General features: G+C 40.9%; 16 protein-coding genes, 2 non-coding genes and 4 pseudogenes across 22 annotated transcripts in view; 12 read left to right on the top strand and 10 right to left on the bottom strand.

Moving 5' to 3' along the window:
• Positions 1-1894, top strand: part of LOC137965057 (G-type lectin S-receptor-like serine/threonine-protein kinase At4g27290) — a 3738-nt gene extending 1844 nt beyond the window's left edge. Inside the window, exons 3-7 of one of the 3 annotated variants that reach the window (XM_068811454.1) lie at positions 350-492; positions 612-822; positions 957-1194; positions 1274-1424; positions 1522-1894. In XM_068811454.1, coding sequence (XP_068667555.1) covers positions 350-492; positions 612-822; positions 957-1194; positions 1274-1424; positions 1522-1851 — 1073 coding nt within the window. In that variant the 3' untranslated portion in view covers positions 1852-1894. Of the gene's footprint in view, positions 1-349; positions 493-611; positions 823-956; positions 1195-1273; positions 1429-1521 lie in introns of those variants that run through there. The other 2 variants (XM_068811455.1, XM_068811456.1) reach the window with 2 other exon arrangements.
• Positions 1895-3250: 1356 nt separating this feature from the next.
• Positions 3251-5493, top strand: LOC137965464 (receptor-like serine/threonine-protein kinase SD1-6; annotated as a pseudogene).
• A 996-nt stretch (positions 5494-6489) lies between these two features.
• LOC137965463 (G-type lectin S-receptor-like serine/threonine-protein kinase At4g27290) lies at positions 6490-7800 on the top strand. Its single transcript, XM_068811733.1, has one exon. The coding sequence runs from the start codon at positions 6490-6492 to the stop codon at positions 7798-7800; it is 1311 nt and encodes a 436-aa protein (XP_068667834.1).
• Positions 7801-8196: 396 nt separating this feature from the next.
• LOC137965462 (cysteine-rich receptor-like protein kinase 34) lies at positions 8197-9560 on the top strand. Its single transcript, XM_068811732.1, has 5 exons — positions 8197-8286; positions 8381-8591; positions 8689-8926; positions 9041-9173; positions 9252-9560. Exons 1-5 carry the CDS (start codon positions 8197-8199, stop codon positions 9558-9560), a joined length of 981 nt encoding a protein of 326 aa, XP_068667833.1.
• Positions 9561-9895: 335 nt separating this feature from the next.
• On the bottom strand, positions 9896-9966 carry TRNAG-GCC (transfer RNA glycine (anticodon GCC)). The gene has a single exon. It is a non-coding gene; the product is annotated as a tRNA-Gly (tRNA).
• Positions 9967-12042: 2076 nt separating this feature from the next.
• On the top strand, positions 12043-12953 carry LOC137965065 (calcium-binding protein PBP1-like). The gene has a single exon (XM_068811463.1). It carries the CDS (start codon positions 12507-12509, stop codon positions 12858-12860), a length of 354 nt encoding a protein of 117 aa, XP_068667564.1. The 5' UTR covers positions 12043-12506; the 3' UTR covers positions 12861-12953.
• A 1791-nt stretch (positions 12954-14744) lies between these two features.
• On the top strand, positions 14745-16215 carry LOC137965062 (U-box domain-containing protein 8-like). The gene has a single exon (XM_068811460.1). It carries the CDS (start codon positions 14915-14917, stop codon positions 16007-16009), a length of 1095 nt encoding a protein of 364 aa, XP_068667561.1. The 5' UTR covers positions 14745-14914; the 3' UTR covers positions 16010-16215.
• A 5905-nt stretch (positions 16216-22120) lies between these two features.
• On the top strand, positions 22121-25586 carry LOC137965064 (NAD(P)H dehydrogenase (quinone) FQR1-like). The gene is made up of 4 exons (XM_068811462.1): positions 22121-22257; positions 24576-24669; positions 24771-25033; positions 25149-25586. The coding sequence occupies exons 1-4, from the start codon at positions 22205-22207 to the stop codon at positions 25378-25380; spliced, it is 642 nt and encodes a 213-aa protein (XP_068667563.1). The 5' UTR covers positions 22121-22204; the 3' UTR covers positions 25381-25586.
• Positions 25587-27281: 1695 nt separating this feature from the next.
• LOC137965059 (transcription factor bHLH123-like) lies at positions 27282-30361 on the bottom strand. Its single transcript, XM_068811458.1, has 7 exons — positions 29998-30361; positions 28920-29538; positions 28689-28802; positions 28523-28588; positions 28332-28397; positions 28163-28213; positions 27282-28052 (listed from the first exon to the last, which is right to left on the bottom strand). Exons 1-7 carry the CDS (start codon positions 30321-30323, stop codon positions 27903-27905), a joined length of 1392 nt encoding a protein of 463 aa, XP_068667559.1. The 5' UTR covers positions 30324-30361; the 3' UTR covers positions 27282-27902.
• An 11195-nt stretch (positions 30362-41556) lies between these two features.
• LOC137965461 (receptor-like serine/threonine-protein kinase SD1-7) lies at positions 41557-45278 on the bottom strand (annotated as a pseudogene).
• On the bottom strand, positions 45023-49275 carry LOC137965056 (receptor-like serine/threonine-protein kinase SD1-8). The gene is made up of 7 exons (XM_068811453.1): positions 47920-49275; positions 47102-47233; positions 46820-47016; positions 46179-46389; positions 45865-46102; positions 45624-45774; positions 45023-45532 (listed from the first exon to the last, which is right to left on the bottom strand). The coding sequence occupies exons 1-7, from the start codon at positions 49190-49192 to the stop codon at positions 45224-45226; spliced, it is 2511 nt and encodes an 836-aa protein (XP_068667554.1). The 5' UTR covers positions 49193-49275; the 3' UTR covers positions 45023-45223.
• Positions 49276-60716: 11441 nt separating this feature from the next.
• Positions 60717-67640, bottom strand: LOC137966691 (receptor-like serine/threonine-protein kinase SD1-8). Its single transcript, XM_068813379.1, has 7 exons — positions 66228-67640; positions 62686-62802; positions 62404-62600; positions 61763-61973; positions 61449-61686; positions 61208-61358; positions 60717-61116 (listed from the first exon to the last, which is right to left on the bottom strand). The coding sequence occupies exons 1-7, from the start codon at positions 67501-67503 to the stop codon at positions 60808-60810; spliced, it is 2499 nt and encodes an 832-aa protein (XP_068669480.1). The 5' UTR covers positions 67504-67640; the 3' UTR covers positions 60717-60807.
• A 7930-nt stretch (positions 67641-75570) lies between these two features.
• LOC137966215 (uncharacterized) lies at positions 75571-84835 on the top strand. Its single transcript, XM_068812772.1, has 4 exons — positions 75571-75896; positions 76775-76936; positions 83265-83749; positions 84418-84835. Exons 1-4 carry the CDS (start codon positions 75623-75625, stop codon positions 84787-84789), a joined length of 1293 nt encoding a protein of 430 aa, XP_068668873.1. The 5' UTR covers positions 75571-75622; the 3' UTR covers positions 84790-84835.
• A 6883-nt stretch (positions 84836-91718) lies between these two features.
• Positions 91719-94723, top strand: LOC137965628 (indole-3-acetic acid-amido synthetase GH3.6-like). 3 transcript variants are annotated; one of them, XM_068811904.1, is made up of 4 exons: positions 91719-92001; positions 92360-92715; positions 92823-93766; positions 93874-94723. In XM_068811904.1, the coding sequence occupies exons 2-4, from the start codon at positions 92387-92389 to the stop codon at positions 94455-94457; spliced, it is 1857 nt and encodes a 618-aa protein (XP_068668005.1). In that variant the 5' UTR covers positions 91719-92001; positions 92360-92386; the 3' UTR covers positions 94458-94723. The 3 variants fall into 3 exon arrangements, with proteins under 3 accessions (XP_068668005.1, XP_068668006.1, XP_068668004.1); XM_068811905.1 differs by having other exon boundaries at positions 91719-92715; positions 92835-93766; XM_068811903.1 differs by having other exon boundaries at positions 91719-92715.
• An 8554-nt stretch (positions 94724-103277) lies between these two features.
• LOC137966567 (exonuclease V, chloroplastic-like) lies at positions 103278-109534 on the top strand (annotated as a pseudogene).
• A 1022-nt stretch (positions 109535-110556) lies between these two features.
• On the top strand, positions 110557-116226 carry LOC137965034 (disease resistance RPP13-like protein 4). Its single transcript, XM_068811425.1, has 3 exons — positions 110557-110694; positions 111082-111244; positions 111341-116226. Exons 2-3 carry the CDS (start codon positions 111222-111224, stop codon positions 115929-115931), a joined length of 4614 nt encoding a protein of 1537 aa, XP_068667526.1. The 5' UTR covers positions 110557-110694; positions 111082-111221; the 3' UTR covers positions 115932-116226.
• A 5887-nt stretch (positions 116227-122113) lies between these two features.
• On the bottom strand, positions 122114-123938 carry LOC137965460 (F-box protein At5g03100-like). The gene is made up of 3 exons (XM_068811731.1): positions 122994-123938; positions 122564-122737; positions 122114-122431 (listed from the first exon to the last, which is right to left on the bottom strand). The coding sequence occupies exons 1-3, from the start codon at positions 123936-123938 to the stop codon at positions 122114-122116; spliced, it is 1437 nt and encodes a 478-aa protein (XP_068667832.1).
• A 1048-nt stretch (positions 123939-124986) lies between these two features.
• LOC137965459 (uncharacterized) lies at positions 124987-125694 on the bottom strand. The gene has a single exon (XM_068811730.1). The coding sequence runs from the start codon at positions 125692-125694 to the stop codon at positions 124987-124989; it is 708 nt and encodes a 235-aa protein (XP_068667831.1).
• Positions 125695-126034: 340 nt separating this feature from the next.
• Positions 126035-126193, bottom strand: LOC137966777 (U1 spliceosomal RNA). The gene has a single exon (XR_011116268.1). It is a non-coding gene; the product is annotated as a U1 spliceosomal RNA (small nuclear RNA).
• A 533-nt stretch (positions 126194-126726) lies between these two features.
• LOC137965458 (transcription factor HEC3-like) lies at positions 126727-127395 on the bottom strand. The gene has a single exon (XM_068811729.1). The coding sequence runs from the start codon at positions 127393-127395 to the stop codon at positions 126727-126729; it is 669 nt and encodes a 222-aa protein (XP_068667830.1).
• Positions 127396-128889: 1494 nt separating this feature from the next.
• On the top strand, positions 128890-132759 carry LOC137966021 (multiple organellar RNA editing factor 9, chloroplastic-like). Its single transcript, XM_068812460.1, has 5 exons — positions 128890-129359; positions 131716-131813; positions 131910-131975; positions 132171-132344; positions 132438-132759. Exons 1-4 carry the CDS (start codon positions 128980-128982, stop codon positions 132341-132343), a joined length of 717 nt encoding a protein of 238 aa, XP_068668561.1. The 5' UTR covers positions 128890-128979; the 3' UTR covers position 132344; positions 132438-132759.
• A 1365-nt stretch (positions 132760-134124) lies between these two features.
• LOC137965456 (disease resistance RPP13-like protein 4) lies at positions 134125-136470 on the bottom strand (annotated as a pseudogene).
• Positions 136471-138382: the final 1912 nt, after the last annotated feature.

Here is a 138382-nt window from a genome sequence, read left to right as displayed (position 1 = left end):
AAGGATGGTATACTGGCTCTTGCAATCTTCTCTGTGGGTGCACCAAGAAGGCTCATTACTATAACAGAATTTGTCAGTCTTATTTCTTTTATTCAGATGGACTAGATTGTTGGCTTATGGTTGGGTCCTGGGATGGTCTGGGTCGGTGTCACTTTTTGGTTCTGCCTTGGTGGCGTGACTGATCTTCAATTTTTCGTTATGGGAGTTGGGGATCGTCTATTGGATATTTAGCTTGAACAGTATTTAGTTTTCCGTCGTCTCTTCCTGTTCCTGCATGTTTCCTTCTTCTTTCATACTTGAAACTTCCATGTAGAGTTTGAATCTATTTATTTGAATCTGTTATGACCAGGAAGGAGAGAAATAATAAGAGGTGATTTCGATTCCAGTATAGATGATCTCCCTTTACTCAGTTTTGCAAGTATTGTATCTGCAACGGACAACTTCAGTTCTGAAAACAAGCTTGGTGAGGGTGGGTTTGGCCCTGTTTATAAGGTACTCATTAATGTCTTCTTAATTGTGTGTAAAATACGAGAACCCACTACGGGCGAAGAAATTTTTGCAGAAATATTCATTCCAGGTGTTAAAGGATGTTCAGTGGCATGTATTCTCAGGGGGAATTCAGACACGGTCAGTTAGTTGCTGTAAAGAGACTTTCCCAAAGCTCTGGGCAAGGCCTAGAGGAGTTCAAGAATGAACTCCAGCTGATTGCCAAGCTTCAACACAGAAATCTTGTGAGGCTTTTGGGTTGGTGCATTCATGGTCGGGAAAAGATACTTGTCTACGAGTTCATGCCTAACAAAAGCTTGGATAAATTTCTGTTTGGTTAGTCTCCTTGACAACCTTCTTTACTTAGATTTTGTCTGTTTCTCTTTTACATTTCTAGGTAACTTCTGTACTTAGATTTCCTCTGGTTTTCTGTTATTATGTCAAAGTGATTGAAATTTGTGACCAAACAGAACCAGCACAACAAGCTCATCTTGATTGGAGCAAACGTTTTCACATAGCCGAAGGGATTGCTCAGGGGCTTCTATATCTTCATCGATATTCAAGACTAAAAGTCATCCACCGAGATCTAAAAGCAAGTAATATTCTTCTGGATGCTGCGATGAAACCCAAGATTTCGGACTTTGGTTTGGCTAGAATTTTTGGAGGAAATCAAACTCAAGCCAATACTAACAGAGTAGTGGGTACATAGTAAGTATCATCTGTTCTCTCACTTGATCTCTGCGTATTTTTAGTGTACTAAGTATCTGAATTTATTGACGGATTGCAGTGGATATATGTCACCAGAGTATGCTTTGGATGGTCTTTTCTCGGAAAAATCTGATGTGTTTAGCTTTGGGGTGATATTGTTGGAAATTGTGAGTGGGAAGAGGAGCACTGGTTTCTACCCCTTCAAGCACTCTCTCAACCTTCTGGGTTATGTAAGTAATGCCCGTCACGCGCTGGTGACTTCTCTTACATGCTTGGTTAGGAAGCCTGCTCGTTCTGACTAACGTGAAACTGAATTTAATGTCGTAGGCTTGGTTGCTGTGGAAAGAGAATAGGAGCTTGGAGCTAATAGATCCTGCCATACGTGATTCGTGTGTAATGCACGAAGTGGCTAGATGCATCCGCGTGGGGCTTCTCTGTGTCCAAGAAGATGCTGCAGATAGGCCTGATATGTCGTCCGTGGTTTTCATGTTGGGCACCGATACTCCAAATCCGCCTCGTCTCAAGCAACCTGCATTTTCTGTGGGGAATGCTAGGGGTGCTACTTCCTCCTCTTCTTCTTCTTCCTCTTCTTCTTTTCATGCTTCAATGTATTTTTCTCGAAACGATGTAACAATTACGGATTTAATCCCCCGCTAATATTTGCTGTGATCAAAAGATTAATTGTACAGTATAGAGCTGTTTGAAGGGTAAGAAGCATTGTTTCAAATACGGTTCCAGTTTAATGAGAGTGAATAATTTAATAATAGGGGAGTCGAGGTATAAATGAAACGGAGTGAGCTATCATTTATACACGGTATATTGGTATATTCAATTAGTTATATTATATATTCTTTATTTATTTATCAAATTGTTCTAGGCTTCTTCAGACCTGGGAATTCCACGAATTGGTAACAGTCATTTGGGTTGCCAAGAGAGAAAAACCCCTCCTGGATTCTTCCGGAATCCAGCCTAGCAATGACGCTCGGCGCCCGTCTCTGTCCCGTCGCCCATGACTTTAGCCGAAATGTGAATAAGTTATCTCTAATTAACAGGAATATCACTGGAGATTTTCCCTCACAAGCACGGGAGAAATTAATCCAGAGGACAGACACAGACGTTCACTCTTTTGCAATATATTTGGACTCACAATAATAACCTTGCAGGAATTCTGGCAAACGACTGAAAACAAAGACTTGCTCACTTTTACGTGCAGGGAACTCGTCGGGCGCAGTGACCCTGACTCTCCTCGACTCCGGAAATTTGATCATGAGGGGAAAGACTACAGCTTCGATCACCCCACTCATGCACTGCTACCTGGGATGAGACTAAGTGCGAACATGCCCCTCACTTCATGGTTAAGCTCCGAAGTTCCAGCTCGTGGAGCTTTTACCTTGGGTATTGATCCCAGTGGTTCAGAGCAACTGATCATTTGGGAGAGAGGTCAGACTTACCGGAAAAGCGGCTTGGAATGGAACAAGTTTTGTGTCAGTCCACGGAATCAGCATTAACGATGTGCACAATCCCAGCTTTGTCATCGACAATGATGAGAGCTACTTCATCTTCTCTGTGGCTAACAGTTCTGTAACCTCTTGGTAGGCACGGGAAGAGTCGGGGCAGATTTCGCAACCCATTTTGGAGGAAGGGCAGGAAGTGTTGAAACCCTAGAGTCGGGGCAGATTTCGCAACCCATTTTGGAGGAAGGGCAGGAAGTGTTGAAACCCTAAAAGGCGCTCTAACCTGGAAAACAACCCCACGGATCTTATATAAGTACTGGTCCAATCGATACAAACAAATATTCTAACACTCCCCCGCACGGGAAAACCTGTAGACAAATTCACCGGAAAAACCCAATATAAAATTCGGTGGGAACGGGACTTAAACTGAGACCAACCTGTTCTGATACCATGTTGAAACTATTGCACTAAAAGGTTCAAACCTGTTAAGAAAGCAACCCCACGGATCTTATACAAGAACCGGCCCGGTCGATACAAACAAATATTCTAACAGGGAGACTCATTATCGGTCGAACCATTTGAACCATGCTAAGGCACAGAAAATGACAAATCCATGGGTTGTAAGAAGAACCGGCTTTGCATCCCAATGTGATGCTGCAGATAGATTTTCGGTCAATAGAAGGCAGATGCCAGCAAACCAGCCAACCCGAGCACTGATGAATTCAAGCCTAGCTCTCAGCGACAGTAAGGCTCTGTGTAGGAAAAATTGCTCCTGTACTGCTTATTCTTCTGCCTACGAGAACGGAACTGGATGTCACATTTACGAGGGCAGATTGGGGCCTCTGGAGGGGACCATGAAATTGACAGATCTATATACGCGGGGGACTGTTTCAGCATCAGGTAAGTCTTGTAGAGAACTCCAGAAAACAAAATTTTGGAAGACTCTGCTTGAACTGAATAATCTCTGTGCCATGGCCGAGTTTACAGATTCAACGTAAGCACACTTATATTTAGCAAGTCATTCAAAGTTCTCTTCTTCATCTCCATTTTTTATGCTTCTCTTATTCTGCTATATGCCATCTTTGTTCAGAGTTCTGAAGTTTTGCTGCTGAATCTCAAAATTTTCATTCCATGCTAATAAGATTCTCATTCCAACCTCTAAACAGAAAAGGAGAGTAAAATGAAGGATGCAGGGGATTAGTTAAAATGAGAGTCGTGCTGCGGTATTCTCTACAGATGAAGGGAGTAAATTTAAGCTATGGATAATTGCTGTTATAGTGGTGCCTTTGCTTGTTCTTCTCTCAGGCATTGCTTTCACATGTTTATTGGCGAGAAAGCATCGAATTAAGTGAAATTTCTCAAGTACATTGACACAAATCAATTTGGCAACATAATTAACACTCTGAATGACACCAGGTAAGAGGGCAAGAGAGGCACTACGGTTAGAGTTAGGTACTGATGCAATAAGCAATGATGAAATAAGAAGTGAGAAGACAGGATCTGAGATGCCAATTTTCAGTTTTGCTAGCATCGTAGCGGCTACTGATAATTTCTCTGCTGCAAATCGTCTTGGAAAGGGAGGCTTTGGCCCTGTTTATAAGGTAATGTGGTTTTTGAGATTCAGAGCGTGAATTTCTGTGTTTGTTCTTGAATGAGTAAAATTCAATCAAACAAGTTCACCATACGATCTTCAGGGTACATTGAAGGAAGGTCAAGAGGTTGCTGTTAAGAGACTGTCAAGGAGTTAAAAAATGAGATTAAACTCATTGCCAAACTTCAACACATAATCTTATTTGGCTGTTGGGGTGTTGCATTGAAGAGCAAGAAAAGATGCTAATCTACGAATACATGCCAAACAAAAGCTTGGATTTTTTCCTTTTCAGTAAGCTAGCATTAGAATCTTTCTCTGTTCTACATTTATCAGTTTCAATCCTTCTAGGTTCAGAGTTTAAGAAGCTTTGATCTGAATCTGACATAAATGTGAACAAAAAAAAAAGCTACTGGATTGGCAAAAGCGAGCCCACATTGTAGAAGGGATTGCACAGGGGCTTCTCTCTCCAAAAGTACTCCAGATTGAGAATGCTCGATGGTGAACTGAATCCTAAGATATCTGATTTTGGGATGGCTAGAATTTTTGGACGGAATGACTCTCAAGCAACAACTGACAGGGTTGTTGGGACATAGTAGGGATTAATCCATTTCCAGTCATGTCAATTCTGTTGTTATCAATCTCAGATATAATTACTCTAATTGATGAAAATCACCAGTGGTTACATGTCCCCTGAGTATGCCATGGAGGGCCTCTTCTCAGAGAAATCTGATGTCTTCAGCTTTGGAGTCTTGCTGTTAGAGATTATCAGTGGCAAGAGGAACACCAGTTTCTATACTGCAGACCATTCCACCAATCTTCTTGGATATGTAAGTCACTACTTTTAGACCCAGTTTTGCCTTCTCTGCTTCTTGCCCAAAATTTGGTTTCCATTGCTGGTTTAAAATTCAAACTGGAATAAACAGAGATAAACTGTGATCGCTGCAGGCATGGGAGTTATGGCGGGAAGGCCGTGACATTCAGCTAATGGATCCAATTCTGAGCGTTTCGTCTACCACTTTGGGGCTATCTAGACACATTCAATTCGCACTGCTTTGTGTACAAGAAAATGCAGCAGACAAACCTACAATGTTTGACGTCGTTTCCATACTTAGCAGTGAAACTGCTCCTCTCCGCACTCCTACACAGCCAGCTGTTAGCATTTTGAAATATGGGGTTGAGGCAGATAAACCAGAGAGCCAACAAAGAAACTGTTCCATTAACGAAGTCACAGTTTCCATTATCGAAGGCCGATAGTGCTTTCGTCAGAAAAGAGAGCGCATCCAAATAGTGATCTTCTCAATTACAATTTTTCCAATTTGGGTATTGTTTCTTGTGATTGTATCGTCTTTGTTCTCTGGGTCAGTGGAAAGTTGTCATTGAAGAGACTGAAATTCACCGCAGGAGCAATTGCAGTACCCCTGAATTTTATTTATTCTCACATTTTCGGGCTTGGTTATTGTGGAGAGACGACGGAGGCTTGACAGCAAGAGATCAACTGGTTTTCTTCAACCTTCCTTGCGTAGATGGAGTTGTCGAATGCAGAAAGCATTACCTGCCCCCAATCGACTGCTGCTATCTGTGTTGAATGTATGAATGGTTACAATTGTTTCCTATCCCTATATCTAAGGGAATAATGGGTTGAACTAAATATCGAGGGAACTGATAACAAAACTTTCAGCTAAGCAGAAAAAACAAGAAGGGTATAGACTAGCAGCACAAGAAAAACAGAGCAAATAGAAAGAAACGGAGGCTTCGTTTTTTTCGAAGATGACACAGACCTCTTTGGAACGCCATAAGACTTCCGTGCACTTTGTCTTCTGGATTGGAGAAAAAGAATCACCCTTTCCAGCAAATGGACGTAGAGATTGCAGAAGAATCAACTTGATCCAAAAAGTCTACTCTTCTAGATGCACAATGTGTTCATTGATCTCTGCCATTGACTTGATTTGCTCAAACAGCTACGTCTGCACTCTGTAACTATGATTCCAAATAAAATAATAATATTAATCTATACAACTGGGATTTCCATGATTCGTCTCCAGATTGCAGGTAGCATTAATTATCGATCTTCCGTGTGCATTCCGATACACTTGTCAATAATTAAATCCATAAGACTTTCTCGAATTGCCGAGAGAGAAAGGCAATCATCTGAAGAAGCCACCAAGGCCATGGATTATTTTACTGGTTCTGAAATCAAAACTCGATTAGAACAGGGGAGATGGAGTATTGTTTTACCCTGTTGATCGAAAGATGGGTAGCAGTAGGAGCCGCCCAGGGAACCTTCTTCTTGCCTCTTTCTTCCTCTCTTCAGCGCTTCTGTTCAGAATTTGTCAGTCATCAGACGCCCTGAAGAAAAATCAGGCGCTCAAGGACCGAGATACTCTAGTCTCCTATGGTCGAACATTTGCTTTGGGGTTTTTCAGCACCAGAGCTTCCACCAGTCGCTACTTCGGTATATGGTATAACAACTTCTCGAAAGGGACACCCGTCTGGGTCGCCAATCGAGCCAACCCGATCCCAGACACCTCTGGTGTTTTGAAAATCATAGATACGGGGAAAGCAGTGCTTTTGGATGGGCGAGGGAACCTCTTCTGGGCAACAGATGGACCTTTCTCAGGTAATACTACCTTAAAGCTGTTAGATACCGGGAATCTCGTGTTGCTAGATGGAGACGATGAATCCAGATTCCTATGGCAAAGCTTCAGCTTCCCATCAAATACTCTGCTTCCGGGCATGAAGATCGGCCTGGATTTAAGAAGCGGGGAGAACAAGATGCTGACTTCCTGGAAAACCGCCGACGATCCAGCACCAGGTTTGTATTCTTATGGGGTGGATCCTTCGGGATCAAACCAGTTATTCATCTTCAAAGGAATGTTTCGGTACTGGAGTAGTGGGCTCTGGAATGGCCGGATATTTGAAGGGATCCCGGAAATGGATGTGATCTCCGTTTACAGCTACAATTTTGTGAGTGACGCTAGAGGCATCTCCTTCGATTACAGTTTTCGCGACAGGTCAACTTTCACGAGGTTGGTGTTAGAAAGCAATGGGCAGCTCAAGCAATGGAACTGGAGCCAGGTTACCCACCAGTGGGAGCTCTTCTGGGCGGTGCCTAAAGACCCCTGTTACATTTACGGCTCTTGTGGCGCATATAGTAGTTGCAGCTTCAGCAGGTCGTCTAGTTGCAGATGTTTGGAGGGGTTTGAACCCAATTCCCCTGATCAAAAGCAGCAAGGAACTCCTGCCGGGTGCAAAAGGAAAACTCCATTGACTTGCAGGCGAGACGATAACTTCCTCACTGTGAAAAATATGAAGTTACCAGAAAATTTTACGTCTGTGACCGGCGTGAGAAAAGAAGACTGCAAGAACGAGTGCTTGAGAAATTGCGCCTGCATAGCATACGCTTACGCAGATGTTGAGGGGCAAAGGAGAAGATGCCTGATCTGGGGATTCGACCTGGTTGATCTTACCGAATATTTGGATCGAGGGAATGATCTTTACATCCGTCTTGCTTCATCAAAGAAAGGTAAACTTGCTCATTACAAATTCACAAATTCATTTTAGAAGTTACCGCACTTCTCTATTTGATTCTGCTATTTGTCGATTTGCTCCCCGTTGTAAAGCCATCATGATTTTCTGCAGGGCACATCAAGATGGGACGTTTAATAGGAATAGTAGCAGTCGTAGTAGCAGGATCGATTCTCCTGTTCAGTGGCTTTTGGATACTATGGAAACGGAAAATCAAACATTACGGTAAGCAAATTAGTTTTTTGGGTATTGGGGAAAAGCACCATAAGAAAAGAGTTCCGTTCTTACTTATGTAAATTTTCCTGGACAGTTGACAGAAAATTAGACCAAAGATCATCCGTGATCGGATTACAGCATACATTGGCCAACGTGAGAAACTTCCCCAGTAGAAATAAAGACGGAAAAGGGGCAAAGGAAAGCATTGAGTTACTGATGTTTGATTTCAAGTACATTGCAGCTGCTACTAACAATTTCTCCTCTGAAAATAAGATCGGAGAGGGAGGATTTGGCTCTGTTTATAGGGTAATTAATGCTCATTTCCCCATTAAGACTCTGCAGGTTTCATTAATCTTATTTGAATATGATATTTACGTGAGAGAAATTAAAACTTAAACAGGGAAAGTTAATCGACGGGCAAGAAATAGCAGCGAAGAGGCTGTCTAGAAGTTCTGGGCAAGGCATAGAAGAATTCAAGAACGAAGTCATTCTGATCTGTGAGCTTCAGCACAGGAACCTTGTGAAGCTTCTGGGTTGTTGCATACACGGAGAGGAAAAGTTACTCATCTACGAATTCATGCCCAATGGGAGCTTGGATTCCTTGCTTTTTGGTTAGACCACCCCTTTTCCAATCTTCTTTTTCCTTGAGAAATTCCAGTTGATTCTACTTCTCTTTACTCACACTTGCTCATTATTATCCTGGAGCAGATCAAAGTAAAAGAGCAAAACTGGATTGGAGCAAACGGGTCCATATTGTTGCAGGCATCGCACGGGGGCTTCTTTATCTCCACCATGATTCCAGGCTGAGAATTATTCACAGAGATATGAAAGCCAGTAATATTCTGTTAGACGAAGGGATGAACCCGAAGATTTCAGATTTCGGAATGGCTAGAATTTTTGGAGGAGATCAAATGCAAGCAACGACTAGAAGGGTCGTCGGCACATAGTAAGGAGCCTTCACATCTCTAACCTGCATACTTACAATCCAGAACTCAACCAACCAGAAACCAATATTTTATTTTATTTTTTTCATTTAAAACTTCTCTGTTTGATTCTGTAGCGGCTATATGTCGCCTGAGTACGCTATGAAGGGCCTTTTCTCTATCAAATCCGATGTTTTCAGCTTCGGAGTTCTGCTGATGGAGTTCGTGAGCGGGAAAAGAAACAGCAGCATGTTGAATCTTCTGGGCTATGTAAGTTGTTGATATCACTTCTCTGAGCTCTCTCTTTCACTTAGCATTTTACCTTCAAAACTCGTCAAAATCTTTCAGGCATGGAAATTATGGAAGGAAGGAGCTGGCCTGGAGCTGGTAGACCCATCACTGGGTAATTCATATTCTTCAGTGGAAGTCCTGAAGTACATCCACATCGGCCTTCTCTGCGTCCAAGACAATCCCAGAGACCGACCAACCATGGCTTCCGTTGTCATCATGCTGGAAAGCGAATCCGCAACTCTGCCCACGCCGAAGGAACCAGCGTTCTACTCGGAGAGAAGCCTCAGCGAATTAGCTGCATCTTCGAACAGGCTGCAGTGCATGACCATAAACGATATCACCATTTCTACGGTGGACGCTCGCTAGGCAAACACGACGAACACATTCCTTTCGAAAATTGTTCATAGCAGCTTGAGTACAGTGTACACGATTTGGTGACTGTGCTGAAGGTTGACGATAATGTACATAAAAACAAAAGAAATGAGGATCGAAAATGAAACTCCCGGGTAATTTTTTTATAGCAGAAGGGTATATGAAAATTTTCTTGACGTCGTCGTCAGAATGCAATCCGCAAGCACACGGAGGAAAACTGTTTGCAAAAGAAAATAATTTAAGGAGACGAGAAGACGTGAACGTACGGGCCACCAACCTCACATGATTGATTGAAGGGAGCAAGAAAATGGTTTCATGAAAAAAATATTTGCACCAGCCGGGAATCGAACCCGGGTCTGTACCGTGGCAGGGTACTATTCTACCACTAGACCACTGGTGCTTTTCGTTTCGTTCTCAAGTTCCTGTAATTATTGATCCCTTTGTCTTCTGACCAACAGAAACAACAATACCCTTCTATATGCGTTAATGAATCCATATTGACGTCTGAGCAATTGCCATGGATGGACTTTTCTCAGTGAAATCAGATGCCTTCAGCTTCGGGGTCTTAATTCTGGAAATTGTCTGTGGAAGAAGGAACAGTCATTATTATCGAAATGCCGACACTTCCCTGAACCTGATCTCTTAGGTGAGTGGTAAGCTCTAATGATCAATCCGATCTCCGTCAAGTGAATTTTATTGTTATAGATGAAGTTAAAACCATTCATTTACCTCAGGCATGGGAGATGTGGAAAGGAGGACGAGCCCTCGAACTGCTGGACTCCTCCATCGTCGGATTTGTTTTCATGCTCAGCAAAGAAACCTCCATGCCCAGCCCGCAGCAACCTCCGGCGTTTTCAATTCGAAAAGCAGCCAGCACGGCCGATGATTCTACGTCCGAGAGGGGATCTTGCTCTGTCAACGAGGTCACAGTTTCCATGGTGAATAGATGAGACGTCCTCGAATAACATCTCTTATTTGCTGAAACGATGCTTCCTCGAAGTTCAGACCAGTTGTAATTTCCTTTTGCATAATCCATTAATTAACTTGAAAAGGTGATCGGTTAAGAGTATTCGGTCGATTCTCCTTGTTGCTTGCGATTATCTTTTTCAGAAGGTGCATGCCATTGTCCCAGCTGACAGCTTCTTAAGAAATAAGCATTCAGATTCCTTTTGCTACTAATTCTCCTACAATAGTTCATATCAAGCTGTGTAATTACCGTGTACTACACCTTCTGTCGCTATCTTCTCTCTGCAATTAATCTGGATTTTCTACTCCAGAACTCAACCTAGACCAGTCAAATTACCCAAAAAAAAAAAAAAAAAAAAACGAAAGGAAAGAAAGAAAACTACAACTGGACAGACCCCAGTTTCTGGGTCTAAGTTTCTGAGTTTTCCCATGACGACCTGGTGTATGCATGGTCTATTGAAGGTTGCGGTAGACTCTAAAATGGGAAGACGACTTCAATGACCTTAACTGCTGATGACCATGAACATGGAAATGGAATTCCGATCTGAGACGCTGATTTTGAAAGTAAAACTCTCAGTTCACGCCAGATTACCGTCCTGGACTGGGCAGGATTTGTTTGCTCAGTTGTACCCGACCGAATCACCAGACTCGCCGCTGAGAATACTGGAAAAGTGGAATTGTACTGTTTTCTTTTATATTCAAATTTGATTAATGGAGTCTTGTTCCACGATCACTGGCCTGTGATCATTGATTCTTCTTGTTGGCTTGAGATTAGATCAATACAGAGAAGGTACACACGCCGACACGCTGCCGCCTTGCCGGCAATGTGCCGTCCACCGCTAATACTCTAAGCAGAGTCTTATCACCATAAGATGAAATCAAGGCCGTCCGATCCGTTCATGCCAGTCCCATATAAATAAATTGACTATGTGTTTTTTTTAATCACTGAGTCGACTTACAACTCAACGAAATCGGTCAGATTTTGGACTGGATGAGTCAAATCGTAGCGAGGAACTTGGGCTCTTCTTCTCGTTCCGACCCGCCTTAAGTCTGGTCCAACTCGGTCAACCCGACTTATAATTTACAGATTTATTATTTATAATTACAGTATAGAATAAAATTCATAAATCCTCTTTTAATTGATTCTTCCATGGGAATGAATTAAAGCTTGCATATGAATTAGTCTACCCTCTCTGGTTCCGATCTTGACATCTTTGATAATATGAAACAAGTAGAAACAAGGACAAGAATTAAAAGGAAAAAGAAACAATGAATTCAATGAAAAATACTAGGATGCTTCTCGGAGTACGAAAAGACTGGTAATATTTGGTTATTTGATTCTCACTTTAGACTTTGGGAATTGCGGATTTAGTCGGTGTTCGTCGGCGCTGGATTCTCTCTCTGAATTTCCCTCCGTCTCCGTCCATGAAGTTTCCTCCACGCACCCCCCGGAAAAAAAACACAGAAAAAGAAGAAGCCAAGATCGCTGATAATGACTGCTACAGCCCTCTTCAAAGCTACGTTGTTCCGGACGTCAGAAGGAGACGGAACCGTCACGACGAGGGCGGTTTGGGCAATTCAATGGCGGTGGGCACTTGCCCCTCCGTTAAGGAAACTTGGCTTTTGCCCTTTCGGAAAAGTAGGAAAAAGCATTTCCCCTGGAGCGGTCGAGGGTTTTTTTTACAGTCGGCCCTCGTGGAAAAACGAACAAAATACGAAGACCAGACAGCATAACCTTAGCTGATCTACCCATTCTGCCCTTGGCAACTTCTGCGAAGGAGATGGAGGTAGCAGAATCCGTCTTTCATTAACTGTATCTGGGTTGTCACCCATGGCCTCTATTTCCTCGAAGCCCTTTCTGGAAGACCCATTATTTAAGTTCTCCTCCCCCTTCTCCCCCCCATACCACTCGTCGAAGTTTTCTCTCTCTGTTTTGCTGTCTCTTCCCATCTGGGTATACTAAGTTGTTCCGCAATGGCGCCGAAAGTTAGAGGTTTCGAAGATTTCTTGCCGATGATGGCTGACAAATTGGGGGCGGAGGGGCTCATGACTGAGCTCTGCAATGGGTTTAATCTGTTGATGGATAAGGATAAGGGTGTGATCACGTTTGACAGCTTGAAGAGGAACTCGGCCCTGTTGGGGCTCCACGGATTGAAAGACGATGAGCTCTTGAGTATGTTGAGGGAAGGGGATTTGGATGGGGATGACGCTTTGAATCAAATGGAATTTTGTATTTTGATGTTTAGATTAAGTCCGGAATTGATGGATGAGTCCAGGAGATGGCTAGATGAGGCATTGGAGCAGGAGATGAAGGAGTTCATGAGTTAGTCTTTTTTTTTTCTTCCTTTGTATGATTTCCCATGTACGGAGACAGAAAACTGTATACACCAATTTCCTCCATTGATTAATAAAAGAGTTCCTCTTGTTTCTAACCAAATTGATGACCTTTTTTTCTGTATAAAGCTAATTTAGAGTTGCTCAATTTCTTACAAACGTTACAGAAACGGGGCATTTCTCTTTGTTGACTATCGTTTTCATTTCTACTTTCAAATGCTATAATCTCTGTTCAGCGAAGAAAACTAAAATGGAAGTAACTTCTTGGGAACCATCCGCTTATGAGTGGTAATCAGCAGAGAAGTAACTGCTTGGATTTCTTATCGGAAGTACCATGAGCATAGTAGGGAAGCTGGGCGAGGTGATCTGACTCTGTTGTGTTGCGGGGATTCAAAGTAACCCAGGAATTAATTCGAATCTTGAGAATGTATCGTGGATCAGTGTAGCTTGTTTGACTGTGGTTGTAGGCTTGCATCATCGTAGTCAGCCGTCAGTCGTCAGCCATGGGCCGCACCGCGCACGGCGGTCCCCGTTGAAATTTGACCACTGTTGCATGAATCGCTGCCTCGCCATTGTTCGTCTCAGAACACATGCATGACTTCGTTCGCAGAAAACAGAGCAGTTAGAGTTGGTTTGCGCAGATGGAGCGGTTGGAATTGGGTAGTTCGATTTCATCGTGGTTTGGGTCCAGCAGAGAAGCATATAAAGATGATTTTCTGCAAAATTTCCTCCCTCGTAGACACAACGCATTCATCAATTCCAAGTTTCAACCACCTGTTCTTCGAAGAATTAAAGTTCTTTGCTAAACGGCGGCTTCCTGTTGAAACTTAAATGTGCTTTGACTGATCCTGGGATTTCGCTGTGGAACCCTTCAAAGCTAGAAATAAAGGTGAGTTTTTTTTTTACGTAAACTCAGGGACTGATGAAAATCCAAATCTGATCGAGACTCGTTGAGTTATTAGTCAATTCGACGAGTCAAAAAAAAAAAAAAAACATGAAATAAAGTTATGAGTCGACACAAGATCGCTCTTTTCGACCCATCTTCTTTCTTCATAGAGGAAAACGATTCAGTAAGACAGCCAACCAAAGGGAGGCCGCTTGAGCTTCCGTCGTTCTCTACAACTATTGGCAGGAGCTCACTTTCCTCTGTAACAAAGAAAGAAGTTTCTTCCTTCTGGGGGTTCGGAATTCGGACAAACCCATCGCTACCAGTCTTTGACTACATCGACGAGCCGTCCCTGGATTCCCTGACGTGGTGGAGAGCAGAGCTGAAGAGTTCACTTTAAAGAAATCAAAATGCGTTTTTGTTAAATGCTAAGAAGGAGAAATTTCAACTAAGAGTGGAGAGAGAGAGAGAGAGGAAGGAGGAGGGAGGAGGGAGGGGGAGGGTGAAGAGGTCAAATCTGCGTAACGCCATCAATTTCGGTCCAGTTGGTGGAGCAGGTACCGCCGACACTGCCCTTTACGCGTCCCCCCTCTCCCCTTCTTCCCATTGAAACTGGTTTGGTCTGCCAAATTAGATATATAAGAAACATTCATTAACAAGATATGTCCCAATTGATATTTCCAAATTCCTAACTTCCAACGACACGTTCTTGATTCCTATCCTCCAATCCAAACAGCCACCAACTAACTTCTATTATTCTGATTCATCGAATATGAAAACTGAATTAAAATATTAAATATTTCCCCCGCGGAAAAAAAAGGAAGAAAACAGAGGTGGGCCCCAGAAAATCGCTTTCAGTAAAATGTCAAATTATGTGGGCCCCTATCGTCGCCACGTGTTCCGCATGAAACCAGTAGTCTAACCGTGTCCCGCCCCTCTGGTCTATCCTCTCTCTCTCTCTCTCCGTCTGTCTCTCTGAGGGCATTTTCACTGGGGACGCTTTGCCTTCCACAAATCTTCCTTACTTCCCTGGGGACTCGCTCCACCTCGACCTCAAATCTGGTCAGTACTTCCTTTCTTGCACTCTCCTCACCAAAACCCAAAACCCCAGTCTGTCTTGGTCTCTCGTTCTTCCGCCAACAAAATTAAGCGGTCAAGGGAAATGGGGACCGAGCTTCCGGACGACTTCAAATGCCCGATTTCTCTGGAAATAATGTCCGACCCTGTTATCCTATCATCGGGCCACACCTTCGACCGAGCTTCGATTCAACGCTGGCTTGATTCAGGGAACAGAACGTGCCCCATCACTAAGCTGCCACTCCCCGCACAGCCTTCGCTCATTCCCAACCACGCTTTACGCAGTCTCATCTCCAATTATACGCTTTCTTCCTCTCCTCCCAGGTCTCAGCCCTGTTCCTCCCCGCAGATCCTTTTGGCTCAGCTCACCTCTCCCAGCTCCACCACTGTCGCGAGGCTTGATTCTCTCCGTACCCTTCACCGTCTTTCGAAGCACAGCCCCACCTTTCGGCACCAAATCACTGACTCCGGCGCGGTGTCTGTGATTCTCCGCTTCGTGGGTTCCGCGGATACCACACTGCAGGAGGCCGCTCTCTCTTTGCTTTTTGATCTCTCTTTGGATGACGATAACAAGGTGGGCTTGGTGGCTGAAGGGGCGATTTCTGGGGTAGTTGCTGCTTTGCGCACCGGTACAGATTCCTGCCGGGCACTCGCTGCCACTACGCTCACCAGTCTTGCTGTTGTGGAGGTCAATAAAGGGACCATTGGTGACCATCCTTTTGCAATAGCGGCTTTGGTTGAACTGCTGAAAGACGGTAAGGGGAGGGGACAACGAGAAGCTGCCACCGCTATTTATACGTTATGTTCGTTCCCGGAGAACCAGAGGAGGGTGGTGCGCTCCGGTGGGGTGCCAATTTTGGTCCAGTTGGCTGGCTCTGGCGTGGAAAGGGCCGTGGAAGTCTTGGGATTGCTTGGTAAATGCAAGGAGGGGAGACAAGAGATGGAGAATTTTAATGGCTTCGCGCAAACCTTGGTGGGGATTTTGAAGGGTGGGAGTTCAAGAAGTGTTTCACACGCGCTGGCCACATTGGGTTTGGTCTGTGCCAACAGCAAAAGGATATGCCTGGAGGTCGTAAAAGAAGGAGTTTGGGAAGTTTCTTTTGGGTTAGTTAAGGATGAAAATGTGAAGATTAGGCGGAATGCAACGACCTTGATTCATGTTTTGAAGCCTTACCGATGAAATGGGAAGACATCTTTTACAAAGGTGAGTTAAAATTTTGTTATTATTGGTTCGGAGCTCGATAAATGGCTAGTCTTCCTATGTAAAGTTTGAGTAGTTTATCTTTGTGGTTTTTCATCTTTCATATGTTGTACATGTGGAATAAATAAAAGATGTCTGTTGTTGTTTTTGTAAGATGTTTAGAAATGATGAAACTGGTGGCTCAACTGTAACCGTCTCCATAGAAATTGTACCTGATCTTCACAAGCTATACCTCATGTAGCTGTCCGGAATGGAAAAGTCTAAGTTGGTGAACTGTCACCTATTGGCTGATGTTTTCTTCTGCTAAACTTTTCTTTCTTGACGACAATATTTTCCATTCTTAAACTTCATTGGTGAAGTTAAGAAGTTGCGGTTTTGAACCACTGGTGGGAGCCACATCTCCATGAAAACAGTTAGGAGAAGTGGCCCAGAAACAGTTCTTCTCCTCTGAGAAATCTTGTTGGTATAAAATTAATTAGAGTAGGACGTGCGGCAGTGGGCTTCCTTTACAATGACAAGGTAAACACATGTTTTCATGTGTACAAAGAAATATATACATATGTGTGATGTTGCACTTCATATTTCCTCTTTGTCTCCTACTTGTAATAGCTTGAACATCGAAAGATCCACATGCTCTGCCTGGTAAGTATGGTGCCCTACTAGTAATTAGTGCTATCTGATTGGAGCATCATTTTATGAATTAATGTTGATTATCCCGGACACAATCATACTTTAATGAATATAAATAGTGGTAGCAGAGAATAAAACAAGTTACATAATTTCTTCCTAATTTCCCAGACACAATCATACTTTAATGAATTGGACTCTAGGTACTTGATAAGTTATGAGAAAGTGAGTGAAATTTTGTGACAGAATTTCAGCATTTGAGTTGTTTACACTGGTAGATTGTTTAATATCTCAAGCAAAAAAGTTAGGTTGTTGACTTTATGCTTTCTGGTGCAGAAGGAATGGGCCTGGACAGTATTGAGAAACTTTAAAAGTAACTGAATAGATAAAATGAGATGTTATACCCTGTGTGATCTGTGTGATCTTATGTGTCTAATTGAAATGTTCCTGGAAATACTCTGGAGACACGGACAAATATTTGTTTTATATGTAGGTCTTCAAGAAGCATCTAATAGTATTACTGTTGTTGATGATACAGTAGTTCTGAGCTAAGTTATTGAGATTTGAGAAAGCTGTACCTGTGTTATGCAATATTACCGAAATTGAAAAGCTTGCATGGTTGATATGTTTTCAACATTTTGGACATGTCTGTAATGATGCTTGACGTGTTTCGAACTGTCTGGTGGCTTTTTCAAATTCAGGTTGAAAGTGCATTTTCTTTTTGGCTCACTCTTGATATTCTCTGTGTCATGTTTATTTTTATTTTTTTATGAAGAAAAAAAATAAACATGACTCAGAGAATATCAAGAGTGAGCCAAACAGAGACTCTGAGTCATGTTTATTGAGGTCTTGCAACCATTATTTACTGATTACTTGAGAGGAACAAATATGATGTAATACTTGTTCTAGGCCTTGGTCCTTACTGGTCTTTACAGCAGTTGCAGTATATAATGTTATGGTAGTGTTTTGTTCACACTTGTTGAACCTGGAAGCATACCTGGACCTGGTTGGGTTGTAAAAATGTACAGTTCTCTTTGTTTTCTTGTTCTTGAAGTAACTTCACTGGCACCTAACAACGTGGAAAATATTGAGTAAAACTTTCCTGAATCTGTGTTCTAGACAATCACAACTGCTATCTGTGATTGCTCACATGCCCCCACTTGAATTAGGGTGTAGGACCTATTACTATCTATGGCCATGATTGGTCTCGAGTGTGGTTTGCTGCTTCATTTGGAATAGCAAATTTGATCTTGAAAATATAGGGCTCTAACATTAATATATGGTTAGAATAATAGCTTCCGATTCTTGAAGAATGACTCTAAAGAGAGAAGCTTAAGCTTAAGGAAGAGCAGTACAACCGAAATTATTATTACTTAAATTTGAAGGTTTCCCATACTCTCCTACACATTTGGTCCTCACTATTGCTCTGAACATGTGGATAACATTTAGTGAAGGCATAAACACCAGTGGGGTGGGGGTGCCCCAATGGACCTGCTTGGTACCATGAAGAAAGGCATTCAACTCAAAAGTTCTAGTTTAAAAGTGCATACACCCAAGCTATGTTCTTATACTGAGTCATTAAGCACCTTTCAGCCGATACCGTATTTTTGTCAATCATGTTTAGGTAAAGAACTCCTATTTGTGATTGTTGCTACTTCTAGGAACAATTTTGCCTAGTTGAAGAAACATATCTAGTTCACATTTTTGTCTATTGTTTAGTTTCAAAAACTCATGGTGGTTGGTGCATATGCTGTGTTGGAGTTGCGTTTGGTTTTCTTTTGTTAGTTCCACATAGTTGAATTCCGGTAAGCTAGTAAAGAGTCAGCTCTGCTCAGATTGTTGGCTCCCATTCATAGTCATCTGTCTTCTATGGGGCATACTTATGAAGTATTTTGGTCATAAATGTACACCTGTTTCCAGAAAATATATATTTGATGTCTTTTCTAAGAGCCTCTTGTAGGTTCATTTGATTGAAATACTCCTTATCTAAATCTAATATGAACAGCTCAACCTGTCCGTGGGATGGGAAATGAATTAGTTTAGAAAACTATATCTGATATGGTTGAGTTTGGATGAATAGCAATTAGTGATGTTCCTACAGAACCCATCTAGAAAGGGTTCAGAAAGGATAAATGAGAGAAAGTGAAGAAGTGATTAAATAGTTGATAATTTTTCTTCACTGGAAGATTGTTTTTACCTCATGGACATTAAAGAGGCGAAAACTTTTTTACAGGACATTGAATTTTTTTTTTTTTTTGTTTAGAATGGGGATAATCTTTTTTTTATTTCTGAAACTTACAGATGCTTAAAGGATGTGGCATGTGTAATATGATGGGATTTTAGAATGTAAAATCTATTCATGTTCCTAGAAATGCAATTATTAATCAATGAGAAGACATGTTTCCTTTTGAAACCAGGAGACACTTAGTAAGAAATGGCCGTATCATATTGATACTATCACATTTGGAAGGATGGAATACAAACTTCCATGTGACAAAAAGAGAGGATGCGATTTTTGTAAATGGTTATTAGATGTCTCATTACAGATTATTTGATTGTGACCGGATTGGGGTGAAGAGGAGTCCTCAGTTGATCTTTCACTTGATTAGCTACCGCTGGCCACCTCACTCACTTCATTGCTACTTTGGTGCACCTGCCATGCTGAAGCTTCTCATGCTGTTCATGTTACTGCAACTCTACCTATCATAGTACTGATTACTGCAATCTACCCATTTTATCTCATTTCCTCACCACTGAAAAGATGGAAAAAGTCATTCATTCATATGTGAGAGGAGCGTGCCAACTTTTCCCTTACTGATACCAAGGAGACCTCTTAAACTCTGCATCTACTATCTACTTTGATAACTTGAAGGTAGCTACTCCACCATTCTTGGGCCAAGGAGTTGTTAATCTGTCTGTTCTTCCAACTGACCTTTTTAATTCAATATTTTATGATGACTGAACTTTTCTTTTTGTCTCATTTTTTGTGGTTTTTGCCTCTGATTTGTTAGTTGTGCTATGGAGAGGATAGATTGTCAGGGTTGTTAAAAGTGACATATAATATCTGGCGTACAGGCTTCATAAATTGAGGATATGGGGCTTTATTGAAATCGAGATGTAGGATCAAGCTTGCAAGTGGAACTTGAGGATCTTTCATATCGTTAGAAGTGAGATACAAGATTGAGCTTACAAGCTCCACAAATTTAGGACAAGGAACCTTTTATGAAAGTGAGAAACAAGATCTTGCTGAATGGGATTTTAAATTGGGGAGGACAGTTTATCACTGGCTATCTTAGCTATGCAGGCGAGTACTCCCTAAACTTTTGGAGTTTGAGAAATATCTTTATACTTTTTTGCTGCACGATGTCTGTTTTCAGTGGAGGCTACTAGAAGGGGTTATAGAACAAACAGTCAGACACTTATCATCACATTTGGGGTCAGGAACAACTAGCAGAATATGATTTCTCAAATGGCAGACAGCAGCAGCTCTTGGGATGCTTCACAAGAAGCTTGATCTTACCAGTGTTGAATGGTTTAAGAAAGCTGATGGTGTTTAATTCAAACTGCTGGGCAGACATCTGGCATTTCAGGAACAAGCAACATTGGTTTTTACTTACAATATGTCGATGTCTTTCTAGTTCCATCAGGCTCTAAACCTGGATGAAGGATGAACCATTTCGGAATGGAACCAACTCGGTCACTGGTTCCATGACAATCTTTCCCATCTCTCCTTGTGAAAGGCAGCTAACTGGTAGGTTCTACTAATTTTTAAAGATAAAATGAGAAACTTCTGCATGCACTTTTCATGTTAATTTGGGTTTTGTTGGTTGGCAAGTGTGAAGGGTTCGTGTGAGCTGTTGTCCTTAAGACGGACCTCTTGGGGCCAAATTTGAATCGAGGTACCAGTCTGACATTTTGGCTATTGATCTTTGCAACTGCTGTTGCTAGAGATGGGGACAGAATAGAACGAGGAGAGAAGAAGAGCATCGACCTGTTATCAAGACCACTGTAGAATACGGCTCTTTTAACTGTAAATATGATTTGAATGTTCATATGGGTAAGCCTGTAGCCGCTTTGTGAATATGTACTTGACAAGATTGCGCCAACTAAACCCACAATTTGTTTACGTTTTACAAATTTCAGTATGGGTTTCTGAGAAAAAACAGTATGAGCATTCAACAGAAACGGCACCGAAGTGATAGCAGGAACGCATTTCAATCTTTTTCAATTTCCATAGGATCCGATTGCGACTCCCAGGAAAGAGATGAAAAATGGCTGGTCCCCAATACCCTTATTCTCCTTCACCCAGAAGTGAATGGAGGACAAGCGAAAGCGGTAGTGGTAGAAGTGAGTCATGATGCCCATCACCCCAAAAGGCCAGCAAAAGGAACAGCCGGCCACAATCATGAGAAGCTCACGGCAGGCGGAAGAGTTGGTCTTCCCAACACGCAACACACGATTGACCTTCATCATCCAAATCCCCATTTTCCTTCTCTTTTACGCTGTCTTCCTCCTCGTCCTGTGAAAAATGCAGAAACATAATCTCCATTATTTTACGCGGAAGACCATTCGAGGCCAGAGGCAAGAGTCCAGAACTGGGATTTGGTAAGAGACGTCAGGAGTGATTCAGAAGTGGTGATAAGAATATAATAATTAGTAAGCTTTAATAATTGCAATTCATGCGTAATGGGGATGAAAATGAAATGCGCATGGAGATGGGCTATCATCTCCTTAGACTCCGTATAATCAAATCTCCATGAGTGAACTCCAATCTATACCACCTTCCCCCTTCAAATTTCACTCCCACTCTTTTCAAGATTATAAACAGAAAGCACACTATTAATCACTTCTCTAAGTGAAGATAGAGGATTGAAACTTCAATGTCAATCTAAGTAATCTTCGCTCTCAACTGCTTCCTTAATTGTTGAATGATTTCATTCAGTGTTGCCTGCGTTCGTGTTTACCGTTTTTAGGGATAACTAATTTTGTATTATTTTTTTATGGTGAAACAAATGCAAGCAAACTGGTTTATTAGAATTTTTAGATTGTTAAAATGACAGAAAATTAGTAAAGCCTTCCAATAATCTTGGAGTAGCTGATCCATTTGAGTAACATACGGCTGCTCCCAGCAATCAGTAGGAGAGCTCGGGTTGGCTGGTCTGATTTGTTTTAAAAGTCCCTTCAAAATTAGTGCATTTACCTCATCTGTAGTGACGGCTAGTGCGGTAAGGCCACGTACACGTTACAGTGAAAAGGCGACGCACCTAACAAACCCCATTATAATATTTTCTCCAAAAAGATCAAAAAATGCCCCCGTGAATAATATTTGAACGTAAAATGACTCGTTCAACGTAAATGATGATGGCGTGCTGACATCAACATCCCTACATTTTTTCGCAATTATTATTAAATTCCCATTAGTTTCGATCTGCAAAAGTGATTTTAGTAATTGGGTTAGTCAGCACGAGTTCGAATATATAAGTGGGTAATCGTCGCTTCGGTTTCTCCACTTCGACTTCCGGCACGAAACCGATTTCAGAAAAGAAAATGGAGTACCTGCCTCTGAAAGCTTCTCTCACGGCGACCAAGGTTTATATTGTGTAAGCATCTCTCCCCTCCTCTTTTTTCTTTCTGTATGGGTGGTCTTGGTTATGGTGCTGTGCTGTGTTGAGTTGCAGGCGTTGTTCTGTTTGTTCTGTTTTCTTTTGTTTTCAAGTGTTTTTGTTGTGATGTTGCAATTGGGTTTTTCTTTTTTGTATTTGATACTTTTGTTGATAGTATGTCCCGTAAAGGTTTCGTTGTGGACCGTTTGTGTAGTGGGATTTCCCTGTGGGTTTCTGATTCAGTCTCGTATTCTTATTCCTGGATCTATCTCCTTGATGATTAGGTGTTTCAATTGCTAAAGATTTCGTAATGGGGATTGTTGGTTTTCATGGCAATAGCCGTTTCTTTAATTTTTCGTTTCTCTAAATGCCGGAAAATTGGACTCTTCTCTGTGATTTGGAGAACCCCTCTGCTTCGTTGGCGAATTTGCTTCTTTGTCTTTCATTTCTCTAAATTAGGGGGTATGCTCGTGTGTGTTTCATTTATCCATAGTCAGCTCTCATTTCATTCATTCGATTGTAGTGTGTTTTGATTTTTTTAATTTGCTTAACCTTTAACCGGAAGATCCAACTAATCAATAGTATTAAATTCTATGGAATCACTAATCGGCCTTTCTGGATTGTGGAAAGTTCTTATAGTCTGTGATGCTCAGTGCTTCATTTGGCCTTTCTGGATTGTGGAAAGTTCTTGTAGTCTGTGATGCTCAGTGCTTCATTTGATACTACGGAAGGAGTTCACTTAATATTTGAAGATAAACGAGTTAACCTTGTAAGCTTAAGCAAATTGGGTTCTTGCATCATGCATTTTGGTTTTTACAGATTATCTTTTTATTTTTATCAAATTTGCAATTGGATCCTGCTATAGATGTGTTATTTTGTGCCATGCATCATTTTCAAATGCTCTAAAATTGGATTTTGGTTGATAGTTTACGATTAATGATCAATGTAGATGTCATAGACTTTGTAGAATTTCATTTTTCACTTTTTATGACCTAGCTTTTATGATTTTCCATCCGTCCTCGGGCTGTCTTGTTGTCTTTCTGAAATGGCAATGGGGAAAACTAGACACAATAAGATAAAGCAAAAGAAAGGTCAATTAGAATCTCACTTAACTGGGCCATTCAAGAAAGGCTTCTTGAAAGTCCTTAACCATTCCATGTCATGAAATGGCAATTTATTAGGTGAAAGGTTGGGTGTTCTCAAAAAGCATATGTGCTTGTTCTTTGTAGTGCTCTTGAATATTTTGTTTAAAGGGAGCTATCTTTTAATCTTTTTAGTTTTGATATATGATGTTGTTTGCTGATGTGCGTAAATGAATACAAATATGTTTGAAGTTGACAGCAGTATGCTGATGGATACTTCAAGCTCTGCTGTCATGGATGAAAAATCTCAATTTTTGAGCATGGAAATGGACTTGATTAAAATTTCTTAAATGATAAAATATGGCCATTGATTCCTCAATGCACGTTTCTCAGGGCTTTCATGGTAAGAAATGGAAGAGTATAAGAAGCTGAAATACCAGTTAGTAACTTGCAATATTTTATAGCCGATACATTTTGTTCAGTTCTTAAATTATGTCCTCCAGCTTATTATCTGAATTAGACTGATGAAGGTAAGTTTTTTTATCTGCTTGATCAGTAGGATTGAGTGGTTTATAATGCTCAAATTCAGCAAAATACTATGGCTCACTGTGCACCAATAACATTTCTGCTTTAAGAACCGCATGAACTTTGTAACTTTTGATGGTCTCTGACTGATGTTTTGTTGTTATTGCCAAATGAAGCTCTATTGATAAATATATAGCTTTTTCCCTGGTTTGCTGCTCCTCATGATTATTATTGAGCCCCAAGTCACTTACGTCATGGTCAAATTAAGTCTCCCCAGATTCCCTTGGACCCACTTAGGCTTAAATTCAACCTCACTCCATGCATAAGCTGGTAGGCAGTCAATTCAACTCTGATCTCACACCACTTTCGTTACTTTTTCTGTCATTATGAGTTTCGGCTAAAGTAGTGTTACCTTTTAATCCGTATACACAAGCTTCTTCGCCTGTAATTATCACCTTCAGACGTGGCTTGTTCCTGTATGTGGTGGTAGATGCTATTTCTTGTATGTGATGACTTTTTTTTTTTTTTTTCACTTTCTTGCATCTTCTCTGCAAACACTAAGACGAGGAATAGCTGGAGGTGTGGGTATTACCTTTCTTTTTGTGCGCCAAATAATTTTTAGAAATTTAAAATATTTTTCTCTTTTTTCATTTTCTACAATTTTCATTCATCAGTCTTCCTGTGCTGAAACATATACTATTCTTTCAGATATTACTCTATGTATGGGCATGTTGAGAAGCTAGCAGAAGAAATCAAGAAAGGTGCTTCATCTGTTGAAGGTGTTGAAGCTAAGCTTTGGCAGGTTGGTCATTTGTCTCCTGATTTAAGTAGACCAATCAATTGAATTGAAAGAGTCGATCATTGATCCTTCTGATTAAATCTTTGGTGCATGAACCCACCCAGGTTTCTGAGACTCTCTCTGATGAAGTGCTTGGAAAGATGAGTGCCCCACCAAAGAGTGATGTACCTATCATCACAGCCGCTGAGCTTGCCGAGGCTGACGGGCTCATCTTTGGATTTCCAACAAGATTTGGAATGATGGCTGCACAATTCAAAGCTTTTATGGATTCTACAGGAGGCCTATGGAGAGCACAGCAGCTAGCTGGAAAGCCAGCTGGCATATTCTACAGCACTGGATCACAAGGCGGAGGTCAGGAGACTACTCCGTAAGTTCCCCATCATAACAATGATCAGACTGGTGTGATAGCTGTTTCCTCTATGCTATCTCTAGTGGCAATGGTGGTTTTCTGATATAAATTGGATGCCTGGACGTTTTTGCAGGTTAACAGCTATTACCCAGCTTGTTCACCATGGGATGATCTTCGTGCCTATAGGGTACACCTTTGGTGCCGGAATGTTTGAGCTTGAGAAAGTGAAAGGTGGTAGCCCCTATGGTGCTGGCACTTTCTCTGGTGATGGTTCAAGACAGCCATCAGAGCTTGAACTGGAGCAGGCTTTCCACCAGGGCAAATACTTTGCTGGAATTGCCAAGAAGCTCAAGACAGCCGCTTGATTTTATGAGACACTATGATTGAATGATATCTGTTTGCAATTATATACATGTACATTTTTTTTTTCGCTTTTTATATCCTATTTGGTATTCTCTTTGCATTTGGATTTGCTCCTCGGTAATAGAATAATAGGGGCCTGATTGTCTGGCTGTAGTTGATGTGCTTCTGCAGAATAATGTTTTCTATGCTAGTGTATCTTTTGCTGTTATGGAGTTCTTTTGAACTTTTTAACAAAAAGCTTGATTGATCCAGCCTCATCTTTCAATTCCACGCAGGGATATGGCAACAGAGCGCTTTCAAACTCTCCCCCAGTCTTGGCCCTTTCACCTAGTTAACTCTTCATCCTTGTCCCCTTCATTACCACAGTGCCCTTTGCCCCTTCTCACTTTTGGGGATGGTAACAGGACGTGTTTTAAGAAAAATATGTTTGCTATTGGTTGGTAATAAAGAATCATTAAGAGAAAATAAAAATAGAGAAAAAATTCACAAAATAATAAATTTGGGGAGAAAAGAAAAAGAATAAAATTTTAATCATAAAAAAATTAAAATATTACTAATATTATCCAAACAAAAGAAAAGAAACCTCTTTTTCTTTTCTTTTCTCTTTTTCTTTCTCTTTCTCTTTTTCTTTGCTTTCTTTTCTTTTCTCTCCGCTTTCTGTATTCCAAATATAGCCCTAGGGCTTGTTGAAGACCTACAAAAAAAAAAAAACGGGAGAAAAATATATTTTTTATTGTTTGGCAGTATTTTCTTTTTCATTTTCCAAGTGTTTCCGAACAAGAGAAACTATATTTCTTTTCCATTTTGTCTCTCATTTTCTATTGGTATCCAAACAAAAAAAACTATATTTTGCCTCTACTTTCTCTCTCATTTTCCGTGGTATCCAAACAAGAAAAGAAACATCACCCTTACGTCCACAGTAAAGGGAGGTAACTCCAACCCTTCTGCCAGGCGAATCAGGAGAGACCTCCGCATCCCTCTCCTCTCTTTGTAATAGAAACATAATTTTGGATAAAATGGAGGGTGAGCTTCCCCTCTCCTGGCAATGGGATAGCCATTGCTGCATCGGCATTTTCTGGTTAGTCTTCTTGGCATCCGTGAGGAGTCCTAAAACAGGGAAGGTGTCTCACATGGAGAAATAGATGAAAGAGGTCATTAAGCAGGTCCAATTCCCCATCACGCTTCGTTCCAAATAAGCAGATCTCCCGGTCCAGCGTCGGATAGCAGAGACCCAACAAATTCATATAGATAGGGAAGAGTGGAGCAGTTCATCATGTAGTAGTAGTTGGTGTGAGTGGCTCTTCCTACTGCAGTGGGCCCTGAGCTAGTCTAGTTGAGCAGAAACATATCCTTGGTTGAAAATTTCAATGGGTTCCAGGGTTTTGCTCATTTTTCCAAGCGACTGTACCAGTAGTCACAAAAATGGGTTTCAATGGCTTCCAGGGTTTTGATCATTTTTCTAAGCGACTGTACAAAAATGGGTTTCAATCCAAAGGTCTTAAAGCTTTGTGGGATTGATTTGTGGATCAAACCTTAACCCCTAGTCCCTAAACCCTAAACGATTAGTCACATATCTGATCAGTAACTGGAAAGTTTATATTTGGGGGAGTGGAAATGAAACTGCAGAAGGAAGATATACAGAAGCCAACAAACTCTTTCTCCACTCTGGTTGTCTGAACCATTGTCTGCTGATCTGATTCTCAACATTAAGAAAAGAAAACAAAAAACGAAGAAGAGAGAAATGGGTGCTTGTGTGTGTACAAGTGTATAAACAGTGGCAGCTCTATGGTTGCCAACGAAAAGCAGGAAAGCAAGCCTGATAGATAGATCCCTCTGAGAGCCTCCTCTCCATTGAGAATAACCGAAGGCCAAAAAAGGATGAGAGAGAATATGTGGGCCAGTGTCTGACTTCCACTACTATATTCAAAACATATAAACAAATAGAAAAGTTAAGATCCCCAATCAAATGACATCCACACAGTTGGACCCACCCTTCTTCTGGAATTCAATTATTCCCCTTTTTATTTTTATTTTTAAAAAAAGGTGGTGGCTTGTCACGGCCCCTATACATATATTTCAACAGGAACAAAACCCATTCTCTTCTGCTAAATTCAGCTGCAAACTATACTAATCCCAACCTCTGCTAAATTTAGCACTTGTTCCCATTCTGTAAATCTCACCTCTAAATATAATACTTTTTTGGTTATTTGTTATTCTTTCTTCCTATTATGAAATCGCTAATCATCTCTTGCAGGAGTCTCTAATCCATGGCCAGGCAGCATCATTTTGCCTGCAGCTGGCCCAACATGGCTTCACTCTCAAGGGCCACCCACCCTACTTCCTTTATCTCTCTTTCTCTTTCTTGCTTGGCTTTTGCTTTATCCTCTCGTATTATTAGTAGTCGTTTTGGCTTCCGGGTTTCGCTTTTTCTCATTGATCCTATCTTTCCCAACTTGGTCGGGTTTGATTAGAATGCCAGCGGAAGAGAATCAGTTCCTCCTGAAAACCCCCTTAGCCTGTCTCTCTACCTGTACGTTCCTCCGAATGTAGGAGTCCAGAAATCAGCTGTGGATTCGTTTGTTACTGGGAAGGTGCTTGAGATCGGGACTAGACACAGTCCGCGGCTCCGAAGATCTTGCTTTGGTGCTTCCGCGTCCTTGGATTTATCCGAGTTCTGTACAGTATGGTTGTATGAGTTTTAGTATTAATTGTCAAGAAAGGGAGTGCGAACTAGGAAATTTTACTTTTAATTACAATGGGGGTGGTGTTTGTATAAATTGGTACCTGCTGATGTTGCATGGAAGCTCCGTTTTTCATGTATGGTGTTGTCAGAACCTGAAATTATCACGGGAAGCTTAGTTATCACCTGAAGTGGGTTTGTTACAGAAGTTTACGTTTTGATCCTAAATGTTTTATGTTTCTCATTTGAGAAGAAGGAGACTGTCGAACTTACAGTGACTTGTTCGTGGAGAAATTTGATGTACTCGATGGCCTCGTAGAGAACTGATGCTGTATCGGTCTAGACGGAGAATAAAACTCGTTTCAGTCCATCGGAGTAATCTTTTACGGAATTCGGAAAAAAAAAAAACGAATGTGTAACAGTAATCGTTGGGAAAGTAAAGGGAGACGTTGCAGAAAATTCACCTTTCCGAAAGGTGAAACCAATTGCTGGAGTGCAGTTATTCTGTCCCCTAGCTTCTCTTTTCTAACCTGCAAAGTCAGCTGAAAATTCTCAGCCATTTCCTCTTAGATGATAATAGCTTAAAATTTCAACTCTGTCTGATCAAAAGATCGGCTAAATCTTTCGTACCTTAAAAGTCGGCAATGGCGAGGGCGTCTCTATTCGAGGCCTTTTAAACGATGGCTCGTTTCCGCTTTTCTTCGTTGTTGCCGAGCACGAGTCTCGAACTTCTTCTGAATTTGTCTGAATTAAGCCAGAGCCATAAACAAAAGAAAGAAAAGCTGAAACTCCCATACACCAACGCTACCAAAAAAAAAAAAAAAAAAAATTTAAATTGAATTGAACTGCACATTTATTTACCTTTGTCGTGAGATTGCTGCAGTTGGGTTTCTCCTCGAAATTCTGCTCTAAAAACTGCGTGTGAGTCGACGGGTAGAAGCCTGGTCTAACGTCGTTAATGGCGGCAGCGGTGGCATTCCAGTAAGGCGTGTTGTTAGAGAAGTGCAACTGATTACTCGATTGTTGCTTCGGCGGCGAACTCTTCAGAAATTGCGGGAATTTAGGCCATGACGGTGGAATCTCATTAGCGTTCATGCGGTAATTCATCTGTGAAGGAAAGTTGATCGATCGGTTCTCGTAAGAAGTCTGAGGGTCCGGATCAAACAACCCTTGCAGCATCGTCGATGGGCATCCATAAGAAGCCGAACCCATGGAGAAATTACTCGAAGGCAGACCCTGGCAAGTTGCCATGCAGTCGCCGGAGCTGGAATTTGGTCGCTGTTGCTCAAGAGCAAAAGCTTGGTTTATTTGCTTGAATGTATTCATGGTGTCCTCGCTCGCGGTGGGGAAATTTTTAGGGCTCCAATCCTTCTGAACTTGACTGGATTCCATCTGCCCATCTTGCCGATAATTCGGCCTCGAAGTCAAGTCTTCTTGGAGCATGGCTTGAAAGTTGCTCTCGGCTCTCCCGCTACTCCGACTGCACGGCATGAACAAGATTCAAAAAAGTATTATTAACCCACGTCAAATTCTCAGAACTTCTGTTATAGCAGATATCAAATTACGCCACTGGAGGAAAATCGACGAACAGTCGAGAGAATTTCCATGATTTATTCGTGAAATTGTACTGAAAAGTCGAATAAACTAGACTGAGCCTCCGAGAGTCGAGCAATAAAATTTTCTGTCGGCCATGAGAGTGAACTCAGGCTGTCTTCCCACTCTCAACTGGTTTTGAATTAAAAAAACTTCCAAAACAAGTAAACAACTCGGTTGGAAGAGCTGCAACTTTCCTTTTTGTTATTTTTGTTGGAAGAGCTGCAACTTGGGTCATCAAACCCGAAGCATGTCAGAGATAAAAACTTAATAAAGATACAAAAGAAATCGTTAACTGCCGATGGAACAAGAAGAAGATGAGAATTAAGTAAAGAGTGGCACTCACAGAAGAGCATGGCTCCAATCGAGGGTGGGGGAGGCGAGACCAAACCCCGCCATCTGCATCGGCGAGTCCATCAGAACAGTCGAAGCGGCGGTCACAGTATCGGATGCTTGAACCTTCTGATTGTCCTGAAAACTGACGGAAGAAATCGAAGCGGATTCTTCACACGACCTCGCCATCTCAGTCCCTCCAGGACCCCACCCAAAGCTCCCGATGTCAGTAAGCGCCGTCGAACAAGGAGACGACGACCCCGCCAGCCCGTTCCTCGAAGAACTACTCCACCAGTTGCTGCTACTGCTGCAGATCCCAGTCTGAAACTCGTCTGCCATGATCAATAAGTCGATCAACACAGGAAACCCAATATGTCTCGATAGCTAATTCCGTGTCGGAGGGTTAGGTCAGACGAAAAATGAATCGGAAGCTGGGGGTTCCGCGGCGTTTATATAGTGAGACCTTTGGATGGAGGAAGGAGGCGCGTACGGCGGAAGGGGAAAGGCTGGCGATGCCCGGTTGACATTTAACAGGTTTGATTAGACTACAGCTTCTGAAAAAACAAAAAATGAAAAAAGAAAAAGAAAAAGAAAAGAAGAAAAGCGGTTTTATCTGAAATCTGAATTCAATTCTCTCTCTCTTTCCTGCTTTTTCTTTCTCTTTCGTCTCCTCTTTATTCATCATCGATCGTATTTAATGTTTTTTTCTAGCTTGTGAACCAAGCGACATGATTAGTGAGCTCTTATCGACGCCAAGCTCCCGACGAATATACTGTCGTCGGGCCTACTTATCAACTTTCAATCTAGGCCGTCCTTTCTCAATCGCCTATTGTGAAGAATGCTTGTACCAGATGTGAGAATGCACAAAAGGGCCCCACCCATTGGATGGCTACAGTTTTTAGCTATAATATGATATGTTTATCTTCTATTTTATTTTAATTGGATATCTGCATTCCAGTACTCGATTCATATGGGACCCTCCTATCAAGAAAATCTTAACCATCCAAGACCCAGATGGATAAAAAACAGATCATTCAAATCCCCTTTTCATCATCACTGGGGCCACAGCTCATGAATGGTCAGATCACCCCCCTCTTCCCCTTCCCTTTCTATCTCCACTTCCATCATCTCTTCCCGGATCTTGTCTTTTTAATTTTAGTAAATAGCCTTTTCTTTCTTTTTTTACAATGGGTAGGTTGGTGGGCCCTTCTAAAAAATATATTTTTATATTTTAAATATTATTAATTTGTAATGAAATTTACTAATAATTTTTTATTATGTAGTAAAAATAATTTTAAAATTAGTTATTAAAAATTGTGGCATTTTTTATCCATTAAAAATTTTAAATAAAATAATTCCATCATTTTAAAATTACTTATTAAAAAATTGTGGCATTTTTTATCCATTAAAAATTTTAAATAAAATAATTCCTCATTTATACAACTAAGTGATAATAAATCAATTAAATAGATTTATCAATATACCAATTTAATTTGTTATGCATCTGATTTCGCTGGTGGGGTTGGATTCATCGTCGGGCCCACACAGGCGTAGGAATTGGGATTGAAGTAAAATAATAAATAGATTGGGAGCCAAATGTGGCGAAGGAAGGCGGCGCCATGGCGGAGGGGTGTGCCTTGACCTGGGAAACGTCATGCTTGTGACCTCGGTTACCGTGGGTCAACGTGGGCCCGGAAAAACGCACGCGTACCGAAGAAGAGACACACGTGGGACCGACTCCTCCTACACTAGTCAAAGCCCGAAAGCGACGGATTCTTCCGCTAAATCATTTGACGTAGCACACACGTACTCTTCTTCGTTCCTGTTTTTTTTTTTTTCACTGTTTTTGACCTTTCTCATCTCTCTCGTTTTCGTTCGTCAATCGCCTCATTCATCTCTCCGTTGAATTTACCTCACTTTTCAAACCTCTCCACCAATCCTTCTTCGTCAATCCCAGGTGCGAGGTGCGCTGTGCGCTGATATCTCTTCTTCCTTCCCCTCTCTCATCCCACGAGTACTACACCAGATTGTCACGGAATTTTAAAAGGTGGAACACAGTGGAAATGAGTTAAAAATCGATCTTTGCTTTAAAAAACGGGGAGAAATGAACGAGATCCTGTTGAGTCTTACCGGAAGAAGGAAAAATAACGTTGTTGAATTATTGATATTAGGTGTTGCGCCACAAACGACTGTAGTTGTTAACCCCGTTTGACCAGACCCATTTTTTCGTCTAATCGTTGAAGCCTTCGGCTAACTTCTAACTTGCTTTACCGGGGAGACAAACCATAGTTCGGTTCAGGGTGTACTCCATGATCCCCCAATGAGAAGAGTGAGCCGACATGGAATCAGAACGTTTAACATATCTTTGGAGGGAATGGTCTACTTGGATTCTTCATCATGCGTATGAGCTCTGACAGTTCCGGTGAACAGATTCACTCTTGAGATTCTGTCTGAACAAGGGGAATGTTCAATCGAGAACTCAAAGAGTGTTATGACATAGTAATTTTTGAAACAGATTGATGCCGTCAGAGAAGCTAAAATACGTCCTACCCTCGATCTATAATCGATTTACATCACAGAGAAAGTTACTGCTGATGTTTCGGAAGTTGGAAGAGTTAAGAGTCGTTAGTAGTTGAGAAAAAATGGGTTTGATGAACGAATAACTAAAACATTGACCCCATCCACTCCTTGGATTTTTGTGCCTGTCTTCATACTCTCTCCCAGAATCCAGACCCACAATCCGCACAACCGGGATTTCACAGAGACCCAACTGTACTTTGATGTGATAGTCTCTTTTGTCCCTCGACGACGACCTACTCTTTAATCCAACTGGCTGCAAAATTGCGTTCCTTCTTCTTCTCCCTTCTCTTGAGTGGGATATACCAGCACTCGAAGACCACAGACTTCACATTCTCACCCCCCTCCCCTTGCCAGGCACCACTTCTTTTCACGAACTCGATCGAGAAGCTTCATGAAGCGAACATAAATCACGTTATCTAAGACCAAACGTGCTTCTCACCGGGAAAAAGGCAGCATCTCATTCCATAAAACTAAACTAAACTCAACTTTCTGTATGTCCAACTGCACAGTTGCAGCAGAAGCAAAAGGAACGTGTAATTATCGTTAACCGCAGTGACCTTTGACCCGACGGGTCAACTCGGGACCCGTCTCGCCAATCAAGTTAATCGTGCTTAAGGAGTAACACTCCGGGTGAGGTCTAATCTGATGAGCAGCCGCGTCTGGTTTTCGGAAGAAGATGAGGTCACGGTGACGAGAGGCTGCGGTGAGGTAGACGAGAGAGAGGGCGGAGGGGAAAGTGCTTGGACAGCCGGACAGGTACAGACAAGTGAGGCAGGGGAGGCAAAGCAGCATGTGGGAAAGGGCCCACTAATTTTTTTTATTAATTTATTTGAGGACAAGTGCGTCGGCACGAGTTGACCGTAAAGAGTCCGATAAGAGAGGAAAGAAGCGTTTTCGTTTTGCTTTGACTATTGAACGTCCACCATCCTTAGTCAACCAATTTTCAGTAAAAGACTCACCTTAGACGCCTCCCATTATCCAACCGTAACAACTATTATAAACTATGTTTTCATGATTAATAAAAAAATAGTTAAGAGAATGAAAAGTATGATTATATTATGTGGGCTATGGTAGGTTGTAGCTATCACAAGCACCATTCACAGGTCGTTTAGGGTTTAGGGTTTAGGGTTTAGGGTTTAGGGTTTGTAAAACTCGATTAACACATTTGTGGACAAAGTTTAGGTTCTTTATTTGATTAGGTAAACTAAAGGTAACCAATCATAGCTAATTTGTCTGATTTAGAAAAAAAAACCCTTCTCTCTATTTAAAACTTTTTCTATTTCCGACATTTTTTCTTTATAATATTTTACAGAGTTACTTGTATCACTACTACATGTCACTTATTTAATAAAATATATTAGGTTCATAGGTGAGTGACATAATGCTTGAAAATATTAATGTTTCTTATTATTTACTTTATGCTAAATATGTTTGATATCGAGAGACACAGTGATATGTGTTTGATGTATTGGAGCAAACTTTTAAGGGGTGCGGGTATCATGTACCATACTTGTGTACTCGAAAATTTGACATACTATAGCTAGTATGACTAGTACATGAGTGAGAGTCAACTTGTTGATCGGTTATAAATTAGATATTTATCACCCAATATACTTGTTGATATGCTTGTAATTTTTTTATTTTGATTTTGTTTTTTCAATTCACATTTTGAAACTGCCGACCAGACCACCCCTTCCATTAGAGAATCAAAAGGAAGCTATGACAGCTCTCTTGCAATAGCAAACCTGAAAACGAAGATAAGGTTTAGAAAGGAATGGCAGCTTGTGTTTAGGAGGTCTCATCCATTAAAATAGTTTTCCATTCTCCATAACCAAACTCATAAACAATACAAAGCCTTCATTAGTCTGCTCCCTTGATCTGTTTTTTAAAAACAATGGGTAAATGGCATCTCGCCTGCTCTGGTTTAATCTTCTCATTCTCAATGAAACATAATAGTAACGGGGTAATGAGAGTTTTCCCCACGCTCGGCTCTATTCTCCTTGCGAAATCTGTCTCCAATTAATGAAATCACTGAAGAAATTTATGTTTTTTCTTCTTTTTTTATAGAGCAAGAACAAGTTCCTTAATCATCACTTTTGTGGACTCGCCCACGTCTTCAACCTCACTCATCTTTAGTGGGGTTGACATGGATGATTGACCCATGTTGAATCCAACACCCCTCTCCCATTCACAAAATCTCAAAACATCTCGAGGACACGGATTGAATCGAATGTCATTCATTGTCTTTTATGGTTTCCCAAAGCTCCCTCCGTTATCTTCCAAGCTTTAATGAATAACCAGTAATGACTCCCCGGGTTTTGTCTCACCCTCCATCTTAAACAAACACGGAAACAAATCGGTTTCATCATCAGGGGTTTGAAACTCTGAATCTCAGCGCGCTGTAGATGTCGAATGCTGGCGGGAAGGAAGGGTTTTGCCGTTTCGGGGTAATTGATGTCATCGTTGCATCAGAAATCCCAAGTTTTTTTAATTCTATGTGTATTTCAGGTGTCAGGGAGGGGAAAAGAAAATTGAGACCACGAATTATGTAAAAGGGATGTTGTTGGTTTCATGATGGTGAGATAGAGACGAAAGAGATGGGTCGGACCTACTAGTCATGTTCTCTTTCTCTTCGTTCATCATTGCAATTGAAGGATGTAACCTTATTCAAAGCTCCTCGTTCTCACTGGTTTCTCTTTTTCTCCATCTGTTTTCTGCTTTATCTCTTGGTCAAGTTGGCTTTCTCCGGACGCATCAAAAAAGAAAAAAAGAAAACAGTGTTGGATATTTAATTCCAGTGAGGAAGATGACGGGGTTTTGTTATTGCATTAGTGATATCAGGATGGAAGTATTCCCTGATGTCATTTACCGAAGAAGAAAGAAAGGATTCCATCGATCTCATATCAGCCATCAAACTGAAAATTGTGGACTTTAAAACGTACCAAATTCTTGACTTCAGGATCTGTTGCTGTTCAACCATTTGTAGCGAAGGTTGAAAGTTTTGAACCTCTATTATGGGTCGCAGAAGACTTGGGAGAGGTTCACTGCATCTACTATTCCATACCAGAAGACAACCCAGGCAACTTGGTAACACCTTTCACTGAGTGGATACCTTTCTTTATACTCTTCATGGACGTATCTCTCTCTTTACAAGAAATCTTAGATGAGGCGGCGCCTCTCAATGATGATATGCCAATGTTGAATCGAATTTTCAATCGATATCTAAGTAATCAAGTTTGAGTTTGTTTATCCAAATCCTTTAGGGGAAGAAGAAAAGTAATCTTTCTGAAGAGCGGTATTGTACCTTCAATATCCTTCACCAACTATGCCCAATTACCGTTGGAAGTATGTTAGTACAAAGGGATTTCTTCTTATCCTATCAAACGACTGCCCATGGGAGTTAACTCCAAGTGCTCAAGTCCAAAAACATCAGTAGAGAATCGTCACAACTGCTCTCGCAAAGGAGGATTTCACCTGCTTTAACCAGAACTATCGAGGAGGATTAGATGAAGGGTTAAGTCTGGTCGGAGCAGTTCTTGAAGTCATGAATCTGGTTTTAATACTACATGTTTGTTGGAATTACTCATTTTATAAACAATTGAATCATGTCTGACACTATTTTACATGACCCAGTGTTAGATTTAGATTAGTTAGGAACAGTGTTCCTTTGGTTACAAGTACAACAAGGTATAGTTCTGGTGAGGTAATGAGCATCTAATCTTGTAAGTACTCAGTTGGAATGGACTAGGAATAGACAGAAGTCAATGCATGAGTCCAGGGGGGATCTGCATATCTTCAAATGGGTTTATTTAGAAGTTGTCTGTGAAGGAATTTATGTTTGTTTCAACGACTGTGACGACTCGAAGAATGTGACATCTGCTTGTGTTTAGGAGTTTATCAAACCTGTTTGACTAAATTCCTCAGTGAAGGGTTTGTATAAAAAACTTTAATGTGACATAATGGCGGTGAAAGCAGGAGGATAAGGACAAGTTTCTGTTGTGTGTAGTCAAAGAACAAGAGAATAAAGCCTCAGATGGTATCTTTTGTGGTAAGATCATCCTTTAGCTAGGGTTTCTCTTGTTGGGTAAAGGAGGAAGCCTATGGCCCCTCTATTTTGGGTTTGTGGGCTCCTTGTTAGTGTGGTTCTCTTGCCGAAAGGAGGAGTTCCAAAGTAAACTGGTGTTTGATGCAGAAGTATTGCCAGATGATTGTGATTTTGGAACTGAAGTCAAGAATCACTGATCATCTTTCAAAGGTAAGAGCGTTATGAATAATCTCTCCTGAATTCAGCTTCAGAAAGATAATGTATTTATTATTCTTAAGAAGAGGTTTTCTAACTTTGGCCAGTCAATCACATCCTTAATACTTAGGAAGAGTTTCCATTTTTTAACTTTGGCTAGTGACTTCTGGATGAACCAAGACCCAATTTAGCATAGGAAGCTAAGATCATTACAACTTTGCATCCTGTTAGCTTCATTATGTTCTCTACAGGCTTCAATTATGAAGTGACTAATGTTTGCCCCTTTGTTGGTGAAACGAAAAAAATCTGAGCTTCTGAAACCATCTGAACAAATTATAAAACTCATTCATCCTCATCTAAATCAATCTCTTCATCTTACAAATCATTTTGTGTCATTTCAAAGTAATACACTTTTGCTGTAACAACATATTTGGTCTGTTCTTTGGCAAATTCACTAGCCTGCCAGAGTACATCTACTAAGAGAAATGACCACGATACCTAATAACATCACCATCATAGAGGCTCCATTCAAGGTTCAGCACTAAAATGGAAGGGAAGATAGGACACCTTGTGTCCCTGAGAGTCACCATCCCAAATAGCTTGCATTTCTTCCGGCTTTTGAGCACCGAAATGGAAGATGAGATAGGACACCTTGAGTCCTTGAAGAGTCACAATTCCTAATAGATTGCTTTTCTTCGAGTTTTTGATTTCAGATCAATGGAGAAACCTGAGACAATTCGTCTCACATGTTGAAGCCTACTCAAAAGTACCTTAATTTTCGTCATCCACTTGGGGTGGGTAAGTGTTCATAAAGCTATTTCCTGCAACACATTTTGGGTACCCACTAGCTAACCCTTTCAACCATGGCTCTCTTATCTTCCTTCTTTGTGTAAATTTCATGTGGTAGTTAGCTGTACTCCTCCACAAAGACCCAACGAAGCTGTATCCTTTTACTTCTGTCATTTTACAGTACTGTCACCATCTCTGGACTCAAACAAATTCTTCAGCTCTCCATTTTTTTTTTTTTTTTTTCTTTTCTATCAATGATCACTCATTCAACTAGGCCAACTGATGACAGCTCTTCTCTATATACCCATCACTCCCCTAACTTTGACACAGGGGTTCCCATCAAGTTATTCCCTTCCAATTAAGTCCATAAAGGAAAGGTAGATCTACCTTCCCCTGCCGACCAAAAAAAATTAATACTGAGAATATCTTCTCCAGGTCAGATGCAGGGGTCCTCCTGGTAACATGGGTCATAGTATCATTTTCATGGCGATTTCTGCGAGGAATATACGTATACGCGGTACGCCCACTGGAACAAGCAGAAGGGTTGAATATACCTAAACCCAGAACTAGGTTAGGAAACTTGCAGTGGCTTCATGATAAAAAAAGTTTCAAACAAGGCCGCCAGGTAGAGAACGTGTGGGGTTGGTTAAGTTTTGGGATAGCACCAGAGTGGAGCCTTGCTCAGCTTGGGCTCTTTCTCTTGTGGTTTTCTCGATGGCGACTGAAGCCAGAAATTTGGATAGAGGTGACTGTCATGGCAACGATCGCAGGCCCCCACTATCCTCACTTTTCTGGGTTATCCTCGTTTCTTCCTAACCCGTGGAGTCTGATCTTGTTCTTTAAAAAACAGGAACGAGTGAACCCAGTTCAGTTGTTAATTAAGGTATGACTGCCTACGATCTTCGTTCCATCACTGCTGGACCATTCTGCAGAAACAGAAAGAGAAACTCTTGGCCGCTCCGTTGAGCTTTCATAGTTCACTATGATTTTTTCGTTTTTTTTGTTAGTTCCAGGAACGTGCGATGAGAACTCGTTGATTGGACCGAATCTATCGCATCCTGCTTTTAGTGGAATTTGCGTCATGTGCAACTCAATTATTCAAATGTGGGTCAGTTTTATCTAGAGTTGAGTCAAATTTGCCCGTCCTTGTCCTTCGAAGTCAATCTTTGTGAGTCCGCGTTAAAGATGAACCTATCCAAGTGGGTTTTGTCAACAGCTCCATCAAAGATGATTTGATAAACTGATTACTAGTACTGGTTGAATCCAGGCCAAAAAAGAAGAGAGATGACGGTGATCTCAAAATCATGAAAGAAGAACTGATTCGTCATTGCCCAAAACTCTTTAATCGTGAAGGGATGATGCAAATGTGAACAACCAGACCCATAATCGTGAAGGGATGATGCAAATGTGAACAACCTGACCCAAAAAGACATCGACTATTGGTTTTTTCTTTCAAAAATCATGAAACACATTGAAGGGTACGTCTTCAGTTATCAGGTAGCACCTTGGTGGTGATCATCATGGCGGCCCGAGGGAAAGTCAGCGATAGCTGCTAATGCTCTCCACACCGTCTATATTTAGCCCAAAGTTGGATCTGTTTGAACATCTCTCTCGCTCTCTCTCGCCATGAAGATTCCTTGCAGGCCTGCATTTGTGTTCTTCTTCATCTTCGTCATCCTACTGTCCTCCTGGTTCAAAGCTTCCGCAGGCTCTGAGCAATCCATGCATGGCAATGGGCGGAAAGTTGACGTGGGTTTCCGTCATGCCCCAAGGAGTGCAGTGTATATTTCCCCAGACAAGATGTATGATTCTGAGCTAAGAACATCGATGAGAGCTCCGCCTTCTCCGCAGGGAGGAAAGAATCCGCCGTAGTTTCGTCCCAACCTTACGTTAAGTACTGCAACATGTTGTCGTTTCTCATTTTGCACGAAAGAGTAGAAAGAGCTGGAGTTACAGTGGCTTGGGTGTAATGAAATTCGCATTAGGAATATTATAGTAGTATTACAGTAATTTCTGTTTCTCGTTTGAACTTCCATTTTTAGGTGCTCAGTTCTGAATAATGGGGCTTCGACAATTGTAATTAATAAAAAGGCTTAGATAAAGCCAGCAAAGTATCCAATCACAAGCATAATCCTCATCACAGAATTTAACATTAAAAGCCTCCGTTGTGGAAAAAAAATCAAGGCAAAACGAAATTTAAACTATGAAGTAATGGGTCTATAATTGTTAGACGGTTCAGTTTTTCTAACCATAAGTGACTTATCGTCTTCTCTGACCCAATGTCGTTGAACATTGCCATCGACGAGCCTCTGCTATAGACGAGATAACACCGTTCACTCTGTTCGCCGGCGTTGAAAATTGACACCATGTTAGGAGGTATGTTCATGAGTTTTATTTATGTTTTTTATTGAGAAACTCATGATATAAAGATCCTACATGTGGTATCAAAGCTCCCCTCATTGATATGGCGACATTTCGTAAAGAGTGACGCTCTGTGTACACTGTTCGGTGTCTGTTCTCTGCCCTCTGTGGAGAGCCACAACGTCGGTCGGCGTCACCATCGGACGACGGAGGCCGCCGTCTGGCAAAGGGCGAACGGTGGAAGCCGAGTGTCCCCTTTGCGCGTGGCTAGAGGTGAAGACGACCTCCAGTACGTGGAAATAAAAAAAACATGAAACTTAGGATAAGTTGTTTCATTTAAATAACGAGTCGACTCAGACAAGTTGAGTCGGCTTGCCCTTTCCAACTCGCAAAAGCAAGTCGCCCGACACACTGGAAAGAAATATGGCGCCAGTGACCATTAAGCTCGGCTGGCTTTATGTGTTATTAATGGATATACATAACATATATATTTAAATTGCAGTAATATGTTTTTATGAAAAATTTCAATTGTGAAAATTTTTATTTAGGTTTTATGCATAATTTAAGTTGACCTAAATATAAGGAATTAATAATTGACATTAATTTTAGTCAATTATTTTTATGTCATATATTTTTGTATATATTTGAATAATTGAATAATTCCTACAACATTCTTAATTATCCAAATGTCTAGTGACATTAATTTTAGTCTCATAAAGTTAATGAAATAAAAAAATTGTGATTAATCATGGAGATATAATTATTTCACCCTACAGGGTAAGTGTTCTATTTAAGTGATTAATCAGGATGGGAAAGAAAAAAAATTCTAGATTGCCTACAGACCCAGGATATTCTTTTACAAACAAATTTTTGGTCCCCTAATAAAAAAATATAAATCACATATGTGTTATAATCTAAGCCTACAGGAAAGATTATTATGACACGTTGATTTATTTGTTTATTTACATAGGTAAATTTTTAGAAAATTTAGCTTCATTACATGTTAAGTAAGCTTGTTATCTATTTTTTTATAGCTCTTCAAATTTTGACTCCTCTATTGTTCCCCTGAATAGAGAAAATTATGTTTGAGTGGATAGAGAAAATTCTCCTGTTATTAGGGAGCATGGATCTTGACTTGGCACTTCAAATCTAAGAATACAAGCTTCCTTGAGAATGATGAGATTAGTGAGAGTAGCCAACCTTGAAACTTAGTTTTTGAGGAGCATACAAGTTCTCAACCTGCTCCTACATCTTCGCATAGATTTGTTGTTGTTCATGATAATCATCAAGAACTGATAATTCAAGAACAACCTATAGTTGAAGAACTATCTCATCATGAAGATACTCATATAGATCAGGTTACCCAACATTCTCAACCTGAAAATGTTGTAGCACCTTTAGGAAGATCTTCAAGAGTTAGGAAACCTGCAATTTCTTCAGAATATGAAGTGTACTTTCAAGAATCTGACATGGACATTTGTGCTGAAGATGATCCTATTATGTATTACATTTTCACAGGCCATGAGTAGGCATAAATCCACATTATGGAATGATGCCGGCCGCCCCCCCCCCCCCCCCCCCCCCCCCCTTAGGGTGGGCCCGCTGGTGTTGATTCTCAACAGTTTATACTTTCTGCCATCCGGGCTTTGTTCGAAGAAGAAGTATCAGAATCGGTGGCATTTCCTTCGTAACAAAACGCAGGTGTTTTTGGAGGAGGAAGAATGGCGGTTTCACTTCCCAACATTACGACAACTGAAGGCATCGTGGGTCTGTCTTCTGCCTTCTCTTGCGCACAACAGCCCGACATGAACGTACCTCGTCAGTTCCTCAGTGGGGCATGATTCTCTCAGAGACGGATCCGCCAACTCTAATGCTTCCTCTTTCTTTCATAATCTCCATACCTGAGTTGAAATCCACTCAATTCATCAGGTTATGTTTGGGGGTTGTGTTCATGGTTCGTAGAAGATGTAGCAACTTACATTTCCAAGAAGATTCAAGGAAGCGTTGTTTCTTTTTCCAGTGACGATTTCTAGCAGAAGAACGCCGAAGCTGACGACGTCGGATTTGACAGAGAAGAACCCCTTCATTGCGTATTCGGGGGACATGTAACCACTGCATCATCAACGTCGTCTTGGGTTAGACAGCTCAAATTTCTTCGAAATTATCATCTTGTTTCTCGAAAATTAAGCTTACTATGTTCCGGCGACCCTGTTGGTATTGGCCCGAAGCTGATTTCCTCCGAAGATTCTGGCCATGCCGAAATCTGAGATTTTGGGGTTCATTTCCTTGTCCAACAAAATGTTGCTGGGTTTCAAATCCCTGTGGATGATCCTCAACCTGGAATCATGGTGAAGATACATAACCCCTCGTGCAATTCCAGTGACGATTTGAACACGTGTTGGCCAATCTATGGCTGAACATCTGCTTCGATCTGTTCCAAGATACGTGAAATTTAAGAGGCAACCAGAAAATTTTCACTTGCAAATCGAGTAACTACAGTGAGAACAGGGTGGAGGAATTGTACCAAAGAGCCATTTGTCCAAGCTCTTGTTTGACAGGTACTCGTAGACGAGTATTTTCTGTTGTTCTTGAACGCAGCATCCCAAAAGTCTGACCAAGTTTCTGTGTTGAAGCTTGCTGATGAGTATAACTTCATTTTTTAATTCCTCCAGGCCTTGTCCCGAGATCCTGGAGAGCCTTTTCATTGCAATGCTCTGTCCATCCAGTAGCTTACCCTGCCAGAGGAACATTTCATCATTTCCATGTCACTTCTAGTTGAATTCTCACAGACAAGAATTTCAAGACCAGAAAGATGAACGCTACCTTGTAAACAGGTCCAAACCCACCCTCACCGAGCTTATTTGCGTCTGCAAAATTATCCGTGGTAGCAGCAACACAATGAAAATCAAAGAATAGTAGGTCAGCACTCTTTGAAGCTTCCCCTGTTTTACCAGTAACTCTGTTTCGTAAATCACTAAACATTGACAACTCTTCCTCTCTTCCTCCATTACCTGCTCAGAAAATGTCAGCAATAAAGATTTAGGTTTCTTCCGTAGTCTTTCCAGAATTTTTTAACCATAAAGAAATATAATCACCTTGTTTTCTGATCTTGAACCTCCACCAGCAAAAGATCACAGTGCTCAAGCAAATCATCCCTGGAACAACCACTGTTGCAACCACCAAAACTGTTTTATTGCCATTCCCAGAATCTGAAATAAAGATTTCTGAATTAGAATCGTTTGAAAAACATGGTTCTGTAAAAATTAATCGATTTAAGCAGTTATAAAGACGATCAACACTGAATAGCGATACCTGATCAGGCTTAGCCAGACGTACGTATAGATCATTGCCGCCTACAACGTACTCTGTAATATCCACCAGATGAGGCAAGTTTTACTTTCTCCGCCAATATCTACATAGGCATAGGCCTAGCAAGAACAGTTTCGCCTACATTGCTCTTCGCAGCTTTCAACTGTGGAGGCATCAGAGTACAAGAACCTGTCAGGCAGCTTCGTGTTGAGCACCTTTCGGAACTCGTCGTTCCGGCTGCATTTGAGCGGAGTCTTCCGCTCACATCTCTCTGGCCAGTCGCTCTGTTCCAAGCTCTGTTCCGTTCCGCTCTCGAAACCCTTCAAGCATTGACATCTCGCCTCCCCTATGTTCTTACAGATACCGAATTCCTGACATCGGTTGTACACATCGCAGTTAGTGTTTTGAATTGACCAGAATATCTCCCAGGTGTCTTTCTCGCCGTTCCAAATCAATACCTTCAATTGCCCGTCTATGCCTAGTATGAACCTCGTCACTGTGGATTGGTTATTGAAATAGTAGCTGTAAGAGATCTGTTCTTGGTTGCTGATGGCGCTGAAGTTGGATACCGCAGCTTTGGCAGCGTCAACTCCAAGGAAGGTCCGGTTATTCCAGAGTCCACTTCTCCAGATACTCAGTGACTCCCGACATGCGACCAACTGTTTGATCTTTGAGGGTCTACTCCAAAAGAGTAAATTCCAGGAGCTGGGTCGTCGACGTATTTCCAGGACCGGAGGATTCTGTTCTCTCCAGGTCGCAGGATCAACTGAATCTTCATGCCTGGAAGAAGAGTATCCGTGGGAAACATGAAGCTCTCCCAGAAAATCTTACCAGACCCATCTCTCAGAACCAAATTTCCAGAATCTAAAAAAGTCAGGCTCGCATTGATAGGTGAGAAGCCAGCTTGAGAAGTTTCTGCTGACCATACCATGCTTCCTCTTCCTTCCAAAATCACTAGGTTTCCGCCTGCTGTGACTGTAAACAAGCCGGAGGAATCCAAGTTTGGATTTGCTCTGTTGGCCACCCACACGGTTACTCCTTCCGAAAACTTCTCGTACCAAATTCCGAGGTAACGATTATTAGACATACCAGGACTGAAGAACCCGAGTTCGAAGACTCCATTTGTGTCTGATAGTCTCGCCTTGTTTAAGTGTCCGTTGCTTCGCAGCTTTGGAACGGAAGAAAGAACAAAGATCAGAAGAAACCCATTACAGCTTCGTTTCATCTGAGGGAAAAGAAACATGATTCTGTCAAGATGCTAACCGGAAGATGATGATCTGGGGTGATCTTTAACCATTTCAAATTGCAGTAACAGATTGCATGAAACTAAGAGGGAAACTATCTCTTATCTCTTTCATTTGGTAGAATTCTTTGCGGAGAAACTTGGTGAACAAGAGATCCATTTTTTAAAGTTCCAGGAAATTTGGGTTGACCAATCAATCTTTGGTTGGTCTTCCTTCCAAGCATCCTAACAGCTGAAACGCTACCAAGTGACCACATGGCAGATGAAAAAACTGTCCAGTTTCATTTAATTTTTCTACACTTTCATCACCAGAGGAAGTCAACAAGCTATCTGATTATGTTACAGCCGCCATGAGAAGACAAGGCAAGTTCTTGAAAATTGAAAGAAAGATTAAATACACTCAAATCTTTCAAGTGATGACTTTTGAAGTTTCAACTATTAGCCTTGTAATTCTGAGTGAGGACTTTCTAATTTTGTAAAAAGGAGAAAGATTTTTCAGTCATTTTGTATTCTTATGGTGACACAAATGGTCCCTAAATCTATGGTTAAGGCGAGATCTGAATCGAAACAAATCAACATTTGTTTTGCTTAGAGAATGTTTAAGTGAAAAAAAACACCAATGTAAACCCCTAATACTCTTAAGAAGTGAAAAATTACAATCTAGAAGGTTTGAGATGTAAAATAAATCACCTCAGATTATGTGTTTTTTTTTTTTCTCTATCGAGCTTCAACCATTGTGATAGTTACTTGATTTATTGTACATGATTCCTGCTGGTTGGGGAATGAACCTCTCTCAGGCAGACTTCTCCCTGTACAAAATCCCGGCTGTTTGGGAGGCGGCAATGTGGGATTATCACTGCCCAACATCAGAACCACAGTGGACATTGAAGGCCGGTCTTCTGCGCTTTCCTGCACACACAACAGCCCCACCTGTATGCATCTCAATACAGTGGAGATTGAACTTGAAATTTCAATGGATGCATCCATCAGCTCCGAGCCTTTTCCTTCTTTCCAAAGTCTCCATGCCTAAAACAGTACAGAAAAAAAAACAGTCTCTTCTATTGAGGGCTCGAAAGAGAAATGCAGGCATTCAAGCAGAGAGACAACTGGTACTTACAAGGGCTAAAAGGTTGAGATCATCATCCGTCTGATAAAACCCTCTATTCTTCTTGCCGCTCACTATCTCCAGTACCAGAACTCCGAAACTGAAGACGTCAGATTTCACTGAAAATAGCCCGTCCATGGCATACTCTGGTGACATGTACCCACTGGATTCAGCCATTCACAAGAAATGGTTACAGGTGTCCATGACAATTCTGGGTGAGTTTATGAAGGAGAAGTTGATAGCTGATACTCACTATGTTCCAACAACTCTCTTTGTATTTGCTTCAGTCTCATCCCCACCGAAAATTCTTGCCATGCCAAAATCTGAAATTTTGGGGTTCATCTTGCTGTCCAAAAGGATGTTACCCGCTTTAAGATCCCTATGAATGATCCTTAAGCGAGAGTCTTGATGAAGATAGAGAAGTCCTCGAGCAATCCCCATTATTATGTCGAACCGCTTTTCCCAATCCAATAATGCTTTCTTCGTTTCAACTTGAGAAGTTTCCAGTTAAAGAGAAAATTCAGTTGGGAAAATTGAAAGTGAGGTAGGTGAAGTAAATTATCATACCAAAGAGGAAGAAATCCAAGCTTTTGTTAGGCATGTATTCGTAAATTAAGATCTTCTCTTCTCCCTCGATGCAGCAGGCCAAGAGCCTAACGAGATTTCTGTGTTGAAGTTTTGCTATCAGTGTCACCTCGTTTTTAAATTCATCTAAGCCTTGCCCAGAGCGTTTAGATAGTCTCTTCACTGCTATTTCTTGATCGTCTCCCAGTTTTCCCTGCAATTTGATATTTTTTCCACATAAGTTGTTTCAGAAACATTTCTACATTTGACGCAAACGTATCACATTCCTCCAGATCATATGAAAAAGAAAACAGGAAAGGACATCAGAGGCTATCAGGGATTTCTGTTTGCCACAACACTTAAATCGAAGACGCTTTACGTTGTTATCATTCTCAGACTTAAAAGGGGGCAAAAGAGAAAGATTCGGTCCAAAACAAGTTCATGCAGTGGGGCCTGAAAAAGATATATGCTACCACCCATTCGGGAAGCAGTGTAAAGATGAGCCTTCTCACTTGCATCAAGATTCTAATCAAAGGTCCAATTATTGCTTCAGGAATCTTCGCTGTTAACAGCACCCATGTTTGAATTTTTAATCAAAATGCCTTCTCAATGCTGATAACAGAGCTTGTAAAATGAGAAATTACCTTGTAAACAGGGCCAAATCCACCTTCCCCGAGCTTATTACTATCAGAGAAGTTATTAGTTGCAGCAACTATAAGACCCAGATCAAGTAAGGGTAATTCAAGGTCTTCTTTCCTGTGTTCTCGAGACCTGTCTTTGCCTGCAGAAGAACTACCGCCCATATCAAACAGTAGCAGATCCTGGCTCCGTTCCTTGATCCCTGTAAGAGAAGAAAAAGTAGAATCAGATAAAAGAGTTCTTTTCTTGAGATTGACATATTGGGAAAGAACAGAACGCCTTTTCACCTGTTTCTTTCCTTGCAATAGTCCTTTTGTTTCTCTTCCATAGGCAGAATCCACCCACCGCCAACAAAACTAGAGCAGGAACTACGGTGGCTGCGACTATGACTGCCACTCGCCTCTTCGCATCAGAATCATCTTCATTGTTTTCGAAACATTAGTTTCTAAGTAATCAATAAAAATTAAAGAAAGAACAACCGGATTATACTAACAAGTACTAAAAGTTGGACGAAAAGAAGCGATAAAATTCATGAAATTTTTCCATTACGAGAAGAAAATATCGTGATCAGCAACCGATTGAAAGTGGGTTACTTATATATCTCTATTCAATTCTGCTTCTTTCAGTAGGAAATGGGAAGATTTATCAGCTCATTTCCTGTCTTCATAAAGAAGCAATTTATTAACAAAAAGAGGCATTACGTTGGAGCACACCAGTCGGTGATAATTTTGTCTATCTGCTCTTTCCACGTAGGAGCTTCACCTTCCTTCCTTGATTGAAGGGTTGCGACTGAAGACGCTTGTGAACGACTGAACTCGCAGAGGACCCAGTAATCAAGGACTTTGCCTTCTTCTTCTCCTTCAGCAGACAACATTAAAATCGACGAAAAAGAAAATTGGAAAATTTTCAGCTGGAATGCTTCGTTTGCAGAAAAACATATCGCTCTATAAGCGAAAGTTTAAGAAACTATTTACTCATTAATCATAGTTTGTTCAACTAACAGCGTTTCTGCTAAATTATTTTATTAATAATCTGAAACGGAGAAAGAAATTAGAGAAGAGCTGCAAATTTTTGTGGAGGAAGATGGTGATAACAGTATACATACCTAGGTCAGAACCTGCCAACCGAACATACAGATCTTGCCCACTATCTCCATACTCTCTGAGATCAATCAGCTGCCCGCCCCAAGTGACACATCCACTGCCTCCTCCTCTGATATCAGCACTGGCATAGCCCATGCAAGAACAGTTCTTCAAGCACAAATCTTCGCATTTGTCAAGATTCATGTCCTTGTATACCATTGAATCCTCTGTATCTGGCAGCTTCATTCGCTTCATCTTCATAAACCCATCTGCTTTTGAGCAAGCCAAAGGGGTTGTCCTCACGCAACCATCAGTCCCATCTCTCAGAAACCATGCCTGAGGTGATTTTGACAGGAATCCATTCAAGCACTCACAGACTGGTGACCCGTTTGAGTTACAAACTCCAAACGGTCCACAGACGGCATAATCGTCGCATTGATCTTTGGGCGCACGCCAAATTGGGTTCCAGACCCTGCTTTCCGCCAGCCAGGTGAAGCGTTGAAGAAGACCTGATGGGCTCACCGTTAACCTTGATATGAGCGACTTTTTAACGACATCATATTTGTAATAGATCTCCTGCTCGTTAGACTCAAAACTGAATTGAAAGATGTAAGCGGGCTGCATTTCTGGCACCCCACTGAATCTGATTCCATTCCAAGGCCCGCTTCGATACTTGACGACTGAACCTCTTAAAAGGTAGATCTCAGGGATACCACGATGATCTAGCCTGAAAATGCTTTCTCCTGGAGAAGGGTCGTCAATGCTTTTCCAGGACCTGATGTACCGATCCAGCCCGGTTCTTAAATCATAACCAAGCTTCATCCCTGGTAGCAAAGTATCAGATGGGTAATCAAAGCTTTGCCATAAGAAATTTTCAGGGTCGTTGTCGTCTTCTTCTCTAAGAACAAGATTTCCGGACTCCAGTAGCTGAATTACTGGATTCTTCGCTTTGGTATGGTTAGATGACCAGCTAAGGTTTCCGTCTCCCATGATAATTATCGCATTCCCCTGATCTCCAATCTTGAAAACACCAGAAGAATCAGTCAGAGGTTTGTCCCTGTTCGCCACCCAAACAACAGTTTGAATCGAGACTTTGTTATACCATACTCCCAAGTACCGATTCTCCGAACTCCCGGGCTTGAAGAATCCCAACTTGAAGGTTCCGCCTGTGGAAATCAGGCTCCCATCTCCCGTAATTGACCCAGTTGAAGTGAGAATATCCTCTGCAATGGAAATTTCTGGGAGAAACGAAAAGAAACAGAAGAAAAACGTAAAAATTGGTGTTATTTTTCTCATCGCTTCTTTTGAGGACACCGTCGAACACCTGACAGATTTTATTCTGCTTCAAGCCGTAGAGGTTTCGATCTCCCTGACTCACAGCCCTTCTCCGTGTCTTAAAAACATGTCGAAAAGCTAACGAGCAGGATTTATTACGAAAGAAAGCTGGATTGGGACCCGCCGACACGTGAAAAATTTGAAGTTTTGTAAAGAAACGAAGACAACAACACCATAAGTAATAGCTTTCTCTGGGTCCCAGAAACAATTGTGAGTTGTTGGATAGGAGAACCAAATCGCCTCACTGTAAATTATGTTTACAAAAAGAGACGTTCGGTTTCTAAGATGATTCTTCAGCGTCTATTACATAATTTACAGACAAATTGACGGTGAGAAAGACTTGCACTACTCTTCAGTCCGAGGAAGGGTTGATACGGAGTGGCCGGAGGAAGACAATTGACCGCCGCCGTCAAACTTGCAGGAGAATCTTCTGTGATAACGAGCACTGGACTTCGTAAGGACCACAAAAACTGGGTTTAATGAAGATTGCCAAATGGAGATTCGACTGGTTCAACTTCAACAACTCCTTTGAAATATGTAGTCACAATCAGCCGGAGGCCGCCATGAATCACCACTTTGGTGAGTTTAAAAGTTAGTCGTAGTCAAGACAAAATCCTGCAGATTCCCCTCGTTTCTCTAACATCCAGGTATTTGATTATTTGAATACAATAATATACTAGAACTTCACCACAAATCCATATACTAAACAAACAATTTTCCTACTGTTTGTTTTTTATTTTTATTTGATGGGAGCAATTAAGGCATTCGCAGAAGAGCAATAAACTTTCAGGGATGACCTAATCAGCTTCTAAACTGGTTTAGCAGGTACCCATGAAGCAATTCTTGATCTGCTAAAAACTTAAATATCATCAAGCCTATGGAACCACTTTCATAATTATAATAATAAAGATTATTGCTTTCCTCATCGGGAGTTACTCTTTTCCAATAACAAGCCAATAGTTTCCTTCTTTTTCTACTTCGCTTGAGAAACTTGCCTTGGAGAAGGTGCAACCGTCTTTGGAGGAGACCTGAATTTGAACGTAAACATATGAAGAAACGAAAGTGACCTGCCGTCCGATGCAGTGAAACAGACAAATTCATGTTCTGCAACCTCGGGAAGCCAGTTTAAAACTGAGTTTATTGAAATCATTAACAGACTAAGGTAGAGAAAATCTAGGACGGGTAGTTTACTTGCATTACCATGTATTAAATAGAACAAATATAGATAAGAAACAATCTTTCTTTACACAGAAAGCCCTCAAGAATCTCCTACCCATTCCAAATATAACCCAAAAAGTAATTCTGAAGATCAAAATGATGTCAAGTCTGAAAAATGCAAACTCGTAATAATATATCAACAGTCAGAACTTCTCGTGATTTTGATCGCTGAGGGAAGAAATCAGATCAGGTTGATGCTTCTCACCAGGACTACTTTTTTACAAGAACATCTTTTAAACATTCAAATAAAATATGTGGAAGAAGAATAAAAATTCCTCCACTTTGGCGGCATTCTGTAAGCTTGGCGTGATTGAAAAATTCCACATGAAACACAAGAAATTCAATTACTTTGCTTGAGGGGGGAAGAGGGTGACGATTCAGGAATCAGGAGAGTTCCAGAGGCTAAAAAAATATCCAGAGCCTGAGGTGGATAGGCATTACCTTTCTTTCTTTATTAGTGTCAAAAGTGAAAAAGTATTGCCAGGCATGGATTTGTGTTTGTGGGTGTCATTTATTCTCGAAAAATTGCCCTTCCCCTTTACTGAAAGGAACAATGACGTGATTCCGCACTGCACAGACGTCTCTTTCAGGTCTGGAATTCCAGAGTTCAGCCGTGAGCTTCGTTGAAAATGTGATCTGCTGAATCTCAGAAAGAAAAACTTTAATGAAAAGAAGGAAATAAAATATGGAATAACATCTTTTTTCACTGGTTTTTTTTTTGCAAAAACTCTTTTTTTTTTCCTGTGACATCTTCCCTTTAGCCGAGCTTTTCCAAGTGACCTGCACAGCTACACCTTCCTTCCATGATTAAACTTGGCCAATTCGCCATGTTAAAAGTCAAATCCGGGTGAGTTAACTCAGACGTGGCCAAGTCTTGTACAGAACTACTTTTTACAAAAACTCAGGCAGGTTAATGACCCATCCGAGTCAACTCAGTGAGTTTCCCATCTATGCATAAAAGAGTTTTAATTGTAATAATGGTCAGTCATAAATCTGAAATTAGAAATTCATTTACAAAACTCTGGTTTTTACACCAACCAGACCATTAATGAAGGTTTTTTTTATGGAAAACTAAAGCCACTCGATCAATCAAGAGGCATCGGTTGGAACAGTACAAGAAGCTAAAGCCATAAAACACATTGTTTGAACGACCTAGTAGCAATCATCCGACTGAACAAGAGAGAGAAGTATATGTAAAATAAGACGTCCAAGCCAGCATTTGAATGGTACAAAGGATGCTAAAGCAACAAGTAAGGCAAAACCATCTGTTTGTACAGTGTGAAATGAATCGTTTGACTAGTTAGGTGAGAGAAATAACTTGGTCGAAGTTCGCTTATCTAGATGTTCGAACAACTAGCCTAAAAGAGGTGAGAAGAAAAATGAAGGAAACAAGGCACAAACAAGAAGACTGTTCAATTGACAAGGAGCAATTCAAACGACCATGGGAGAGAAAAAGTTACAATGAAGAACTGTTTGAGGCTAATTCTAAATGGTTGAACAAATAAAAAAAGTGGACTCAATTTTGACCAAGGTAGGTTTTCCAAATCTGCAATTGACTTGTTTCTGTGATTAGTCACTCAAAAAGAGCATTTTAAGTATTTTCTCACATAATTTAATTGAGAGTCTTGAGTTTAATAAATGACGAAATGTTCATTTTCAAGTTCAAAAGGTTTAATTTTTAACACTGAGTACTTGTTTATTTAAATTATTTCCCCCAAAATTTCATACACTTGAGTTCTAAGACTTCCATGACCATCACTATTGAGCACAATCACACTTTAAAATCAAATTTGAAGTTAAATTTCCATATAGGAAAGCCATTATTCAAAGAGCTAAGTATTTCATGTGCTATTACTTTGAAATTTTATTTACTTTTATCTTTGCTAGAATCTTTATTCAAATATTTTAATAAGAGAATTTGTTACAACATTTTTGTTGATGTATAGAATTGGGTTTGAATTTTAAAATTCAAGCACCAACACGTGCACTTACTTTGAGATCTACTTGGTCGAGTATAGCTATACTAGTTGGATTGCACTTTGAAATTATTTATCAACTAGAGGTGGCATCGAACCGAGCCGGTTAGCTAGTAGCTCGAGTTTGGCTCGGTTTGGTTCGATATATCTCAAAGGCTAGTTAACGAGCCGAGTTCGAGCGAACCTTGGTTCGGTTCAGAAGTTCGTGAGCCGGCTGGTTACTTAACGACGCTTCGGGGATTTGGGGAATCAGGGATTCAGGGGATTCGGCAGCGGCAAACTTTGGAGTTCGGGGATTCGGGGCCCAAAAAAATTGGAAGATCGATGTTCTTCTTCTTCGATCTTTATCTCAATCGATTTCTGTAACCGAGTGTCGCCAATGGAAGTAAGTTAATCAAATTTTCAAGCAACGGAACAAGGGTAATCGATTTTTCAAGCGACAGAACAGAGGTAAGTTAATCGATTTTTACATTCTTTATCTACTGGTATTCAGATTCATCTCCTTCGTCCAGCCCGTCTCTCTTCCTTTGCGATCGCTTTCTCTGATTCCAAATTTCAATTACAAAATCTTCCATCTTCCACGAGTCCTCAAAAATGAATCTGAAGTGGACACTTCTTCTCTCTCCTCAAGTACTCTCCTTGCACTTTCACAACGGTCTGGATGGAAGATTCACTGCCTTGCTTTTGTTCCTATTTTTCCACCCCGAGAAAGCATCATTGACTGACCTTTACTTTTCTGATCTCTTCTTTGCCCTCGAGCTACAACCTTCTCCATTAATTTAATTTTCAAGTAGCAAACTTCGTTTCCGATTCCCTTTTACCTTCTCTCAGATTTTTTTGTTCTTTTTTTCATTAGGCTCTGTTATTTTTGTAAGTTATGCTTTACACTTTGATTTTTTTCTCAAATAAACGAACAATCATTGTTGATTGCATCACGATATATGTATTTGTTATAGTGTCAACCACTTGTTTGACAATATGTGCATGTGAAAACTGTGAGGCTAGAATATCATAGTTTCTTGTTTTTTTCTTAGTAGTGTAATGAGTTCTCTAACAATGCAACATTGTACTCATTTGAGTTGCATGTGGACTTTTTTTCCCAGTTTCTTGAGCCCATGTGCTCTCTGTATTGTTTTTGTATCTTTCAGTGACTCTCTAGTTTAATCGAGAAAAGAACTGCTATGAGCTTTTTATTCTTTTAAGTTAATTTTTTATAGTTTTTGAACTAGAGCTGAACAATGATATGACCATAAAAAAATACCTTCTATTACAAGGGAATCAGAGAGACTTTGACAAAAATCCTTGATTTACAAAGACGGGTAAAAAGTCTCACCTTAGATGAATCATGTTACCAAATAGTGCATTGACTTTTGTCAAACAATGAGCGTTTTAGGATCAACTCCGAAGGTTTCACGATGCTAGTGTCTGGTGTCCTTAGATTTTTTTTCATCTGTCATCAACATGGAGCATCGACTAGGAGTATTTACTCGCCCATTTTGCTTTTCAGCTGTTTCTTTCTAGTTCTGAAAATGGTTATGGTTTGTACTATGGTTGCCTTTGGAGCTATATCAGGCAGGTTAAAATTGTGTTAGACATTGTTATGGTCCTGGGTTAAGTACTTATGCCTTCCGCTCCTAACAGGCCGATCTTTTGGGTAGTATTGGCTAGGTGCTTAACATTTGGTATCAGAGCGGGCTCCCATGTTGTGAGTTCGAATCCCCGAGGGGAGTTCCCAGGTGCGGGTGTCGCGAACCCCGAATGCGGTGGGCGTAAGAGATTATGGGATTCTGACCCATCCCCCGTCGCTAAGTGTTAAGCCGTCGTGGACGTCGGCTCGTGAAGGTGAGGTTTGATGTTATGGTCCTGGGTTAAGTACCTATGCCTTCCACTCCTAACAGGCCGATGTTTTGGGTAGTATTGGCTAGGTGCTTAACAGACATCTTGATCTATCCTTCCATTCAAGCAAATGAACTTGCTACTCTGATGTTACCTGAAAACTTTGACAACATCTCGCACGTCCCAGTTTGCATACTTTTATCTCTTCTTCCTATTTTCATGTCTTATGTTTCTTTTCTATTTCCTCATATTGGGAATTAATTATTTGGGAAAATGATTTAGGGTGCTTGGTTGAAGAATATATGAATCTAGGGAAGAAAATCTTGACATTGTTTTTGTTATGATGAAGGTACCTCTCTCTAAGTATTGTAATTGAGTATAACAAACAATACTGCATACTCAAAATTTAAGTCATACACGAAAATATGACTTGATGGGTTTTTCATGCCCGCAGTAAACTAGTTTCACCCCATCCTAATGCAAGAAGGTGTTTAAGACATTAATGTATACTAGATTTATAGTTTTTGTTTGGGTAATGAAAATTTGATATAGATACTTCATTTAATTTTTTTTGTTTGATTATTGAATAAAGTTTATGCATACTGTTAAGCGATGTTTATGAACAATGTTATGCAGAGGTCATACTCAATTTTAAGTAAATTTTACACTTACTTTTTTTGAACAGTTTATTTGATATGTATTTTATGCAAAGTTTTAAATATAGGTTGGAGCTCGAACTTGGTTAAAATTCTTGGGCTCGAGCTCGATTACAATTTTAGGCTCGAGGCTGGGCTCGGCTCTAGTTCGAGTTGAAATATTTAAATCAAGCCCAACTCGAACATATACAAGTTTGAACTCGGCTCGACTCGATACCACCCCTATCCTTGACTTTATAACAAGAGCTCATTTTGGTTTTTGACTTACCATGGTTTACCAAAGTGCAGAGCAAGGGGACAAGATGGTGTGACTTCTCTGAATTCAGTTGTATATTGAGAATTTCCTTTTGTTGTTTTGCATAAATATCTTGAGCACGGTGAATTCAAAACAACATGTTGAATTTAGAACCCTTTTACTGATATCTTGAGCACAGTGAGAGAGGGAAAAAGAAAAGGAAAGGGAGAGAGAGAGCTCTAGAGTAGAGAAGAGAGAAAAAGAAGAAAGAGTTTAGGCAAGAGAAGAACTCTTCATGAGAGAGAAGTGGAGAACTACTTCACTTTGATATTTTATTTCTGAGTACAAGCACCTCTATTTATAGTAGAGAAAAGTAGTAGAGTCCAAGTAAAATTAAACTACCTTCTCCTAATTATATTCAAACTATAACTCTTTAAAGAAAGTCTATCACAATAAAATAACTCAACATAATTAGAAGACTAACATAACTCAAATTAAACCTTTTCTATGTGGACGTGACTATAGGATAAATATGCCAGCTCGTGGTCATATTTGTGGGTCCCACTTGATCTTCCAGCTCATGTGATAAGGATACCAACTCATGGTATCTTTGTGGGTCTCACTTGATCTTCAAATCTTCTAACTTATTCCATCTCATGCTTCTTATCTTCCAACTCATGCCAGCTCGTGTAATGACTCCTCTTGGCATTTCACGTCCTCTTGGTGGGTCCCACCAGCTCGTGCAACCATGGTGGTCCCACATTGTAACACTCCCCCTCAAGTTGGGGGTGAAAAAATATCGTAAACGCCCAGCTTGGTGGAGATGGTGGACAAGATCTTATAAGTGATTGGTTTGGTGAGAATGTCTGCAACTTGGCTCTGCGAAGATAGATATTTGAGAGATAATATGCCGGTTTGAAAATTTTCTCGTATGAAGTGGCAGTCTATTTCAATGTGTTTTGTTCTCTCATGGAAGACCGGATTTGATGTGATATGTATTGCTGCCTGATTATCGCAATATAGATCTATAGGAGCTTCTTTATAAAATCACAGTTCAGTGAGAAAGGATCTGATCCATAGAAGCTCACTAACTGTGTGTGTCATGGCTCTGTACTTTGCTTCTGCACTAGACCGTGCAACTACATTCTGCTTCTTGCCTCTCCATGTAACCAAGTTCCCTCCAATCATTATACAATATCCCAAAGTAGATTTTTTGTCGTCCGGGGATCCGACCCAGTCTACATATGAGAATCCTTCTATGTTGAAGTGACCGTCGTTCTTATAGAGAAGCTCTCTTCCTAGAGTAATTTTCAAATACCGCAATATTCTTTCTAGGGCTTGCCAATAACTGAGTTGTGGTTTATGCATGTATTGACTTACCACACCTATTGCATATGAGATAGTTAGTCTTGTTACATAGAGATAAATAAGTTTTCCCACAAGTCTTTGATATTTTCCAATATCCACATCTTCTCCAGTACCTGCACATAATTTTGTATTTGAGTTCATAGGGGCTTATGCTGGTCTACATCCCATAATTCTTGTCTCCTCCAGTAGATCAAGGACATACTTCCTTTGAGATAGTACAATCCCATGTTTGGATTGTAGTACTTCAATACCCAGAAAATATTTAAGTAGTCCAAGATCTTTTGTCTTGAATTCTGCACATATTTTTTTATTGGTTTCCTGGATGCCCTCGGGATCACTACCTGTTAAAATAATATCATCAACATATACTGCCAAAATTACCTTGCCTTTAGGTGTGTTGTTAATAAATACGGAGTGATCTACCGAACATCTGTGAAATCCTGCCTGTATGAGGGCTTGGCTAAAAATTTTAAACCATGCTCAAGGAGACTGTTTCAGACCAATAAGGGATTTCTTCAATCGACATACCGACTCCCCCTCAAACCACATAACTAGGTGGTTGATGCATATAAATTTTTTCCTTGATATCCCCATTAAAAAAGTATTTTTCACATCAAACTGATATACCTGCCAGGAAGAATTAGCTGCTAGAGATAATAAAATACGTATAGAGTTCATTTTGGCCACCAGAGAGAATGATTCCTCATAATCATCAAGGTGTGATGGGAGATCATGAGGGGCCCACAAGGATCGCTTAGCCATTATATTCACGTGAATAATGAAGGACTCCTAGTTCTACTCAAGTTAGTCTTCTAATAGTATAGTTTGAATAGACTTACTTATATTGAAGAGTTAGAGTTGGAATGTAATTAGGATTGAATGACAAGTTGTATAAGGACTCTACCTCCTCCTCTACTATAAATAGAGGTATTGTAATTCGGAATTAATCAAGTCACATATTCAATCCCGAGTTGGTTATCTCTCTCCCTCTCTTGCTTGGCGCAACCTCCTCTTCTCTTTTATTTTTTTCTTCTCTCTATCCGAGAGCTTTCCTTCCCTTTTCTCTTTTTTCTTTTTTCTTTCTCTTGTTCGTGATCATGGGAAAGGGATCATAAATTCAACAGTATGAATCAATGAAAAAGGAGTAATACTTTTAAGTTAAAGACGAGGAGAGTATGTAGTCCTCTGGTGTTTGCTCAGTTGATAGACTTCACAATTTAACTCTGACCTTTCTTTAAGAGTAGGAAAAAAAAGATGAAAAAATTGTGCGGATGGATGTCCCAACCGGTTGTGCCATAGACCTGTCTCAGTTTCACTTGTTGAAACAATATTGCATCGTCCTGTGGAAGATCAACAGTTGGGGCGGACGGAATCGCATCGTTTAGAGGAAGAGCAACGACATTGGAAGCGGCTAGGGCAAATGGAATAGCATCGTTTGATGGAAGGGCATCGAGTGGGGCAGGCGGAATCGCATCGTTCGGTGGAAGGGCAGTGGCTGGGGCAGACGAAATTGCATTGTCCGGTGGAAGATCGGCAGTTGGGGCAGACGGAATTGCATTGTCTAGTGGAAGAGCAACGGCGGGGGCAGACGGAATTGCATCGTTGGTGGGAAGAAGAGTTGTGCATAGTATTTTTTTTTAAAGAATTTTTTTTTTTGCACGCTGTGTGGGTGGGATTGGGCGTCGAGGGGGGGAAATTATTTTCCCCTTCAGCTTAGGTATCTCAGTTTTGTCAAGACGTACGGAGGGGGCGAGGGGGGTGTTCTGTGCTACAGCACCGGTGAGCGTGGTTGCCAATGGTGGCAGCGACAACGGAGCGAAGGTGATGAGGCGAGGGCGAAGCTACGGGAGTCGACAACGACGGGTGGTAGAGGAGGTGATGCACGGGGGGAGGGATTAGGGGTGGCGGTGGTGATGGTGCGACATAGATGTGCGGTGGTGAGAGACGGGAGCAAAGCGAAGGAAGCGTCGGGGAGGTGGGATTGGCGCGGCGTCGGGCGATGGGACTCTGCTGTGAAGGCTCAAAGATTTTTTTTTTATTGACACCAACAAGACAAAACAGCGGGGACGAGGGTGATCATTAGCAGGGATTGTTTCTTTTTTTTGAGAATATATCAAACAAGATTTTATGGAGAAGGAAGAGAAAAGTACCAGGTACGGGTGGCAGCAGTGGGTTGCAACAATGGAGGCTGCTTCCGATAAGGATTTTCAACGACGGTAAATTGGATCTGATTAGTTGATCGGAAGCTCTGATACCATGTAGAATATAGGAATGGATAATAATATTGTTGTAATTATTATTGATCCAGTGTACACTATTTATAGAGTTACAACAAAGACAGTAGACGATTACAACACTACAATTTGAGTTTGTCTCTAATTCAATCACTAGTTATCTTTATCATTATCTTTATCTTTATGTTTATCTCTATGAACTCTTACCAAACTCATCTCTGAGAACCAGATTTCCTGAATCTAAAAGAGTCACGCTGGAATTAAGACTTGTTAAGCCAGCTTGTGAAGTATTTGCTGGCCACAAAATGCTTCCTCTCTTGTCCAAAGTCATCTGATCTCCACCTGTCGTGATAGTGAAAACGCCAGAGGAATCCGGAAGTGGAATTTCTCTGGTAATTCATCCTCAAGTGTCATATCCAAGGAAACCATGAAAATTGAAGAGTACAATCCAAAGAAAATGGAGTTTCAAAGTGGAAATATCGGCACTAGATTGAATAATGTGTACTATTATTATTAATTGATCATGTCATCATTGAATAAGATTAAGCGATTATTCAACCAAAATGTAGTCCTTTTATTAAGTTTCAAAGAAAATCTTCATTGTTTGTCACCATACAGGTTGAGGCAAAAAAAAAAAAAATTGCAAAATTAGAGGAAGAAGAAAATATATCTCACTATTAGAATTTGAAATTCTAATGTGGTGATCTAACTTTACAGGAAGTTATATAGGTTTGTGAACTTATTTTGAGAATGGTTTGGTGAAATACGATAAATGAGTTTGGCAGTAGAGTCATCATCCCACTTAAGTTTTGCGATAATGGCATGAAAGAGTTTCTTTTAGAATTTGTTATCAACCATCCAATAGAGTAATTGAGATCTTGTTTATTATTTCTATCATCTAGGCTTTGTTCGAAGAAGAAGTATTAGAATCAGTGGCATTTCCTTCGTAACAAAACACGTGTTTTTGGAGGAAGAAGTTTCACTACCCAACATTACGACAACCAAAGGCATCGTGGGTCTGTCTTCTGCCTTCTCTTGTGATAATTTTCTTATTTTTTATTAATTAATACACTAATCAGATTACATGTCCCATTTAAATTCAAAATACAAATCTCTTATCTTTAGATCGTATCTTCAATAATACCCCTCAAGTTGGAGTGTATGTTAATGATACCCAACTTGTCGAGTAATGCCTCAAATTGGGATGAACTCAACGCTTTAGTAAATAAGTCTGCAGTTTGGTCGTTGGTTCATATGTGGGTTGTCTTAATCATCCCTGCTTGAATCTTTTCACGAACTAAGTGACAATCAATTTCGATATGCTTGTTCTCTCATGAAAAACCGGATTTGAGGCGATGTGTAAAGCAGCTTAGTTGTCACAATACAACATGACTGGCTGAGTATGTACAATTTCTAAGTCTTTCAAAACGTTCTTCAACCAGGTAATTTCGCAACATGTAGTAGCCATAGAACGGTACTCTACCTCGGCAGTTGATCGAATCACCGTTGTTTGCATTTTTGTCTTCCAGGAAATAGGTATTTTCCAAAAAATATACAATACTTGTTACTGACCTTCTTGTGTCCCTACAGCGAACCCAATTTGCATAACAAAATACATTTAATTGAAGTGTACTTGTGGAGGATAATAGAATACCTTGTCCTGGAGTTTGTTTTAGGTATCGAAGGACTCTATGTGTTGCCTCAAAGTGTGGTGTATGTGGTTTTTTCCATAAATTGGCTTAGAACATGGACGGTGTAGACCAGAGCTGGTCTAGTAATAGTCAAGTAGATCAATCTTCCCACAAGACGCCTGTATGATGAATGATCATTTAGGAGTTCGCCATCGGATTGTGTAAGAGCCAATTTTTTGTCCATTGGGAACCTTGTAGGTTTTGCTCCTAAAAATCCACCATCTTCTAATATCTCCAAGACATATTTCCTTTGGGAAAGGGAAATCCAATGTAAACCCCAAATACTCTTAAAAAAGTCAAAAATTACAATCTACAAGGTTTGAGATATAAAATAAATCACCTCAGATTATGGTTTTTTTTTTCTATCGAGCTTCAAGCATTGTGACAGTTACTTGATTTATTGTATATGATTCCTGCTGGCTGGGGAATGAACCTCTCTCAGGCAGACTTCTCCCTGTACAAAATCCCGGCTGTTTGGGAGGCGGCAATGTGGGATTATCACTGCCCAACATCAGAACCACAGTGGACATTGAAGGCCGGTCTTCTGCGCTTTCCTGCACACACAACAGCCCCACCTGTATGCATCTCAATACAGTGGAGATTGAACTTGAAATTTCAATGGATGCATCCATCAGCTCCGAGCCTTTTCCTTCTTTCCAAAGTCTCCATGCCTAAAACAGTACAGAAAAAAAAACAGTCTCTTCTATTGAGGGCTCGAAAGAGAAATGCAGGCATTCAAGCAGAGAGACAACTGGTACTTACAAGGGCTAAAAGGTTGAGATCATCATCCGTCTGATAAAACCCTCTATTCTTCTTGCCGCTCACTATCTCCAGTACCAGAACTCCGAAACTGAAGACGTCAGATTTCACTGAAAATAGCCCGTCCATGGCATACTCTGGTGACATGTACCCACTGGATTCAGCCATTCACAAGAAATGGTTATAGGTGTCCATGACAATTCTGGGTGAGTTTATGAAGGAGAAGTTGATAGCTGATACTCACTATGTTCCAACAACTCTCTTTGTATTTGCTTCGGTCTCATCCCCACCGAAAATTCTTGCCATGCCAAAATCTGAAATTTTGGGGTTCATCTTGCTGTCCAACAGGATGTTACCCGCTTTAAGATCCCTATGAATGATCCTTAAGCGAGAGTCTTGATGAAGATAGAGAAGTCCTCGAGCAATCCCCATTATTATGTCGAACCGCTTTTCCCAATCCAATAATGCTTTCTTCGTTTCAACTTGAGAAGTTTCAAATTAAAGAGAAAATTCAGTTGGGAAAATTGAAAGTGAGGTAGGTGAAGTAAATTATCATACCAAAGAGGAAGAAATCCAAGCTTTTGTTAGGCATGTATTCGTAAATTAAAATCTTCTCTTCTCCCTCGATGCAGCAGGCCAAGAGCCTAACGAGATTTCTGTGTTGAAGTTTTGCTATCAGTGTCACCTCGTTTTTAAATTCATCTATGCCTTGCCCAGAGCGTTTAGATAGTCTCTTCACTGCTATTTCTTGATCGTCTTCCAGTTTTCCCTGCAATTTGATATTTTTTCCACATAAGTTGTTTCAGAAACATTTCTACATTTGACACAAACGTATCACATTCCTCCAGATCATATGAAAAAGAAAACAGGAAAGGACATCAGAGGCTATCAGGGATTTCTGTTTGCCACAACACTTAAATCGAAGATGCTTTACGTTGTTATCATTCTCAGACTTAAAAGGGGGCAAAAGAGAAAGATTCGGTCCAAAACAAGTTCATGCAGTGGGGCCTGAAAAAGATATATGCTACCACCCATTAGGGAAGCAGTGTAAAGATGAGCCTTCTCACTTGCATCAAGATTCTAATCAAAGGTCCAATTATTGCTTCAGGAATCTTCGCTGTTAACAGCACTCGTGTTTGAATTTTTAATCAAAATGCCTTCTCAATGCTGATAACAGAGCTTGTAAAATGAGAAATTACCTTGTAAACAGGGCCAAATCCACCTTCCCCGAGCTTATTACTATCAGAGAAGTTATTAGTTGCAGCAACTATAAGACCCAGATCAAGTAAGGGTAATTCAAGGTCTTCTTTCCTGTGTTCTCGAGACTTGTCTTTGCCTGCAGAAGGGCTACCGCCCATATCAAACAGTAGCAGATCCTGCCTCCGTTCCTTGATCCCTGTTAGAGAAGAAAAGGTAGAATCAGATAAAAGAGTTCTTTTCTTGAGATTGACATATTGGGAAAGAACAGAACACCTTTTCACCTGTGTCTTTCCTTTTGTTTCTGTTCCATAGGCAGAATCCACCCACCGCCAACAAAAGTAGAGCAGGAACTACGGTTGCTGCGACTATGACTGCCACTCGCTTCTTCGCATCAGAATCTTCATTGTTTTCGAAACATTAGTTTCAAAGTAATCAATAAAAATTAAAGAACGAACAACCAGATTATACTACTAAGTACTAATGAAAAAAATCGATAAAATTGGTGAAAATTTTAAAACCAAAAAAAACTTTTAGGCAATATTGAAATATATAAGGCAAAACTTATAGCCAAAGGATTTAAACTATCAACCACGGGAGACAATCCTAATGTCCCTTGGGATTTGTCTCTATCAATCTTTATACCTATGACATAAGAAGTTTCACCTATATCCTTCATATCAAATTTCATCGAGAGAAATTATTTGACCTCAAGAAGTAATCCTAAACCACTTGAAACAAGGAGAATATCATCTACATATAGGACTAAGAAAGTTATTTTACTCCCACTTACCTTATGGTATATACATTGATCCATGATATTTTCTGTAAAACCAAATAAAGAAATAACATCATGAAATTTTAAATATCATTGACGGGAGGCTTGCTTTAGTCCACATATAGATTTCTTAAGTCTACAAACCAAGTGATCATTCCCCTTTGAAATAAAACCTTCAGGGTGTTTCATGTAAACCTCTTCTTCTAGGTCTCCATTGAGGAAAACCGTTTTCACATCCATTTGATGTAACTCCATATCAGAATAAACTACTAATGTCATAATTATCTGAAATGAATCTTTTTTAAATAGGAGAGAAGGTATTGTGATAATCAATTCTTTCTTGTTGAGTAAATCCTTGTGGCTACAACCTTTCAATATTGCCTAAAGAGTTTCTTTTGGTTTTAAAAACCCATTTACAGCCAATGATCTTCCCCCCTTTAGGCAATTCAACAAGATCCCAGACTTGGTTTTTAGCTATTGATTCCAACTCTTCCTTTATGGCATCATTCCATAATGTGGATTTATGTCTACTCATGGCCTGCGAAAACGTAATAGGAACATTTTCAACACAAATATCCATGTCAGATTCTTGAAAGTACACTTTATATTTTGAAGAGATTGCAAGTTTCTTAACTCTTGAAGATCTTCTTAATGGTACTTCAACATTTCCAGGTTGAGAATGTTGAGTGATTGGATCTATTGGAGTATCCACATGATGAGATGGTTATTTAACAATTAGTTGTACTTGAATAATCGGATCCTAAGGATTATCATGAACAACAACCAATCTATGTGAAGTTGTAGGAGCAGGTGGAGGACTTGTATGCTCCTCAAAAACTAAGTTTCGAGGTTGACTACTCCCACTAATCTCATCATTCTCAAGGAACCGTGCATTTTTAGATTCAACATTTTTTGTCGAATGAGACGGACAATAAAATTTGTATCCCTTAGACTGTTTGGGTACTGGATTCAATGGGATTTATCGATTCATCCACTCAAAGTGACAAGTCAAGATCCAAACAAATAAATCAGCGTGTCATTATAATCTTTCATGTCGGCTTAGATTATAACACATATGCGATTTATGTCTATTTATGATGGGACCCAGAAATTTGTTTGTAAAGGAATATTCTAGACCTGTAGGCAATCAATTTTTTTTTTAAATATTTATTTCCCATCTTGATTAATCACTTAAATAGAACATTTACCCTGTAGGGTTAAATAATTATATCTCCATGATTAATCACAATTTTTTTATGTCATTAACTTTATGTGACTAAACTTAATGTTACTAGACATTTGCATAATTAAGAATGTTGTGGTAATTACTCAATTATTCAAATGTATACCAAAATATGACATAAAAATAATTGACTAAAATTAATGTCAATTATTAATTCCTTATATTTAGGTCAACTTAAATTATGCATAAAAATGAAGTATGCATAAAACCTAAATAAAAATTTTCACGATTGAAAAATCAACTTAAATATGCACATTATACATAAAATATTCATATGAATGAAAATTGCATAAAAATAGATTACTGCAATTTAAATATATACTTTATGTGTATCCAATGATAACACATAAATCCAGTCGGGCTTAATGGTTATTGGCGCCAGTTCCAGCTGCAAAATGTTTTCTTTCACGCGATCCTACGCAATTGGACCGAGTCGACTCGTTATTTAAATGAAACTTTACCTAAGTTTCATTTTTTTTTTTATTTTCGCGGGGTAGAGGTCGTCTTCAACCTCCAGCCACGCTCAGATGGGATGCTCAGCTTCCACCATCGGCCCTTTGCTGGACGTCGACCTCCGTCGTCAGACAGCGCCAGCCAGTGACTCTCCACGGAGGCCCGAGAACTGACACCGAAGAGCGTACGCAGAGCATCGCTCTCCACGAAATGTCGCCATATCAGAGAGGAGAGCTTTGATACCACATGTAGGATATTTGTATCATGAATTTCTCAACAAAAACATAAATAAAACTCATGAACATACCTCTTGATATGGCGTCAATTTTCGGCATGTGGCGTCTATCGTCTCCAGCGAATAGAGTGAACAGCGTTGTCTCGTCTATCGCATAGGCTCATCGAAGGCAACGTTCAGGCATGCCTCTACTAGACCAGACCCCCCTCTTATAGCCTCCTCTCCATCAAAGGAGACCACCAAACCGACGGGAAACTGTTAGGTTGTAATCGGTGACCACCTTTAATGGAAAACCGACGACGGACTGGTCATTTAAGTGACGGTTCGTGAACCGTCTTACATTTGAAACATTAGTTTCTAAGTTTTGGGAGGGATTCAACGGTGACAAGGATCGACAACAACAGATGGGGGGGAGGAAGAAATCGAAGAGGAAAAAATCAGAGACTAAGACTGAGAGTAAGAAATTGAAGAGGGAGAAGGAAGAATAAGAAGACGAAATTCTCCCCATTTTCACTCAATCGTCACCTGCCGAACGTCGTTTCCCTGTTCCCCCTGATTCCCGAGAAGTCGAGAACGAAAGACGAAGAGTTGTCTTGAACTCGAAGAGTCGAAGATACCTCTCGTTCCCAGGCCTTCGTTAAGTTAATGAGTCGGTTCGTGAGCTTTCAAACCGAACCATGGTTCGATCAAGCCCGACTCGTTAACTTAAACGAGTCTGATCTAGATCGCGAACCGGCTCAGTTTGATGCAACCCCTAGGTAAAAGGAATATAGAAAAATCGATCAAAGGTCAAGAAACTGGCTCATATGATATCCATGGTAGGTCAATCCCTACTAAACAGGGTTAGCTTTCTTCTCCCTCTGGTGCTCATCAGCGAACTGTGTACCCAAGCACCTTGAGCCCTTCTTTAATATATTTTCAGCTGGAATGCTTCGTTTGCAGAAGAACATATGGTTCTTTAAGTGAAAGTTTAAGAAACTATTCACTCATCTAATCATAGTTTGTTCAACCAATAGCGTTTTGCTAAATTACTTGCTTAATAATCTGAAACGGAGAAAGAAATTAAAGAAGAGCTGCAGATTTTTGTGGAGGAAGATGGTGATAACAGTATACATACCTAGGTCAGAACCTGCCAGCCGAACATACAGATCTTGCCCACTGTCTCCATACTCTCTGAGATCAATCAGCTGCCCGCCCCAAGTGACACATCCACTGCCTCCTCCTCTGATATCAGCACTGGCATAGCCCATGCAAGAACAGTTCTTCAAGCACAAATCTTCGCATTCGTTAAGATTCATGTCCTTGTATACTATTGAATCCTCTGTATCTGGCAACTTCATTCGCTTCATCTTCATAAACCCATCTGCTTTTGAGCAAGCCAAAGGGGTTGTCCTCACGCAACCATCAGTTCCATCTCTCAGAAACCATGCCTGAGGTGATTTTGACAGGAATCCCTTCAAGCACTCACAGACTGGTGACCCGTTTGAGTTACAAACTCCAAACGGTCCGCAGACGGCATAATCGTCGCATTCATCTTTGGGGCCACGCCAGATTGGGTTCCAGACCCTGCTTTCCTCCAGCCAGGTGAAGCGTTGAAGAAGACCCGATGGGCTCACTGTTAACCTTGATATGAGTGACTTTTTAATGAGATCATATTTGAAATAGATCTCCTGCTTGTTAGACTCAAAACTGAATTGAAAGATGTAACCGGGCTGCATTTCTGGCACCCCACTGAATCTGATTCCATTCCAAGGCCCGCTTCGATACTTGACGACTGAACCTCTTAAAAGGTAGCTCTCAGGCATACCACAATGATCTAGCCTGTAAGTGCTTTCTCCTGGAGAAGGGTCGTCAATGCTTTTCCAGGACCTGATGTACCGATCCAGCCCGGTTCTTAAATCATAACCAAGCTTCATCCCTGGTAGCAAAGTATCAGATGGGTAATCAAAGCTTTGCCATAAGAAGTTTTCAGGGTCGTCGTCGTCTTCTTCTCTCAGAACAAGATTTCCGGACTCCAGTAGCTGAATTACTGGATTCTTCGCTTTGGTATGGTTAGATGACCAGCTAAGGCTTCCATCTCCCATGACAATTATCGCATTCCCCTGATCTCCAATCTTGAAAACACCAGAAGAATTCGTCAGAGGTTTGTCCCTGTTCGCCACCCAAACAACAGTTTGAATCGAGACTTTGTTATACCATACTCCCAAGTACCGATTCTTCGAACTCCCGGGCTTGAAGAATCCCAATTTGAAGGTTCCGCCTGAGGAAATCAGGCCCCCATCTCCCGTCATTGACCCAGTTGAAGTGAGAATATCCTCTGCAATGGAAATTTCTGGGAGAAACGAAAAGAAACAGAAGAAGGAAAAAGTAAAAATTGGTGTTATTTTTCTCATCGCTTCTTTTGAGGACACCGTCGAACGCCTGACAGTTTTTATTCTGCTTCAAGCCATAGAGGTTTCGAACTCCCAAGATGACTCAGAGACCTTTCTCTGTGTCTCAAAAACATGTCGAAAAGCTAACGAGCAGATGGATTAATTAGACTCCATCTTCCGATTTAATTCACAGCGGTGCAATCTGAAGTTTTATAAATAAACGAAGACAACACCACCATAAGTAATAACTCTGGGTGCCAGAGTTGTTGGATAGGAAAAATGATAGGTCCCCATCGAGCATAAATAACTCGGAATACTAGTCAACATGAGGACATGATTTCATGTGTATTATTTAGTTCATGTCCTGATGTCGTTAAGGAGCGCTAAACTTTATGTCATGTACATGATCGTTCATGAGCCAGGAGTTCATGCCCCAAGAGTAAACGGCGGAAAGTGTTTTCCGCCTGATTTTGAGAATCATGTATATGACTCACGCGTGGGTCTCTCTCTGGCGCACACCGTCTCGTTCCCACAGCCTTCTCTCGTTCCCGAACCCCCTCTGTCGTCTCCCTAAACCCCGAGCTCTCTACTCCCTCTCTCGTCTCCACTGTCCCTCTCCTGTCTCCCTCTCTATGGCCTCTCCCTCTCGACCTCTGTTGTAGAGTACGGGAAATCGAGAGTCTCTGCGACAGAGGTCGAGAGGGAGAGGAGAGGGAGGGAGGCAACGGCAACGGCGACGGCAACGGCAACGGTTTCTCTCCCCCCCCCCCGGCCACCCTCCCTCTCCTCTCCCTCTCAACCTCCGTGGCAGAGCACGGGAGCTCGAGCATCTGTTGCAGAGCTTCTCGGCCTTCCTCTCGACGTACCGTTGGAGCGCCGCCTCTATCGGCTTTGCCCGCCGCCGTCGCCGTTGCCCGCTGGCTCGCCGCTGAGGAAGACGACGATGGTTTAATTTTTCCTATTTTAGGAAAAATTAAATTATCTTCATAAAAATTATTATTTTATAAATTTTATTTATAAAAATAATTATTTTTATTTATTTAATATATTTATTTTATAATTACTATATTAAAATAATAATTTAATAGTCATAATTAAAATATTGTTAAAATAAATATTTGATAAATTATTTTGGCATAATTATCCGATTGCTATAGTTAATTAAACCAATGGTTTTAAATTTTGTGATAATATATTATTAATTAATAATACATAAAATATATTATGTACAAATATATAGTGTGTTAAAGTTATGATTAGATCAATGTTTTCTCTTAAATTATTTATTTTTAGGTTAAAGTATAACATATGTTATTAAAAAATTAATAACTTAACGTATTACTTTCGTTTTTGTTATTTATAATGTTATTTATTTATTATTTATAATTAATCATGTGCATGTTTCATTGGCTCATGTAATTACCATATTAATGCACAATAAAATATCTAATTCAATTAATAGATATATTAATATATTTAATTATACATTAAATAACTTATTCGTGTAGTAATAATGGTTGTTTTACCTAATTTGGGGTTTAAGGATTATGTTGTAATTAAGTGTACTGTAAGGGTTTAGGGATTCTTTTTTTTTTTTTTTTTTCTCATGTTGGGGCACTAACACTGGAAACTGTTTTCCAGTGCACATGAAGTCATCAACACTGACACCAAGTGCAAAGATGATCTTCATGTTGGACATGAACTTGAACTTCAAAAATCCATTTGGGGAACTAACCTCCCCTAAGTAATACTCACTTTCTTTGGATGAAAATAAACCACAATTGTTTGTAAGAAAATTATACTTGTTCTATTCATTGTTTCTAAGTAAAGCTTAACAGATCAGTTTAACTCAGGAAACTAACTAGCCTAAACTCAAGGAAATGAGTTATAACAACTTTGAATGAGTAGAAGTACAAAACAACATCAGAAAATAAAATAAAAGTCTGGTTTAGAGTTGGTCTATCTCAAGTTAAAAACTTGAGATTCTTCTTAGAGATTCGTTCAGATCTTCTCGACGTATCATTACTCCCCCCACCAATTGGATCGTTGTCGTCAAGGTTTAGATAAGGAAACTGATTATGCAGCAATGTTGTGTCCTCCCATGTAGCATCTTCATCAGTAATAGGTGGGAGTTCTAAGGTAACTTGTGGAAGACCCCCAACATATTTCTTCAACAGAGACATGAAAAACAGGGTGGATCTTTGCGCCTGCTGGTAATTGTAGTTGGTAAACAACATTGTCGATCTTCTTCTCGATTAGATAAGGACCGTAGAACTTGTTGGAAAGTTTTTGATGAACTCGTTTGAAGGCGGTTTGTTGGCAATAAGGATGTAGTTTGAAGAGGACTATATCACCTGCTTGAAACTCCACATTTCACATATTTTTGTTTGTCGTTTGTTTCCTTCTATTAGTTGCCATGTCCAAATTCTTCCTCAAGTGCTGGAGCAATTCATCCCGGTGTAAGAGGCTCTGATCAATTTCATTAACCTGAGATAACCCATCAAAATAAAACTGCCATGTCCAAATTCTTCTTCAAGTGTTGGACCAATTCCGCATTGCACAGGTATCTCTTTCAGGTCTGGAATTCTAGAGTTCAGTCGTGAGCTCCGTTGAAAATGGGATTTGCTGAAACTCAAAAAGAAGAACTTTAATGAAAAGAAGGAAATAAAATATGGAAAAACGCACATAAGATTAAAGGGTCGTCATGTTGCTATCCTAAGGTGTAGTAAATGGTGGATGGAACTACTGTAATCTTGGATTCGAGCTTGTAATATACCACTTTCATGAAAACTGGAGAACAGGAGAGTTGGAGACCTCTGGGACTCGATCTGTCTCTTTCAGTTCACTGATGTGTAAAGCACAATGGCTCAAGTGGGTGAAACCCATCTGCTAATCCTATTCTGTTTCGTTGAACCAATTCAAGAAAAGCCAGAAGCTTTTCTGCAGTATCTGGGCGGTATGAATCTTTTTCAAGGTTGAAGATCATGCTTTAATGTTGAACATTGGTTTTGAAAAGCATATGAAGTGTGAACGACAATGCAATGGAAGCCTGTAGACCAGGCTTCCATCTGACGGATCACAAATTCGGCATAGACGAACAACAACACCATAATTAGAAATTTTTAGTTTACATTTTTGTATATAAATATGTGATGTAAATGGTTTGTAAAGATCGTGGTGAATAAAGTTTTAATCTACACATGAAGGATATTTATGCCTTCTCCAGCAATGGCTACATCTGCACCAATAGAAACAGTTGTGAATGAGGCAGTGAGTCAAGTCCAGAAGCCAACAACTTGGTCGAGGGTCCTAGGCCTTTAGTGAGACAGTTGAGGTTAGACAGTCAGAGAACGTATGTTCCACGGACATTGAATTGATTCAGAGTCAAGAGATTACCCAAAGGGGGGCTTAGTCAACAAACTTAAAATTTGAAGTTCATCTTCATCTCCTACTTCAAATTCATTTCATTCATCTACATGAAATTCAACTTCAAACTTGGTGTTAGTGTGAACGAGTTCATGTGCACTGGAAAAAAGTTTTCAGTGTTAATGTCCCAAAAAGAGAAAAATATAAAAAACAAGAAAATGAGTAACTTATAATAGTATACTTAATTAAAATATAATACTTAAACCCCAAATTAGGTAAAACAAACATGATTACAACACGAATAAGTAATTTAATGTATAATTAAAATATAATAATATAATAATTAATTAAATTAGATATTATATTATTTAATGATTGCAAATTATTGTACATAAATACAATAATTACGCAAGCCAATTAATTGTGCATATGATTAATTATAAAAAATAAATAAAGAAACAGGAAAATTTGATCAAATGATAACTTTAACACACTATATTTTTACGTATTATTGCATCGTTTGAAGGAAAAGCAGTACTAGAGGCAATTGGGGGCGGACGAAATTGCATCATCCAAAGGAAAAGCGGGCTGAAAATAGGATTTGCAAGTTTTTTTTTAAATAAAAAAATCGCACATGTGAACTGCACATGCTAGTTCGCACGCTGTGCGGGATGGGGCGTCGAGGAGGGAAAATAATTTTCCCCCTCAACTTAGGTAATCGAGGGGTTCTGTGCCGCGCCGGTGAGAGCGGTGGCAGGCTGATCTGACGGCGGCAGCAGGCAATGGTAGGGGGGTGATGACGACGGGAGAAGGTTCAGAGCAGTTACTCTGGCTGGGTACAATGAGGCAAGGGCAACACTACGGGAGTTGACGGCGATGAGGACGAGAGGCAAAGAAGGTGATGTGGGGGGAAGGATTAGGTGTGGCAGTGGCACAGAAGAGAGAAGGAGGCCGAGAGAGAGAAAAAAATTCGGAGGAAGAAGAGACGAGGGAAGGAGGAGACCGAGGGAGCGAGGGTGCACAAAGAGACCGAAAAAAAATTCGATGAGGGTTCGAAACGCCACGCCCGCTTCATCCGGATGATTCGCAATATATTGCGGAATCCGGATTCCCGAAATTAAACCGTGGAGATTATTTTTGGATTTATCTTAGTGATCTACATGACTTGAACGCTAGTGCTTCACTAACGACGTCAGGAGATGAACTGAGTAATGCGGCTGAAGTTTATCCCCCCCCCCCCCCCCCCCCCCCCCCCCGAAGTCATGGTGTGCAAAAGAATCTACTGAAGCAACCTCGAAGGAGTTTTCTTGGTGGTTCGTGTTGAGATTTCTTCCCGTATACAGAAAGATGTTCTTTCCTTATTCTTTAAAATCATGTAATTGTGTAATTACTGTAATCTCTCTCAATCCTTTTGATGGAATTTTAAGAGAAAAGAAAAGAAATCGGAAGGGGGATAGAAAATTTTATTGGGCTTATTTTAAATCTTAGACATTTCCATCCTCCTCAACTAATGAACCACAAAGCTTTGTTCCCTCCCTGTGCCAATAGGCTTGCCGATATGTAGGCACCTTCCTCTCCTTCTCTCCTTTTCTCCAACTTCTCTCTAATCCTCCCTTTCTCGCTTCTCCTTCCTCCTCTCTCTCTCTCTCTTTCTTTTTAGCATGGACTTCCCACCACCAAGCTTGTCGTTACTCACAACCTACGAAGACTTGGAATCAATGTGGTGAACAATTCATTTCCTCTAGTTCATTGGTAAATTATGCCCTTCTTTATATCATTTTTGACTGTTCTTCTATGAATGTGCAGTGGGGCAAGGAGATGGGTTTCACACCATTGATATTACCTTCAAGAATACAACCACCTGTGATTCTCCAATAGTAGCAATGAAGTGCGTTTTGGATCGATCAACCTTCTTCTACAGTGAGCTCCGTGGGTTGTAGGAGACTCTATGCCAAGCTCAACTGTTAGTTCTATAAACAATGCGACATCTACGACTCCATAAATTTCATCTTCAGTGACGTCGTCGTGGATGTGTTGCATGACTACAACATAAGCGCCGCAAACCATCCAAACAAAATCATTGCTCAAGGAAAATCTGACCAAGCCTTAAAACCAATTCAATTCTCCACTATTGCAGCATCACTCCGGCCGAGGATCTTGGTGACGTGAAGACATACTTGAGTGGACCTTGGAAGCCATTTTGGATGAATGTAGTCATGGATGAGGATTTCCACTATTGCTCATTGTATGCATTTTTACTTTTTTTCAGGGAAAAGAAAAAACATAACCTACAAGGCAGTACATGACGAACAAATATATGAACCATCAACGACCCCTTCGAGTTGGACGGACAATGATTCTTTGTTTTGCCTTTCATTTCTTCTTCTCTTTTATAATGAGTACTACCTCAATTAGGTAACATTGATCATGCCTACTTCACCAAATCCCTTCCCCTGAAACCAATGAATATCTCTAGCCCACGCCGTCGCCCACGCCACAAAATGTGCCTCCTTCCGTTTGTTTGTTTGGGTGAGATGGAATCACAATTGTGGCACAATACTACCGTCCCTTTTTGTTGTTACTTCCCAAGGAAAGCTCAACCCTTCCTTCAATCTAATACAAGACCATCACTGTGGTACCAAAAAATATTATTTTAATCCTTGTAAGTAGCAATGAATGAATGAGTTAATCTAAAATAACAAGCAGGTTTGTGAATGTTTCGAGCTTTGTTTTTTCAAGTGTGGGGCTTCTGTATATGGGTGCGGATGTTGATGGATTAAAATGGAGGTGGTGGCAATGATGTTGTAAGTGGGCACAAATGTTGGTGGGGGAGAGGTGTATGTAGGGGTGGCTTCGAATTGAGCCGACTCGAGTTCGGTTCGGTTCCATTCGGTATTTCTCGAGTTCGAGCCGAGCTCGATATCTGAAATCGGCTCATTTAAATTAACTAGCCGAGTTCGACTGAATCCAAGTTCGTCTCGCAAGCGGCGATTCAGGGGAAATTGGGAAAATTATGGGATTCTGTCTCTATCCCTCGAAGCATAAATGAAATGAAGAAACCGTCGTACCCTCCCGAGGAAGGGAGAGAAATATTAATGAGAAACAATGGAGATGGCGAGATGTTGTGCTTCTGTCGTCGTTGGGTGGCATTTCTGTGAGGCACGCACGTCCGCAGAGAAAGACAGGATATCGTTCACACGATCCACTCATAAATCTCCCATGGTTTAACAAAGCCTCACTCCGAAAGTGGTCACGACAACTTCAAATTTGAAGTTTGTTTTTACGGCCTCTCTGTTCATCAACATCTGAAGCATTTGCCATTATCAATCTTATTCGTATTTTTCATCAATACAGTCTGCTTATTGCTCAATCTAAAAAAACTCTTCAAATCTGAAGCCTTTTTTGCCTCTCTGCTTGCCATTATCAATCTTATTCGTCAATGTCATCAATACAATCTCAACTTGAAAAAGAGAATCACACACTAGTTTCCTTTGTGGGGACTAAATAACATTCTTCTTTCACTGTCTACTCGAACAGGGAAAAAAATGGATTTCTCAAGATTAAATGCTGCCATCGGCATCCCCTACAGATACAATGAGTTTGCAGTTTATAGAGGCCATGTTCATGCTCTCCTAACGCGAGGGAGAAGAAGACAGACGAACAAAAAAAAAATCTAGGAGTCAGAGCCAGTAAATCCAAATACTACAGGAAAGCAAGATACGGTGAACTTTCTCAAATCACAAGGAATGTATATCCATTTTAAGCCATTCTCAGGAAAAAACTAAAGGTTAATAGAAATAATTATAGTTTGTAAATTTATAATGGATTTATAGTTTTTATTTAGATGATTGTAAATTCATAGTGATATTTCATTTAATTTTGTTGTATTTGATTATTGTATAAAATTTATTCATAATGTTATGCAGTGTATGGAGTGTTTAGACTATTTTATGGAGTTTATGGAATGTACGGACAATTTTATGGAGTGTATATGTAGGTATTATGTATATAGATTATGCCCAATTTTAAGTCGAGGTTATGCCGAATTTTATACAGGTATTATATACATAGATTATCCCCAATTTTAAGTAGAGGTTATGCCCAATCTTGTACAGGTATTATATATATAGGTTATGCCCAATTTTATGTAGAGGTCATGTCCAATTTTATATAAAATATATACATAATTTTATATACAATTTATTTGATATATATTTTTGAAAATTTTTAAATATATGTTAAAGCTCAAGCTCGACTAAAAGTTTTGGGCTCAAACTCGATAACAATTTTAGGCTCAAGACTGGGCTCGGCTCGAGATCAAGTTCAAAATATTTAAATCAAGTTCGGCTCGAACATAGGCAAGTTTGAACTCGGCTCAGCTCGGCTCGATGCCACCCCTAAGTGTATGCTTCTCCAATGTGCCTCCTGCAAAATTATGTAATTCTACGCAAGTAATTTTTTTCTATAATAGATAAATATTAAATTTTTAGGATAAACAATATCCATAACCAGGAAGGATAAAAAAATATAAAAAATGATTAAAATTCAAGTAATCTATCACCCCTTTGGGCGGCAAGAAATAAGTTACATGTGATCAAACAGTTATGGATTGAATTGAATAAAAATTCAATTTTCTATTCTTTTCCTTTGTCGCGTTCACGCGTCGAAAGACTCGAACCACTACCTTCCTTGCCTCAAATCGGTTCAACTCATCGTTCCTTTTTATCGGGCTCTTTGAGGCTCGGCTTGATCGTTTAGGCATTCCGTCTCCTTGATGGATCTCCTCTGCCATGTCTATGGAAATGCTTCCGACGAAGAGGAAAACGAAAAGATTACAGCTCCGTCCTTGAAGAGACCCAAACTGGGGAACACGCCTCATCCTATCAAACCCTTTCCTCAACCGTCTCCGCATTTGGTTTCTCATCGACAAAGAGATGCTCCAATTCCTGGGAGGTACATCTCGAAGAGAGAACGATCTGCATCAGCTGCTTCCACGGTTTCGGAATCGGTCGAATCCAATTGCTCTTCCACGGTCATCACATCTCCTGGTTTTTTCTTTCACTTTGCTCCTTATTTTATTCTCTTACACCATGCACTGATTTGCTTACTGATAGTTGATGCTTCTTCTTTTTTTTCTTATTTACTTTTTTATATCGTTAGAGTGGACCGTTCTTAGTAAATTTTCGTGGTGGATGAATGAATGCCCTTTTTTGCTTCTTTGTGGTGAAAGTTCGACGTGATTCGGGCTAATTTAATTAAAAAATGCGTACTTGGTAAGAAGATCATAAGCATATGTAGGTTGATTGAATCTCGGTTCTTATTTCAGATTCGTCTTTAAGCGAGAAGAAGGTACTGACAAATTGACTACATGAGTGCTAAACACTTTAAGTAAATCCCTGACAGCTGTGAAATCAACTCTGAATTAAATGGCAGAGGGGGAGCTTCAGAAACTGAAGATACTAATGCTGAGGCTCGACGTCTCCATCTCTTGTAGTTTCCGTACTCTTCTTCTTTCTTCTCCTTTCTGAACCGAGTTACCTCTAGTGATATCGACACATTGGCCAATTCTCGGACAAGCAGTACTAACTTGATTCATCAGGAAACCGGTGCATGTAATTGTTGTAGAAAATTTTTCTACATGATAGAACGTGATTCTTCTAATCCGTTTTTTTTTTTGCAGAATATCGTCAAATATTTGCTTGAGGCAGTTTAATGTGAAGTTTTTTCTTTTTCTTTTCTTTTCCTTCATTCTGTTTTCTGGTTAGCATAAGGGAAATTGACATACACCTATTGACTTAGGCTCTTTTTTGAGTGTGTAGGTGAATGTTTCTTTCTCTTCAAGAGACAGAATTATGTAGTATCTTCATTTCTCATGTTCATAGAGCATCTTGGTTAGTCTAAATGAACTTTTCTATTGTTGTTTCAGTTGTGGGAAGTATTTCGGATTCAGATCTATCAACTCACATTCTGTCGTCTTTGAAGTATAAAGCAAAAGGTCGGCAGCCAAGTAGCATCCCTCAAAACCTTACTATAGCTCTAAACAGCCACACAAAGGCAGTCAGCACCCTACAATGGTCACCAACTCATTGTATGTCCATTTGCCATTTCCTTTTTTTTCTTGACTGTTCTAAGAATCTCCCTGTATTAATTTTTTTGTCTATATTTATTTTTTGATGTTTTTCTTTAGTTGAAACCAATCACATTTTCAAAAGACAAACAATGCAATGTTAGGATGTTAACTGCTTCTGGTTAAATTTCACTTAAGAACCTTAGAGAAGTTCCATTCCCCCATGTCTAACTTAAAAGAAAATGCTTGAAGCAAATTTAAAAGTTCCTTATGATGTTAAATGATTCTTGGTATTGTTGTGTAGAGAGTATTGTCCTTTTTATATACAAATCCAGCCTTGGTGAGTAAGAAGAAGAATCCATGAAACAGGAATTGAAGTGTAAGTGAGTGGGAACGAGGATCTTGTCTAAGGCAAGTAGGCAACAAAAAACAGAAGAAAAGAAAAAGAAGATCAAATTGTTTTCATCATCAAGGACTTATCATGGCTATTATGTTGGCCTCTGCTATCCTTTTCCTTTAATATATTATTTGCTACAGCTTTTTTGAATCTCTTTCTTTCAAGTTTTATCAATAACTCCATCTGTGTAATTTTCAAAACTCTATTTCCTGCCAGCCCAACGACTCTAATAACATTGATAAAACCTTCCTTTCTGATGAAGAGCCTTTTCCACAAAGCTTCATCGCCAAGTTTTACAAGTATGATTGGATTTGGTCAATTAATTATTTTCTGGCAAGACATGTTGATTTTTTCAAGGACTTCTTCCACAATAATATTGGCAGTAACATGATTGTGCTTCATTATGCTCATCCCAAAGAAAAAAAGGTGTTGAATGCTGAGGTGATTTCCACCCCATAATCTTCTTTTTTTTTTTTAAATTTAATTTCTGCTAAGGTCTTAGCCAATTGTTTGAATAATATATTACCCAACTTTACTAGGAAGAATCAAAGTGGTTTCATAAAGGGGAGGTCAATCGTTTACTTGGCCTTCATTTTTTTTCATTCTTTTCTTCTGAGTGGGAGGCTTGAGATCTTCCTCACATTTGACATGGAAAAAACTTTTTATGGGGTCATTGGTCATTCCTTGACTATGTCTGGTGGAAGATACATTCGAGTCTTGTTAGAAAATTTGTATCTATTGTTGTCTCTCCATGGCCTTTTCTTCATGCAACTTGAGGATTTTTCAAAAGGCCAAGAGTTCTCTGTTAAGATGATCTATTGTCTTTTTATGCTATTTAACATTGTCTTAGAAGCTTTTGCAACAATCTTATCTTAAGCCAAAGGTATGGATGGCTCTCCCTATTGGTCACCTCTGATGTTTTCCTAGGCACCGAGTTTTTCTGTCTGTAAACGATACCATATGCATTTGTGATGTAATCCTTGTTCAGATGACTAATATTAAGGCCAGTCACACCATTTATCAATTGATTTCTAGGCATTGTCTGAAATTGCCTCCACTAGACTAGCTTCGTTTTTGTCTTTTGTGTTTTTTTTTTTTTGCTGTAGTGTTATTGTTGCTCTCATTCTGACATTCTGTTTCTCCTCCAGGAGCCCCCTCAATAAAATTTTCTCATTATTAAATTCTGGACAACATCTAAGCAGCCAAAATTCTCTCTTTACGGAATTAATATGGATTCTGGCTGTCTTGAGGATTTGAAAAAAAATGCACTGCTGTGGACCAGCCTACTTACCTCCACCTTAGCTTGGTCTCTCCCTCTTCATTGGTTGTTCTTTTGAGCTCTTTTATACTTGAGCTCTTTAAAAGATGATTAGTAACATGGAAAGATTTCCTTCTCTTTACGAGGAGTTTTCTTGATCCCATTGTGAGTCCACATCGTTAGAGCTCAAGGTCCTTGCTGAAGAAAATTTCTGATCACATAGTTGTGGGTTTATGATTGTCATCATCAGTTAGGTTACAAGGATGAAAGCTTCTTTAGGTCATTTTTTTTATGCAATAAGAACATCTGAGCCTGTGACAATCACCTGGACACATCTGCAGACAATATTGCTGATTTCCATGCTAGTGGTGGTGCTCATAACTCCTTATTGCTGGAACCACCTATCCAGTAGACTATAATTTTTTATGTTCTTTTCATTATATGCTGCTTTTGTAGTTTTCATGATTTAGCTCTTGTATCCTTTTTGTTTGATTTTTTCTCCCAATAGCTCTTTTATTAGGTTCTTGTCAATAACATCTTTTGTCAAAGCATTGATAAAAACCTCTATGCGAGGACACTTTGTTGTCTACTTTTGAATATATCCAAACAATTTTTATGGACTTTCTCTTGTTGACTATCGTCTGTGTGGCTCGTGTTTGTTCTACATGACGTTCATTTGTAATTTTATTTTTTTCGTAGTTTTGCCATATATTTAATTCAATATGTAAGTTTTTTAATTGCCAACTATCTGTTCTATGATTTGCTGTATTGGTGAAGCACCGAGTGATCTCAGACTTGTTGAGTCTGAGATGAGTTGTCTAACTAGGATTCTTGATTATTCAGTCCCAAAACAATAGTGTGGTCTGCATTGACTATGAGATTCATGTTATCCAATTTTCTATTTGTGGTTTCGTGCATTTTAAATAATTTAACTTGCTTGGAGAAAAATATGATGTCATTGTAACTGTGTATGTGTGCATGCACTACATATTGAGTATCTTGTAGCATTAAAAAAATAGAGTTTCTTGTATGTTTTTCAAAGTTATTATGTTAGTTCAGGATATCATCTCTTATAATGCACTATACATGATTAAAAAACACCATCTAACTATTAAAAGGATGTTTTCAAAGTGATCTAAGCCATTGATACCCTTTTATATATCCCCTGATAGATGGTCCCAATGTTGTTAAACCTGAACAAGTGACCGGCATGATTATTTGACCAGGTTTGGTTGAATTGGAGATGACATCATTAGATGTCATACATTCAAAATTTTAAAAATAAGAATATTAAAAATATGCTTGGGGGAGGAAGTCTACTTGAACCTTCTTCTGTCTACATGGGGTAGGGAGGGTTTTGACTCCACTCTCCTCTTTTTCTTCATCAATCGGGGATGGGGGGTGGGATTTCTCGCCTTCTCTTCCTGTTTTAATAGAAAAAGGGGGAGGAGGGGGCTGTGCCTTCCTTCCCCTACCCCTCTGTACAATCATGTAGAGGGGAGGGGGAGGGGAGCCACTACTGCTCTCCTCCTTTTCTTCATCAATGGGGGAACCCTGCCTCCTTGTTGTTAATGGCGAGGTGGTTGGGTGGGGGACACCCTGCTTCCCCTTACAGTTGCATGGGGGAAGGTGTCCTTCCCTATGCGGTCTCGGTATTCATCTGACCTAGCTGGTTTAGGGATTAAGCCACTAAAATCGCCCGAGTCAGCCAGTTTTTTCATTGATATCTTGCCTCTGGACGGTCTAGGTCCTATTGAACCAGGTTCAACCAACTTGTTCAGATATCGATGATAATCCAATGTTTGACTTTTATGAAATTTTGGATTTTTAAAATCTAATTGTCTGATGAAATCAATCCCATATAATCATAATTATTTGACCAAAAAGTGTTTTTAAACGATCAATCCTGTAGATCATTTAGTCATAGATTCAATTGGATAGTCAAGTGTTTAGATTGGGAAAGTTGATTAGATCAAAGGATTAAGTGCTTTTCAACTAGATAAGAATTTGTGTTTTACTTTTTCCTTAAGTAATACCAATATATTTGGTGTCTTAATTTGCTAGTGGGCCATTTTCAGTTTCTGATCTTAGGACATGTGACCATTTCCATGATGCAACACTTGTCAATAGTGTGAATTTTTTCTAGCATTGCACCAACGGAGGGCTAGAACTGCAGTGGTAGCACTGAGGCTTTTTTAGCTTGGTGTTGAGATCCAGTTTCATTGGTAGCTCATTGGCAGAGTTATACCTAGTAATATCCTACATGAGGCACTATTCCAAGTAGTTCACCTACTTGAGGTCTAATTGAATATTAGATGAAAATCCTGGCTTTAATATTTCTAGAAGCATTATATGTAGGTGTATTTCTGCCAAACCTATTAAGTGGTTTATCCTGATTGAGGGAGACTCTAAGTTGGTGATCGGTTGGTGCGAGAATGCCTCTTCACCTCCGTGGCACCGTTGGGATGCCTTTTTTGAAATTCTGGATATTGTTAATCTCTTTGATTGTTTCTGGTCTCTCATTCCGAGATCAGCGAATTCTGTGGCTGATGCTTTAGCCAAGCAAGGAGCCTCCTTGCAATCTCTTGTTGTCAGGAGTTAGCTCCTTTTGTTCTTTTAATAAATTCACATTTCATAAAAAAAAAAAAATTATGTCAAACCTATTGAGTGGTTTATTCTATTAAGTATTGGAAGGGTATAAGTCTTTTATGTAGCAAGGCCTTTTGGTAAAAAATGAGGAAGCTAGGAATGAGTTCTTCCCCTAATACAGATTTCTCTCTATGAAAGGGTTGACCCCCATATCCTTTCCCCTCCCCTCTCTTTTTGTTTTTTGGTGTGATGACAATGTCCATTTGGAGGCTCTTGTGGGAGAGATAATACAAAGATTTAATGGTGCAAGAAACATGGCAGACAAATAAGCAAGAACAAGCCCCAAAAAGCTCAGAGTGGGAGAGTACTACAGACATTGAGTTGCAGCCTAGGCACCTCTTCCCTTGCCAAAGCTTCTATTGTGCTATTGGCATACCTAGGAGTATGAAACCATATATTTACAATATCTTGAATTTCATAAAAAAAAAAAAAAGAGATTGGCCGGGCATTTTCCTCCCTTAGCCCAATTATTATCCACTGCAAATCCACTTACGTAATAGGTGGGCTCTTGAATATTCTAATGTGGAGTTGCAAACCCTGGAGGAGTTCTCGCAGCTCTGGCGTCACACTATTCAAAGCACACAAAGTAAACAAGAAAGATTATAGTTGATGAGTCCCTAATAGCTTTGTGCACTCTAGCTAGTCTGGGGTCGCCTCATGAGCTGCTGTCAAAGTTTAGCTTTAACCAATCCGCTAAAGAATGATACCATGGTACAGATTGGGAATTGTGTGGTCAACTGAGTTGATGATGTCCTTCCAACTTCTTCTAATAACTGAGCTTGGAAGATGGGAGGCTCTGTGATGCTTGCCTAAAATAGAACACAACTACATGTTGTTTCAATAAATTCTTCTATGGACTTTTGCTTGCCTTAAATTCTCTGCCAGTTTCTCTCTTTCCATAGGTTCCAAATGACAGTAACAAGAGATAACAACCAAAAGTTCTCCCCAATTGTCTCCTACACTATTTGGTCGAGGAGGCCAATAAGTGAGGAGGTGGGAATGCATGATTGCAAACTAAATTTTAGAAGAAAAGCACACCTGCCTGCCTTGAGAGTGGGCAGTGAAGGAAACGATGATCTAAAGTTACGAAGCTTAGAAATTTGGTCTTGAATAATTTTCCCCTTAGGCAGAGTTGGTCAACTGTAAGAATTTTATCTTTTGCTGCATACCATAAGAAGTGGATAATTTTTGGAGGCGCTGGGATTTTCCAAACAATGGTTGCCAACATCTTTAGCTTAAGGTCATAAGCATACTGGGAGGTGACAGGGCATGAACCAAAGGAGTCTCTTTTCCAGATAATAATGTCCTCAAACCTCTGATGTAATTGTCCTCAAGGATTGTTAAGAGATTTTGAGCCTCTGAAGCCTTATCATCTATTAACCAGTCTCAAATTGAGTTCCCAGTATATTACACGGTCAATGCTTTTATTTGATAGTTTCTATACTGAGATGCCCTGTTCTCTAGCAATTCAGAGAAGTATTAGGAGGATTTTGCTCCATTACCCAGGTATCAGCCACAAAGATGTGTTATCTCCACTTCTCACATGGATGGAAAGTTCATTTCCAAAGTGGGGATGAAGCTTGCAGATATGTTACCAATGGCTAGATGCTCGACGACGTGGGTGAGCTGAAGGGAACCATACGAGCTCATCATATTGGAGGGCAATTGGTGCTCAGCAGATTGAAACAGTTTCAATGTCTGAAAAAAAGACCTTTTTTTTCCTGAAATTGAATGAAAACGACCTTATCAGTCCAAAATGATTTGTTCTTATTTTTCTCCTCTAATGAACTGTTTATTTTCTTGTAGGGAAGAGTGCCTTGGGTTTCAGCCTTTAAAACATTTTTTACCATTGCTAAAGCATGTGGCCTCAGATTTTTGCTTGTAATTTATTTCATTTTTACTCATCATATGGTGTGTTGCGCCCTGTACTACTTTCTCTCTATATATATGTATGTATGTATGTGTATATATACATGTATATATATTTATGCATTGGAATGTCCTGTCTCTAATCTCTCCTTTTGAAAATAAAACATATGTTGCAGCTCATCTTCTTGCTTCTGCTGGAATGGATCATACTATCTGTGTCTGGAATGTGTGGAATCGAGGTAAGCAGAAAGCACGTGTTTTCAGCTGCCATGAAGCTGCAGTCAAAGATTTGAGATGGTCCTCAGAAGGGTTGTCCTTGCTTTCCTGTGGATATGACTGTTCATCAAGGTTAATTGATGTTGAGAAGGGGACAGAAAAACAGGTTTTCAAAGAAGACGAGGTCGTGACTGCTGTTAGATTTCAACCTGGCAATTCCAATCTCTTTCTTTCAGGGAATTCGAAGGGTTCCCTAAGATTCTGGGATATAAGACTAGGGAAGACAGTACATGAGTATGTTCGAGATCTTGGGCCCATTCTTGATATTGAATTTAGTGCTGATGCAAGACATTTGATCTCATCTAGTGATGTCTCAAGGAGCAATCTCAGTGAAAATGCTATTGTTGTTTGGGATGTCGTTAGACAAGTTCCACTGTCTAACCAGGTATGCTTTGGAAACCTCACTCTCTTTCTCATGTCTTTCGTCTTAAAGTTAGCATCTATTCTAGATTTTGCACTCGTTTCATTACTTAAAGAGTTTTAAGAAATTTTATTTTGATAACGAGTCTTAGGAAAATTTGTTTTGATAACGAGTCTTAGGAAAATTTATTTTGATAAAGGGTCTTGGGATGACTGACTGATGAGTTCCTTTCTGCCTTGTCTTTGTGTCATTCATCTCTTAATTCCTTGCAGTAATTTCATGTATCTATTACTTTTATTTGTCATTTAAAGTGGTTGGTTACTCTTTAATGAACCTGGTTTGGGGAAATAGATTTTATTATTGAAGTGCTATCATTTTCAATCTTATTGTCTTTCGTCATATTGTCGGTCAGCATGGCTATTTCTTTTAGCTCAACAGTTCCCTGATGAAAATGTTGCTTATGGCCGGCCTACAGATTCCCCTCTTCCAGTTATCTTTATTCATGTCAGTTGGATATGTTTTAACTTTTTTTTTTGCAAAGTTGTTCTTCTTGTCCCCTTCAACAGTGAAATTTATTTTCTATATACATAGAGCTCCAGTAGGTGTATAGATGTGGTATGTCTGTCTACTATATGAGTAAAGTTCTTTTCAATTGATTCAACATCCTACACTCCTGTTTCTGTTCATATCAGGTCTATGCGGAAGCCTATACTTGCCCCTGCATTAGGTACCACCCGTTTGAGTCATGCTTTGTTGCTCAATCAAATGGGAACTATATTGCTATATTCTCCTCCAGACATCCATTCAAGTTGGACCGGTGCAAGAGGTATGAGCAGCACGGAGTATCAGGTTTCCCCATAAAGTGTAACTTCAGTTTGGATGGCACAAAACTTGCATCCGGATCTTCTGATGGGTGTATCTACATTTACAATTATAGATCCTCTGAGCTTGTAAAGAAAATAAAGGTGTATGAGCAGCCATGTGTAGACGTTGCTTTCCATCCCATCTTGCCGAATGTGATGGCTTCTTGCAGTTGGAGTGGTGATGTTTCCATCTTTGAATGAGATGTTTATGCCACAGTTTTCTGCATTGGTTGTCCCTTTCATGGTTCTTGCCTTTGTTCGCGTAATTTCAGTGGCTTTTTATGACAGAATGGAAGTGCTAACAAATCTCTGAATGGCCCCTCTCAGGCTCCATATTATTCTGCTGAATTTGCAGTGGCAGTTGGGAAAATGCAACGAGAATGGTGATGCTGGTGACACTGCCTCTTCGTTAAATCTATTGAAAGAATCATTCTCTTCAGTAACATCTTTCAATGCTCTCATCCATCAGATGGTTAAAAAATCATCGGAATTTCACATGAGATGTGGTTTTCTTCCTTAAATAGAGATCATCCCATTTGACGTGTTATAAGCTGTTCATGCTGTTCTTGTTGTTTTTCTTTTCCTAATACTTTTGGTCAGAAAACAGAAGGAAAAAAAAATTACCACAACTGATATCTACAAAAGAATTGTCATGATCCATTGACTACTGCTCCAACAGTACCATGAAAATGAAAACTCCATACTGGACCCACTCTCCAAACTCATTTACATTGGCCTAGGCAGTAGCCCTGAAAAATGAATTAATAGCTTTATCAGTATTTCACTATTCGCCATTGACGATGGCTGGTTCACTGTGACAAAAGCTTGTCCAGAACCGAAAGTGGAGTGCAATATTGACATGTATTGACTTTCACCATTGTGCTTCTCTTTACTTTCCTGCAACTGTCCAAATGAAATTAATTGACATTGGGAGCTGAAGGAAAGCAGAAATACAGCAAGATCATCTCTAGCCGACAGCGACGCACACCCATTTATCCTTTCACATGAAAGTGCACAAAAAGCTTGCTCAGATGACTAAGAGCTGATAAATCCGTTAAGCTCTTTTCATAACAATTACAGTAGCTTAAAAAAATGAAAAAAAAAGGAAAGAACAAGAGACTTCGCTTCACCAGCACCAATCAGTTTCACAACCAATCCGCTTTTGCCTGGTTTTGTAATGTTTCACTTTCTTGATTAACTATCCTTTTTTCCACATAATGATGTCTTCAGAAACGCCTCACCCTCAACAAAGTACCCTGATTCATTCACTAATCAAAGAAGATAATCAATCACCCTCCATCGAGACATCAGATCTCTGCAGAGAGGTGATCCAGAGAGCTCTGGGTTAGAGGAATAAAGATCTTCTTCACCTACCGAATGGAAGAATATAAAATTACGAATTACAAAAACGCATCAAGCCGGTTGCAGTGAGGTTTCTTTTTTTCTCTCCTCGGCGTCTATTCACGGGCGAGAGGGGTGTGCACAATAAAAAGCCCTCTCGTCCTTTTTTTTCTGAGATTCAGAGGGGACAAAAGAATGCTACACCAGGACATAATCATGCCACCTCCTTCCATTTCAATGGGGCGAATGGGATGTAGACACGACAAGGCCACAGCCCTTTTCAGGAATGCATTTACGGAGAGAAAGGACCGCCATTAAAGAAACCCCAGCAGTTCCCCCAAGTCAAAAGACATCAAACCTTTCTTCTCCCCTTATCCCGAATCACCTCAAGCACTAGTCAGACAGGCGGGAGCCTCCCCCAATGGCTCCGGGGGCCCCTCCGCCCCGTTCAAACTGTTTCAAATGGAGTCTGCGCTCATCATATCCATATTAAAAGCGGAGGGGAGAAAACATCAAACATTAAACAACAGCAATTTCTCAAAATTTTCTCAGCTCCCACATAAATGTGCTTGCCACCTTAATTGGCCCTTGTGATCTTCCCCCCAGACTGGGCAATAGAAATTCCAGACGACCACAATCATCTGCTAAAAGGAATGTCACTTTGTGAGTACTTTTTGTGAGAGGCTCCACAAGTCGGGTGAATCCTCGACATGAGGCGATGGGCCGAAAGGTCTCTTCATGTGATTGCCCTTCTCAGATTGGCTGCAAAGTCCTCACTTCTAAGCACCCAGACACAGAACACTCAACAACCCTAAAAAGTGTGGAATCTGTAGAGCATGGGAAATCACAAAACCGCAGCAACTGCACCACCCAGACTCCATACACCCCTCCCTTTTAATTCCATCATGTCAAGTGCTGACATTTAATATTAACCCTATCCACCATCACTAACCATAATCAGTGTCTTCTAATGTCCCTCCAGGTCCCACTCTCTCTTTCTCTCTCTGTTCATCAGTATCCTCTTGCTCCACCTTTGAGGGGAAGCCCGACAGTCTTTTCTGTGGCCATCCATATTCAAGTTTCTGGTCTCCCATTGGTTGCTTCTCCAATTAATGAACCTCGCATGGATGAAGTCCTGCTCTTCTTCTCCAAGTCTGTTCAAACTGTTGTTCAATTTTCTTTTCGTTTCATTGTATTATATATGTCCTTTAAGGTCCCCCTTTCTTCTCAACCCTTCTTTTGTCCAAATTTAGTGTTTCTTATGCGGTTCTGTGGTCAACCACTTAAGGGTTTGAATTCTCTCCCTGGACAAGGTGTATCAAAATTCCGTTTCTTTGTTTCCTAATGGAAGCAGCCCATCTGACATAATCAAACACAGACAACGCTCAGATGAACCCAGCATTCTCTCACGTATTTGAAAAATATTATACACGATTGCATGAAAGTTCTCCACTCACTTCAGTGAACTTCTGAAACTTTTAAGCTCAGAATTCACTAATCTAGATCAAAATTATTCACTTACAGATCAAATGCATGGCAGTACTCCTATGAAATGACAAGAATCCATCCCTTTTTTTTTATTTTATGATGGGACATCCTTTCTTACTGTGTGGCTAGCTCTTATGACTAGCTGTCCTTTTAGCTTTGTAATTATTCAACGGTTCATACATTGAAGATCCTTTAGGTTTAGTTATTAAGTATTTTTTCATGTGGGTCGTTTCAGAAGTTCAGTGATCAGAAGGTGAAAGCGCGCAGCTTGACTTAGGCTTCTTCACTGTCAAGCATGTCACTGTTCCACCAGAAGCCTGCTCAGGGACATGATAACTCTCGAGTCTTCCATAAGAGTCCGGCTGATTGGAGGTACAAGAACAGTGTCTCGAACGTAAGGTCACTGAACCGACAAGAGTGTAGAAAGGTAAGCAGAGAGGAAAAGATGAGGCTCCCCCATCCCTCCATATTTCAGATTGACCCGAGATCGCTATCCATGAAAGTGAAAGAAAAGGGGTGAAGGACGACAAAGTGCACGTTCAGAGGCCATAATCACAGACAACCAGCTATCAAGATGAGAAGGGGGAGAAACCCCATCAGATAAGGACTTCTCTCCACAGGGAATTTACCTTTCCAGTGTAATGTAGCAGAGCAGAAAGCTATAATATCTTCAACAGAATCGACTGCTCCGAGGCTTCGTGCTGGTGGCCGTTAGCGTGTATTCTTTCTCAATGGAGCTTGACACGGACTTGGGAGATATTGCTTACTGTATAAACTTTTTCGGTAAAAATGAAGTGGAGAACATGACATTATAGCGTCCACGAAGTTTGATCTTCTGGTTCGTCGATAGCTACTCTTTCCAGAGAATGCATGGCCATTTCGGAATAACAGTACAAGCCAAGTACTGGTGGATGCTTAGATTATCGACCAACAGTATTTTTTCCATTCCTTCTCACACAGGATCGATTTTTAGTCACCCAGATTTCAATTTACAGCATTTCAGTACTCTTCATTACTTTTACCATAACCATATCCTTCTTTCGATCTGATTCACATGCGGGGAAATTAACATTTTCAAAAAGGAGAAGATGGTTGCATGAGACTGACGTCTACTCTTACTCCGCTTAAATTAACAGGTGATTTGCAAACGTAAAATTCACAGTACTCAGAAATCTAATCCCATGATTGCGAGATTCGGGAAACCAAACATCCTGTGGGGTGGGTTTTAGGCTAAACAAGTCGATAATCACAATTCTATAATAATAAAGAAGCAGCTTGTGCGATTTTCCAAGTATTTGCAAATCTCAAAAGTCGCCATCTTCTTCCTCGCCTTCAAAGCAGCAGCCTGGGACGCATGTGACCAATCGAATATACCTGCTTTAGGTTGATTCGGAAGTTAGAACAGCTATATCGAACGTTGATGCAATAATTAAACCTCGTTAATTAGGACTTAATAAAATTAAACTACTCGTCGACATGCTAATAATGTTCCCCTCATGCATGATCCTGCTCTAATGAAGTACCCACAAGCATCGTTTCCCGTTACCTAAAACCTACAAACAGCTCCAATATTCTACCAAGGGTAGAAGGCAACGGTGGCATCTGTCAGGACCAACCATGACAGCCGCAGGTTGTGTTTCAGAGGATTAAAGGTAAATTAGATAATATAGCAAGCAAAAAGTTGCTTAACCTTTCCCACATACCTTCAGTGGGCAACCTCTGTCCCTCACCTCCAACCTAATCAATCAAATTTCCTTCTCAACATTCCCTGCAGCGTATCCGTCTTCTCACAGTGCAACACAAGACTCAAAACGGTACGTACATTCGCACTTTTCTGACCCAATGGTACGTTTGCATGCGGAAAATTATTAACGTTTAGCAGTAATCTGGGTGGGTGGGGGGTGAAGGCCATTTAATGATGATTTCGAAGTGCGAAGTCAGCAGTTCTGGGGAACGGAGAGACTAGGTTTTTTGATACATTAATGGTGGCAGCCAGTGAGCATGAGTTGGGAGCACAGTAATGGGTACCTTGAAAGAGACTGCTTCTGCGTGATTGGGTAAAGAGGGAGGAAGGCAGCAGCAATCGAGGAGAAAGAGGAAGACAGTAAGATTAGTGTAATGAAAATGGGCAAATGAAGCAATATTTAAAGTGGGGATGAACAGAAGGGAGAGGGGATTATGGGAGACAGAGGAGAAAGGCAGGGATTTGAGGGAGAACAAACCTTGTTTTTTATGGCCTTGAATGATTCAAATCCCATCAAAAGTGCCTAATAGTCAAACACCCAGAGTACATCAATGGTTGTCCCCCGCCTCTCTCTCCCGCCTCTCTTCCTCCCACGTCTACACACATTCTCATGGCGACATTCCGAAGAGAGAGACGAGAAGACTCGCCGATGGCTCCAAGCACAATGCGCCCAACTCGGCCCCTTGGTTGAGCCGTCTTCTTTGGGTTTTTCTTCTGCGTCAGTGAATCTGGGCCGTCGGAGCCTCCCTATTTCCTGCGATTGGCAGGGAGGGGCTTACCTGGGCAGCGGCCGGACGGGGACGACAAGCGGAAGGGGAGGCGGGCGGGGACCACGTGTCAACCTGCTGAGCAAATTCACTGTTGTGACGTCGAACTGACGTCGTGTGTGGCCCATTTCCCTGCCATTTCCGTCTCTTTCGGTGACACCAGACCCCGCCTCCTTACCCCTTCCAAAAACTCGCCGATTCTCTCTCTCTCTCTCTCTCTCTTCGTCCTATTTTATTTTATTCTTCCCTATTTATTAATCCAAATTTTATGAATTTACATATTTACCTATCCATACCTTTATTGGCTACCTCAACTCGGGCGCCATGTTGTAACTAATTCTAATGTGAGAGTCTCATAAAAAGCTTAACTCGATTATAATCAACACATGACCAAGGTAAGCAGTTTGAATCCTGTTTCAATTAATATGGCCACACAACCACAAATGCTGTCACAAAAAATATATTAAAAATATTTAATTTTTTTTAAATATGGATAAATTAATCCCATAAAAAAATCGGTTTCTTGGTCATATTGAATAAGTAGTGGCTCCTTGACATGTAACAAATATTAGTGCTATAGACGAGTACCAAGTAACATTTTGATGTGGCCTTAGGCTGATTAAAGTTGTAATGGAGGGCCAGATGTGGGATCTGAATGGGCGTGGACCAATTGGGGCCGTTAAGATAATTAAGCTCAAAACGAGCAGCATGTGCCTTCCAAATAGTTTATACAAAGAAGGGGGTCAAGGGTGATACATGCCACGTTGAGTGTTGAAGGGAGTCCGTTTGAGCGTTTCGTGTATGTGGCCCGACATGCTAGAGTTGCACTTGGTCACTGGTCGGTCCTCCCTCTGGGCTTCTCTGCATCAAATCTGGTTCTGCGTTGAACAGAGAGTCGGGAGGAGAAGTGAAGGGACTGTCTTTCTCGTTACATGTCATCTTTCATTCCCTGCTGTCTTTGCCTTTCCGAGCACGATTAGGTCCACCTTTCTCATTTTTATTTCCGTTCCAGCGTCACGATTTGCAGAAATCTTTGCGCTGACCGGCGCAAAAAATGCAACGGGGGTTGATCTTGGGAAGGGGGATTTTTTGTTTTTGGATCGAAGAGTGTATCATTGGGAAAGCTCCGTCTATGGTGTTTCTGTCGATCCCGTTTTTGTTTTTGAGGTGGGTGCGGAGCTCGAACTGACCAATCATCGTTTCGGTATGACAAGACACTGCTTTCATTTCGGACTGTCGGTGTTGGCTCGTGAAAGACTAAAACAATCTCCAATCTTACAACAATTATAATGGGGAAAAGAGATTGTCGGTATGCAGCAGAAACCGAGTGTTGTGCATGGATTTCACTTCTGGGTCTTCAGTTTCGACTCTATCCTAGAAAAAAAGGATATCTTTCTAATTAGCCGACGATTTCAACTGTGAGTTTAACCATGCTTGACGATTAACATCGGTTCCGTTTTTGGACACCAATCTCGGACTCGAAAGCTACTTTTACTTCCGCTGGAGAAAAGCATCAAACAGTTTTTTCTGCGATCATGATCCGGCGCGCGCCACTGCTCCCAGAGAGGGACTTCAATCTCAATTTGGAAAGAAATTGGCCACTGAAACTAACTAGCCCCCATCTCCCCACGTGGGGGAACCGTTCCATGGAGACGTGCAAGAAAGTATTTTTCAATTTCATTCTCTTTCCTTTGCTTTCAAGCTCCAGTAAGCTTCCGAGCTTTTGCCGAGGAATTGACTCAAACTCAGAAGCGAGATTCAGCTTAACTCCCCGCAGGCACAGAGTCTCGTCTTCCTGATAAATAACAGAGAGAAACTTGGGAGGAAGGGAGACCGAGAGAGCTGGTAAATGGGAGTCAGCAGTCAAAGGGGATGTTAATGGTTTTTTTTATTTTGTCACGGAGGAGGGAGGAGGAGGGATTACGTAAGGGGGACGACCTGCCGGTTCTTTGAGGAGCATCCGCGGTTCAAGCACGCATGTACTCTAGTACGTACTGCCGCATATACTGGAGATTGCCGGTCAAAATCCCATTTTTCTGTCGTTTGCTTCCGCCTCTTGAAATCCCTGAGAAGGTGAATTCTTTACGATTTACCGGTTTTTCTTGTACCTGAAGCAGAAAGATTTGGGTTAGTTAAGAGTATGGTGATCAATGGGTATTAAAAAAACAGAATGAAATTTCAGAGATTTGAAAAAATGGAGAAATTCGGTCCGGATTACTGTTGTTATTTAGAATCCATAAGTGGAGTCCAGCCACCTGGCTTCTCCCTCTATATATACACTCTCTTGAACCTCCTCTCAAGCACCTCTGCAAGACCCATCTTCCCGTTCCTCCTTTCTCTCTCTCTCTCACTGTATCATTCGCTTTCTCGCCTTTCTTTTTTCAATCTTCTTGCTGCTCGATCAGTTTCGTTTTCTTCTTTCTTCTTAAAGGAGTTGTTTTGAGGTACCGATACAGACATGCCGGAAGCTCCGAAGCAGTACCTGCAGGTGGTGGGTGGTGATAGAAATGTTTCAGACAAAAATAAGAAGGCGCTGGAGTTCATCGAGGACGTGACCAGCCACGCTGACGAAATTCAGAAGCGAGTGCTAGCTGAAATCCTCAGCAGGAGCGCCCAGGTTGAGTACTTGTCCCGTTACAGCCTCAACGGCAGAACGGACCGGGAGAGCTTCAAGAAGCTTGTACCCGTCGTCGTCTACGAGGATTTGCAGCCCGACATCCACCGCATCGCCAATGGAGACAAGTCCCCCATCCTCTGCTCACAGCCCATCTCGGAGTTTCTCACCAGGTGAGTCTTCGTTCATCAAGTTAATGATTCCAAGTTAGTTTAACCAAAAAAAAAAAAACGATGTGCGGAAATCAATTCTGGGTAATAGTACATAATAGTTGTCATAGTAATTATTTTAGTTCTGGAACATCCGGGGGAGAGAGGAAATTGATGCCAACGATCGACGAAGAGTTGGAGAGGAGATCTCTCCTTTACAGTCTGTTGATGCCTGTGATGAACCAATTCGTTCCTGGTTTGGACAAGGGGAAAGGAATGTACTTCCTGTTTGTCAAGTCGGAGGTGAAGACTCCAGGAGGGTTACTGGCCAGACCTGTTCTCACCAGCTATTACAAAAGCCGCCATTTCAGAGAAAGGCCTTATGATCCCTACAATGTCTACACCAGCCCCAACGAAACGATCCTCTGCCAAGATTCTTATCAAAGTATGTATTCTCAGCTTTTATGCGGACTTCTACAAAACAAGGAAGTGTTCCGAGTGGGATCAGTGTTTGCATCCGGCTTCATTCGAGCTATCCGCTTCTTGGAAAAGAATTGGACGAGTCTCTGCAACGATATCCGGACGGGTATCTTGGACGCTCAGATTACTGATCCTGCTGTTAGAGAGGCCGTGGTGAAGATTCTCCATCCCAACCCAAAGCTAGCCGATTTCATCGAAGAAGAATGTAAGAAGGATTCGTGGAAAGGCATCATCACGCGACTATGGCCCAATGCTAAATATATCGAGGTGATTGTGACTGGGACCATGTCCCAATACATTCCGATCCTCGATTTTTATAGTAATGGCCTCCCCCTAGTTTGCACGATGTATGCCTCCTCTGAGTGTTACTTCGGCGTCAACCTTCAGCCCCTTGCTCAGCCCAGTGAAGTCTCTTACACCCTTATTCCTACAATGGCCTTCTTTGAGTTCCTTCCTGTTCACCGCAACAATGGCTTGTCGGACCCTCCTGTCTCGCTGCCTGATTCTCTTAACGAGAAGGAGCAGCAAGAGTTGGTGGATCTTGTTGATGTCAAACTGGGGCAGGAGTACGAGCTAGTTGTCACTACTTATGCTGGTAACTATTGAGATTAATTCCACATTGCGACCTCTTTTTTTTTTTTTTTCTTTTTTCTTTTTCTGCATGAGTTTTGAGAGTAATGATTTCAATCGCTTTTCATGCAGGGCTATATCGTTACAGAGTTGGGGATGTGCTACGAGTTGCAGGTTTCAAGAACAAAGTCCCCCAGTTCAACTTTATTTGTCGAAATAACGTCGTGCTGAGCATTGATTCTGATAAAACCGACGAGGTTGAGCTTCAAAATGCTGTAAAGAATGCTGTTAGCCATGTGGAGCCATTCGATGCATCACTGATCGAGTACACGAGCTACGCTGACACTTCAACGATTCCCGGCCACTACGTTGTCTTTTGGGAGCTTCGCACTGGTTCTACTCCTGTCCCGCCTTCAGTTTTTGAAGATTGTTGCCTTGCCATTGAAGAGTCCCTGAACAGCGTTTACCGCCAAGGTCGAGTCTCCGACAAATCCATTGGTGCTCTGGAGATCAAGATCGTGGAGGCTGGTACTTTCGATAAGCTCATGGACTATGCCCTCAGCCGGGGCGCCTCCATCAATCAGTATAAAACACCTCGGTGCGTCAAATACGCCCCCATTATCGATCTGCTCAACTCAAGGGTTATTTCCAGCTACTTCAGTCCCAAATGTCCGAAATGGGCTCCTGGTCACAAGCAGTGGAACAATCAGAACTGAAACAAGGGGCGCCACCACGCCAGACTTTTTTTTTTTTTTTTTTTCTGGTGAAATTTTAATGCAATTGTGAAGAAAGTGGAGCTGTTTCTGTTAGTACCATCATCTCGTAGGAAGAAAGACTTTCTTTAGGATGACTTTTCTTTTCTTTTAGCCGTTGTTTAGTATGTTTAAGGCCTAAATCAGCTATGTACAAAAACAGTTCCTGTTCAAGGAATTTTTTTTATTTTTAATCTTAACAAACAGTTTTTCTTTCCGTTCTCAAAGTAAACTTTGATTTGATGGACATTGTATTTTTGCCTTTTCTTTTATCAGTCGTCTTCTCCATTCCATTCCAGAACCCATGGCCACCAAAACCTCATGCCCTGTATCTTGAAAGGCAAAAGGAGACTAATCCTTTACTCCTTCTTTTCTGAACCCGGTATTACTCAATTGCTTTTTGTTCTTTTCCGTGAACATGATGTTGGTTCAGTTCCTCAGGAGAAGCACTGCCGCAGGCTGCAAAAGATGAATTTGAGGCGTGGAGAACTAATTCACTAATTTCTGTAGCTTCGGTTTCTCCACGAGAAGAATACACGACAATCGGTGATTTATTGTTGCATCTTTGGGTTTAAATACGTTTTCAAATTGTTCCTAGCGACATTTACGTGCTTCTATCTGTGATATTAAATGATGCTAAAAATGGGTAGAAATCGCCAACGGATGCACAGAGGCGGTAGAAAACTTAAATTTCAGCGGAGGAAAAGACATAAACGACACGCCACGCTCACGTTCTTGAACATTATTTTGTTCAGTTCCCTGATTCTGGACTTGTTTGAACTTGGGTATTTCCTCTTTTCTTGTCTTTTTGATGAGTTGAGCCAGAAACTTTTCCGGTATATCGCCAGTATTTCTGGATACAACGAGACCCACCTCTTTCCATTTCTTTTTTCTTAATAAAAAACGATCCTAGTTAGTCTTTGACAAGATCAAGATTCAGAAACCGTTTCTCAATCTAATGTTATCCACAACAATCGAACCAGAAATATTCATTTGACTGACGTAAGCCATTCTCTTAGCGATAAATTTGAACCTAATTGCAGAAGAACTCATCGGAGTTACTTCTGTGACCTTCAAGCAAGAGCAGACAAGAACCGCCCAAGGGACAGAAAGTATAAAAATCCAAGCAGACAAGATAGAGATGATTCGATCAGAGGCTGTTCCTTCGCTGCCTCTGCGTGAAAAAACAAAGACGCCATATATTTTTAAATGAAAATGTTCACCAGGATGATGTTTCATGAAAGTTTCAGAAGCTGCCATACCCACGAAACCTGCAAAAGAGAAAATGTGGAGCTTTAATGAGAGGCACCAACCGATGCGTTGCTATCACCGCAGAGGAAGACAGGCGGAGCAGCAGCAGAAACAGCAGAAGCCGTCTGCTTCATTGATGATACGGATCTGAACATCTTTACGTCCAAATAGTATCTCTACTTTTACACTTTTCATCTCGCGTTTTTGCGGGTGGTGGGATCGCTCAGAATGGATAAGCACGAAGTCCAAAAGCTGTGCATGGTAAAATAATTGACGGCAATAACAGAGTCTAGTCATTAGTCATTGGCGAGGCGAGGCTTCTCTTTTAAAGACCAACTGCAAAAACATCGGATTCAGCCAAACTGTTCGACGAAATGCCTCTGAGAATCCACCCTCATTTAGAAACAAATAAATGGCAGATAAGTGACCATGTTACAATGCTCAATTATTGAGGGATTGGGCTGGGATCCATCCGAGCCTCACCCTCACCCTCACCCTTGTATGATGACACAGCCAGTGACTGGGACCACTCACCCTCTAGTGGGCAAAATAATGCCATGTACTGCCAAAGAGTAACACTAGATGATTAAGCTACTCTTGCTTGATTCATTACCTAGCTCTTAGGTCTTAGCCACTCATCTTCTTCACAGTTTTAAAACTTATTTACACCCCCACTTGTTCAAACATTTCCAACTACTTTGATTTCATCTAATTGTTAACTTTTGTTGGTTTAGGTCAACTACTTTATCCCGCCTCTCCGAAGAGATCCATTCACGTGTGGTCGTAGTAGTGGATAGAATAGAACCCATTCCTCCTTCTAAAAATGACGAATCATTTCAAAAACTCAGATGTTGTTAGTAAGATATGGAAACCAATAGGTTCATGGAAGAGATTCATTCACGTGTGATAGTGGGTAGAGTAAAACCTATTTTTTTTTCCCAAAATGACCAATCAATAGGGTTAGGGATAATTTTTAAAGTCAGAGTGATGGGATTTGCCCTAAATTAGATTTATTTAAATAATAGGATAAAAATGAAAAAAACAAAACTGTCCATTCGCCCGGTTCCTGCCACGTTTCAAACAAAATTGACCACTCTGTTGGGAAAAATACGGTGACGTGTACAGGTTACGGCACAGTAAAGCAATCCACGTGGGGTTTGTCGTGTGCGTGTTCGTGGGCCTATCATTGACGTCCTGCCTCCTCCCCCCATCAACCCCCGCCCCTCTTCTTTTGTTCTATGTCGCCGTCTCTTGCTTTGGATAAGAAGGAAACGCGCCGGCGGCGGAATAGTACTAATCGAAGCAGGTATCAAACGTTCCTTTAAAGTAAGAGATTAAAGAGCTTCGTCGCGAAGTATGTACACCTCTAAGAAACAGATGAAGAACTCCTATCCATTAATGTCTGTAAAATTAAACGACAGTAATCAGAATGAGCAGAGGCGGTGGGAACTTGGACGCTGCGAAGCGACCCATCAGCAGGAACAGTTTGAAACAAGGAAGAATAAAACAGGAAAATAATGAATAAGGATTTTTTTTTAAAGAAACCAATTGATGGATTTGGTCGACCCTTTGGATAGATGGATTTGGTCGACCCTTTGGATAGATGGATTTGGTCGACCCTTTGGATAAAATAACGCGGGAGGATTAGTGGGGAAGGCCGGGGGTTGGGCGACCGCCACGTGAGCCGCGTGAAGTTGTCACCGTCGAGAAGGTGACGCCACAGGCAACCGCCTGTCGTCGTGTCCGGCGACGGGCGGCACCTTCCATACGTGGCAACCTTCGACACGCGCAATAACCGTCAACCTGGCTCCCTGTTGACTTTGACCATGATAGAGTCCCACCACTCGTGGGAAGATCACTTATTTTCGTGTTTCTTGCTGAGATGAACAGGGACGCCATTGACTGGTAATCGACCATTTTTGCATGATGAGATGGGACAGACAACAGAACGGATCTTCAGGGATCGGGTTTTCCTTTCATGGTGAAATCAGACTGCCAAAAGTCCAAGGGTCGAACTTCTTTGATTGAAGCAAGAAGGAAAGAATGTGTGTACGTGAGGATCTTACCGCAACCGTGAATAGTAACCTCTTCCGATTCGAATATTTGCTCAAAAGACATTCGAGATATCAAAGCAAGACACAACTGGTTTATGAAATCGACTTCTGGGTTTTTAAATACGTTCGATTTCACCTTCTCTGACGACTGTAAACTCTTCTTAATTTATTTGGGGTACAGCGAAAATCCATAACAAGCGGCGATGAGACGATCGATAAACGATTCTATTGTCTTCCAGATGGGAATACTTTCTGAGACCTGAAATGCTTCAGAAGTGTTTAGAGTTTTTGCAGGAGAGGTGGCTCCTCCAAAAGGGATGCAGAATAAAAGACGACGTAGAATGCAGAGATGCTTGACTGTGTATATATTTTAACGATTTTCTTGCCCCAAGCAGAAAAGCTTAAAGTCTCCTTCTTGATTTGCCCAGTCAAAGATGGGGATATACGTATTTGCTATAGATCATCGTTTTACAGAGTAACAAACCGATGCATTAAAGAAGAGAGAAATCTCACTAGTGCCTTCAATGGGAGAAATCTAACCAGTAAATGTGGTTTCCCGTCTCCAAGATTACATGTTGTTCTTTGTTTTTTGAGTTTATGTAGTTTTCATTTCATAAAAAAAAAAAAAAGAGTTCACATGTTGGGTTAGAAATGGGAATTTGGGAAAACCTATCATGCATTGAACCTCCCTAGAGTTTTCTCCTCTCCCAGTCCCCATTGCTTTCAGGTTAGGGTCCCCATTTAACCCAACATGATGCCCACCACCTAAACAACATTATTGAACCAAGTGGATTTTTTAAAATATAGAATATTGGTAATTTAGAATTCTTAAGTACATTTGCACATATGGGACCTACTTATAAATGGATGTATTTGATTCTATCCAACCCCATCCCCATTGCCCACCTCATCACTAATACCTACATATTATGTGTAGGGGCTAGGCAAAACCAATTTATGGAGGATCAAGAGTGAAGAAGACAAACCATGAATGGCGTATGTGTGTGTGTGTGTGGAGAACATAAATTGGTCCTTGAATAGGAGTAATATCTTAAATAACAACAACAAAAACTAGAAGCAAATTGACAAGTGACAACAACACCAAATCAAAGACAGAGGGACCATTTTATATCAACTTAGAATGCAGGGACAATTGAAAAACCAACAAAAGCACAATTTTCATTGTTGTTGATATTCCATCGACCTATATAATATGTCATTGTACACATTGTTGTTTTTATAGCTAATTTGGAAGACTTTCCTACTTAACCTTGTTGCCTAGAATGCTAAACAAGTTGTGGATTCAAACAATAATATGGGAGTCTCATCTGAAAAAAAGACAACAATTTGTATGAGACTAGAATAATATCAACCTTGGAGTTTAGAACATAGTCATTCAAGGAAAAATACCTTGTATAAAAGGTAGCATCTTTACCACAGGGAGGGTGATTTTCCTAAAACAAGGTAGATATATAGTTGTTGCTTCTAGTTTTCACCATTGAGTTGCCAAAGTTCAACATAATAGGGAGTTTAGTGACAGTCATTGATTACCAATAGCGCAACTAGTAGCAACAACGATGTTGAAAATGTTGTTGATTCAACTAGCTTTGGAGGAGGCAAATCTATAATAGTGATAAGTGATATTCTAAAGCAAAATATCATGCATTTTGTGGTACCGTGCTTATCTAGTGGCCCAAAAACCTTTGCTATTGTGGTAAGTATATCAAAGATGATGTTGAGGTTGAAGAGAATGACCATGTCAATCCACTAGTAACAAGTCACAAAACTCCAAATTTTGGTACAAATACAAAGGCTACCGTTCTAAGACCGATGAAAATATACAAAAATAACAAGATGGGCCCGAGGCAAAATTTTGAGGAGAGATCAAGGTCAAACCTTTTAACATGAACAATGAAGATGAACCTATTCTAGCAAATTTATAAAGGAGGGGTAGTAGATTAATTTTATTGATTTACAATTTGTGATGGATGAGATAAGGGAGCAACAAAATTAAGAGACTCTTACAACAATTAAGAGACAATAAGAACTTGTTAATTATCTTTTTTCTTGTTACTCTCCATCATTTTTCTTCCTCTATATTAGGTCCACTACTATGATACCATGTGAAATTCATAACTTTTGTAGTAAGAAAAAGAATTAGAAGCTTGAGAGAAGATGATGAGATAGCATTATAGCTATAGTTTCAAGGCACTAGAGGAGAAAGGGAGAAAAGGTTGCAAGGGAGGTTAAGGTTTTTGGGCATTATGGCTACGGTTATCCTGACAACAATGGAAAGATGAGGAGTGAGCATTAAGGCTACGGTTAAGATTTTCAAGACCACTTATTATTATGACAAACTTCTTTATAATGTAAGGGGTCAGGAATTCATGTAATGTTATTGAGTAGAGAAATTATTTTCTACTTATCAATATTTCTTAGCTTGTGAGAGAAATGCATCCTAGGTATTGGAACTTGAATCGACTATTCTAAACTTAGAGGTGTTTTATTAGTACTCTAGCGCTAACTAGAGTATATTCTCAACTGGTTGTGGAGCCACCTTGTGCACTTCTGAACTTCAATAGAATCGACTAAAGGAGTAGATTATGTAGTAATAGCTTGTTGACTTGTGTGATTGCCTGCTACTTGCCTTCCCCTCTTGTCGAGTTCATTTAATTGGTGTGAAAGACTGAGAAATAACAATAGGAATAGTTGGAAGTTGCTTCTAGGCTGAGTTATAATAAAAATCATCTCGTCGAAAGTAATATCTCTAAAAAAACAAAGTCAAAACAATGGAAAGATTTCATAGAATCATCTTATCCAAATAAGACTATGTTGGAAAAGCTTTGTACTTCTCCTTAGGTTTGTTATAGCTTTGCTTACTTTTCCCAATGTTTCTTCTTTTCCTCTTAGGGTTCTTGGTGTAGAAAGAGCATTATTGTAATCTATAAGAAGTTTTTATTAAGTAGCAATGCATAAAAGGGGTTAGCATGACAACTAAGCTACTAAAACTTCTTCTCTCTCTCTCTTATCAGTCTTCTCTCCTCTCGGTATTCCTTCTTCTTCTCTCTTTTGTCTTCTCTTCTCCTTCTTTCAGGTGAACTGTTATAAGTTTTCTTGTTCTTTAAAGTCTATACATGATTAAATCTTAAAACTTGAAGACAAATTTATGAGCATTGAAAAGTAACTTGCCACAAAGAATAGAATCAATGTGAATAAATGCAATATAGCCAAGGCTCTCATTGCATTATAATTAGGTGTTTGATGAAAAGACATTCATAAGGCGATTCATTATTGAGTGAGGGTGTTGGCAATCTATTTATAATAGAGGACCTTGGAAGGCCTTTATTCACAAAAACTTGGGTACATGACCAATAACCATCATAGACAATCTAGCTTTAGTGATATGTTTATGTTTTCTCTACTCCCTTCTGCTGAGGAGTATATGCACAAAATTTGTGATGTACTATCCTGCTTTGTTGTTAATAATCCTCTAAACTATAGGATATATATATGCACCTCCTTTGATGGCATAAAGTATCATATAACAAACTAGTAGCTGATGTTGTAAAGAAGTGTATTAGATTCGATTAGGTCCTTATACATAAAACAAGTGTCCAAACCGTCACCCTCTAGCTATGGGTCACCTTGGAGTCCTTCAAAAGATTATGTGAAAAGGAAAAATAAGTTTAGAATGATACTCATCCATTACTTGTGAAATAGAGAGCAAATTGTATAGAAGTGGATAGATAAAATACTTGAGGTAAATGAAGATGATTCTATGTGGAGTCCTATCATCGGTAATAATTCAACCAAAATTGGAATAAGGTGCAACTCTTGTCACTAGGGCTTGTGAGAGCTAGTTCATCCTTGTAACAACTAGAGTTGTTACATATGTGGACTTGTTATTTTTGTTTGATTTTAGGTTGTTTGATTATAGTGTCGACAAATCTAGTATTGAGCTCTACCACCCATTGCACCTACCACCATTTTGGCCTCTACCTCTACTGTTTCCTCGGTCTGTATTGTCTTTGTTACAGTTGTTGCCTTTATTACCTCTACTAATGTTATGGGATTATAGATAATTGGAAATTGGAGTATCAAATGTGCTAAACCCTATTGTATGTTTCTTGAATGGACTTGGACTATTATTTGAGTGTCTATAGTGTCGTCTACATTTGCATAGACTACGTTTCGATATGCTTGAAATATGATTACTTTAACATGAATGTTCATGACTTATGAAAGGATTTCTTTGACTAGAAAAAACATAGTGCCATCAATGATTCAACCAAATACTTCAAAATGAAATAATTGGATACACTAAGCTTGATGGGAACCAATGTAGATATGTTTTATTGATGGCATTGATGAGGGTGTCATAACTAAAATACTTGAATTTGCTCCTATTTCAACTTTTAAAGCTCTCAAGGTGGTCAAGTTGACATGAGGCAAGAGTTAAGGCCACTCGAGTTGACTTGAGGTTGGGTGCAACGTGACTCACTCAATTGTCTTTATGGGTATTTTTTTTATAAAAAGGCATTTTTAATTCGCAAAATTGCCTAAAATTTATGGGAGGTTGGAACTGTGATGAACTGGGCTTACTTTGATGGAGGCTCCAAATTTTGGTAGACTTAGTCCTCTCTCTGCTGATCGTTTCTCTTCAATTTTAACTTCCAGTAAGCATAGTCGATATCATCTCCTCTTGAAGTTTACTTGGTGGAACTCTAGCGGCGAGGCTTCGGGCATTTTTGCACATTTTGGACGAGGTTCACGGCGAAGTAACTCGCTAAGGAAAAAACTCATTGATGAACCAACAGTAATGATTTTCTTCACCCGAAGTTTGATTTGAATCCCCAGCCAGAACACAAAATGTCAATTGGATAAGAATGGTGCTGATTCGGTAAAAACCAGTTTCCCGGGTGGTGAAGGAGGTGGAAGCGAGGTTGGAACTGTGGGCAAATCGAATTCTTTTGGTGAATCCCTTCTCTGGCGTAAATTGGAGGATTGGGTTGATCAGTACAAGCTGGATGCTGAGTACTGAGGAATTGGGTCTAGTCCAATTTTTAAAATCTATCAAGATACCAACGGGAATATTGAACACGTCGTAATTGATGAGGACGAAATCATTCAAAGAAGTCGAATTGAATCCTGGTCACTCAAGCTCCGGCAGGTAGAAGAACATGACATAGGCAGGTAGAAAGTCGTTGCCAGAGAGATTGAAGATGGCAACTATTGCACTTCAATGGTTCAGATATATGCGTCAGAAGTCCAAATTGGATGACATCCTTGCACTTCTTGTATGTATCGGAGGGTATTAGCTGATATACCCCCTTAACTAATACGTATCCGCCGATATCCGATAAGTATAAGCGATACGGGCAACGCTGTTCTTATTGTGTGCACCACGACCTATGACGAGTTCGATAAACCCATCAATGAGAAAAAAAAAAGTAATTTTTCTCCTCTCCGACGTGGGGAAGAAAGATGTGAAATTTGAACGGGTCTTGCGTGCCCACGACGCCCCAACGCCTCAACGACGAGAACATGAAATTTTGCCGGGGAAAACGCCTACCTCAAAACGGTGCACATTAAATCCGAAATCCTGAGATGTGCAACGAATCAAAAATCCATCAATCAAATTCCTCACCTTCCGAAATACCGACTGAAATCGTGAGCGAAGCTGAAATGGCTCTGATTGAGGCTGCCCTCGCCGCTGCTGCCACCTTGTCTTATTCGTCGAGTCCCATACGACGTTTTCCGTCTGGGCGGATGCTATCAGGCTGTTCGAGTACTCAGACAGCTCACGACATTGAGGATTTGTCTCTCCCTACTCGGAAAAAGGGTGAAATCTTCGGAGTCTCTGTTGAAGCGATTTCGAAAAAAGAGAGGCCTAAAGGTTACTGACATCACGGCCGCGGTATCGTTTCTTGTTGTTTTCGTGTTTTTATTTACTGCTGTGCGTGGATTTTGGTTTTAATTGATGATTTAGTAGATGCTCCCCTGCGAAGGAGCCTGTATGTTGAAAATGATGGGAACTGGGAGGTTATTCTCGATTACCAAAACAGCATCAATTTCGTGATCTGTAGTAGCCATTTTAAACTTATGTTTAGATTCATTTATTGGTTGTAATATAGGACGCTGGCGCTTAAGAATTTGGCTTCATACCTCATCGATCTACCTTTTCATTCACTTGCTTTTCATGGAAGAACCGGATATTTCATCAATCTGAGGACCTTAAATTATGTAGAATAACGTATTTTATTTGGGTTGATCCAGAGACTGAACATTTTGATCCGACGGCTTCTACATACCAAAACCATTGTATTTGATTGAAGTTGAAACCAAGTGATTACTTGAAATCATTGTTCAGCTTCAAGAAGGCGCACCGTTGCATTTGAGCATCATTATTTTCCTGGCTTTTTTTTTTTTTCTTAAATTTAAAGCAGCACGCTTGAGCTCCTAGTCTTGATCTACAAGTGTTTCTTTTAACCTTATAATAATGCCAATTTTGGTTTGTAACACATTCTGAATCATTTCCAGTTAATAAATCTTTTATTTTGGCTTGTCTGTTCTCAGAGAATATTTTTTGATAAGATAGTACCTTCTCATCCGTCAGCTGATGTGCAAACTAAAATGGTATAAATATCACTTGTCATATTTTCAAGGTAGAATATTTTGCTTGCTTTTGCATGCATCAATATATTTTTGTACTTGGAAATTTGGGATCATGGAAATCCAATTTTTCTTTTTGATATTTTTATGTATTATATTCATAATCCTCTTGTTACCTCTAGGAATGGTGTGAAAAGCAAATGGAGTTCAAGCTTCTCTATGGAAGACCTAAAAGGACTCATGCTATGAGTACACGACATGCAGAACTTGAAGAGGAGGTGAGCATGATGGTCCTGCTTTGTTCTTGTGATACTTATGGTGTGGCCATCTAGAGTTATGTTTGAGGGCCCTTGAATTATGAAATGATATAGCTGAAAGAAAATCTTGTGGTCTGTATTCGATTGAGTTGTGGTTGGGGGTTAAATGCTACTCAAACCCAGAGCTAGCTGGTTCTCTACAAAATGTGTTGAGGCATTGATTGGATATCTAGGGTAATGCAGTGTTCCGGTGCAGGCCGTGAAAGTGGTACCAAATCGAGACAAGCTCTGAATACTAGAGATGGTGTTAAGGTCAGCTAGTGAGACAATGGGGGATAAGCTTCATCACCTAGAGGGATACAACCAAGTTCACCAGCTGAGGCCCCTAAATGACCGATCAGTGACAAAGGAGGATTTTGAAACATTTTTTTCTTATGTTAGGAAGTGAAACATATAAAATGCAAAGGTGATAGTTTCTAAGTTTACTTTTGCTCAACAAACTAAAAAGGTAGTGATCTCCTTCAAAGATCCTTGCTAAATGTACTTAAAAAGATCTCATTGTGGGATTTTCCTAGGCATTATTTCTGATTCCTTTCTTAAGAAACAAATAGTGCATTGCTAGAAGCATTATATTAGTCATCGCCTCTTTTAAGAAAAACATTATATTAGTAATAATTTTCCGCTATTCCTGTATTACATGAAAATGCAAGTTTGGTGTTATATTAACAACGTTGAGTAATTGGGACAATTTTTACTACCATTCTTGAGTTAGCAGCTAAGTGCTGTGGTCTTCTTAAAATGCTGTATTTTTTTCTTATTCCATATTTTTTAGGTATTGATGTGTTGTGTAGGTCAGGTTAGAAGATTCTTGTTCATCTTCTAATATGGGCATCTATTTATAGGAATTGAGGAGTACCTTAATCTTACAAAAAAAGTGAATGTTCAAAACCAGAAGTCTGAACCTGGTCTACTTGAATTGCTTCTTTATGATAAACCCTATGACTGGCATTGTATATTTTCCCTGTTAGGCATGACAATAATCCTCAAAGCAATAAGCATTTGTTTCTTTTGTAAATTCATGTCACTAATATCATATCTTCTGCAACAACAGATTGTAAAGAGAGTAGAAGTTTCCATTCAATCAGCTGAAGACTCATGAGCAGTAAAGGTCGTGAATTTTATAGCTGGAGCAAATCAACTATTATTTGATGGATTAACCCGTGAAATTCCAGTGTGAGTAGGTGTCATTGATTGTCATCATTGTCACCATCTTTTTCTTCTTATCTGCGTCTGTTTTTTTCTGCTATGCTTTTTCCAACTGTGTCATAGGCAGCTACATGTGGTAAACTTTTTGAAGTCTATCATTTGACTTCCTCTAGGTATTGGTTCCAGCTTTTAATCAAAGCCACACCTGTCATTTAAGGATATCTGAGAGACTGTAACTACTACTCTTATATGAGGCAAATTATGTCGCATCACGATTTTATTCTGATGTCCAAATTTGTGTAATTAAGAAACGCAAAATTATAGTTCTGTAATATATGATATTTCTGAATCCGCTTATGAGCTAGTTGAAACAACAGGAATTTTACTACACAACCAACTGCTAGTTTATATTGGTAACATGTAAAACTGACAAAAGATCGACTAACTTGGCCATTGATTAACTTACAACGTATGTAGTGATAACTTTTTATCAAATGCATCAACAGATAGCTAGCTGTTATGTCCAAACTTCCAAGAGTTAATATAAGGGCTTCAAGAGTAACTGAGAATTTGGTGTGTATCATTTCAAAATTTTGCTGCTTATCATAGTTTGCTGTGTGGGCCGTCAACTCCAACAAGCCAGTATATATCAGGAATCATTGTTGAATCGTTTAAAATCTGCTGTATTTTTTCTCATGTGATTATGTTTGTTTCATTTTGGTTAATTTGCCACATTTCAGAGTAGGCCTTGTACAAGGTGTATGGATGGTTGGAGTGATTGATGAAATCCGAATGTCTGTGACAGAATCTGTTAAACACCCTTTGCTGGTGGACACGAAGACACGCTCTCTGACTACACTACCCTCCAAAGCTCAAAAGAGAAATGCGAGGTATTATCTTCTTTTTAGTTGCATCTTGCATTGGTGTATCACGACAGAGTTGAAGATCTGTTGCTACTTGGTCTTCTTATTCAGCTATAATGAAACGTTAGATGGTATCAAACCATGAGGTAATATATGCATGCAGAAAAATTAGAGAAAAAACTCTGATGAGATGGTAATTTGATAACTTAGGGCTTCATGAAGGAGGGAGAAGGAAGGCTAGCAGTGTTTAGGTTGGTGCTGGGGGTATTGAAGTGCTATAAAATTTTAAAAGCAGTAGGGATGAGAGAAGAATTGTAAAAGAAAGGGAAAGAAGGAAAAGGAGGGAGAGAGAGACTGAACATGAGAAAAGAAGGAGAAATGTGTCCCTTGCTTTAAACATAATAAACAGGGCTATTCTTAAACTTAACACAATTGTGAGAATACTGCGCTTGGGCCTTTTGTTACTTCAAATTTACCCTTATTTTGAAAGTAAAGTGAAGAGTTTCACATTTTGTGCATTTTTTCAATTTCTTTCTATTATATAACGGTTTTCATTACATAAAAGTTGCTTTTGATGGTATCCACTCTGTACTATATGATAAATGGGGATGGAAATCTACTGTCAAATTCTCCAATTTTGCAGCAACTTCTCTAATTTATTTACCTGTTTCTTGTCATTAAGTTCTCGTCTTTTCTTTCTCTTTGGTGCCACTTGCATGAATAGACTTATTGCAGCTGGATTAGTTGATTTTTGACAGAAATCATGTCCTCACCTCTTTTTTTATAATTTTTTTTATTTTTATTTTACACAATGAGAACGACATTATCTTTAAAGAAAAGGGGTAAGTACAAGAGGCTAATCAAGCAATAAGAAATAAAAATTGCACCAATCCTAACTACATGAAGGAACACAAATAGATAGTGCAATAAGGATTCTAATCAATTGGAGCAGTACTCCTGACAACATGTGTTGCAAAGAGGCACTACTACTAGCTTAGCAGTGAGCTAGGGTGCTTGCATTATGTCTTACCTGAGTGCATTTGTGTGGATAATTAAGTAACTTGATTTGTCTCCAGGATGCAGGTTCCAATTCAAGATCACGTGCAGCTTAGATCTGCACATTCATAATATTGCTGCTTGCACCACCCAAAAGAAACATTATATGCAAAGTGGACCTTTTTTTCCCGCAGACAGCTGACCCAGTAGTCTCTAAGGGATTTAATTGACCAAACAGAAAAGGAATCATTTGAAATGCAGTGTATTCTTAACCTATGAATACTTAAAGAGAATAGTTTAGCTGCATTTTGTTGGCACTTTAAGAAAGTTGTCATCTGGGACCCTTTACTCGAATTATCCTGAAAAGCTTCTTGATAAATCATGTTTGAATTGGTTTACAGTCCATGATAAACTCATGTTTGGATTCATTGACAACTTGTTTTGTAATGGCAGGTTTCAGTTGATGTGTTACAGGTATCTGTGGGACAACTTTGTTACAAATGACTTTCCATCAAGCCATTTTTTTGATTATTTTGGATTGGATCCTCAATGTACTTTGTCCTGTGACGTGAGAAATTGTCTTGCAGATTCCGGTTTGAATTCTAAGGTAAATATCTTTCTCTCTCTTTCTCTCTCTCATAGCTCACATGATGTTTAATTACTTTGTCAGTTGCTGATTATTTTGGTTTGAGAAAAGGAATTTAGTTATCGTGGTGCTCTGCTAACTCTACATGAGAACACTTCTCCCTTTGAGGTTTTTACTCCCATGATATCTTTATCCCTCTCTTGTAGACACCCAGACGTGAAAATTTACTAGTAAATGAGAGATTTTGCTCTGGCCATAGTTTTGTCTTTGCTTCCTCTAAAGCATCTCCTTTGACATGTGCAGACATTTGGGGAATTGGTGAAATATTTTAGTGACACATGTCATTTGCTACCTCTCGCTAATGAGCAGCTTCTCTTGAGGTGATACTTCTCACTTGTTTGCATGATATTTTGACGTTTCTTGTAACTTTATTCCATGTGCGTAAGGCCATGGACTTCACACTAAGTAGAGCACTCCCCTCTTCATCTACATGCATATTGCAAAAAGGAAATAAAAGAAAAATGAGGTTTTCTTTAGTTTTGCATTTGGTGCAGATACGAATACCAAGCAGACCAGTCATTGCTTGGCGAAGATCAGTTCCCATATGATCCCTAGCTGGGTGAAAAGCCAAATGGTGGTGGTGCCTAAAGTTCTGGATGGGAGAGCGAGGAGTTAATTATGTTTCAAACGGTGAAGAATGGAAATGCTGGTTCTGTTCATTCTCTTCCAAGTGTCTTATGGGTAACCGAACACAAAAATTAGAAGATGGAGGCCAGCAGAAGTGTTCTTCCTAGTACAATATAATCTTATGGCGATTCAACCATTCAGTCTCCACCAAGTGAGAGCCTGGAGAAATACATTTTTTGTGCATTTGAATAAATAATGAAGACCTTGACATCATCAACATACCATGAAGAAGCTGCTGCATGGGAATGAATGCAACAGTACCGGGGAAGCAGTAAAGCTCTAAACAAATGCAACAAACTTCTGCCTTCGGTAATTGTTGAGTGGTGAATGGCATGGTCATAGCAGGAGGAAAATTGTTGTATAACATAAATGGGTGTGTATCACTGCTTTGTAAGTCACATTCTAATTGATGACTACTGTCTGTAATAATTCCTACTTAAGAAATGTAATTGTTTGCTCCCATTTCTCGTGTCCTTGCAAGGCATGATCACTCATTCTTGATTGTTTCAGCTCTGCTGATTTCTCCTTTTCAGCTACCCAAGTTACGTGGCCTTGGAGCTCCTGTAAATTTCTGTATGTTCGGAGACAGAGATTTCATTAAACAGGTGACAAAGTGATTAGCCTCCCTCTTATTTTCCTTGTACAAAATTTACATGTGATGATGCAATGACGCTTAATGTAGCCAAATTTCTTACAGGAATGATACTGAATATTGGAATTTCGATTAGTTTTTTTGAGATTTATAATCTCTGGATCTATTGTTGTTTGATTGTCCTCTTTCTATACCTCGTCGTCCTCTTCCACTGTAGCTACTCTTATTTGCAAAATTTGTATCAGTAGTACAACCAACTGTCTCGGACTTCTCTCTTTCCTCAATTGTAACTTAGAAGCCAATATATTATATACCAAAGGAACCTCATTTGGCTGGTAGAGAACCCATTAGTTCATTAAGAGAATAAATAAATCCTTAAAGAGTTTTCAATGGCAGACACAACTTCATTAAATTTTGATGGTAAGTGACCTAATTTGATTAATAGTCAAAAAATATATTCTAGAAAACAATTCTTGTACAATTCTTCATGTTTAAGGTCACAAAATCTCTTCTAAGAGTTTGAAGCTTAATAGTAAATTACTTTGACAATTTGTTGGAGGACAACCAAGGGCTTTGCATCCTTCTTCTTCTTCTCTTTCAATTTATTACTTTGTGGAATTGTCAATCTATCATCTTCAAAGACAATGAAGAACATTCAAAAAACTTTTGAGGCATACAAAAAAAAATTTAACAAATAGGTGATGGGCAAGCCATATTCTAAATTCAAACCAAAAAATACAGGCTACCCTTCGACCTATATGAAGGTAGGGCTTAGAAGATATCTAGGCTGCTCCTAAAATGTGGACATTAAAGCTCGACAGAAGCTGGAGGGGTCGTAAATGAGCAAATCAGACGAGAGGAATCTTATCCAGTCGACCCCACTGTCAGTCACCAAGCATCACTTTGTTTCTTCCACCATTTCAAAGCCACTTTCCTCTTTCTCCCACTCTGTACACCTCTTCTGTTTTTGCGTCTCATCTTCTCGGTTTTCTGCCCTTCATCTAGCCTCCTTTCCATCTACTCTTCCCGAATGGAGAAGATCTTTGCTGCTTCAGGGAGGATTTTAATAAGTAGAAATAAATCTCTCTTACAATAAGGTACTCTCCACCTTCTCCGTTTACTTAATTTTCATGTTTGCTTATTTAGGTTATGACATACTTGGCATCATTTTTGGTGTACTGAGCGCAGTTATCATCTTGTCTTTGTGGAATTATTCGTAACAGTATGTGTTTGTGGGGTAACCGATCAATTTGAAGTTTGATGACTGCGTAGATAGTTTGATTACTGAACACCCCCCCCCCCCCCCCCCCCCCCCCCCCCCCCCCCCCCATCTTTACTGTTTTCTGTTTTCTCAGCTGATCTCTCCAGAAAACCAGAGTCTCCAATTTCTCTTTTTGATCGGTTCCCAAAAGCAGTTGGATGCATGCTGAAAAATTAAAATAAAGAATACTTAACATTTTTTTTTTTTTTTTTTTATCAATCAGGCCTTTCTAGTTGCAGTCAACTAGCTGATCTGCTTCATTATTACACAATGTCCGGCGGCTCTGGAAAAGAGTGAGATAAACCTCCTATGAAGCTGCTCATGATCAGTACTAGTTGTTTAAACACCTGAGAATCTTACTCGATGTCTGGCAGCTCTGGAAAAGAGTGAGATAAATCTCTTATAAATCTGCTTGTGATCAGTACTAGTTGTTTAAATATCTCAGAATCTTATACTGACTTGAGTTAGATTTTCCATTCCAGTGATATGCAACAGCAACTGGTTTCGTCATTCGTCGGTTCTCTCTTTCAGATCATCCTCGGGCCTCCAGCCACCTTGCTCATTGATTCTCTCATCAAGGAGGGTCAAGTCCTGGTCGAGTTTCGTCCTCTGTTTTCTGAGATAAAGAGCCACCTTCAAGTACTTCAAGCCTTTATGGTGGACGCCAGCAGCCTTAAAAGAAAAAAGCCACATCTTCGGTGGGAATTGGCCAGGTTGATGGAATTGATCTACGATACAGAGAACATATTAGCCGATTGCCGAACCCGACTCAAAGACCGCAGTATCTTGCCTCTCTGCTCGGTCTACTCTCCCAGTCAATTGCTGTTTCGTTACCAGACTGCCAAAAGGTTAAAACAGATAAAAATGGAGATTGAGGGGATAGAAAAAAATCTGAAACCTTTTAAATTACATAAGATCCTTGAAGAAACAAATCAGACAGGAAATGCTAGATCAAGCAGCCATCATGTTAAGGAATCGGAGATTGTGGGTTTAGGAGGAGACACGGAGAAGATAAAAGATTGGATTCTTTACCAAAATAGGATGAGCAGAGTGGCAATTGTTGGGATGGGTGGGTTGGGCAAAACCACCATTGCCCAGAGGATCTTCAACAACACCGAGGTTGAAAGTTATTTTGAAGTGAGAGTATGGATGTCAGTTTCCGCACAAGTTATCGAAAAGGAGCTCTTGAAAAACATTTTGGATAAAATCAATGAAGGGGACAGAAAAAAACACGAGGGAGGAGATGATTGTGATGGGCTGCTGACGAGTATAAAGCATAGCCTAACGAACAAGAAGTTTTTAATTGTAATGGACGATGTATGGAGCATCGCTGGTGGATGGTGGAATCGGTTGTCTGATGCGCTGCCAGAAGACGATGGTAGCAGTATCATCGTCACCACAAGAGACGAAAGAGTAGCAAAAAGAATGAGTGTAGTAGAGGACCGGATTCACAGGCCTAAATGTCTCGATGACGAGGAGAGCTGGTTTCTTTTCTCAAAAATTACCTTTTTAGAAAACAGAGTCAGACGTAGAAACCCCCAACTGGAAGATGTGGGAAAGGCGATTGTGAAGAAATGTAAGGGGTTACCATTGGCGATTAAGGCGATGGCGGGTATATTGCGTCTCAAACCTTCATCTCCTAGCCACTGGCAACAAGTTGCAGATAATTTTGAATCAGAAATTCTACGTGAAACAGACACAGAAAGCTCGGAAGTAAAGGCTTCTTTGCGACTCAGCTACGATGCGCTCCCTCTTCGTTTAAAACAGTGTGTCTTGTGCTTTTCTATCTTCCCTGAAGATTTTATGATAGATGTTGAGCAGCTGGTTCATTGGTGGGTTGGTGAGGGTTTTGCCTATGCAGAGAATGGAAGAACGGCACTAGAGTCAGCATATGATTCTCTCTCAGTTCTAGTTAGTAGGTGTTTAGTGGAGGTTGCTGATCAGGGGAACTATGATGGGAGGATCTATAGTTGCAAAATGCATGACCTTGTAAGGGAGACGATCATTAAAATTGCAGAGGAAGATGGATTCAGCAAACTTGATGAAGAAAGCCACCACCTGGGTCTTACAAACAATCGGCAGGTAGGTGAGCTGAAAAATTATTGTAATCTCTGGGCATTCTTAGTTACAAACAAACCCGGAAGCTCTGCTGTAAAATTGACGTGTCTGCCCTGGTTGAGTACTTCCCTAAGAGTGTTGGATCTTTCATCCTCTGATATCAACGAGGAGGATCAGTTGAGATGGATTTGTTCACTCAGATATCTTACTTGCCTTAGTTTCATGGGAGTGGTGGGGATCGAGGAATTGCCTGACCGAATTAAGAAGCTTCGGAACCTGCAGATCTTGGTTCTTACCGACTGTATTGCTCTAAAAAAGCTGCCTCATAGTTTAATGACACTAAAGAATCTAACAGTTCTGGATGTAGGAAACTGTACTTCTCTCAAACACCTGCCAAGGGGATTGGGAAAGCTGTCTAACCTTCAAGTCTTGTCAGGATTTCGTCCGGCTAGTTCAACCACTATGGATAGTTCTCAGCTAACAGACCTGGAGAATTTGACCCAACTCAGAATTCTGCGTCTGTGCATAACTGAAGAAGATCAAATTGTCGGTGTCAATGTTGATTTGTCTAGGCTCAACCGTCTACAACTTCTAGATATCAGTATCGGGGACAGTAGGGGTGATGAGAACCTGTCAGGGAAGCTTGATCTTCTCGTCCCTTCTAACTGTCTTCGAGAGCTATACCTTAGGAACTTCAAGAGAGAAACGGGACCAACCTGGCTCGATCCCGTTCAACTTCCTTGCTTGGAATATCTTTCCATGGAGAATGGAGATCTTAAGAAGCTGATTAGCATCAATACGATGGAGAAATGGACGGTGGAAGGGCTATGCTTGAAAATTTTGCCTAAATTGGAATTGGAGTGGAAGAGGTTGAGAAGTGTCATGCCTAGGTTGAAGTTTGTGGAAGTCAGTGGCTGCCCGATGCTGGAAGACTTTGAGGTTCCTCATCATCCAGTTGGAATATGGAGGGTACCAGAAGAAGAAGAAGAAGAAGTAGATTTGGAGAATGTGTGCTTGGAAGAAGAAATTGAGAAATTAAAAAGGTTGACTCTTCACAAACAAAAAGGACGAAGCACAGTTGCAATCGTTGGGATGGATGAGGAGGGCGAAACCGGGATTGCCCAAAAGTTCTTCTACGATACCGAGGTTGAGCTTGACTTTGGAGTGAGAATACATGTGACATTTTCTCATCAAAAGTGTCATCAAAAGGACCTCTTGATAGACATCTTGGATAAAATCAATGAAGGGCAGAGAAGCGAATACCAAGAATGCGATGATTGTGAGAGGCTACTGGACCATATTTATGAAAGCCTTTTGAACAAGAAGTTTTTACTCGTACTGCATGGTGTAGGGGAGAGACATAGTGGATGGTGGGATCAGTTTTTCGATGCGCTGCCAAAACGCAAAGGCAGTTGCGTCATCGTCACTACAACAAGAGTAGTCGTAGCAAACCAGATGGAAGAAGTGATTTACCGACCGCGTGAGGAGAATTGGTTACTGTTTTCTAAAATTGCGTTTGAAGAAAACGGAGGCAGGTGTAGAGACCTCCAACTGGCAAATGTGGCAAAGGGGATTGTGGTGAAATGTAGAGATGTACGGAAGGCAATAGAGTTGATGGCACGTCTCGTGCGTCATACACCTCCTCGGGATTGGCAAGACATTGCAGATTTTTTTTATGAGGAAGACGTCAGAATACACTTCGGAGACGACAAAGAAATACTTGAGGCGTCTGTAAGGGTCAGCTACTATTTTCTCCCTCCAAATCTTAAGCGGTTTATGTCATTATTTTTTCTCCTTACGGAATCCATGAGGAAGACGTTAGAAGTTGAGCAGTTGGTTTATTGGTGGGTTGGTGGGGGTTTTGCCTCTACAGAGAGCGGGAAAACAACACTGGAGTCAGCTTGTGATTCTCTCTCGGAGCTTGTCAGTAGGCGTTTAGTGGATGTTGTTGATAAGAGGAACTACGATGGGAGCATCTATACTTGCACAGTAAATCTGGAATTTAGGCAGTGGTCCCCTGTTTTCATTGATGACAGCATTTTGAACGAAATGAAGCATTCTGTCTTTGTTCCAAACAGTGGATTCTCGTCGATTCAAAATAAGTACCTGAAAGTGGTGGATCTTTCATTCCTAAGTGAGATTGAGAGTCAAGATGAGCTCACCAAGATTTGTTCCTTTGAGCATCTTACATGCTTTATTATGAAGGGAATGAAGGGGATCAAGGAACTGCCTGACCAATTTAAAAGGCTTCTACACCTGCAGATCTTGATTCTTACCGACTGTACCGGTCTACAAACGTTACCTCCCGGTATAATGACTCTAAAGAATCTGACAGTTCTGAATATCGGAAACTGTACTTCGCTCAGGTACCTGCCAGAGGGATTAGGAACTCTTTCTAATCTTCAAGTCTTATCTGGTTTTCGTCCAGCTATCTCAACTTCGACGGATGGTTCTCTGCTAAAAGACCTGGAGAAATTGACCCAACTCAGAATTTTGCGTTTGTGCGTAAGTGAAGAAAATCAAATTGACGATGTCAAAGTTGATTTGTCAAGCTTCAAACACCTTAAGCTTCTAGATGTCACTATCGAGAACAGTAGGGAGGTAGGGAACTTGTCAGGGAAGTTTGATCAACTCTCTCCTCCTGCCTGTCTTCGAGAGTTGTACCTAAGGGGCTTCAGGAGAGAAACTGGACCAACCTGGCTTAAACCAGCCAGGCTTCCTCGCTTGGAGTATCTTTGCATCGAGAATGGAAATCTTAAGGTTTTGAGCATTAATACGACTGAGAAATGGAAGGTGGAGGGGCTATATTTGAAGATGTTGCCTAGATTGGAATTAGAGTGGAGGATCTTGAGAAGTATCATGCCTTGTTTGAAGTATGTGGAAGTCAGCGGCTGCTACATGCTAAAAGGATTCGAGATTCCTCATACTCGTTTGGATGGGATATGGAGGTTACCCAAAGAAGAAGAAGAAGAAGAGGAAGAAGAAGAAGAGGAGGAGGAGAACCGAGTAAAATAGGATTGCATTTCCTGGAATTTGTGTGACATGATGTGTGTGTTATGGATAACTGGATCTACTGTGGAATTTTGTTATTCGCTCACTTGCAGATGTTTTTGTTATGTTTAACACTATCAGCTGTGGATTTGGCTCCCTGATCGGTTTCTGTTACCACTCCCAGATGTGATTATGATGTGTTTGAAGTACCCTTATTAAAAGGCTTTCTCTTTTGTTTTTTCCTTTTCTCCTTTTTTCTTTTCACTATCTGAAGGTTGTGGTGAAGCTGGATGTACCTAATAAATGGGTCTTCTGTATATTATCATTCTTCTCTGTATATGAATTAATTTGGTTGATTTGTATGTGCCAGATATTTGTGTGGTTCATACTCTTAGGTTATATAGATACAGATCAACTGTGCAAACAAACCATTGAGTTCTATTTGACATCAAACGATGAGTCAGGCATCTGGGTTCAGGTGGCAAATGCACTTGCTTACATTTTATCTTTGTTTGCCTCTTTCAAGTTGCTTTATTTGAGGTCTTCATGTATTTTTATTTTTATTTTTGCATAATTTTTTGTTCCTTGAAAGACATTTTATACTTTATATACCATTTTATTTTCTTTAACAGAGAATAATAACAGTACATTTTATGTGTGTGATGGCTGGATGGCAAGGTTCATATTTATGATCTTCAGACGAGGCAGTGGCTGTTATGTTTTCAAGCTGCAATTGGTATGGAAATTTGTTTTTCAAATTTCTTGTTAATTACCTTCTAAGTTACCGATGCCAGATGATGCCAATGCTTTACATTTGTGTTTAGTATTCCTATTGATTATCTTCCACTAGTATCGTAGATACTGTTAATAGTTTCTGTTTTCATCCATCTCATCTGTTAATTGCTAAATCATCTGGACATCGATGATTTGTGTTGCCAGAGTATTGTGATGAAGATTTGATCTTTAGAGGTACTCTTTGCTCCCATCTTAACTTCCACAGACCTTAATAGCTTAAGATAACATACATATTTCTATACATATTTCTATACATTTTTATGCAGTTCCATTTCTAGTTCTGGTGAATGCAAAGTCTGCAGTTTTAGGGCCAATTGCTGTTATTTTGTGCAACTAATCTATTCTTGTGCTCCCAGTCTGGGATAGCCTAGTACTGATAACCATTTTTTTTTATCCACAGGTTTCCATACATTGTGAGAGATGATATTGACTGAAAGAGAAATGAAGAAAGACAATTCATTTATAATTCTCGAATCTATACATTAGTTTCAGCTTTTAAGTTCGACAAACAAAAGAATGCAATCAAAACTAGAGGCAGCTAATGAAGAATGATATCTCTGCAATTTGCGAGGCTCTTGGAAGATTGTAGACTCTCTGCTCGATCCCCACAAGTTTCTTCACAAAATTGAAGCTCCCAGTGAGACGGGGGAAGAAGCCATGGTGTAGCCAAACACCAAGGCCAAAGACTGTGCAAGTCCAGTGCACGGCAATAGCAGCGGCGGCCAAGGCCAAGTGCAAAGGCACGGCCCAGAGGGGCGCACGCATATGGTCGGCCCGGAACCAGTTGCAACGGAAAAAGACACACTTGAGCTTGGCAAACGGATGGCCAAGCAACAAGGTGCAGAACAACCCCAACAGCCAGCTCAGACACAAGGCAGCACGCCAGCAGACACTTCTGGCGGGGCGAAATGGGGTTGGGCGCAACCAGAAATCCTGGCGGGGCGAAATGGGGTTGCTGGCGCACAACCAGGACTCCAGGCAGGGCGAAATGGGGTTTCCTTAGGACGCCAGGCGCCAGGCGCCCACGGGCGAAATGGGGTTTCCGCCAGGCGCCAGGCGCCCCGCGCGAAATGGGGTTTCCTGAGGCGCCAGGCGCCAGGCGCCCGCGGGCGAAATGGGGTTTCCGCCAGGCGCCAGGCGCCCCGCGCGAAATGGGGTTTCCTGGCGACCAGGTCGCCAGGCGCCCTGGTCTGGCGGGCGCCAGCCTGACCAGGGCGCCCCTTGACGCCAGAAACCGAATTTTTGGGATCTGACGAGTTTTTGAGCGTTTTTAGAGATTTCAAAAGGCCTAGGGAGAGACTATAAATAGAGAGGCCTCTCCCATGGAAAAGAGGTCGAAAAATCCTTAGCCTTCTTTACTCTTTTGGTGTATAGAGAGAGTTTTTAGCCTTGGCCTTCAAGAGTGTTTGGCCACCCTTTGTAATCTTGTATTCTCAATACAAAATAGGCTTATCTCTTCTATATCTTGGTCTATTCATTGTCCTTTTTGGCTTGCAACTTCTTGTGTGAAGTATCGGTGGGAAGATCCGAGGCTCAAGGAGGCTGACTAGTTCTTCGGGAGAGCTAGGCCGCACGGGGTAGATATTCCGCTTGGCTAGACGGACCTAGCCCAGATCTAACCGCGTGACAACTGGTATCAGAGCAGCATTCCATCCATGACTTCCACAAGTGGAGAAGTTGTAGCAAGAGGTATGGAAACACTCTCTGAAAATGATTTACGTTTGGGTGATTTCAAGTCCAGGCTTGTTAGCTTGAAAAATCAGCTTTCAAGACTGGAGGAGTTCGTACGTGACATTGTGCATGGCCTACACCCTGTCCCTAACTTTTCCCAAAAGTTTTTGGACAACATAGATAGTGCCATGGCAGTGATGCGAACTGAAATCCAGAGAGTGGACGGAGATGTTAAGACCATAGAAAAAGGAGTGGGAGCAAGACTCACCCTATGGGAGAGAGCTCTTGCGAATGGAGAAGGTTCGCAAGGAGGTGCCAAGACCGGTTCTGCTGGGAGTGACAGCAGAAAGGCGCCCGATCCAGTGCTGGTTTCCAGCAACTGCTGGGAAAGGCAGCAAGGAGGTGCCAATTCCTGTGCTGCTGGGAGAGACAGCAGCAAGGCGCCCGATCCAGTGCTGATTTCCAGCAACTGCTGGGGAAGGCAGCAAGGAGGTGCCAATTCCTGTGCTGCTGGGAGAGATAGCAGTAAGGCGCCCGATCCAGTGCTGATTTCCAGCAACTGCTGGGAAAGGCAGCAAGGAGGTGCCAATTCCTGTGCTGCTGGGAGAGACAGCAGCAAGGCGCCCGATCCTGTGCTGATTTCCAGAAACTGCTGGGAAAGGCAGCAAGGAGGCGCCAGTTCCGGTTCTGCTGGTAGAGACAGCAGGGAGGCGCCAATCCAGTGCTGTTTTCTAGAAATTGCTGGGAAAGACAGCAAGGAGGTGCCAGTTCCGGTGCTGTTGGGTGAGACAGCAGCAAGGCGCCCGATCCAGTGTTGTTTTCCAGAAACTGCTGGGAAAGACAGCAAGGAGGTGCCAGTTCCGGTGCTGCTGGGTGAGACAGCAGCAAGGCGCCCGATCCAGTGCTGTTTTCCAGAAACTGCTGGGAAAGACAGCAAGGAGGTGCCAGTTCCTGTGCTGCTGGGTGAGACAGCAACAAGGTGCCCGATCCAGAGCTGTTTTCCAGCAACTGCTGGGAAAGACAGCAAGGAGTGCCAGTTCCTGTGCTGCTGGGTGAGACAGCAGCAAGGTGCCCGATCCAGTGTTGTTTTCCAGAGTTTGCTGGGATAAGCAGCAGCAAGGCACCAGATCCGGTGCTGATTTCCAGAAACTGCTGGGAAGGGCAGCAAGGAGGTGCCAGTTCCTGTACTGCTGGGAGAGATAGCAGAAAGTGGCCATATCCAGTGCTGCGTTCCAGAAACTTCTGGCGGAAGCAGCAAGCCAACCATGAGTGGGTGGCATATGGTGATGGCGCGCAGACGAGGACGTCTGCATTATGGCGGTGGGAGTATGAGACGAAAACATTCTGGCTCAACGACGGATACTTCCATGCTAGCAAGCTCAGCCCAAAGCAAGCTCGGTGGCAAGTGTTCTTTGCCAAGTTTGACTTTGAGATGAGGTACAAGTTGGGGAAAGCCTATGGTGTTGGAGATGCCTTAAGCAGAAAAATGAATTCTGCTATGCCTTTTGATGGAGAAAAGGGCACAAGGGTATTGGCGCATATACAGCGCACATCACCAGATTGCACTGCTGGAACACGCTCAGAAACGGAAATTGGGCGTGCAGCAGAGGCAGAAGTGCATGTGGCGCTATGCGAACAGCAGTCAGTAACCTCAACGGGTGATGCGGCAAGCGGCAGACCCTTCACGCGCATCTCGCGCGATGCGGTAGCGGCTGCGCGAGACGGATATACGCGCAGCACATGCGTCGGCACTTGTTTCACACGCACCACGTGCGGTGCGGTAGCAGCAGAACCTGATGTGGCGCACGACACACACATAGACGCTGGAGACATGCGCTTTGTGCAAAGCGTGCCTACGCACATGCAGGACCATTTTGTCGCAGAAACGGAAAATGCGACTTGGCGATTACGAGTCTTAGCAGCAATTACACATGTTAGTACTTCGTTGCTAGACCGGATTCGTAATATACTTCACCAAGACGCCCAGACCTTCAGCATTGTGCAAGCTGCAACCATGGGTGAGAGGAGAAGAATATGGCTTGACGACGGATTGTTCAAGACCAATGGTAGTCGACTTTATGTGCCTAAGTACGATTACCAACGGCATGACCGCTTGAGGGAATGCCATGATTCCTTGTGGGGAGGACAACCAGGCCAAAGACGGACGTTGGCCTTGCTCTCTGGCCAGTATTATTGGCTGAACATGGAGAGCGATGTGGAGGAGTTTGTGTACACATGTTTTATCTATCAACAAGATAGGATAAAACAAAGAAAGCCTGGAGGCTTGTTACAGCCTTTGCCCATTCCAAAACGGCCGTGGGAGTCTACTTCAATGGACTTCCTTTCTGGTTTGAGCAAGAAAGAAGGGCTTGAGTCTATCATGGTAGTGGTGGACCATGTTACGAAGCACGGAACATTCGTAACAGTGCCAAGTGATTGTACAGCAAAAGAGGTTGCTCGAGCTTTCATGGCACAAGTGGTGAAGCACTGGGGTGTGCCCACAACGATCATCGGTGATCGTAACCCTAGATTCACAAGAAAATTCTGGACCGAGTTAACTAAACTATTGGAAAATACTGAAAATTTTTCCACTAGTTTACATCCTCATACTGACGGCCAAACGGAGCTTATAAAGACCGAGAGGAGCGCAAAAGGGGCAAGCCCCGGAGGACGCAATACTTGGCAAAGCGGCGGGGTCAACCGAAAAGTTAGGCAACATGGCAAGACACTGCCGAGTTCTAGCAATCCGAGAAGGAGGTGGCCCACTATCGCCAGGGGATGCAGACGAGGGCGTCTGCCTTATGGCGGTGGGAGTATGAAACGGGGGAAGAAGCCATGGTGTAGCCAAACACCAAGGCCAAAGACTGTGCAAGTCCAGTGCACGGCAATAGCAGCGGCGGCCAAGGCCAAGTGCAAAGGCACGGCCCAGAGGGGCGCACGCATATGGTCGGCCCGGAACCAGCTGCAACGGAAAAAGACACACTTGAGCTTGGCAAACGGATGGCCAAGCAACAAGGTGCAGAACAACCCCAACAACCAGCTCAGACACAAGGCAGCACGCCAGCAGACACTTCTGGCGGGGCGAAATGGGGTTGGGCGCAACCAGAAATCCTGGCGGGGCGAAATGGGGTTGCTGGCGCACAACCAGGACTCCAGGCAGGGCGAAATGGGGTTTCCTCAGGACGCCAGGCGCAGGCACGCGCGCGGCAAGGCACAGGCGCCAGGAGCCAGGCGCCCACGGGCGAAATGGGGTTTCCGCCAGGCGCCAGGCGCCAGGCGCCCACGGGCGAAATGGGGTTTCCGCCAGGCGCCAGGCGCCCCGCGCGAAATGGGGTTTCCTGGCGACCAGGTCGCCAGGCGCCCTGGTCTGGCGGGCGCCAGCCTGACCAGGGCGCCCCTTGACGCCAGAAACCGAATTTTTGGGATCTGACGGGTTTTTGAGCGTTTTTAGAGATTTCAAAAGGCCTAGGGAGAGACTATAAATAGAGAGGCCTCTCCCATGGAAAAGAGGTCGAAAAATCCTTAGCCTTCTTTACTCTTTTGGTGTATAGAGAGAGTTTTTAGCCTTGGCCTTCAAGAGTGTTTGGCCACCCTTTGTAATCTTGTATTCTCAATACAAAGTAGGCTTATCTCTTCTATATCTTGGTCTATTCATTGTCCCTTTTGGCTTGCAACTTCTTGTGTGAAGTATCGGTGGGAAGATCCGAGGCTCAAGGAGGCTGACTAGTTCTTCGGGAGAGCTAGGCCGCACGGGGTAGATATTCCGCTTGGCTAGACGGACCTAGCCCAGATCTAACCGCGTGACACCTAGTCTGTGATAGCCTAGTACTGATAACCATTTTTTCAAGTACCACAGATTTTGCTAGCAAAGTTCTCATCAAACTCGTAGACTTCTCATTGACCCCAATGAGGTCCAGTTTGCTGTCTTCGCCGTATTTCCATCCTCGAGTGATTGAATTCCCCAGAACTTGGAATACCTGCACGGTTTTGAGGTGTCCCATACAAGGCAACAGTTCTTCTGATCCCAAGTGTTCTCTTTCATCAGGCATTTCGTCACTCTGGAATTTCAGAAAGAAAATTGGAACTCTAGAACCTCGGTAGTTTTAATGGATGAGGCACCCAGCAACACCATGTTGATGCCAGTAACCAAATAAATATTTCATGAAGGAGAAACTAAATAATATACATACATGGATTGGGGTCATCATGCCCTCTGTTTTGATGATTAACGTCTCAAGCTTACTGCAGTTCTTCAGCAGGAGAAGTGTTCCTTCCACTGGAACTGTCCCTCCCATCTCCAGCTTCAAGTACTTGATATTGAGATAAGGCATATGCAAGCGAGATGCTTCCCCTACAGACAAAGCCTTCCAACCAAAATTATAAGAAGATAATCGGTCTAAGAAATCATGGGCACCATTAAAATGCTCTTGCTTTGTGTATTAACCAGAATGAGACAACCCATTAGCATATTTCTGGCCTGGGGGTGAGAATGTGAGAACAGAGACTCCTGTAGAATCTGTTCTGCATTCTGCAAGTGGCCCAAATCATGGTTTTTTTTCTTTCTTTTCGTTCAAACATTATGTTTTTCCGTTAGAATCTGAAACGCCAAAGAAAGAATACCTGGATGCACCATCTGCTTATTACTAGAACTTTCACTCTCTGAAGCTTCCGAAGAATGTTGATAAGAGCCACAGCAGGTGAATTAGCAAACATTTGATCTGCCCTACATCTGTTGAACTTGAGGCTGCATTGCACAAGTGAGGATAGATTGTTCAAAAGATAACCGTTAGACACCAAACACCCCCGAAACTCCAGGGATGTGAGATTTGGAGCACTGATCTCTACGGAATTGGGAGCAGAACCGTACGCAGATTCTATTTCTAATCTCTTAAGTAGTCTGTTCGAGGTTGAGAAATCAAGACAGGTTAAAATACAATCATCAATCAGTTCCAAGTGCTCAAGGACAGTACAATTTGATATAATAGATTGAAACACGTTGTTGTCGCGGATTCTCTCATCTGCTAACAACGTATAATGAGAACGAAGAGAGAGGGATTTCAGGGAGCTAAAACACTTGATGCTGGCTGGAGATAACCTGCAATTATACAACTTCAACGCTTGCAGGGATTGATAGGCAGATTGATTGTCCGGCAACTGGTACGGGCTATCACAGGGAAATCTCAAGTCGAGGTCTTCAACCCCCCTAGCCAGTGCATTGTGGATCCAGTTATTGATGGTAGAAGCTGAAATGGGATTCTTAGACAGCGAAATTTGGAATTTCTTCAACCTGTTTCCTCGGTAAAGAGAGAGTGAACGATCCACAAACCCAACAAATTTGTCTTGGTACAAAGTGCCCGGGCTTTCTCCAAAAACAAGGCTATCAATGTACATCCACAACTGCCGCCACCTTCTCGAGAGAATGCTCGTCTTTACAGCATCTTTGACGTCCACCAGAGACAGAATATGAATGAGAACGCAATCGGGTAAGCAACTGAATTGATCTTTAGAATCTCTTTTAGCCCTTTTTGTTCTTCGGTTTGTGGGAGGCCGCTTCCTTTCTCCCATCCTGGAAGAAGTTCTGCTTTCTCCGTCTCTTCCCTTTTATATGTTGGGCTCCCTGTTATCAAACGTACATAGGGTTTCTGCTTAGAGAAAGATCTTGATCGTTGGATCTATTTTTTTCTCGAAAATTGATAAGCAGCTGATTATGATAATGGTAATAGTCTCTTACAAGGGTAGAGACTACCAGGCCCATTCGCTTCTTCGAAACAATTCTACTCTTAGGTGTTTCGCAGTTACTAGTGCAGGGATCGATAAAACGAGGGGACGTGCAGGATAAGGGAGCAGCATTACTAGCTACTCTCTTCTGCCGTCTTGAGTTATTTCTTCTCACAGCGAAGAGATGAGAGGGGCCGCTTTGCAGGGATCGATTCGAGCTGCAACGAGCATAGTTCGTTCGATAACAATGCAGAAACCAGTATTGGTTGAAAGGAAACTTTCAGAAGTTTGACCCTCTGAAATGAAGGTTTTCTGAGTGTCTTTTCTCTAACGTATTTGGTACGTGACAGTAGAGAACAGAGCTTCTGTTTTAGGCCTCGGCAAGAAAAAGAATACAGTCTCCTCTTCATTGTGAAGAAGTGGAAAACGTGAAGAGGCCTCATCTGATGACTGTTATCAAGCACTTGTGCGTACTGAAATCTCAGAAAGAATATCAGATCCCACGAACAGAGACCAAATAATCAGCACAGCGGACAACTCTGTTTCTTAGTATAGAGTAGCAGAGAACAGGGAAGGGTGTGCCGTTTTTGCTTAATTTACTATGATACACGTTATGTAATGCCCGACACGTATCAGTGAGCCGAATTGAGTTCATAACAGGTTTACATAACACCATGTAAGGAGCCTTATAACAGAGATACAAACGCTGCAACTAAATGGCACTCGTCAGTCTTATGCTGTTCAGAAACAATAGTGGTCGGGGCTACAATCTGCCATGACATCAATTGAGTCCGTCTTCCTTAAATTTCTCCTCTGTCAGTGCATTCCAAATAAAATGCAGAACATTAAAAAAAGGTGAAGAAAATAACAGAAGGGGAAAAAAAAAAAAAAAATCTCAGGCTTCGGATTGACGAGGAACCCCGTTTTTCAATACAGCCATCATCACTTGCGATCCTGTCAACATGACATTCCTCGCATCCACAATCCGAGATCTCCCGAAGAGGCCCTCATTGAATTCCTTCAATTCCCCCGCCGACCAGGACCCCTCCAACGCAAGAACGATCGCTCCGCCCGGCCTGACTGTCCTCTCCATCTCCCTAGAAAACCGATCCGGAAACATCGCCTCTGCGATGTGCGCGCTGAAAGCCAGATCGAAAACTCCGTCAAAAAAGGGCAAATTGTGGGGATCCGCCCGACTCACGAGCGGCGGCGTGTCGACGACCTCCACCCCGGTAACATCCCTGACTCCCATCTCCAACAAGGCCACAACCTCGTGGCCAGCTCCGGCGGAGACGCAGAGCACTTTGGAAGAGTTACTAACCAACCCCAGATCCCTTAGGGGTTGGAAGAAATTACGAAAAGAAGAGACCCTTTTCTTGGAATCTTTGGAAGAGAAGAGCTTCTTGGAGCGTTTCTCGGGAGAGATGACCTCGCGGTGGTTGGCCTCACAGGAGGATTTGGGGAAACGCGGCTGGAGAGAGGAGTGGTAAGAGAGGCAGGGGAGTTGAGGATAGTTGTAGAGGAAGAGAAGGGTGAGAGAGGCGACAGTGATGGAAACCAAGGAGATGCGGTTGAACACAGACTTGAGGCTTCTCCCGTCCATGGGAGAGACGGGGGCGTCTACTAATAAAGAGGAGAAACAGGAAGAAAGTGGTTATTTGCTAAATTTGCTTTGCTCCCGGTACTGTTGCGAGTGAAGTACACGAAACATCTTATGCGGGCCCTTGCTAATAAAGAAGAAGATTAGGAGGAAAGTCGTTATTGGGTAATTGTACTTGCTCCCTGTTCCCTTGCGAGTAAAATACACGAAACGTCTTATGCGGCCCCATATTGTGGGGCACACTACTTCAAGCGGGAGCAAGTAAGCCTTAATAATTTCTTTGAATATGAAATTAAGTTAAACGATTATCTCAAGAAAAAACGAAAAATTTGACAACTATTAACGGGGGCCGCGCGGACGCGTACCCCCCTATCACAAATTTTGACGTCCACTCTCCCACTTGGGGAGATGGTAAGACAGCTCTCCTCCAAAGTGCAATGGAAGCAGCTGCCCTAGGCCATCGGCCTTCCTGATCACCGATAGACCCCGTCCAGGTAAGTATGACACTCAAACGAGCCTCCTCAGTATTTATAGCAATATCACACTGGCCTTTCTTTTGTCGAGCTCCGATGTGGGACTAAACGAAGTAGATAAGAACTCTCCAAACTCATTGCCCGGATCTTTCTCTTTTATTTTGCTGGTAAGAAAGAATACAGAGTCCTTTTTTGTATTTTTTTATATTTTAAATTAAATATTTAAATATTATTTTTATTTAAAATAAATTTTATTAATATTTATAATTCCACCCCTTGACGGATTTATTTTTTGACATAATGGTATTTTAACAAGTCGACCCACAGAAAATGAGGGGGGCTGGTTTGATTGGTTTGGTCCAGAAAATTAGAGGACCAAATAGAAGAGGAACGTGGATATCCAGAAAAATATTTCATGATACGTAGCCCAAGGTAACCATTATCATTATTCAGGGCCACTTGGTCAATCAGATCGTAACCACTTTGGTCACTCCCCCTCATAGTCCAAATCCGGTTCTATGGAACATTAAAACCTGATCAATCCATGGAATCATCAAGTAAATTACATCAATGCTGCTTCGTCTCGATGAAGGTCATCCATGGAGCAATCGCACTTGACAGTACTTGACCCTGCGCGTGCTGCTGCTTGCTCCGTGGCTGTACTCGGCCCTCCTCGAGCAGCTCCGACCGGCGCCGGCCAGTCCGTCGTCTCAGCGATTTCCTGTCCAACCTGAAGCATATTGGAGCCGTGACCAGACTGTAGCTCCTGCACCGTTTTCTTCAAGAACTTGACGTAGCGGATGGCTTCATCAAGCATAGTTGCAGTGTCCATCTTCGTCCCGCCGGGTACCAGCCTCTGGAGGATCCTCATCCGCTCGCTGATCCTTTCCCGCCGGTGCCGTGCTGCCACGCTCTGTGGGTCGTGGCTGATACGAACATTCCGTCGCTTGGGCTTCTGGATCGTCGCCGGATCCATCTCCACTGGTTGCATCACCGCAATTTTGTAGATCATTTCTTTTATGGGCTCCAGCCTCTCTTCTTCTTCTTCTTCTTCTCCATCACCTTCTTCGTTTTCCGCTGCAGATGGACTGTGAAAAGCTGGCATTTGTTGCGTTTGAAGTGTTGAATTTTGTACATAACTAGACGACGAAGCTTGCAATACTTCCGGCAATGGGGCGTCTGCTGCACAGTAAACCAACTTATCGAAGGGAGCTTGATTTCCCATCGCCATTTCCGAATCTCTGCTTCCGCCGGTACAATGTCTGGTATCCATGGAAAAGTGAAGGGCTCTTTGGGTCTACAAAGGAAAGGGCCAGGACTGCAAAATGTATTGAATTTCTTAAAGAGGCCAGGAAGACGGAGAGAATTAAAGAAACCATTGGTTCGTTTTAAAGCTTATGGTAGCAGATGACATACGAGACCAAGTAGTGGCATGATGGCTTGTCGAATCCATGGAGGACTTTTCGCCCCAGCTGCTTTCCTCTGGACAAAAACTGACAAAAGCAAACAGAACGAATCCCAGCACCGTGCAAGGATTTATAACTCGAACCAGATTAATATATCGTACGATGATGCAATAGCGAATTCGACCAGTAACTTCTAACCCAGACATTATCAAGCTCTATGCGATGTAAGAGAGAAAACACCACGAGTCATGAGTGCAATGAGGTCATCTTCCATTTCTTTACTGGTTTCGCCACAGCGTCGAAGGAAAAGACGTTCGACAAGGATGAGGGGGAGGCCGACAAGTATCGGGGCCTAATTCATGTGCCACCCTCGTCAAGGCATCTGATTTGAGCTTTCCTGGGTTTTCAGAGATTCCCATAGGTCCTGTACTAGCATGGGTGACGACTGCAAATAATCAAAAGTCCAGAGCATTATCTTCCCCAATCGGAAATGGGAAGTAATCCACTGAGGATGGAAATGACATATGCTTCCTCTTTGCTTGAGAGAAATGACAACCAGCGAACGCTTTTGTCAAGGTTCCATCTTAATATAGAAGGCCAATTGACTCGCAGTCCCTGCATCATCTTTCCATGGCAATGCAAGTATTTCCTTCAGGGGTTGCAGATAATTTAACCATGACAGGCCGTGAACGTCATTAACGGGTTATTTTTCAGTCGAGCTTGATAGATCGATCTGTTTAATATTAACTAAAATTATTATAAATTCCCCAAATTTAAAATTAATATTAATGAATATGTAATTAAAGTTTGTAACAAATTTTAATACATTTTATTATTTAATAAACTAATCCATTTTCTATAGAAGTTAGAGAGTGTTTTTAGGCTCTCACAAGAATACTTATTTATACAACATGAAATTCTTGTTTTAGGCAAAATATATTTATATAATATTATTTATTAATATAAATTTATACATAAGGTATTTTAAAACTATATTTTAGATAAAAATCTCTCCATTTATTTTAATTATATTAGACATTTAAATGATAACCTCAATACTATTTATTAGTTAATATTTTAAAAGAAAGTTAAATGGATCTGTTAGTGTCTTTTATAAGAAAATAAATGAAAATTAAAAATCAATTTCATACATTACTATACTAATCCGATAAATTTTTAGTTAAATATCAAATACAAAATTACCATTAAATATATGGGCGGTCAAGATCAAATCAACAATACTGCCTCCTCGCTGGTCCGATGATATAAGAGATGTCGCAAGAAACATTTTTTCGTTGGCTCGTGCGCATAAAAATTTCCGCAGTCCCACACGATAAATATTTCGCTCTCAGCTCCCACCTATCAGCTTTACTCTCCTGTCCACTCCCCGTGCTAGCTGCGACGAGACAATGGCGACCTGCAACGGCTCTGCCCCGTCCAAAACCCTAACCGCGTTCTCCTTTGCTAAACTACCAGACCCAGAAGGTTCTAAAACCTCCATTCAGATTTCATCTTCTTCGATTCCTCGCTTTCCCTTATTAGCTTCCGGTTCCGTCTCGTCTCTTGGAGGGACCGTACTCCGTGCCTCTCCCTCTGTCCTCCGTGCCGTCGTTGACAGTAATTATTCTTCAAAAAGAAGCAGCAGTAATGAAGAGAGGGAGACCATTTTGCTTCCTGGCTGTGATTTCAACCACTGGCTTATTGTGATGGAGTTTCCCAAGGACCCCGCGCCCACCAGAGAGCAGATGATCGAAACCTATCTCAATACTCTCGCCACTGTTCTTGGGAGGTAATGTCTGTTCTTGTATTTCTTTCAGTGGGGTTTTCGGGAATCTTATATAATTTGTTGTTCCTCTGATGCCACTTAAAGAAAAAAAAAGACGCATTTCAATTAATGGTGGTGGTACTTTTGGTTATAGGATATGACTACTAAAAAATGTTGTTCTTGAGCTATTTTTCTGTTATTGTTGCTGCTTATGCAGACATCTGCATCAGCATTCTGCTCCTTCGACGCTATACACCGTGAAATGATGCTGTCTCCTGTTTAATTTCAAGGCAGACATATTGTTTCAATAGCTAGTTTCGTTATTTTTAATTTTGGGCGACAGGAAAATTGGTCCCAGTCTCTTATAGGAAATGGGGTTTTTTTCTCTTATATAAACGGATGGAGTCGAATTTATAATTATCTGTTTGGTTGCTTTCTTTCTTTTCGACATTCCGAGTGGCGAAGCTATGACAACTTCTAAACTTGTTCATGGACTTCTAAATGTTCAGAACCTTACCGGGGCTCATTTGGGAGGAGCAGTTATGTCCTAGGTATTCTGACGACATTCTTTTTATATTAGAAAACCCACTTGACTTGTGGAGCCAATGCCAATATTTTGGATGAAATTCATTGAATACAATTCATATTGTCTGTTTCACAAGCATTTAGAATCTGCTTCAATTTTAGACAGTTCTCTTATAACATATTTTTAGTCCTCTTAGATGAGCATCTTTTCTGTTCACAGCTGAAGATTAATTTATAGTATAACATTTTTTGTGCTGAAGACTACTTTTATAGTATGATATATTTGCTATTGAAGAATTACTTGTAAGAATTTATATGTAGGGGTGGCATCGAGCCTGAACCTGCCTATGTTCGAGCCAAACTTGATTTAAATATTTCGAACTCGATCTTGAGCCGAGCCTAAAATTGTAATCGAGCTCGAGTCCAATAATTTTAACCGAGTTTGAGCTTGAGCTCGAGTCGAGTTCGAGATCCAACCTACATTTAAAATTTTGCATAAAATACAAGTCATATAAATTTTATATAAAATTATGCATACACTTTACATAAAATTAGGCATAACCTCTACTTAAAACTGGACATAACCTCTGTATATTAACCCTGCATAAAATTATTCATAAAAGCTGCATAATTATGCATAAAATTTATTCAATACTCAAACACAAAAAACATTCTTTTGAAAAACAATGCTAGTTTTGTCCATTTTTACTCAATCAGATTGTTTTGATTCAAGGACTAGAAAACCAGATCATAGAGACAGAGAAAAAGTTTAAGAAAAATGGTTTTGGATGACTAAATCGTATGCCCATTTTCGTTTTTTCTTCAGATCATGGTTTCATACAACAACAGTTCTGCAATGTTACCAATCTGTTGTTTTGAAAAACTTTAGTGGATTCAGCATTAAGAGAGTACCTCAAACAATTTGAGTATCTTCAAGAGCCACGAGGAAGAGACGGTCGGAGTTCAAGAACCAATTTTTTTTTTTTTATCATGTGCTTATGATCTCGCACGTGCAAAATCACACGCTGTCTTCGCGTGCAGGGGGCGAAAATTATTTCTCCCCTAACTTAGGTCTCTGATTTTCCGTCGAGACGATGCAGGGGGCAGGGGGTCTAGTGGCGCTGGCGAGGATCTGTCGTTGGGGCTGACGGTTGCAACGGAGGCCGGCAGCGACGGAAGCAGTGGCGAAGGCAGACGAGGGGAGGAAGAAATCGAACCGAACAGATGGCGACCGGCGAGTAGTTGTCGACGGCGACGGAGGCAGCACAATAGCGAACGGGAGGGGCTCGGCTGCGACGAGGGGAGGAAGAATTTTCCCCCCATCGCTCCTGCTCCCGGCTCCCGAGAGGGGCTGTTGACGACTCCCGCTCGCTCCCGGTTCCCGGTCCTGACTCCCGAGCTCTCGTTAAGTTAACGAGCCGGCTCGCGAGTTTTCGAATCTTACCATGGTTTGGTCGAGCTAGGCTCGTTAACTCAAAAGAGCCTTATCTGGAAATCGAATCGATCCGAGCTGAGCTCAGAGCGGCTCAGTTCGATGCCACCCTTATTTATATGTATGTTTGCAGCATCTTTCTCTCTTTATCTCTCACAAACAAGCACTCCTTCAGATGCTCTCTAGTTTAAATTTGGGGTGGCATGTGTTTTATAAACAAAAGTGTTTTCTCTAACAAATAATTTTTGATAAATAGAGGTACCAATTGGGTTATTTTCCACTTTTCTCTTACTAATTTGCATTGTTGCTGCTTATATTGGTGCATTTAATTGTATGGAAAAAATGTCACTGTAAAGAGTGCTTCAAAGAAAAGCATTATATTTCCGAGTTTGATACTTAAATCTCTTGAGCACTTTGTTACAGCATGGAGGAAGCCAAAAAGAATATGTATGCTTTCAGCACCACTACTTACACGGGGTTTCAATGCACTGTTGATGAAGAAACATCTGAGAAGTTCAAAGGTTAGTATTATATCTTTGAAGGGGTCTGTCTTTGGTTTGATTTACTTGTTTCAAGGGCTATTGGGAATTAATTGATGATATTTGTCATTGGATTAGGACTGCCTGGAGTTCTTTGGGTCCTGCCAGATTCATACATTGATGTGAAAAATAAGGATTATGGAGGTAGGTTTCTTTCTTGCACAAGCCATTTTTTATTCTATGGGAAAGGAGAATTGATTTCTAGAAGTAAAGAATGAATATGGGCACAAGTTGATGTAACTTAGGTGCATCAACCATCTGGTCATCAGATTTAGATCCAGTAGCTTTAATTTCATTTCTTTCTCATCATTGTTATCCACATTTTCTTCCATTTTCCAGGAGATAAGTACATTAATGGAGAGATAATTCCCTGCAAATACCCTACTTATCAACCAAATAAAAGGGGACAGCGCAACAACTCAAAGTATGAGAGCAGAAGATATGAAAGGAGGAGGGATTCTCCACCACCAGAAAGGAGATCTAGACAGGAAGCATCTCAGTCAGACACTTGAGGTAACGCACTTTGTGTTTTCAGACCAGTTAAATTTTTCACTATCATACATCTTGCTCTTCAAGACTTTGATTATGATCTCATCTTCCATCCAGGGACCATTAGATATCGAAGCCAAGGACGTGGTGCAGCTAATTGTAGCCTATACCTAAAAATTAGTGCAGGTTTCATGCACCTATGGGGCTTGTTCATGTTATCTGTGTGTAAGGTATGAGACTAGTTTTCATGCTTCCGTGATCTATTTGATTAACCGAGTGTATGTTCGAAGAACTCACGGGTGATGTCATAGCTTATACCAAGGCCTTGCAGCCTTGTTGGGGAAACTAGTTTTGGTCTGTTACATAACATTTCATCTCCAAAACACAAACTGTATTTTAAATTCATTCAAATCAAATGCCAGAGGCGTTGGTTCTTACAGCTCTTGACTGTGTTTCTTAATGTATCTGTTATTGAAAGAAAGCTGACAGAAATTTCTCACCGTATGAGGCTGCAAAGCTGCAAAACCTCCGCAATCAGTTATTTGGGCAAGAACCATAAAAGAGGAAAAAGAGGCCAGATGAAGGGCAGAAAACAGAGAAGATCAGTCGCAAAAACAGACAAGGTCTACAGAGTGGGAGAAAGATTAAAGTGGCTTTAAAATGGTGGAACCAAAAAGAGAAAAAAAAAAAAAAAAAGTGAAGCTTGGTGGCTTGGTGACCGACATACGGGTTGTCATTCGACTTTTCCCCTTTTAAAGGTGCCTCTGGCTGATTTTGCTCATTTACGACCCCTCCAGCTTCGGTTGATCTTCAACTGATGTCTCTTAGCTCTTAATGGAGATCACTTCTAAGCCCTATCTTCATATAGGTTGGGAGAGGGGGGCAGTCCTCCCCTGACCCCTCCCTCCTCTGAGCAAGAGGTTGGAGGGTACCTTTTCCCCTTGCCTGTTTTGCACGGGTGAACTAGAAAATATTACTCCGATCACATAAATCCCTTGCATTACAGTGGCAGTGGATACTTCACGGCTACAGTAATGAAGACTATACTGTGTGAAGGCGCCACGGAAATGTAAATAAGTAATTCTGCCGATGGAAAACGGTGGAAAGATGATAATAATTGAGATGAATCAGTGGAGAACAGAGCTATGGATGCTTTGAGGTGATGGTGCCGAGGCTGACTGCCGTAAAAGAGAGGGAAGAAGTGGAATGGGATTGCCATGAATCAATGGAGAACAGAGTTATGGATGCTTTGAGGTGATGATGCCGATGCTCTGCCTGAAAAGAGAGGGAAGAAGTTGAAAGGGATTGCCACGACGCTGGCTTTCTGATTACTAGATAGCACTTACAGCCTCCTTAGGCTTGTGGTCTCTGATCCTGGTCAAGTGCTCCCTTTCTTTCAAACATTTATTAATAATATAATATAAAATAAAATAAAATTTAAAATTTCCAAATTGTTAAGAGAGTGGAAATAAAGAGAGGATATCTGATCTTTTTTATATGAGACATATTTTATTTTAACATATTTAATATTAATATTTAAATGCCTTTGTTACCCTTAAAAGTTTGAATTTGGCTGTAATTCAACAAACAACCTAATTAGGTAACATGGCACTTCTCAAGATCCTCCACTCCAATTCCAATCTAGGTAACATCTTCAAATACAACCCCTTTACCTTCCATGTCTCAGTCGTATTAATGCTCAACACCTTAAGATCTCCATTCCCGATGCAAAGATACTCCAAGCAAGGAAGACTGGCTGGTTTAAGCCAGGTTGGTCCAGTTTCTCTGCTGAAGCCCCGAAGGATCAACTCTCGAAGGCAGGCAGGAGGAGATAGTTGATCAAGCTTCCCTGACAGGTTCCCTTTGTCACTAGGCCTGCCATCAACTCTATTGCCTTCGGTACCCCACTACATTTCACCACAATCTTCTTTGCCACCTCTGCCAGTTGGAGGTCTCTACACCTGCCTCCCATTTCTTCAAAATGAATTTTAGAAAACAGTAACAAATTCTCCTCAGACGGCCGATAAATCAGATCCTTCACTCCTTTCATCTTCTTTGCTACGAATGCGCTTTCTGTAGTGACGATGACGCAACTGCCATTGCCTTTTGGCAGCGCTTCGAAAAACCGATCCCACCACCCGACGTGTAAAAGTATGACGCAACTCTCTAAAACATTCAGTACGAGTAAAAACTTCTTGTTCGAAAGGCTTTCATGAATATGGTACAGTAGCCTATCACGATCAATGCCTCCCTCGTATTCTCTTCTCTGCCCTTCATTGATTTTATCAAAGATGTCTTTCAAGATCTCCAATTCATCAGAAGAAGACACCCGTATTCTCACTCCAAAGTATAGCTCAACCTCAGTATCGTAGAAGAACTTATGGGCAATGCCGAGTTCGCTACACTCATTACTCCCAAAGAGTGCAACTGTGCTTAGTCCTACTTGTTTATGAAGAGTCAACTTTTTTAATTTCTCAATTTCGTCTTCCAAGCACACATTCTCCAAATTTACTTCTTCTTCTTCTTCTTCTTCTTCTTCTGGTACCCTCCATATTCCAACTGGATGACGAGGAACCTCAAAGTCTTCCAGCATTGGGCAGCCACTGACTTCCACATACTTCAACTCAGGCATAACATTTCTCAACTTCTTCCGCTCCAATTCCAATTTGGGCAACTTTTTCAAACATAGCCCCTCCACCGTCCATTTCTCCATTGTATTGATGCTAATCAGCTACTTAAGATCTCCATTCTCAATGGCAAGATATTCCAAGCGAGGAAGCCGGACGGGATTGAGCCAGGTAGGTCTAGTTTCTCTCTTGAAGTTCCTAAGGTATAGCTCTCGAAGACAGTTAGAAGGGACGAGAAGATCAAGCTTCCCTGACAGGTTCTTATCGCCCATACTGTTCCCGATACTGATATCTAGAAGCTGTAGACGGTTGAGTCTAGACAAATCAACATTGACACTGACGATTTGGTCTTCTTCAATTATGCACAGACGGAGAATTCTGAGTTGGGTCAAATTCTCCGGGTCTGTTAGCTGAGAACTATCCATAGGGGTTGAACTAGCTGGACGAAATCCTGACAAGAATTTTAAGGTTCGACAACTTTCCCAATCCCCTTGGCAGGTGTCTGAGTGAAGTACAATTTCCTACATCCAAAACTGTCAGATTCTTTAGCGTCATTAAAGTATCAGGCAGCTTTTTTAGAGCAGTACAGTTGGTAAGAACCAAGATCTGCAAGTTCCGAAGCTTCTTAATTTGGTAAGGCAGTTCCTTGATCCCCACCACTCCCTTGAAACTAAGGCAAGTAAGATATCTCAGTGAACAAATCCATCTCAACTGATCCTCCTTGTTGATATCTGAGGATGAAAAATCCAACACTCTTAGGGATGTACTCAACCAGGGCAGGCACTTCAATTTTACAGCAGAGCTTCTGGGTTTGTTTGTAATTAAGAATGCCCAGAGTTTAGAATATTTTGCCAACTTATCACCAACCTGCAGATTGTTTGTAAGACCCCGATGACGGTTTTTTTCGTCCTCAAGTTTACAGAATCCATTTGCCTCTGCAATTTTAATGATCATATCCTTGACAATGTCATGCATTTTGCAACTATAGATCCTCCCATCGTAGTTCCTCTTATCAGCAACCTCCACTAAACACCTACTAACTAGATCTGAGAGAGAATCATATGCCGACTCTAGTACCGTTCTTCCATTCTCTGCAGAGGCAAAACCCTCACCAACCCACCAATAAACTAGCTGCTCAACATCTATCATAAAATCTTCAGGGAACATAGAAAAGCACAAGACACGCTGTTTGGTATTCGTATCTGCACCAAATGCAAAACTAAAGAAAACCTCATTTTTCTTTTATTTCCTTTTTGCAATATGCATGTAGATGAAGAGGGGAGTGCTCTACTTAGTGTGAAGTCCATGGCCTTACGCAAATGGAATAAAGTTACAAGAAACGTCAAAATATCATGCAAACAAGTGAGAAGTATCACCTCAAGAGAAGCTGCTCATTAGCGAGAGGTAGCAAATGACATGTGTGACTAAAATATTTCACCAATTCCCCAAATGTCTGCACATGTCAAAGGAGATGCTTTAGAGGAAGCAAAGACAAAACTATGGCCAGAGCAAAAATCTCTCATTATCCACACAAATGCACTCAGGTAAGACATAATGCAAGCACCCTAGCTCACTGCTAAGCTAGTAGTAGTGCCTCTTTGCAACACATGATGTCAGGAGTACTGCTAACCCTTATTTTATGTAATGAAAACCGTTATATAATAGAAAGAAATTGAAAAAATGCACAAAATGTGAAACTCTTCACTTTACTTTCAAAATAAGGGTAAATTTGAAGTAACAGAAGGCCCAAGCGCAGTATTCTCACAATTGTGTTAAGTTTAAGAATAGCACTGTTTATTAGGTTTAAAGCAAGGGACACATTTCTCCTTCCTTTCTCATGTTCAGTCTCTCTCTCCCTCCTTTTCCTTCTTGCCCTTTCTTTTACAATTCTTCTCTCATCCCTACTGCTTTTAAAATTTTATAGCACTTCAATACCCCCAGCAACTCAATCAAAACAGGGTCGACCCAGAGAAGAATGATAATATACAGAAGACCCATTTATTAGGTACATCCAGCTTCACCACAACCTTCAGATAGTGAAAAGAAAAAAGGAGAAAAGGAAAAAACAAAAGAGAAAGCCTTTTAATAAGGGTACTTCAAACACATCATGATCAAATCTGGGAGTGGTAACAGAAACCGATCAGGGAGCCAAATCCACAGCTGATAGTGTTAAACATAACAAACACATCTGCAAGTGAGCGAATAACAAAATTCCACAGTAGATCCAGTTATTCATAACACACACATCATGTCACACAAATTCCAGGAAATGCAATCCTATTTACTCTCTTCTTCTTCTTCCTCTTCTTCTTCTTCTTCTTTGGGTAACCTCCATATCCCATCCAAACGAGTATGAGGAATCTCGAATCCTTTTAGCATGTAGCAGCCGCTGACTTCCACATACTTCAAACAAGGCATGATACTTCTCAAGATCCTCCACTCTAATTCCAATATAGGCAACATCTTCAAATATAGCCCCTCCACCTTCCATTTCTCAGTCGTATTAATGCTCAACACCTTAAGATTTCCATTCTCGATGCAAAGATACTCCAAGCGAGGAAGCCTGGCTGGTTTAAGCCAGGTTGGTCCAGTTTCTCTCCTAAATCCCCTAAGACACAGCTCTCGAAGGCAGGCAGGAGGAGATAGTTGATCAAGCTTCCCTGACAGGTTCCCTTTGTCACTACTGCTGCTATCGATAGTGATTTCTAGAAGCTTAAGATGTTCGAGGCTTGACAAATCAACTTTGACACCGTCAATTAGATTTTCTTCACTTACGCACAAACGCAAAATTCTGAGTTGGGTCAAATTCTCCAGGTCTTTTAGCAGAGAACCATCCGTCGAAGTTGAGATAGCTGGACGAAAACCAGATAAGACTTGAAGATTAGAAAGAGTTCCTAATCCCTCTGGCAGGTACCTGAGCGAAGTACAGTTTCCGATATCCAGAACTGTCAGATTCTTTAGAGTCATTATACCGGGAGGCAACGTTTGTAGATCGGTACAGTCGGTAAGAATCAAGAGCTGCAGGTGTAGAAGCCTTTTAAATTGGTCAGGCAGTTCCTTGATCCCCTTCATTCCCTTCATAATAAAGCATGTAAGATGCTCAAGGGAACAAATCTGGGTGAGCTCATCTTGACTCTCAATCTCTCTTAGGAATGAAAGATCCACCACTCTCAGGCGCTTATTTTGACTCGACGAGAATCCACTGTTTGGAACAAAGACAGAATGCTTCATTTCGTTCAAAATGTTACCAATCCCGAGAACATGCCTAAATTCCAGATTCAATGTGCAAGTATAGATCCTCCCATCGTAGTTCCTCTTATCAACAACATCCACTAAACGCCTACTGACAAGCTCCGAGAGAGAATCACAAGCTGACTCCAGTGTTGTTGTCCCGCTCTCTGTAGAGGCAAAACCCCCACCAACCCACCAATAAAC

Source organism: Aristolochia californica, unplaced genomic scaffold (assembly GCF_029961685.1).
Source record: "Aristolochia californica isolate CCGP_79_NKW_82.1479 unplaced genomic scaffold, dmAriCali1.0.hap1 SCAF_5, whole genome shotgun sequence".
NCBI lineage: Eukaryota > Viridiplantae > Streptophyta > Magnoliopsida > Piperales > Aristolochiaceae > Aristolochia > Aristolochia californica.
The sequence above is the reverse complement of the archived record's forward strand: the minus strand, read 5'-3'. Positions and strand labels throughout refer to the sequence as shown.

Excerpts from the sequence above, each read along its gene's own strand:
- LOC137965460 (XM_068811731.1), bottom strand. The coding sequence starts at position 123,938 with ATGGGAGAAAGGAAGCGGCCTCCCACAAACCGAAGAACAAAAAGGGCT. Across the intron at positions 122,738-122,993 it reads TAAGCAGATGGTGCATCCAG|GCTTTGTCTGTAGGGGAAGC; the intron begins GTATTCTTTCTT and ends TTTGGTTGGAAG. Across the intron at positions 122,432-122,563 it reads GCATGATGACCCCAATCCAT|AGTGACGAAATGCCTGATGA; the intron begins GTATGTATATTA and ends CTGAAATTCCAG.
- LOC137965628 (XM_068811904.1), top strand. The coding sequence starts at position 92,387 with ATGCCGGAAGCTCCGAAGCAGTACCTGCAGGTGGTGGGTGGTGATAGA. Across the intron at positions 92,716-92,822 it reads ATCTCGGAGTTTCTCACCAG|TAATTATTTTAGTTCTGGAA; the intron begins GTGAGTCTTCGT and ends TAGTTGTCATAG. Across the intron at positions 93,767-93,873 it reads AGTTGTCACTACTTATGCTG|GGCTATATCGTTACAGAGTT; the intron begins GTAACTATTGAG and ends CTTTTCATGCAG.
- LOC137966021 (XM_068812460.1), top strand. The coding sequence starts at position 128,980 with ATGGCGACCTGCAACGGCTCTGCCCCGTCCAAAACCCTAACCGCGTTC. Across the intron at positions 129,360-131,715 it reads CTCGCCACTGTTCTTGGGAG|CATGGAGGAAGCCAAAAAGA; the intron begins GTAATGTCTGTT and ends ACTTTGTTACAG. Across the intron at positions 131,814-131,909 it reads AACATCTGAGAAGTTCAAAG|GACTGCCTGGAGTTCTTTGG; the intron begins GTTAGTATTATA and ends TCATTGGATTAG.
- LOC137965462 (XM_068811732.1), top strand. The coding sequence starts at position 8,197 with ATGTTTGATTTCAAGTACATTGCAGCTGCTACTAACAATTTCTCCTCT. Across the intron at positions 8,287-8,380 it reads GATTTGGCTCTGTTTATAGG|GGAAAGTTAATCGACGGGCA; the intron begins GTAATTAATGCT and ends AAACTTAAACAG. Across the intron at positions 9,174-9,251 it reads TGTTGAATCTTCTGGGCTAT|GCATGGAAATTATGGAAGGA; the intron begins GTAAGTTGTTGA and ends AAAATCTTTCAG.
- LOC137965062 (XM_068811460.1), top strand. The coding sequence starts at position 14,915 with ATGGGGACCGAGCTTCCGGACGACTTCAAATGCCCGATTTCTCTGGAA.
- LOC137966691 (XM_068813379.1), bottom strand. The coding sequence starts at position 67,503 with ATGAGAAAAATAACACCAATTTTTACTTTTTCCTTCTTCTGTTTCTTT. Across the intron at positions 61,359-61,448 it reads AAGAGAGTTGTTGGAACATA|TGGGTACATGTCACCAGAGT; the intron begins GTGAGTATCAGC and ends GGCTGAATCCAG. Across the intron at positions 61,117-61,207 it reads ATCTCAACCTTTTAGCCCTT|GCATGGAGACTTTGGAAAGA; the intron begins GTAAGTACCAGT and ends GTACTGTTTTAG.
- LOC137966215 (XM_068812772.1), top strand. The coding sequence starts at position 75,623 with ATGGATCTCCTCTGCCATGTCTATGGAAATGCTTCCGACGAAGAGGAA. Across the intron at positions 76,937-83,264 it reads ACAATGGTCACCAACTCATT|CTCATCTTCTTGCTTCTGCT; the intron begins GTATGTCCATTT and ends CATATGTTGCAG. Across the intron at positions 83,750-84,417 it reads AAGTTCCACTGTCTAACCAG|GTCTATGCGGAAGCCTATAC; the intron begins GTATGCTTTGGA and ends TGTTCATATCAG.
- LOC137965463 (XM_068811733.1), top strand. The coding sequence starts at position 6,490 with ATGGGTAGCAGTAGGAGCCGCCCAGGGAACCTTCTTCTTGCCTCTTTC.
- LOC137965034 (XM_068811425.1), top strand. The coding sequence starts at position 111,222 with ATGTCTGGCAGCTCTGGAAAAGA. Across the intron at positions 111,245-111,340 it reads TCTGGCAGCTCTGGAAAAGA|TGATATGCAACAGCAACTGG; the intron begins GTGAGATAAATC and ends TTTCCATTCCAG.
- LOC137965065 (XM_068811463.1), top strand. The coding sequence starts at position 12,507 with ATGGCGCCGAAAGTTAGAGGTTTCGAAGATTTCTTGCCGATGATGGCT.
- LOC137965459 (XM_068811730.1), bottom strand. The coding sequence starts at position 125,694 with ATGGACGGGAGAAGCCTCAAGTCTGTGTTCAACCGCATCTCCTTGGTT.
- LOC137965458 (XM_068811729.1), bottom strand. The coding sequence starts at position 127,395 with ATGGCGATGGGAAATCAAGCTCCCTTCGATAAGTTGGTTTACTGTGCA.
- LOC137965056 (XM_068811453.1), bottom strand. The coding sequence starts at position 49,192 with ATGAGAAAAATAACACCAATTTTTACGTTTTTCTTCTGTTTCTTTTCG. Across the intron at positions 46,103-46,178 it reads CTTGGATTTCTTCCTCTTTG|TTGAAACGAAGAAAGCATTA; the intron begins GTATGATAATTT and ends AAACTTCTCAAG. Across the intron at positions 45,775-45,864 it reads AAGAGAGTTGTTGGAACATA|TGGGTACATGTCACCAGAGT; the intron begins GTGAGTATCAGC and ends GGCTGAATCCAG.
- LOC137965064 (XM_068811462.1), top strand. The coding sequence starts at position 22,205 with ATGGAGTACCTGCCTCTGAAAGCTTCTCTCACGGCGACCAAGGTTTAT. Across the intron at positions 24,670-24,770 it reads TTGAAGCTAAGCTTTGGCAG|GTTTCTGAGACTCTCTCTGA; the intron begins GTTGGTCATTTG and ends GAACCCACCCAG. Across the intron at positions 25,034-25,148 it reads GGAGGTCAGGAGACTACTCC|GTTAACAGCTATTACCCAGC; the intron begins GTAAGTTCCCCA and ends ACGTTTTTGCAG.
- LOC137965059 (XM_068811458.1), bottom strand. The coding sequence starts at position 30,323 with ATGGCAGACGAGTTTCAGACTGGGATCTGCAGCAGTAGCAGCAACTGG. Across the intron at positions 29,539-29,997 it reads GATTGGAGCCATGCTCTTCT|TCGGAGTAGCGGGAGAGCCG; the intron begins GTGAGTGCCACT and ends CATGCCGTGCAG. Across the intron at positions 28,214-28,331 it reads TTCTCCACGAACAAGTCACT|GTTCTGACAACACCATACAT; the intron begins GTAAGTTCGACA and ends TGATAATTTCAG.